The following is a 144,179-nucleotide window of genomic DNA, read 5'->3' on the forward strand; positions in this document are numbered from 1 at the left end:
ACCTCATAAATATCTGAAAAACGGCCTTTAATGTTAGTGATCAACCATTGTAAGAACTCGGCCTTATCCCATTCTTGTATGTATTGTAATTGTGCTGCTAAGTAATATACTCGAATATCTGGAAATGCTAGTCCTCCTTGTTCTCTTGAAGGACATAAGTAGTCTAGCTTAATCTGAACTCTCTTCCTTCCCCAAATCAGGTTATTAAAGATAGTTATGATTTTCTTAAAATATTTATCTTGTATCCACACCGGGGTAACCCCAAAAACACATAAAAGTTTGGGGATTAGAACTGTTTTAATCAAGACAATTTTATCGGCTTTTGATATTGGCAATTCGTTCCATATTCTTATTTTTTTTTCCATTTCGTTTATAAGGGGGAGCAAATTATAATCCAAAAATTCTTTTATATTATCTGAAATTTCTATACCCAAATATCTAAAGCTTTCTCCTGGATATATGATTCAAATTTTTGTTTGTAGTACTAAATCGCTTTTATCTAGTGGCATTAATATGGATTTTTCCCAATTGATCTTTAGACCAGAATAGAATCCAAATCTTTGAATAGTAGATATAACATAATCCAATTTTTCTTCCGGGTTCGTCAAAAAAAATAAAAGGTCGTCAGCATATAAGATAATTTTATCCTCTTCCCCCCTAGCTCCAAAACCCACAATATTTCCATCCTCTCTGATCAAACAGGCGAGAGGTTCCATTGCCAATGCAAAGAGTAGGGGAGAAAGAGGACAACCCTGTCTTGTACCCCTACTTAAATTGAAAAATTCTGAGTTCTCACCATTTATGTTAATGTTTGCTCTAGGACCATTATATAACAAATTTGATTCTTAACAATCCGTTTTTCTTTGTAAAAGTAGTAAAACATAAAAACCAAACAAACATATAAATTTGACCAGCAGAATAACGTTAACATGTTGTTTTTACCACACGGTGAACGCTGTAAAAACAAAACCCAAAAAACAATTGAGGAATCGCTGAAAAAACAACAACAGCAATAATTTAAAAGTTCTGGCTTTTGGAAGGTGGGATCGGCGTTACCTACATCGTTACACTCCTATTAGGCCGGGATTGGCGTTACCTACATCGTTACACTCCTATTAGGCCGGGATCGGCGTTACCTACATCGTTATACTCCTATTAGGCCGGGATCGGCGTTACCTACATCGTCACACTCCTATTAGGCCGGGATCGGCGTTACCTACATCTTGAGCCAGCTAGTAAAAGAAGTAAAAACGCCCCGATGTAACACACATAATACACGCCCAGTTGTACTTTTACTGTAAACACGCCCAGTTGTACTTTTGCAAGCCTCATTTGCATAAATACAAAAATGGTCATAACTTGGCCAAAAATGCTCGTTTTTTAAAAATAAAAACGTTACTGTAATCTACATTGCAGCGCCGATCTGCTGCAATAGCAGATTGGGGTTGCAAAATCTGATGACAGAGCCTCTTCAAGGTACAAATGCAATACCTTAAAGGGGTTGTCCAGAGAAACCAAACTCCCGTTTATTAACTTTATAAATATATATAATCTTATTTACAAACAGACATGAATTTTGACTTTTGTCCAGTTTTGCCAAACGGAACCCTGGTCACGTGATCCCCGAAGCTCAGTCATTTCAACCTATCTGATGACTCGCCGACACGGCAACACGTGACCTCTACTGGCTTCCTTCTGCTGTTGGTGTCGGAGCTTCATCAAACATGTGACCTAAAGGGGCTGGCTTAGGAAAGGAGCAGTCACAGTTTCAGCCCCTTTAGGTCACCACGTTCTAATTTCTGTCTCCGAAAGAGAGAAGTCTAGCTCCATACCTCCCAGGCAATGAAATAATAGTTTTATTAAAGCAGGCACGGCTTTCCATTGAGAATAGTCCTCTTTGGAAAGGACTTACAGAGATCAGCTGTGGGTGGACTTGGTGCGAACCTATTGGTCACTTAGTAAAGAGGGTGGGGATTAGGCTGCAGAAACCAGAGAAAGGCATGACGGGATATGTAGTTCCGAATCACCCAAGTCCCACCTGCAAACAGGAAGTGAAGGAGCATATAAGCTGTGATATTGGGGGTAAGTTACTGCTCTTAAAATGTGTTTATTAGCTAGCAAAGTACATATTAACACTAGGGAAGCATTTCAGATGTTTTTTGGGATTTTTTTTTTGGTTCGTGGCCGTCGGACAACCCCTTTAAGGGCCACAGTGTAGCCCTGCCAAACAAGACAAACGTCGTCGATATAACGATACCATGTCATAGGTGAAACAGTTCATAGGTGCATACATTCCTCGAAATAGTCGATGGACATGACTGAGAAAGTACGTGTGATATTACACCCCATTACAGTTCCTGTTGGTTGTTGATAGAATTGTGATTCAAAGAATATCTTATTATTGGACAATACAAAGAGTAATAATTCTGAAATAAATGAGATCTCAGCACTTGTATAATCGGTGTGTTACCCATGTGTGGTATTCACAACATCGACCGCTATATTAGTTGGGATGTTCTTGTAAAGGCTTGTCACCTCCAGGGTGGCCAGGATGCACTTGGACTAATCGCTAGATAAACCATTCCTTTTTTGGATTAAGTCAGTAGTGTCCTTTAAATAAGACTTGTCATCCTGGGCATTGGGTCTAAGAACATCGTCCAGGACCTTAGCAGGTGCCTAAAAACCCCAGAAGTCTATTGGACGAAAGGGTGGTCCCCTAAGACATTTTTGTACTTTAGGGAGTGTGTACAGTATGTGCAGAGTCTGCTGTCATATAATCGACTACTTTCTTCTTAATAAGTTGTCTCTTTACTGCTTCTTCAAATATATTGTCGAATTATTAGTCTTAGTGTGGGGTCAGTGGGTACAGGTTTATATAAAGCAGGGTCACTCAGTTGCTTGAAGATTCCTAGTGCCCCAAATGTGTGTTCGTGTGTGAAGTTCTTGTACGGAAGAGGCATCAGCGGTGGCACTGGCAGGCTAAATAAAGCCCCTTCTAGGATCCAACAGGCGTACTAAGGGGGCTGGCCTGGGGCTGATGGGCAGAGCTATGGGGCTTTGGATGAAAGCTCGGTGAGTGAGGAGAGGAAGTAGCTCAGGGTTTCCATCCCTTATAGGCTATTATGGCATTTGTTAAATATCTAAAAACATGTTTACTGCATATAAATTGCATGTAATAGGAGTCTACTACGCTGTTCCATACCATTTCTTTTATATTTTTTGGCAGTATACTAACGCACCAGCCAGACGAGGCGAAAAGGACACTCTTTTGTCCTTCGTCGGGAAATGGAGCACTATGGACACGTTTAATGGGTACATCGGGAGCTTTCCCAACGTACATGCTAAATGTGGGGCCAAAACATGGTGTGGACAGGGCCTAATATACACATTTTTCGAGCTCATCAGACTTTAGTTACCAATGTCCGTCATCCAATATTAAGCATTTTACACTTATATCTGGCATTTCTAATACTAAGCTTCAGCCAAGTGTCCGTTTTTTAAAAACGTACATTTTTGGCCAAGTTATGAGCTATTTTATATATATATGCAAATGAGCTTTGAAATGGACAATTGGGCGTGTTTTTTTATGTATGTCCAACTGGGCGTGTATTGTGTTTTTAACTGGGCGTGTTTACTTGTTTTACTAGCTGGGCGTTGTGAATAGAAGTGTATGATGCTGATGAATCAGTGACCAATCAGCATCATGCATAGAGATGAGCGAACTTATGAAAAGTTTGATTCGGCTAGTTCGCCGAATTTAACGAAAAAGTTCGATTCGGACCGAACTAGTTCTGACCGAACCTGTAATTTCCGTGCGCCGAGCATGCTACTGTCCAGGGTGCTGAAAGAGTTAATTGGCTGCACTGATCGGCGGTAACTCTTTCAGCAACCTTGACAGTACCATGCTCGGCGCGCGGAAAATAAAATTTTAATGTAATAAAAAAATATATAAATACGTTCATACTTACATTCCTCCTGTCCGGCCTCCAGCGATTACGTTTCATCCATGTCGCCGCTGCAGCCAATCACAGGCTGTAGTGGCGGTCACGCACGTCACGTGACTGCCTCTGCAGCCAATCACAGGCTGCAGCGGCCTCTGCAGCCAATCACAGGCTGCCGCGGCCTCTCAGCGTCATACACTCCTCAACATCTGCACGCTCCTCTCCTGAAATATTCTGTGCTGCTGTGAACTCTGCTCTTACCATTACATAGCTCTCAGTCTGTTACCTCTCCTCCACTCCTGTCCTCAATAACACCTTCACATGATTGGCAAGTCACCACGTAATGGTAAGAGCAGCGTTCACAGCAGCAGAGTATTTCAGGAGATGAGCGTGCGGATCTTGTGCGGGGTGGTGACTTGCCAATCATGTGAAGGTGTTATTGAGGACAGGAGTGGAGGAGAGGTAACAGACTGAGAGCTACGTAATGGTAAGAGCAGAGTTCACAGCAGCACAGAATCTGCACGCTCCTCTCCTGAAATACTCTGTGCTGCTGTGAACTCTGCTCTATCCATTACGTAACTCTCAGTCTGTTACCTCTCCTCCACTCCTGTCCTCAATAACACCTTCACATGATTGGCAAGTCACCACCCCGCACAAGATCCGCACGCTCATCTCCTGAAATACTCTGTGCTGCCTTAAACTCTGTGGACAGGTCAGGATCCTGTTTCTTTTAAATGCTGCTGGGGAATCCGCTCGATCCACTATATAAGGCTGCGCCTCCATCCTCTTCTGCCCCAGTCACTTATTCCCAAGCACTGTAGCGCAGCCTTATATAGTGGATCGAGCGGGTTCCTCAGCAGCATTTAAAAGAAACAGGATCCTGACCTGTCCACAGAGTTTAAGGCAGCACAGAGTATTTCAGGAGATGAGCACGGCCGGCTACGGGCAGCCGGTCGTTTTTCTGAGCCGTGCTCCCATTATAAAGTATAGGAGCACGGCCTGTAAAATAAAAAAATAGAACATGTTCTATCTTTTTAACGGCACGGGCACCTTCCCGTGAGAAAACGGGAAGGTACCCGTGCCTAACAGAAGTCTATGGGCCCGCTATTTCGGGTCGTAATTACGACCCGTAATAACGGGGTTTTTTACGGTCGTGTGCATGAGGCCCCGTAATGACGGGTGGCTACATGTGTGCACCCGTCATTACGGCAGTGTTGCTAGGCGACTTCAGTAAATAGTCACTGTCCAGGGTGCTGAAAGAGTTAACTGATCGGCAGTAACAGGTTCAGCACCCTGGACAGTGACTACCGATCACAATATAGAGTACCTGTAAAAAAAAAAGACGTTCATACTTACCGTGAACTTTCTGCTTCCTCCAGTCCGGTCTCCCAGCCGTTGCCTTGGTGACGCGTCCCTCTCGACATCCGGCCCGTAATTCCTGGATGCCGTTACAGCCCATGTGACCGCTGCAGCCAATCACAGGCTGCCGCGGCCTCTGCAGCCAATCACAGGCTGCCGATTTGTATAATATTTTTGACCGGGTTCGGTCAAAACGTGTTCGGCCGAACCCGGTGAAGTTCGGATTCGCTGCGAACCGAACTTTTCCCGATGTTCGACCGAAACCGGGTTCGGTTGTCCCGGTTCACTCAGCTCTAATCATGCACTCCTCTCCATTCATTTACACAGCACATAGTGTTCTTACTAGAACGATGTGAAGCCACATACACAAGTGTCCTGATAATGAATACACATGACCTCCAGCCTGGACGTCATGTGTATTCATTATCAGGACACTTCTGAATCTTTTCTGTGAGATTTCCAGCAAGGGAAACGAAATCTCGTTTACCTCGTAATCTCGCGAGATTACGCGTGGCTTGCTGTAATCTCACAGAAAAGATTCAGAAGTGTCAGGATTCTGAATACACATGACGTCCAGGCTGGAGCTCATGTGTATTCATTATCAGGACACTTGTGTATGTGGCTGCACATCGTTCTAGTAAGAACACTATGTGCTGTGTAAATGAATATAGAGGAGTGTATGACGCTGACTGGTCACTGATTGGTCAGCGTCATACACGTAAACACGCCCAGTTAAAAACAAAATACACGCCCAGTTGGACATAACGAAAAAAAGACGCCCAATTGTCCATTTCAAAGCTCATTTGCATATATATATAAAATAGCTCATAACTTGGCCAAAAATAAACGTTTAAAAAAAAACCAAAAAAAACGTTACTGTTATCTACATTGCAGCGCCGATCACATGCAATAGGAGATAGGGGTTTGAGAATCTGGTGACAGAGCCTCTTTAAGGCAACATTCACACGAGCCTATCACGCGCGTGAATCTGGTCTGTGTGTGTTGCGTTATGCATCAGTGTGCTTTGCGAGTGGCATGCGTTTTTCACGCACTCGCAAAGCACATCTTTTTTTTTTTCAATTGAATTAATGTGCAAATCACGCACCGCACACGGATGTGCATCCGTGTGCGGTGCGTGGTTTTCACCCACCCATTGACTTCAATGGGCGCGTAGCTGGGTGAAAACGCACCAATGTAGGACATGCAGTGAGTTTGACGCAGCGGACTCTCGCATGTGTGAACGGCATGTGCAGCACACAGACGTAGTTCACGCTCGTGTGAATGGCCCTAATAGTCTTAACATGGAAGCAAGGTTTAAAGTAAGAACTCCGCTGCTACAACACAGTGAAGGCCTTTTCTTCATTTCATCTTCTTGCCTATGATCCCAGGTACCATGGACTCCACCAGGAATGAACAAGACTTGTATTACCCAGTATTTATATTTATTATACAGTATTTTATAGCACCTACATATTCTGCAGTACTGTCCCAATTTTTCACATCAGTTCCTTTATCACATTCTAATTTGCTTATAGTCCCAGTTTATAGTGTGTCAGTTTAACTCCTTGCCGACATTTGACAGACAGTTACACCATAGCTGGCAAGGGCAAGTATAGAGGGGGCTTACAGGCTGAGCCCCCTCCATACTAAGCAGGTGTTAGCTATATGTTAAGTCGACACTTCAAAGTAATGGGCGGAATCGGAGAGGACTCTGATTTTGTGGTCAATAGCGACCGCAACATCTAAACTGTTAGAGGACTGCCCCATCCGACAGCCCATTGCCCCCCCCCCCACGACACGATTGTGGGGTGCCGATGGTTGTCAAGGCAGTCTAATGAAGGCCCAAGTCCTGCCAGAAGCAGGGCTTACCAGGAGTGGTAAAAAAACAACACAGTATAATGCAATACATAGGTATTGCAGTATATTCTGCAAGCGATCCAAAATAAAGTTTTTTTTATATAGAAAAAAGAAAGAATTAAAAGTATACATTTTTTTTTCCCATTTCACCCAAAAAGCAATGTAAAAAATAAATAGACATAAATGGCATCACCGCGTCCGTAAAAGTCTGAACTATTAGAATATAACATTAAAAAAAATCCAGAATCGCAGTTTTTTGGTCACCTCATCTCCCAAAAAAATGGATAAAAAAAGATCAAAAAGTCTTATGTAGCCCAAAATAGTACCAATAAAAACCACAGCCCGTCCCACAAAAAACAAGTACCGATATGGCGACACAAGACTTTTTGGGGGACAAATAGTCTTTTCTTTGTAAAAGTGGTAAAACATAAAACAACTGTAGAAATTTGGTATCGCCGTAATTGTATTGACCTATAGAATAAAGTAAATGTGGTTTCTACCACACGGTGAATGTCATAAAACCTAAATCCAAAAAACAATGGAGGAATTGCTGTTTATTTCCCATTCCACTCCAAAAAGTTTTTTTCCCATTTACCAGTACAGTATATGGTACAATAAATAGTGGTGTGAATAACTACAACTCGTCCCGTAAAAAACAAGCCCATATACGGCAAAATTGACGGAAAAATAAAAAGTTATAGGTTTTGGAATGTGGGGAGGTAAAAAAGAAAAACAAAAAAATGACTGCGGCGGCAAGGGGTTGACTTCAACATTTCTTTAAATGCGGAAAAAAAATGAGTACTCTGAAGCATTCATACAAACTGCATGTCGATGTTTCCATGGTTGGATGTGAATGAGCCACCACACAACCAACACTAACCTGTTTGTCTACATCATCTAGGGTTGGACTGGCGTGTAAAAATGATAAGAGATCATTCCAAGTGTATTTTCTGATAAACCAGACCCGAACTCTGGTTTAAATCCTACCCCAACTCTATGTTGCGTGAATTTTCAGATGCTCGACAAGACCCGATTTCTGGGTAAAACTTTTTCCACATTCCGAACACAAAAAGGGCTTCTCCCCTGTGTGAATTCTTTGATGTCTCACAAGTCCTGATTTCTGGGTTAAACATTTGCCACACATTGAACATTCAAACATCTTCCCTCCTGTGTGAATTTCCTGATGTCTTATAAGACCTGATCTCTTAGTAAAACATTTCCCACATTCGGAACAGGAGTATGGCTTCTCCCCGGTGTGAATTCTCTCGTGCTGAACAAGATATGTTTTATGGGCAAAACATTTCCCACATTCTGCACATGTAAATGGTCTCTCTCCTGTGTGACTTTTTTGATGATGAACAAGGACCGATTTCCGGGTAAAGTTTTTCCCACATTCTGAACACGAAAATGGCCTTTCTCCTGTGTGACTTCTAGAATGTTTAATAAACTCTGCTTTCTTTGTAAAATTTAGCCCACAATCCAAACAAGAAAAGTTTTGTTTTTCTTGTGCATGACTTCTCTGATGTTTATCAAGATTCGATTTTTTGGTAAAACATTTCCCACATTCCAAACATAAAAATGGCTTCTCCCCCGTGTGACTTCTCTGATGTATTACTAGTTTTGATTTTTTGGTAAAACATTCTCCACACTCCGCACATGAAAATGGCCTCTCTCCTGTGTGAATTCTCTGATGTTCAACAAGACTTAATTTGTTGGAAAATAATTTTTCACATTCTGAACACGGAAACGGCTTCTCCCCTGTGTGACTTCTCTGATGCTGTACCAGACCCGATTTCTTCGTAAAACATTTGCCACATTCAGTACATGAAAATGGCTTTTCTCCCTTGTGACTTCTCTCGTGTCTATTACGATTTGATTTGTTGGCAAAACATTTCCCGCATTCCGAACAACAAAACGGTTTCTCCCCCGTGTGAGTTCTCTCATGTTCAGCAAGACTTGATTTAGTGGAAAAACATTTTCCACATTCTGAGCATGAAAACTGACCCTCCCCTGTATGACAGATCTGATGCTTTACAAGAAGATATCTTTTGGTGAAACATTTCCCACATTCAGAGCAAGAAAATGGCTTCTCCCCTGAGTGATTCCTCTCATGTCTACTAAGATTTGATTTGTGGGCAAAACATTTCCCACATTCCAAACATGAGTATGGTTTCTCCCCCGTGTGAGTCCTCTGATGGTCAGCAAGATTTGATTTGTTGAAAAAACATTTTCCACATTCTGGACAGGAAACCACCTTCTCTCCTTTGTGAATTCTTTGATGCTGAGCAAGAGTTGATTTCTTGGTAAAACATTTTCCACAATCGAAACAGGAAAATGGCCTCTCTCCTGTGTGAATTCTCTGATGCTGGAGAAGATATGATTTTTGGGTAAAGCATCTACGACAATGAGAACAAGAAAAAGGCTTCAAACTTTTATGGATCTTAAAGAGATTACAAAGACCGCTTTTCTGTGAAAAATAGTTCCTACGTTCCGAGAACGGGACCTGGTTGATGCCTATGGGGGTCCTCTGATGATTAAGATGAGTGTCCTGTGTAAAACAGGTGCCACATTCTGAATGAAATTGCTTCACTCCAGTATGTTTTTTCTGATGTGTGAAGAGGAACGCCCTGTGTTTAAAACATTTTCCACACTTGGCACAAATAAATGATTGCCTTTTAAAGCATTTCCCAAATTTGGAACTTACAACTGGTTTTTCACCAGTTTTGTACCCACTTTCAGAACTTGGAAATGTTTTGGTCCCCCTTTGAGAAGTCATTTCTGTAATAATATCTGATGTATGAGGAAAAAGTTCTTTGTGATTAAAGGGACCGAGTGATAGATCTCCGCTATGCAGTCCAGGATGTATAGTCTGGGTGGTAGGGTTTTCCACTGGAGAATCCTGTGTGATAATATTTCTTTCTAATTCATAATCTAGAAATAAAAAAAAATAATTAAGATCGATGCCCCAGGTAAATACCGACCTAAAAAAAGTGACGTTTATGATTTAATTTTTATGTATTATATATTAAGGCAGTAATACTGATATGTTTTCTTCCCTTAGACACTACAAGAAGAGGAGAGGGGCTCCCTTTGTGACATCATCGCATAAACCCCAGAATTGTGATCGCCCTAATTCACCCTTTTATAGTGAAAGTTAATGGAAACATTCAAGAAAAATAAATAACAAGGCCTTTTCCTATAAATGAGTCATGTGAGCCCTAGACTGTAACAGGACTCTCCATCCAGGTCTTCCATATTTTAAGGAATTTGCCAGGGCATTCGCGAGACGTGTAGCTGAGCTTATACATATTATTAACTTCACGGATCCACGCCTCTCGGGACGGCTTTTTCGGATGCTTCCAATTGAACAGGATAACCTTTTTTGCATAATACAGTAGAAATGTATACAGAGTAAGTGTAGCAATAGCCTCCGGGAGAGTTATCCACAAGCCCAAAGAGACAGACCTTAGGATGCATGGTCCTCGGGACACCAAAACATGTGTAACACCGTACCAGGCGCAAGCCTAGCCATTATATAGCCATTATATAGAGACTAGAGGGGGTACAGTAAATCCTGTGAATGAGTTTAACCTGTACTAACCTATCCCAGACGCTGATAAATAGGGACCGGATCTGTCTAAAATGCCACCATAATGATCCATAGTAAAGTCAGGTATATCCCTCTTCTATTTCTGAAGGGCCCTTTCCTTTAACCCGTTAGTGACCGGCCCATAGTGTTTTTACGGCGGCCACTAATGGGCCTTATTCCGATGCACTAGCCTTTTTACGGCGCTGCATCGGAATAAGTAAATAGAGCAGGGAGCTGTCAAATCTCCCTGCTCTCAGCTGCCAGACGTAGCTGAGGGCTGGGAGCGTCCCTGCTCTGCCGGGTGAGATCGATATCAGTATCGATCTCACCCGTTTAACCCCTCAGATGCGGTGCACAATAGCGAGCACCGCATCGGAGTGATTTTGGAGAGAGGGAGGGAGCTCCCTCTCATCCCACTGACACCCGGCGATAAAATCGCCGAGTGTCTGTGTCTCCGATGGCAGCCGGGGGCCTAATAAAGGCCCCCAGGTCTGCCTGTAGTGAATGCCTGCTAGATCATGCCGGAGGCCTAGCAGATGAGTGTCAGTTTTACACAGACAGGCAGTAATACACTGCAATACCGAAGTATTGCAGTGTATTATAAATTCGATTGGCTGACCGCATAGTGACGTCCCCTAGTGGGACTAGTAAAAAAAAAAAAAAAGTTTTATAAAAAGTGGAAAAAATATAAAAAGAAAAACCCACTTTTTCCCCCTTACAAACTGCTTTATTATTAACTAACAAAATAAAGTAAAAAAGTTACACATATTTGGTATCGCCGCATCCGTAACGACCCCGACTATAAAGCTGTTACATTACTTAACCCGCACGGTGAACGTCGTTAAAAATAAAATTAAAAAAATTGCTGCTTTCTTTGAATCCAGCCTTAAAAAAAATGTGATAAAAAGTGATCAAAAAGTTGCATCTACTCCAAAAAAGTACCGATAAAAACTACAAGTCGTCCCGCAAAAAAAAGCCCTCCTACAACTGCATCAGCGAAACAATAAAAGAGTTACGGCTCTTCAAATATGGAGACAAAATAACAAATAATTTTGAAAAAAAAGGTTTTCACTGTGTAAAAGTCGGAAAACATACAAAATCTATACAAATTTGGTATCTCTGCAATCGCAACAACCCGCTGAATAAAGGTGTTGTGTTATTTATACCACACGGTAAACTGCGTAAATTTAGGACGCAAAAAAGTGTAGCGAAATTGCAGGGTTTTTTTCTATCCCCCCCCCCCAAAAAAAGTTAATAAAAGTTAATCACTAAATTCTATGTAGCCAAAAATGGTGCTGTTAAAAATTACAACTTGACCCGCAAAAAAACAAGACCTTATACAGCGACGACGACGCAAAAATAAAAAAGTTATAGCTCTTTGAATGAGACGATGGAAAAACGTAACAAATGGCTTGGTCTAAAATAGACCGGTCACTAAGGGGTTAAAGAAGCAAAGGTCTGCGTCGGGTATCTATGAAAATCAGATCGTGGTTTAACGAGGCCAGAATTTTTAGCTAGACCTTATAGAAGGGGTAAATTTAAAGGGACAGACAAACAATCAAACTGTGCCCTTAAGGCCAGGTGCAAATAATACCGGAAAAAGGGAGTGATCCGGAAGATGAAAACTCATTTGCAAATGTTGGAACGTACAGAAAGAGTCGCCGTCAACTATGTCCGAGGCCCGGTAGGCTGTGCGAGTTGGGAAGACGTGGGTTAGGCCATTGAAACGTATGTTGAGACCATGAAGAGCGACATAACCCACCTTCAATGTGACCAGCAGAAGAGTAGGTAAACCAAGTCTATAAGGAGAAGGCCTCACAACAGCAGCCCACATAGGCTCTGGTCAGGACTTACGACTCCACGTTCCATGCAATCCGCCGGTGGTTAGAGGGTTACATTTAATCTTTTGACAACCCCTTTATGATGTCCAAAATAAGTTACTACTCACCAGACGTGACATCATTTAGAGCTTCGACATAATTCATGGCCACGGGAAGCGCCTCCTCCTCCTCTTTTATCTCTTCTTTGATACAAACCTGAAATGTTTTATTCGTTTTATAATGTGAAAAAATATATTTGTCAAGACAACAAAGGAGCGTTTTTCAGATAATTCTCAATACAGACATAAAGAAGTCTCTCCGTGGCGCCCGAGCAGGAATCTCCACAAAGAGGAACCGACAGGACAATGAAAAGTAATGCGGGTTGTGATGAGACCATCAGCCCCATCTACCTGATAATCCTGAGGGACATTGAGATCTTCCTCTGGACAGTCCTGGGAATACGGAGGATGGGGACATCTCTCTGGTGAACTTCTCCTACTGGAGCCGTCTGTAGGAAACAAACAACGTTACGGATACATTTGGGCAGATTTATCAATGTCAGATTTCCATTGTTCGTACGGTGCGCCAGTAATAATGTTATAATCAGATGATGGGCGTATATAGGTGACCCTAAATATGGCTCTGTATTCAGTGGTTATTACGCACCTGGGTAGATATCTACAGGAATGTCCTCCTCCTTATACTGCTGATCACCCACCACATACGTCTCTTCATCTTCCTCCATAACTTCAACTTTAATATCAAAGAGATCTTCACCCTGTTCCAACAAGTGGCTCATTCAATGTACAATTCAATAGCAGAAATGTTCTAAGGAACCAGAAAAGAATGGTCACTGAACCACGACGACGAGAGAAACTATAGGCCGTCTGGACAGAATACCATTTCATGGGCAGACACAGGTCCGAAGAGCTCATCTACAGATCCTACTGACTTGGTGAGACCTCTGCATCTACCTGATGATCCTGAGGGATGTTGTGATCTTCTTCTGGACAGTCCCGGGAATACGGAGGACGGGGACATCTCTCTGGTGGATTTCTCTTACAGGATCCATCTGTAGACACAAACATTGACTTTATACGTGATGATCAGATGATGGGGCATCAACGTGACCGCCAGAATTGCTCTCTCCTTTACCATCAATAAAAGTCTCCTCTTACCCGGTGATGTGATGATCTGGTGGTTCTCCATCATGACCTTCTGTCCTTCTAAATACTGCGGCTTCCAGTCATCTGCAAAACAAGAGATATTGGGACTGTGATCGGTAATAGGAATACACAGAGATCATGTTTTTCCTGTGCAGGTCTCCGATATGGACCATGAAAATGAGCGCCGATCGACGGGACGGCTCGTGGAACGGCACTCGTTTGCTCCTTCCACAAGGAGCTGTGATCGAGTATGGGGACGATTGTTACCACCATCACTCGTCCCCATACATTTCCATCATGTGGACTGCACATCTCCCTGTTTACACAGAGGTTCCGCCGACTAGCCACCATTTTACTGGGCGCATAAACGAGTCGATCAGCCGATGAACAGGCGCTTACTCGTTTCTCGGTGGAACGCTGCCTTGTTTACACAGGGCAATGATCGGGAACGAGCGTTCATATGAATGCTTGATCATTGGCTCGTGTAAACGGGTCGTTAGCCCAGTGGTTAAAAAAAGGAATACAAATAAATTGGTCTACAATACAAAAGAGAATGAAAAATTAGGCTAAGTTCAGCTCTACGTCAGGCGCCTCCGTCCCACATTCCATCTTATTTTCCGGGAAAGATAATGCAGCCATTCTTCCCGTCAAAACCCTGTACACCACACCGTGCGACGGATCCAGGACTGTCGCGTGGTTCCCGTTTTTAGCATACGTTAGATGAGCAGTAAGTAGAATACAGATGGAAGGGAGAATGGCTGCAGGATCAGAATACACCGGGCCTCCGGGAGAGCCCTACCCAGGGTGATACTCCAAGAGCGGGTCGCAACAAAAATGAAAAAAGGCCTTTTTGGGGGCGTGTCCTATATAAAAAGGTGTGGCTATATATATTCAGACCCCTATATTAAGATCAGACCCCTATATTAGGATCAGACCCCCATATTAAGAACAGGCCCCTATATTAGGATCAGACCCCCATATTAAGAACAGGCCCCCATATTAAGATCAGACCCCTATATTAAGATCAGACCCCCTATATTAAGATCAGACCCCTATATTAAGATCAGACCGCTATATTAGGATCAGACCCCTATATTAGGATCAGACCCCTATATTAGGATCAGACCCCTATATTAAGATCAGACCCCTATATTAGGATCAGACCCCTATATTAAGATCAGACCCCTATATTAGGATCAGACCCCCTATATTAAGATCAGACCCCTATATTAGGATCAGACCCCCTATATTAAGATCAGACCCCTATATTAAGATCAGACCCCTATATTAAGATCATACCCCCTATATTAAGATCAGACCCCTATATTAGGATCAGACCCCTATATTAAGATCAGACCCATATATTAGGATCAGACCCCCTATATTAAGATCAGACCCCCTATATTAAGATCAGACCCCTATATTAAGATCAGACCCCTATATTAGGATCAGACCCCCTATATTAAGATCAGACCCCTATATTAAGATCAGACCCCTATATTAGGATCAGACCACCTATATTAAGATCAGACCCCTATATTAGGATCAGGCCCCTATATTAAGATCAGACCCCTATATTAAGATCAGACTCCTATATTAAGATCAGACCCCTATATTAAGATCAGACCCCTATATTAAGATCAGACCCCTATATTAAGATCAGACTCCTATATAAAGATCAGACCCCTATATTAAGATCAGACTCCTATATTAAGATCAGACCCCTATATTAGGATCAGACCCCCTATATTAAGATCAGACCCCCTATATTAAGATCAGACCCCTATATTAAGATCAGACCCCTATATTAGGATCAGACCCCTATATTAGGATCAGACCCCCTATATTAAGATCAGACCCCTATATTAAGATCAGACCCCCTATATTAGGATCAGACCCCTATATTAGGATCAGACCCCCTATATTAAGATCAGACCCCCTATGTTAAGATCAGACCCCTATATTAAGATCAGACCCCTATATTAGGATCAGACCCCCTATATTAAGATCAGACCCCTATATTAGGATCAGACCCCTATATTAAGATCAGACTCCTATATTAAGATCAGACTCCTATATTAGGATCAGACCCCTATATTAAGATCAGACTCCTATATTAAGATCAGACCCCCTATATTAGGATCAGACCCCTATATTAAGATCAGACCCCTATATTAGGATCAGACCCCTATATTAAGATCAGACCCCTATATTAAGATCAGACCCCCTATATTAAGATCAGACCCCTATATTAGGATCAGACCCCCTATATTAAGATCAGACCCCCTATATTAGGATCAGACCCCTATATTAGGATCAGACCCCCTATATTAAGATCAGACCCCTATATTAAGATCAGACCCCTATATTAAGATCAGACCCCTATATTAGGATCAGACCCCTATATTAGGATCAGACCACTATATTAAGATCAGACCCCTATATTAGGATCAGACCCCTATATTAGGATCAGACCCCTATATTAAGATCAGACCCCTATATTAAGATCAGACCCCCTATATTAAGATCAGACCCCTATATTAGGATCAGACCCCCTATATTAAGATCAGACCCCCTATATTAGGATCAGACCCCCTATATTAGGATCAGACCCCTATATTAGGATCAGACCCCCTATATTAAGATCAGACCCCTATATTAAGATCAGACCCCCTATATTAAGATCAGACCCCTATATTAGGATCAGACCCCTATATTAAGATCAGACTCCTATATTAGGATCAGACCCCTATATTAAGATCAGACCCCTATATTAAGATCAGACTCCTATATTAAGATCAGACCCCTATATTAGGATCAGACCCCCTATATTAGGATCAGACCCTTATATTAAGATCAGACCCCTATATTAGGATCAGACCCCTATATTAAGATCAGACCCCTATATTAAGATCAGACCCCCTATATTAGGATCAGACCCCCTATATTAAGATCAGACCCCTATATTAGGATCAGACCCCCTATATTAAGATCAGACCCCCTATATTAAGATCAGACCCCCTATATTAAGATCAGACCCCCTATATTAGGATCAGACCCCCTATATTAGGATCAGACCCCCTATATTAAGATCAGACCCCTATATTAGGATCAGGCCCCTATATTAGGATCAGGCCCCTATATTAAGATCAGACCCCTATATTAGGATCAGACCCCCTATATTAAGATCAGACCCCTATATTAGGATCAGACCCCTATATTAAGATCAGACCCCTATATTAAGATCAGACCCCTATATTAGGATCAGACCCCCTATATTAAGATCAGACCCCCTATATTAAGATCAGACCCCCTATATTAGGATCAGACCCCCTATATTAGGATCAGACCCCTATATTAGGATCATGCCCCTATATTAGGATCAGGCCCCTATATTAAGATCAGACCCCTATATTAGGATCAGACCCCCTATATTAAGATCAGACCCCTATATTAGGATCAGACCCCCTATATTAAGATCAGACCCCTATATTAAGATCAGACCCCTATATTAGGATCGGACCCCTATATTAAGATCAGACCCCTATAGTAAGATCAGACCCCTATATTAGGATCAGACCCCCATATTAAGAACAGGCCCCCATATTAAGATCAGACCCCTATATTAAGATCATACCCCCTATATTAAGATCAGACCCCTATATTAGGATCAGACCCCTATATTAGGATCAGACCCCTATATTAAGATCAGACCCCTATATTAGGATCAGACCCCTATATTAGGATCAGACCCCTATATTAGGATCAGACCCCCTATATTAAGATCAGACCCCCTATATTAAGATCAGACCCCTATATTAAGATCAGACCCCTATATTAGGATCAGACCCCCTATATTAAGATCAGACCCCTATATTAAGATTAGACCCCTATATTAGGATCAGACCACCTATATTAAGATCAGACCCCCTATATTAGGATCAGGGCCCTATATTAAGATCAGACCCCTATATTAAGATCAGACTCCTATATTAAGATCAGACCCCTATATTAGGATCAGACCCCCTATATTAAGATCAGACCCCCTATGTTAAGATCAGACCCCCTATGTTAAGATCAGACCCCTATATTAGGATCAGACCCCTATATTAGGATCAGACCCCTATATTAGGATCAGACCCCTATATTAGGATCAGACCCCTATATTAAGATCAGACCCCTATATTAGGATCAGACCCCCTATATTAAGATCAGACCCCTATATTAGGATCAGACCCCCTATATTAAGATCAGACCCCCTATATTAGGATCAGACCCCTATATTAGGATCAGACCCCCTATGTTAAGATCAGACCCCCTATGTTAAGATCAGACCCCTATATTAAGATCAGACCCCTATATTAGGATCAGACCCCCTATATTAAGATCAGACCCCTATATTAGGATCAGACCCCTATATTAAGATCAGACTCCTATATTAGGATCAGACCCCTATATTAAGATCAGACTCCTATATTAAGATCAGACCCCTATATTAGGATCAGACCCCCTATATTAGGATCAGACCCCTATATTAAGATCAGACCCCTATATTAGGATCAGACCCCTATATTAAGATCAGACCCCTATATTAAGATCAGACCCCCTATATTAGAATCAGACCCCCTATATTAAGATCAGACCCCTATATTAGGATCAGACCCCCTATATTAAGATCAGACCCCCTATATTAGGATCAGACCCCCTATATTAGGATCAGACCCCCTATATTAGGATCAGACCCCCTATATTAGGATCAGACCCCCTATATTAAGATCAGACCCCTATATTAGGATCAGACCCCCTATATTAAGATCAGACCCCCTATATTAGGATCAGACCCCCTATATTAGGATCAGACCCCCTATATTAAGATCAGACCCCTATATTAGGATCAGGCCCCTATATTAGGATCAGGCCCCTATATTAGGATCAGACCCCCTATATTAAGATCAGACCCCTATATTAAGATCAGACCCCTATATTAAGATCAGACTCCTATATAAAGATCAGACCCCTATATTAAGATCAGACTCCTATATTAAGATCAGACCCCTATATTAGGATCAGACCCCCTATATTAAGATCAGACCCCCTATATTAAGATCAGACCCCTATATTAAGATCAGACCCCTATATTAGGATCAGACCCCTATATTAGGATCAGACCCCCTATATTAAGATCAGACCCCTATATTAAGATCAGACCCCCTATATTAGGATCAGACCCCTATATTAGGATCAGACCCCCTATATTAAGATCAGACCCCCTATGTTAAGATCAGACCCCTATATTAAGATCAGACCCCTATATTAGGATCAGACCCCCTATATTAAGATCAGACCCCTATATTAGGATCAGACCCCTATATTAAGATCAGACTCCTATATTAGGTTCAGACCCCTATATTAAGATCAGACTCCTATATTAGGATCAGACCCCTATATTAAGATCAGACTCCTATATTAAGATCAGACCCCCTATATTAGGATCAGACCCCTATATTAAGATCAGACCCCTATATTAGGATCAGACCCCTATATTAAGATCAGACCCCTATATTAAGATCAGACCCCTATATTAAGATCAGACCCCCTATATTAAGATCAGACCCCTATATTAGGATCAGACCCCCTATATTAAGATCAGACCCCCTATATTAGGATCAGACCCCTATATTAGGATCAGACCCCCTATATTAAGATCAGACCCCCTATGTTAAGATCAGACCCCTATATTAAGATCAGACCCCCTATGTTAAGATCAGACCCCTATATTAAGATCAGACCCCTATATTAGGATCAGACCCCCTATATTAAGATCAGACCCCTATATTAGGATCAGACCCCTATATTAAGATAAGACTCCTATATTAGGATCAGACCCCTATATTAAGATCAGACTCCTATATTAGGATCAGACCCCTATATTAAGATCAGACTCCTATATTAAGATCAGACCCCCTATATTAGGATCAGACCCCTATATTAAGATCAGACCCCTATATTAGGATCAGACCCCTATATTAAGATCAGACCCCTATATTAAGATCAGACCCCCTATGTTAAGATCAGACCCCTATATTAGGATCAGACCCCTATATTAGGATCAGACCCCCTATATTAAGATCAGACCCCTATATTAGGATCAGACCCCTATATTAAGATAAGACTCCTATATTAGGATCAGACCCCTATATTAAGATCAGACTCCTATATTAGGATCAGACCCCTATATTAAGATCAGACTCCTATATTAAGATCAGACCCCCTATATTAGGATCAGACCCCTATATTAAGATCAGACCCCTATATTAGGATCAGACCCCCTATATTAAGATCAGACCCCTATATTAGGATCAGACCCCTATATTAAGATCAGACTCCTATATTAGGATCAGACCCCTATATTAAGATCAGACTCCTATATTAGGATCAGACCCCTATATTAAGATCAGACTCCTATATTAAGATCAGACCCCCTATATTAGGATCAGACCCCTATATTAAGATCAGACCCCTATATTAGGATCAGACCCCTATATTAAGATCAGACCCCTATATTAAGATCAGACCCCCTATATTAAGATCAGACCCCTATATTAGGATCAGACCCCCTATATTAAGATCAGACCCCCTATATTAGGATCAGACCCCTATATTAGGATCAGACCCCCTATATTAAGATCAGACCCCCTATGTTAAGATCAGACCCCTATATTAAGATCAGACCCCTATATTAGGATCAGACCCCCTATATTAAGATCAGACCCCTATATTAGGATCAGACCCCTATATTAAGATAAGAATCCTATATTAGGATCAGACCCCCTATATTAAGATCAGACCCCTATATTAGGATCAGACCCCCTATATTAAGATCAGACCCCCTATATTAGGATCAGACCCCCTATATTAGGATCAGGCCCCTATATTAGGATCAGGCCCCTATATTAAGATCAGACCCCTATATTAGGATCAGACCCCCTATATTAAGATCAGACCCCTATATTAGGATCAGACCCCCTATATTAAGATCAGACCCCTATATTAAGATCAGACCCCTATATTAAGATCAGACCCCTATATTAGGATCAGACCCCTATATTAAGATCAGACCCCTATAGTAAGATCAGACCCCTATATTAGGATCAGACCCCTATATTAAGAACAGGCCCCCATATTAAGATCAGACCCCTATATTAAGATCATACCCCCTATATTAAGATCAGACCCCTATATTAAGATCAGACCCCTATGTTAGGATCAGACCCCTATATTAGGATCAGACCCCTATATTAGGATCAGACCCCCTATATTAAGATCAGACCCCCTATATTAAGATCAGACCCCTATATTAAGATCAGACCCCTATATTAGGATCAGACCCCCTATATTAAGATCAGACCCCTATATTAAGATCAGACCCCTATATTAGGATCAGACCACCTATATTAAGATCAGACCCCTATATTAGGATCAGGCCCCTATATTAAGATCAGACCCCTATATTAAGATCAGACTCCTATATTAAGATCAGACCCCTATATTAAGATCAGACTCCTATATTAAGATCAGACCCCTATATTAGGATCAGACCCCCTATATTAGGATCAGACCCCTATATTAAGATCAGACCCCTATATTAAGATCAGACCCCTATATTAGGATCAGACCCCTATATTAGGATCAGACTCCTATATAAAGATCAGACCCCTATATTAAGATCAGACTCCTATATTAAGATCAGACCCCTATATTAGGATCAGACCCCCTATATTAAGATCAGACCCCCTATATTAAGATCAGACCCCTATATTAAGATCAGACCCCTATATTAGGATCAGACCCCTATATTAGGATCAGACCCCCTATATTAAGATCAGACCCCTATATTAAGATCAGACCCCCTATATTAGGATCAGACCCCTATATTAGGATCAGACCCCCTATGTTAAGATCAGACCCCCTATGTTAAGATCAGAACCCTATATTAAGATCAGACCCCTATATTAGGATCAGACCCCCTATATTAAGATCAGACCCCTATATTAGGATCAGACCCCTATATTAAGATCAGACTCCTATATTAGGATCAGAACCCTATATTAAGATCAGACTCCTATATTAAGATCAGACCCCCTATATTAGGATCAGACCCCTATATTAGGATCAGACCCCTATATTAGGCTCAGACCCCTATATTAAGATCAGACCCCTATATTAAGATCAGACCCCCTATATTAGGATCAGACCCCCTATATTAGGATCAGACCCCCTATATTAAGATCAGACCCCTATATTAGGATCAGACCCCCTATATTAAGATCAGACCCCCTATATTAGGATCAGACCCCTATATTAGGATCAGACCCCCTATATTAAGATCAGACCCCCTATGTTAAGATCAGACCCCTATATTAAGATCAGACCCCTATATTAGGATCAGACCCCCTATATTAAGATCAGACCCCTATATTAGGATCAGACTCCTATATTAGGATCAGACCCCTATATTAAGATCAGACTCCTATATTAAGATCAGACCCCTATATTAGGATCAGACCCCCTATATTAGGATCAGACCCCTATATTAAGATCAGACCCCTATATTAGGATCAGACCCCTATATTAAGATCAGACCCCTATATTAAGATCAGACCCCCTATATTAGGATCAGACCCCCTATATTAAGATCAGACCCCTATATTAGGATCAGACCCCCTATATTAAGATCAGACCCCCTATATTAAGATCAGACCCCCTATATTAGGATCAGACCCCCTATATTAGGATCAGACCCCCTATATTAAGATCAGACCCCTATATTAAGATCAGACCCCCTATATTAGGATCAGACCCCCTATATTAAGATCAGACCCCTATATTAGGATCAGACCCCCTATATTAAGATCAGACCCCCTATATTAAGATCAGACCCCCTATATTAGGATCAGACCCCCTATATTAGGATCAGACCCCCTATATTAGGATCAGACCCCCTATATTAGGATCAGGCCCCTATATTAGGATCAGACCCCCTATATTAAGATCAGACCCCTATATTAAGATCAGACCCCTATATTAAGATCAGACTCCTATATAAAGATCAGACCCCTATATTAAGATCAGACTCCTATATTAAGATCAGACCCCTATATTAGGATCAGACCCCCTATATTAAGATCAGACCCCCTATATTAAGATCAGACCCCTATATTAAGATCAGACCCCTATATTAGGATCAGACCCCTATATTAGGATCAGACCCCCTATATTAAGATCAGACCCCTATATTAAGATCAGACCCCCTATATTAGGATCAGACCCCTATATTAGGATCAGACCCCCTATATTAAGATCAGACCCCTATATTAAGATCAGACCCCTATATTAGGATCAGACCCCCTATATTAAGATCAGACCCCTATATTAGGATCAGACCCCTATATTAAGATCAGACTCCTATATTAGGATCAGACCCCTATATTAAGATCAGACTCCTATATTAGGATCAGACCCCTATATTAATTTCAGACTCCTATATTAAGATCAGACCCCCTATATTAGGATCAGACCCCTATATTAAGATCAGACCCCTATATTAGGATCAGACCCCTATATTAAGATCAGACCCCTATATTAAGATCAGACCCCCTATATTAAGATCAGACCCCTATATTAGGATCAGACCCCCTATATTAAGATCAGACCCCCTATATTAGGATCAGACCCCTATATTAGGATCAGACCCCCTATATTAAGATCAGACCCCCTATGTTAAGATCAGACCCCTATATTAAGATCAGACCCCTATATTAGGATCAGACCCCCTATATTAAGATCAGACCCCTATATTAGGATCAGACCCCTATATTAAGATCAGACTCCTATATTAGGATCAGACCCCTATATTAAGATCAGACTCCTATATTAGGATCAGACCCCTATATTAAGATCAGACTCCTATATTAAGATCAGACCCCCTATATTAGGATCAGACCCCTATATTAAGATCAGACCCCTATATTAGGATCAGACCCCTATATTAAGATCAGACCCCTATATTAAGATCAGACCCCTATATTAAGATCAGACCCCCTATATTAAGATCAGACCCCTATATTAGGATCAGACCCCTATATTAAGATCAGACCCCCTATATTAGGATCAGACCCCTATATTAGGATCAGACCCCCTATATTAAGATCAGACCCCCTATGTTAAGATCAGACCCCTATATTAAGATCAGACCCCTATATTAAGATCAGACCCCTATATTAGGATCAGACCCCTATATTAGGATCAGATCCCTATATTAAGATCAGACCCCTATATTAGGATCAGACCCCTATATTAGGATCAGACCCCTATATTAAGATCAGACCCCTATATTAAGATCAGACCCCCTATATTAAGATCAGACCCCTATATTAGGATCAGACCCCCTATATTAGGATCAGACCCCTATATTAGGATCAGACCCCCTATATTAAGATCAGACCCCTATATTAAGATCAGACCCCTATATTAGGATCAGAACCCTATATTAGGATCAGACCCCCTATATTAAGATCAGACCCCTATATTAGGATCAGACCCCCTATATTAAGATCAGACCCCCTATATTAAGATCAGACCCCCTATATTAGGATCAGACCCCCTATATTAGGATCAGACCCCCTATATTAAGATCAGGCCCCTATATTAGGATCAGGCCCCTATATTAGGATCAGGCCCCTATATTAGGATCAGACCCCCTATATTAGGATCAGACCCCTATATTAGGATCAGACCCCTATATTAAGATCAGACCCCTATATTAAGATCAGACCCCCTATATTAAGATCAGACCCCCTATATTAAGATCAGACCCCCTATATTAGGATCAGACCCCTATATTAGGATCAGGCCCCTATATTAGGATCAGGCCCCTATATTAAGGTCAGGCCCCTATATTAGGATCAGGCCCCTATATTAAGGTCAGACCCCTATATTAGGATCAGACCCCCTATATTAAGATCAGACCCCTATATTAGGATCAGACCCCTATATTAAGATCAGACCCCTATATTAGGATCAGACCCCTATATTAGGATCAGACCCCTATATTAGGATCAGACCCCTATATTAGGATCAGACCCCTATATTAAGATCAGACCCCCTATATTAGGATCAGACCCCTATATTAAGATCAGACCCCTATATTAACTCTTAACCCATTATGACATACATGTAGGCCTTGATGGTGGATGGCAGTAGGGAGCGGACTCCTGGGCTCAGCCCCCTCCATACGCTGCGGTGTCAGCCGTGTATTACACCAGTCATCTCGCTGTAACACCCAGGGTCGGCGATAACACCTATTCGGGCCGCTCAACCGCTTTGATGCCGTGGCAGCCGCGGCACTTGACACTCTTTTTCAGTACATTATACGGCGCATTAAATGTTGTCGTGCAAAACTTCAACTTGTCCTGCAGAAAACTAGACCTCATACGGCCATAGACGGGAAAAAGAAGTTATGGATTTTGCAAGGCGCGGAAGGAAAAAAAAAATAACGGCTTGGTACTTATTAAACGCCCCGTAATTAAATCAGACCCCGCTATATACTTACCCCCCTCGCGCTGGGCGCCATCTGCTGGCATCCAGTGTCAGGACGTTGTGTGCGCTTCTGCCGCGCCCTCTTTTCGGTCTCCCTCCCCGGCAACCGGGTGAAAATGATGCATCGCCGGGTGAGGAGGCCGAAAATAGGGAGACCCTGGATTGTTTTCTGTTTGTTACCATGGAGATGCATAGGTCTGCATAGGAGCTGTAGATAAAAGACGGTAGGATATATTTTTTTTTAATGAAGACTATTTGCAATGTTGCTTCATTTTTAATTTGACATGTATTGGAAGAATAAAAAGCAAATGTTTCCGAAGCTGGACAAAGGCAAAGCAAATAATAGTCAAGGGGCGCCCCAATTCAAGATGGCTACGGCATGGTCACGTGATATTGCACACCCCTGAGATCTATGTAACACAGGATCCAGGTACAAAAATACTATACTTGGGGAGGGGGGGTCTAAAACTCCAGAAATGACTGAAGTTGTGTGTCTTTAAGAACCACCAGTAAAGTCCCTGTTCACACGATCTATAGAAAATTGTAACCTACTTGTTTATATATCCTGTAGGCAGCGGCAGCGGCAGCGGCAGCAGCACCACCACTGTGGTATATAACCTACTTGTTCTCTGTCCCCACCATTCAATCCGACCACAGGAAAATGGCCGCCGCAATTCTGCACTACAAGAAAATGGCCGCTAGGTAGTTGAGGACTGTTGTTTTTGTGCGCGTGCGCATGTTCGGGCGGAACGTACAGTGGCAGTCAGGGTGGGGGCGGAGCTCAAGTCACGTGTTCAAAATAAGACCAGTATTAAGCGGAAGTGGTAGGAGAGGATCACTTCCGGGTGAGTCGGTGCGGCTCAGTGTGTGTGTGTCACTTGTGTGAATGTGTTCAGAGTCTCCTGACAGATCTGTCATTGTAAATCCTCCATCACTTCTCTGTGTACATTGTACAGCGGTAATGGAAGCGCCTGAGCTGCGTATCATTCACACCTCCTGCTGCTGCAGTGTCTGCTCCTCTGCAGGATGAGTGTTATACAGTGTATTATATGGTGATTATATATACACATATAGGACGTCTCTGCTGTCCTCCATTTATACGGGGGCAGACCCTCCAACATTAATACTGCCCTAGTACCCCTACACGGTGCTAATACTGCCCTAGTGCCCCCTACATAGTGCTAATACTGCCCTAGTGCCCCCTACACAGTGCTAATACTGCCCTAGTACCCCCTACATAGTGCTAATACTGCCCTAGTGCCCCCTACACAGTGCTAATGCAGCCCTAGTACCCCCTACACAGTGCTAATGCAGCCCTAGTACCCCCTACACGGTGCTAATACTGCCCTAGTGCCCCCTACATAGTGCTAATACTGCCCTAGTGCCCCCTACACAGTGCTAATGCAGCCCTAGTACCCCCTACACAGTGCTAATGCAGCCCTAGTGCCCCCTACACAGTGCTAATGCAGCCCTAGTACCCCCTACACGGTGCTAATACTGCCCTAGTGCCCCCTACATAGTGCTAATACTGCCCTAGTGCCCTCTACACAGTGCTAATGCAGCCCTAGTACCCCCTACACAGTGCTAATGCAGCCCTAGTGCCCCCTACACGGTGCTAATACTGCCATAGTGCCCCCTACACAGTTCTAATACTGCCCTAGTACCCCCTACACAGTGCTAATACTGCCCTAGTGCCCCCTACACAGTGCTAATAGTGCCCTAGTACCTCCTACACAGTGCTAATGCAGCCCTAGTACCCCCTACACGGTGCTAATACTGCCATAGTGCCCCCTACACAGTTCTAATACTGCCCTAGTACCCCCTACACAGTGCTAATACTGCCCTAGTGCCCCCTACACAGTGCTAATAGTGCCCTAGTACCTCCTACAGTGCTAATGCAGCCCTAGTACCCCCTACACGGTGCTAATACTGCCATAGTGCCCCCTACACGGTGCTAATACTGCCCTAGTGCCCCCTACACAGTTCTAATGCAGCCCTAGTACCCCTTACACCGTGCTAATGCAGCCCTAGTACCCCCTACACAGTGCTAATACTGCCCTAGTACCCCCTACACGGTGCTAATACTGCCCTAGTACCCCCTACACAGTGCTAATACTGCCCTAGTGCCCCCTACACAGTCCTAATACTGCCCTAGTACCCATACGCAGTGCTAATACTGCCCTAGTGCCCCCTACACAGCTAATACTGCCCTAGTGCCCCTACACAGTGCTAATACTGCCCTAGTGCCCCCTACACCGTGCTATTACTGCCATAGTACCCCTACACAATGCTAATACTGCCCTAGTACCCCCTACACAGTGCTAATGCAGCCCTAGTACCCCCTACACAGTGCTAATACTGGCCTTGTACCCCCTACACAGTGCTAATGCAGCCCTAGTACCCCCTACACAGTGCTAATACTGCCCTAGTACCCCCTACACAGTGCTAATACTGCCCTAGTGCCCCACACACAGTGCTAATACTGCCCCAGTACCCCCTACACAGTGCTAATACTGCCCTAGTACTCCTACACAGTGCTAGTACCGGCCTAGTACCCCCTACACAGTGCTAGTACTGCCCTAGTACCCCTACGCAGTGCTAATACTGCCATAGTGCCCCCACACAGTGCTAATACTACCCTAGTGCCTCCTACACAGTGCTAATACTGCCCTAGTACCCCTACACAGTGATAATATTGCCCTAGTGCCCCCTACACAGTGCTAATGCTGCCCTAGTACCCCTACACAGTGCTAATACTGCCCTAGTGCCCCCTACACAGTGCTAATACTGCCCTAGTGCCCCCTACACAGTGCTAATACTGCCCTAGTACCTCGTACACAGTGCTAATACTGCCCTAGTGCCCCACACAGTGCTAATATTGCCCTAGTACCCCCACACAGTGCTAGTACTGCCGCAGTGCCTCTCCACGGTATAGTGCCCCCACAAATTTTTATAGTGCCCTCTTTGTGTGGCCACAGTAATAGTGTCCCTACACACAGTATAATGCCCCCATAGTACCTCCTCACACAGTGTAATTCCCCCACAGTGCCTCCCCACACAGTATAATCCCCATAGTGCCTCCCCATACAGTATAGTGCCCCTTCACAGTAAAATCCCCCATAGTGCCTCTACACGCAGTATAATCCCCCATAGTGCCTCCCCCACGTAGTGTAATGCCCCCATAGAGCCCCTACACAATATAATACCCCATAATGCCTCCCCACACAGTACAATGCCCCCATAGTGCCTCCACACAGTATACTGCCCACATAGTGCCTCCACACAGTATAATGCCCACATAGTGCCTCCACACCACAGTATAATCCCCTCATAGTGCCCCCACACAGTATAATGCCCACATAGTGCCTCCACACAGTATAATGCCCACATAGTGCCTCCACACAGTATAATGCCCACATAGTGCCTCCACACAGTATAATGCCCACATAGTGCCTCCACACAGTATAATCCCCTCATAGTGCTCCCACACAGTATAATCCCCCCATAGTGCTCCCCACACAGTATAATCCCCTCATAGTGCCTCCACACAGTATAATGCCCTCATAGTGCTCCCACACAGTATAATGCCCTCATAGTGCTCCCACACAGTATAATCCCCCCATAGTGCCTCTACACGCAGTATAATCCCCCATAGTGCCTCCCCCACGTAGTGTAATGCCCCCATAGAGCTCCTACACAATATAATACCCCATAATGCCTCCCCACACAGTACAATGCCCCCATAGTGCCTCCACACAGTATAATGCCCACATAGTGCCTCCACACAGTATACTGCCCACATAGTGCCTCCACACAGTATAATGCCCACATAGTGCCTCCACACAGTAGAATGCCCACATAGTGCCTCCACACAGTAGAATGCCTCCACACAGTATAGTGCCCCATACACGGTATAATGCTCCCATAGTGCCTCCCCACACAATATAATGCCCCATACAGTATAATGCCCACATACTGCCCCCCCCCCCACAGTATAATACCCCTATACTGCCTCCCCACAGTATATTGCCCCCATAGTGCCTCCTAAAATGAATTACTCACCTAGCCCCCATTCCCTTGATGAATGCAGGAGATCCCTCTGCAGGTCTCCTCCGTTCTGTGCTCTGTTTGGCTCAGCACAGGCAGGCGTCACAGGGTAAATGATGGAGCAGGGAGCTGACGCTCCAATATAGTATTCAGCTGTATCTGCGTACTGAGGGCGCAGATACAGTTGAAACGGGACATGCCACCGGCCTCACAGGACATCGCCTAGAATCCGGAATAGTTGGGAGGCATGAGCGAACCCCCAAGAAGGAAAGGGGGTCCAAGAGGATGAGTGAGCAGAGCCTTAGACCCCAGGAGATGTCTTTAGATAGTGAGGAACAGATTAAGCTCAGTACAAAGAGCTAAGGTGGTGCCACCCTGCAAAAAAGTCCAGGACTGCGTGTGTTGTGTGCCCTGTATTCACAGCACGTGACTGTTGAGGCAAAATCTCTCTTGGCGTTGCCCACAACCAGAAAGGATGCAGAAAAATGTGTGTCGGGAATTGCGGGGGACCTTTAAACATATATTAACGTAATTGCATTAATACCTGACCCCTAGAACAACCGGCTCCAGATCCGCAAAGTGTGGGGGTGCAGAACCATTATCTCCCAACTTCTGTTCATGAGCGAAAGGGTTCAAGACCCGCTGTGACATCGGGGCATTTCCCTCATTCACAAATGTAGATTGGATTCATATTTTTTTTTATCTGTGACACACATCTAGTAGAGCAATATATAGAAAACAGCTCACTGAACTCTTTGCTGAGGAATTGTTGGGGCAGAAAAAGATAGCAGCAGCACTAGAGGTCGGGCAGGGTTTACAGGCTAAAAATTGTCTGTGGTTCCGTTACTAGAAGATAAGGCTTGGGAATAATGTTTTGAGGTAGCAGGACTTTTCTCATGTGGGCACGTAATACATTCTGGATGGGAGTTCTGTGAATGCAGGATGTTGCTGTCTTCCCTAGCTCTCATGTATCGGCACAGCTTCATCCCTGTACTGCTTTCTTTTCCCTTGTCCTGACTGACAGATGTTAAAAAGTGTGCGATCCCCCCTTCTCCCTTCAAACTATCCGTCAGTTCTCTCCTTTCTCTTTACACGGATAGCCTGTGTGATTCTACCTCCTCCCCCTGTGCTTCTCTCCCTATCTACACCCTGATATTTCTCTCCCTATCTACACCCTGATAGAGTTCAGCTTGTGTAATCTGCCCTCCCTGAAGACAGATGATTTCCCTCCTCTCCACACTCAGATCTACTGTGTACTAGCTCTCCCTCTCCCCCGCTGCTATCTTTAAGGCTGGGTTCACACGAGCATGTTATGTCCGTAATGGACGGAATGTATTTCGGCCGCAAGTCCCGGACCGAACACACTGCAGGGAGCCGGGCTTCTAGCATTATAGTTATGTAAAACGCTAGGAGTCCCTGCCTCGCTGCAGGACAACTGTCTCGTACTGTAATCATGTTTACAGTACGGGACAGTAGTTCCACGGAGAGGCATGAACTCCTAGCATCGTACATCACTATGATGCTAGGAGCCCGGCTCACTGCAGTGTGTTCGGTCCGGGACTTGCGGCCGAAATACGTTCTGTCCATTACGGACGTAAAATGCTCGTGTGAACCCAGCCTAACGCTAAAAGAAGGGAGGAAAGGGGGAGAGCAGATGACTTCAGCCCCCCGACAGGAACATTGTGCTCAGAATTTGCAGGACAAACAGCAAGGTGAGTCACACGGACTCTACAGCAGCAAAATGGTAGCAAACGAACAATACAATAAAAAAATTAGCACAAAGGTGTCCATAGTCCTTAGTTTTCTGCATGCTGTGTCTTTTACTCTTTATTATTAGCTGCTAAATGACTAGTTATTCAATCAACTTATACAAATTAGGTAAATTTATAGTCTACGTGGACAATTATGTACAGAAAATCTGGTATTCATCTGGAGTTACAGCCTGTATTACACTCCAGAGCTGCATTCACAAGTGACACATTTTTATGTGTTGTGAGATCTACTAGAGATATGTAACACCCCAAATATAAATACATTTCTTGTATTGTGAATATGTTTCATTTATGTTTTCAGTCAGGATCTGTTGAAGTCCCCTTATAGTTTACGCTCCAAAACAATGGTCCTCTCTATGACTGACTCACCGGGGATTTACAAGTGCAGAAAAGAGAAGACAGAGAGGATAATAAACCTCACCCTGGAGATCATCTATCTGCTGACCGGAGAGGTGAGGATTCTGGGAATGATGTCACATGACATCACTCTTCTCTATTAATAACACAGAGACATGACTGGAGAGGAGAGGATTCTGGGAATGATGTCACATGACATCACTCTTCTCTATTAATAACACAGGGACATGACCGGAGAGGTGAGGATTCTGGGAAATATGTCACATGACATCACTCTTCTCTATTAATAACACAGGGACATGACTGGAGAGATGAGGATTCTGGGAATTATGTCACATGACATCACTCTTCTCTATTAATGACACGGACATGACCGGAGAGGTGAGGATTCTGGGAAATATGTCACATGACATCACTCTTCTCTATTAATAACACAGGGACATGACTGGAGAGGTGAGGATTCTGGGAAATATGTCACATGACGTCACTCTTCTCTATTAATAACACGGACATGACTGGAGAGGTGAGGATTCTGGGAATGATGTCACATGACATCACTCTTCTCTATTAATAACACAGAGACATGACTGGAGAGGTGAGGATTCTGGGAAATATGTCACATGACATCACTCTTCTCTATTAATAACACAGGGACATGACTGGAGAGGTGAGGATTCTGGGAATGATGTCACATGACACCACTCTCTATTAATAACATGACATGACTGGAGAGGCAAGGATTCTGGGAAATATGTCACATCACATCACTCTTCAGTCATTAATAACAAAGGGACATGACCGGAGAGGTGAGGATTCTGGGAAATATGTCACATGACATCACTCTTCTCTATTAACAACACAGGGACATGACTGGAGAGGAGAGGATTCTGGGGAATATGTCACATGACATCACTCTTCTCTATTAATAACACAGGGACATGACTGGAGAGGTGAGGATTCTGGGAATGATGTCACATGACATCACTTTTCTCTATTAATGACACAGGGACATGACTGGAGAGGTGAGGATTCTGGGAAATATGTCACATCACATCACTCTTCAGTCATTAATAACAAAGGGACATGACCGGAGAGGTGAGGATTCTGGGAAATATGTCACATGACATCACTCTTCTCTATTAACAACACAGGGACATGACTGGAGAGGAGAGGATTCTGGGGAATATGTCACATGACATCACTCTTCTCTATTAATAACACAGGGACATGACTGGAGAGGTGAGGATTCTGGGAATGATGTCACATGACATCACTTTTCTCTATTAATGACACAGGGACATGACTGGAGAGGTGAGGATTCTGGGAAATATGTCACATGACATCACTCTTCTCTATTAATAACACAGGGACATGACTGGAGAGGGGAGGATTCTGGGAAATATGTCACATGACATCACTCTTCTCTATTAATAACAAAGGGACATGACCGGAGAGGATTCTGGGAAATATGTCACATGACATCACTCTTCTCTATTAATAACACAGGAACATGACTGGAGAGGTGAGGATTCTGGGAATGATGTCACATGACATCACTCTTCTCTATTAATAACACAGGGACATGACCGGAGAGGTGAGGATTCTGGGAAATATGTCACATGACATCACTCGTCTCTATTAATAACACAGGAACATGACCGGAGAGGTGAGGATTCTGGGAAATATGTCACATGACATCACTCTTCTCTATTAATAACACAGGGACATGACTGGAGAGGGGAGGATTCTGTGAAATATGTCACATGACATCACTCTTCTCTATTAATGACACAGGGACATGACTGGAGAGGTGAGGATTCTGGGAAATATGTCACATGACATCACTCTTCTCTATTACTAACACAGGGACATGACTGGAGAGGGGAGGATTCTGGGAAATATGTCACATGACATCACTCTTCTCTATTAATAACACAGGGACATGACTGGAGAGGGGAGGATTCTGGGAATGATGTCACATGACATTACTCTTCTCTATTAATAACACAGGGACATGACCGGAGAGGTGAGGATTCTGGGAATGATGTCACATGACATCTTTCTTCTCTATTAATAACACAGGGACATGACTGGAGAGGTGAGGATTCTGGGAATGATGTCACATGACATCACTCTTCTCTATTAATAACACAGAAAATATCTAGAAAATCCGCCCTGGCGACCAGGGGGCTTCTACTCGAATGCATGGAGCTGCATGCGGTCACTGACAGCATCATCTCCAACCCTCCTGGCAGAACCAGTCATGACAGTGCTGTGGTTCTTTCGTTGGTATGCTAACAAGAGACCATAGGCTATTCATATGTATCTTCCTGTCAGCAGGGAGTGCATTGCGAGAGTGGGAGAAGGGGACACTTACATGGGGAAGGGCTGTGGGGAAGGACTTGCTGTAACTATTGGGGGGGGGGGGGCTTGCTGTTACTGTCAGCTTAGGAAGTGGGGGTGATCTGTTGTGATTACTGCTGAAGGATGGACTGCTGTGACTACTGGTGGTGTGGGCTTGTCGTTGCTGGGTCCTAACTATGGAGCAGGATCGTACAAGTTGCTAATATGTCCAGTTCTTGTATACAGCGATATTTACTTTGTACGTACATATTTAGGATTACACAATAGTGAAGAAGACGTTTGGGGAGAGTGCGACCCCCAGCAGACGTCCCCATGTGTCTGGAGGATGGAGCAGGACCCAGAGAACCATCACGGAGCCTCCACCTCACTCACTGATACATGAGAGAAACAACGAGAAGATCCTGGACCTCACCCACAAGATCTTTGAGCTGCTGACTGGAGAGGTGACACTGCCGGGAATGCTGGGACATTATATAATAACACGGTATAATGTGTCTGGGTGATGACTGTATCATTGTGTGTCAGGTTCCTATAAGATGTCAGGATGTCGCCGTCTATTTCTCCATGGAGGAGTGGGAGTATATAGAAGAACACAAGGATCTGTACAAGTTCGTCATGATGGAGGATCACCGGAACCGCACATCACCAGGTAAGAAGGATCTGTACAAGGAGGTCATGATGGAGGACCACCGGAAACGCACACCACCGGGTAAGAGGGATCTGTACAAGGACGTCATGATGGAGGACCACCGGAACCGCACACCACCGGGTAAGAGGGATCTGTACAAAGACGTCATGATGGAGGATCACCGGAACCGCACATCACCGGGTAAGAGGGATCTGTACAAAGACGTCATGACGGAGGACCACCAACCCCTCACATCACCAGGTAAGAGGGATCTGTACAAGGATGTCATTATGGAGGAGCACCGTAACCGCACACCATCGGGTAACAGGGATCTGTACAAGGACATCATGATGGAGGACCACCGGCCCCTCATATCACCGGGTAAGAGGGATCTGTACAAGGACGTCATGATGGAGGAATACCGAAACCGCACACCACCGGGTAAGATTGTGGAGGAGAGCCCATCATATGATCATCATTTATAGACAATGTATTCAGTCACTGTGTGTTTCCTACAGATAGATCCAGTAAGAGAAATTCACCAGAGAGATGTCCCCTGTATTCCCAGGACTGTCCAGAAGAAGATCACAACATCCCTCAGGATCATCAGGTAGATGGAGCTGTATATACCTTGAAAACAAATATCAGTAAATGAAACCACAATTAGTTACATTCTCCTTTTTTTGTAAGTTTGTTCAGGTTGAGGATCTGATTTGTATTAAAATGGATGATTTAGCAGAAGAAGAAACATGTTTGAGGGGCGATCACCAATGTAAGGAGGAGGAGATTCCTGTAGCAGATGTCACCCCAGGTGAGTAATAACCATTAAATACAGAGAATAGATATCGTCCTTGTTCCATGCCTGTTACAATGTCTTATGACTCCTCCGATGTGCAGTATTTGTAAAATCTGCTGCTGGAAGTGAATTATGTCACGGTAGTACACGTGATCGAGGATGATAAAACACGTGGCAGACCACATCAAACACAAAAGGTGAGTAGAGTAGAATTCTATGACGTTTGATTTGAAGGGGAAGAACATAATGTTAAAAGCTGTAACTTCCGTCACAGCCAATTTAAATTTTTTCACTTTTCCTCCCTGTCTTTTACTTTCAGCGTGAATTTAAAAGGCAAAAAACAATGGCGGCATTGAAGTTTTTTCTCCCCCGCCCCCCAAAAAAAGTAATTAAAATTGAATTTAAAAAATGATATGTACCGCAAAATGGTGCTATTCAAAATAACAGTTCTTCTTGAAAAAATGAAATAAAAAAAAGTCCTCATACAGTTATAGTTCTTAAATTGCAACGGGAAAAAAAAAACAGCTTGGTCATTAATGCCTAAAAGGCTGGTCTCTAAGGGGTTAATGGGTGGTTATGGGTCGTTTCCAAACATTTGCTGGTGGTTCTAGATAACCCCCTTAAAGAGGACCTGACACTAGGTCATTATCTGACCTAAATCCCACTGTCCCCCTGATACCAGTGCCTTTTTTTTTTGTTCCTGGGCCTCCCGTTTCTAAGATATGCCCCCCCCCCCTGTTGTGTTGGCATGCTATATACTATTTCACTGTAATGAGCCAACAGGGCAGGAACAACACTGATTTTCCTGAGGTGGAGCCTTTGATGCGTCCTACAACTGGCTAGGTCCAGCGTGATCTCGCCACAACAACCTTATCTCGCGAGATCACACTTTGTGAAAACCTCAAAGCGGGCCTGAAGAGGCCACGTGCTGATTTGACAGGCTGTGAAGCCGGCTCCACTTCGTGAGAATCATTGTCGTCACACCCTATTGGCTAACTAAAGGGAATTAGTATGTAGGGCGCCAACACAACGGGGGGAGGAGGGGGGGGGGGTCATATCTCAAAAATGGGTAGCTCAAAAAAACCCACAGAATCTGCATTTGCATTATATGAGCTAATTTATACACTGGGGTACAGAAAAAAATGGCCTTCACTCTGCTTCATTGACGAAATTATAAAAAAGTTATGGCTCTTGGAAGGAGAGATGTGAAAAAAGAAAAATTGGGGTTTAAGCAAGCGGTTAAAACGACTGTCCAGCAGTGACATAAGCTTGCTGCCTTTTAGTTTGGCTCCATTAGGGCAGAGCTGTTTCTGTGACTTTGGCTTAGGTCCACATTAATAACAGTTCTTTAAAACATGTTCGGATTTTTTTGTTGTTTTGTGTGTTCTGTGATTTTAAGATCTACATTTAAAAGAACAAAAATGTATATATATATATATTTATTTATTTTTTACTTCCAGCGGGTGACTGCAGCAAAGTTTTGAAGGGAAATCTCTCCAGTTTTCCAGATTGTGAAGTAGAAGTAAAAAATATCACGCGCGATTCCAGAGGGGAAAAGACCATTATACAAATGATTTATCCAGGACACAACAGCGGAGATCTGTCAACTCATCCTTCTCACCAAGAGCCACCTTCTCCTCATAGATCACATATACTTATAGAACACACAGGTTATCCAGGGAGTGACTTATTTCCTAGATTTGAGTCAGAGGAAACTTTTACACTGGAGACGCATATTCATAATAATCAGAGGACGCACACGGATATTGCACGACTTCCGTCTTCTAAATGTAGAAAATGTCGTGTCCAGAATGGGGGTCTTTGTAGTCATCTGAAGAGTCATCAAGGATTTTCGTGTTCACTGTGTGGGAAAAGTTTTGCCCGTAAAGCCCATCTTATTCAGCATCAAAGAATACATAAAGCAGAGAGGCCATTTTCTTGTCCAGAATGTGGGAAATGTTTTGGCCGAAAATCAGATCTTATGCAACATCAGAGAATCCACACCGGAGAAAAACCCTTTTCATGTCCGGAATGTGGGAAATGTTTTACCCAGAAATCAGCTCTTATTCAACATCAGAGATTTCACACGGGGGAGAGGCCGTTTTCATGTTCAGAGTGTGGAAAATGTTTTATCACTAAATCCGATCTTGGTAAACATTGGAAAATCCACACGGGAGAAACCATTCTCATGTTCGGAGTGTGGGAAACGTTTCATTTGTAAGTCGGCTCTGGTTGAACATCAGAGAATCCACACGGGAGAGAAGCCATTTTCATGTTTAGAATGTTGGAAACGTTTTACCCAGAAATCAAGTCTTGTCGAGCACCAGAGAATTCACACGGGGGAGAAACCATTATTCTGTCTGGAATGTGGAAAATGTTTTGCCAAAAGATCAGGTCTTTTTACACATCAACGAAGCCACACAGGGTTTAAACCATTTTCCTGTTCAGAATGTGGAAAATGTTTTACCCAGAAAGCAGGTTTAGTTCAACATCACAAAATTCACACAGGAGAGAAGCCATATTACCCAGAAAAGAAGATTTTAACCTTTTAATGCAGTTTAAAGCCAATAAAAGCTATATCGTGAGGATTCGATTCACAGATCCGATCTTGTTCGTGTACACCACTTTTTTGAAGGACACTCCATGTGACATTGTTCCAGCAGTTATCTCACTATGTTCTAACCTTCAATAATATTAGTTTCGAGCTTACCTCAATACACTGGAGTCGCTCATTTTTTTCGTTCATTTTCATTAAAAAAATAAAAAGTAAAATTTAGAAATAAAAAAAAAAAAGAAACTCTTCTAACTTTTTGAAAGTAAGCAGATCTGCTTCCAATAACAGAAAATCTAAGGCTTTTCTCGCACTCTTGGTTTTCTCCAGTTTTCGGCATTTTTTTTTTTTTTACTTTCAAACCAGGATTTGATTAGTGTTTTATAATGTGAAAAGGAATCAAGTTAGGCTGAAAATCTTTCATTGGTAAATCCAAATTTATTTTTCGAGGATGATAAAAATGTTTTTGTTTTTTTTTGTTAACCGTCTACTAATAACTTTCCGGATGTTCATTGCACTACATGCAGTAGACAGGAAAACATCATCAATGAAGAGAGTCAATATGTAAGAATAAAAAACAAAATACCTGTCACCCACGTATGCCAAGGAGTACCCGGTTAGGTAGATTAGAGGCTTGACTCGTATGGGGAATGGAGGAAGAGTCTGGAAGAAAGCTTTAAGAAACAGGTTGAAGGGGCAGCAGGTTCAGTTACCATCTCCCCTCATACACACTTGTTGAATATTATACATTTTTCATATATATTATCAGATTTGAACCGGAGAACTCTTGATTTATTACAAAAGCGAATGTTTATTGTAGCATCATCCGGACGGCAGAAAGTCCATCAAAATCGCCTAAGCCGACCAAAACATATCAGAGCAGCATCTTTGTGAGATACGTCTTACCAAAAGAGTGGCCAAGGTCAGTATGAGTGGGTGTGGTAGTGTCTGTTCCCAGAGGTCTCCATGTGTAATCATACATAAGATATAACAAAATCTATTTGGCTTCCACGTCTATCTAGTTCTAAAAAGAAATACTATGGTACATTTAATACTATGGTACATAGCAACTCTTCTGTGGATTTTATGCATTTGAGAGCAGTAAAACAACACATAAATCAAAACACCCTGGCATGTACATGTCCTAGACGATTTCTACTTAAAGAGGAGCTGTCACTAGGTCATATAAGTTGAACTGGTCACTGACCTTAATAGCGCTGTCTCCCTGATTCCAGCGCCGTTTGTCTTTTTTTCCTGGACCCTCCCGTTCAAAAGTTATGGCCCACTGTTGTGTTGGCTCCATGTATTCTAATTTTCTGTAGTTAGCCAACAGGGCGTGAACTATCCTCAAGCTGCCTCGCACTGATTGGTAAGCATCAGTGGCAGGGAAGCTAACTCCATTGGCTTACTACCGCAAATTAGCATATAGAGAGCCAACACGACAGTGGGCCATATCTCTGGAACGGGGGGGGGGGGGGGGGGGTCCGTGAAAATGAGAAAAACAACACTGGAGTCATGGAGACAGCGCTCTTCTGCTCAGTTAACCTATTGACAGGTCTTCTTTAAACCTAGAAAAATGTCTTTAAGTAACGTTGGATGAGTATAATAAAATATCAAATATAGGCATAAAAACACATTTTTATTATACATGTAGAGTTTAAGGCATAAAAGTATAGACACAAAGTGTCAGTGTTTCATTTTTAAACCTACTTTTGAAAAATGAAAGCTGTAATCTGATTGGCTGCTATTTCAATACAAAGTTTTTTGCTCTATTCGTTTTTTTTAAGCATGGTCAGGAATTGCAGCACTATCACCACTTTTGGAATTTTTATTCCCTTTGTCAAGATAGGTGTCACGATCACAGGGTATGTGGACCCACTAGCCTGCTCCGCCGTAACGGAGAGGCAGCAGGCCTAGTCACAGTCTATGCAAGAGTCTATAGCATTTTGTAACACAAGGGTACCTGAAATAATCCAGACAGTGGCCGAAGGCTTCAGCACGGATGGAGGTGGGTGCAGCAGGTTGTGCCAGACGTGGCGGATAACACTGGAAGTGGCAGACGACACTGAACGTGGCAGAAGACAGCAGGTGCAGTAGGACACGACTCCAACACTAATAGGCTCAGGAACAAGAACACAGCATGGGATACAGGTAGCAGGGCACGGGTAACCACAGGAACAGGATAACACTAAGGGACCATTTGCAAGACTGACATGGGAATACTAACATCGCACAGGCAAGGAGTAAAGGGGCAGTGCTCTTATAGTCTAGGAAATCATGGGCAGTTGATTTCCTCCTGTGCTCGCGCTGGCCCTTTAAGGCCGGGCACGAGAGTGCGTGTGCGAACACTACGGGACACAGCGGACCGGAGCGAAAGTGAGTGCTGGCGTCTCCTGGGAAGCAGATGCAAGCCAGCACTCACAGATCCGCGGCTGACGGGGGTGAGTAAACCCAACGGTCCGCGGCCATGGACACTAAAATAGGAATTTAATGTTCGTTACATTGTTGGAAACAGACCGTGGGTATATGCTGTTGAAACTAGAAGGCTTGACACTAATAATGAAAAAAAAGTATAGCCCCTCCTACAGGATATATCCCACCTAGAGGCATTGAGCTATTTCAGTCTTAGCTTAGTGTCCGTAGGAGGCAGACACTCTTTCTAGTGCAGCAGGGTATTTACCTTTTTTTTTTTTCTTCACTTTAGCTGAGAAACAGGTTGACAATGTCTCCCTGTTGACAACTCCAAGGCAGATGTATGGTGTTGATTTTACTGCGCCATTGTCCTCCTGCCTATGAAGATGAGTGGGACAAGAGCGCCAGCTCTTCTGTTGCCTCCCAGCCTAAGGTGCACTCCTCCCTACTGCTCCCATCAGCATCTTACCTCACTGAGGGGGTGCCTCTGCTGGTCCCTAAATTGGATGGAGGACTGTTAGGATATGTGCACATGATAACGTCAATTACGGCTGAAATTACGGCGCTGTTTTCAGGAGAAAACAGCTCCTGCATGTCAGACGTAATTTCTCGTACTCGCGTCTTGCGAAGCGTCAATTATGGACGTAATTTGGAGCTGTTCTTCATTGAAGTCAATGAAAAACGGCTCAAATTACGTCCCAAGAATTGTCCTGTTATTTTGACCGCGACGCGTAAAATTACATGTCGGCACAGTACGTTGGCAAAACCCATTGAAATGAATGGGCAGATGTTTGCCGACGTATTTGAGCTGTGTTTTCAGGCGTAATTCGAGGCGTAAAACCTGAAAATAGGTCGTGTGAACCCAGCCTAAGTATAAGTTCCTGGCCCTGCATAGTATAACAGCCAGCCCCCGTCCATTTTCCAAACAACCCCATGCGTATCCATTCATTTCACTATTTGGTTCACTGCCTTTCCTTGATGAGGCACTCTCCGCTTACTGGCGCCATCTCAGCTCCTGGCCAAGAAGCTGTCGTCCCCACCCACCCCCCCCCCCCCCCCCGGCAATGCCCACGTCTCGTACTGAGGGGGTCTAAACGGAGTTCGGCCTATTCCCTTTCTAGGACCGTTAGTGACCTCGCTAACATTGGTTCACCTTTCTGTTCAGCCACCTCTGGACGCTCCGTCCACGTCTTCCTCACATGGCAGACCCCAGAAACAGACAAGACAACCTAACCAAAAACCTCGCACCATAGAAATGGCATGTAGTGGGGTCCCCTATAGCAATAGAACCTAACAACGAACCAGATGGGACATATCCCTTAAGAAAATATTGTACTCAATATAAAAAGCACAAAAAATATCTTTATTAAATATAATGACAAAATAACACAGTAATAGAAAAAGAGAGATAATACAGCATATACGGAGACATATACAGCAGGGTCAGATAGAAAAGACCATGACCAACAGAATCAACCATATACTAATGATCACTCACACGCTCAAATAATATCCAATAATAACACAAGCCCAGGGGTGTGTAATATAAATCCCACATGTAGCAAATAGAAATGAGAAGGTGGCCTGTACAATATCAAAGCCTATACAAAAAGGGAAGGGCAGGATAACATGTGGCAGTATGCATATAATGATAATACGTCAGAGCCAGCACAGAAAGGGTGCAGCTAAATCGATATGTATACAATAATACGTATAAAGACAGCGCAGTATAACTAAATAGATATATGTATACTGCTAGGTAGGAGTCAGCACAAGAAAAGAGTGTAGCTATTGACGTATATCAAGAGATAGTGTAGCTCAGATAGCTATAGAAAAATGCAGCTGCCATAGTTAGACAGTATAGCCCAAAAGTCAGTATAGGTTTAGCAAAAACACATAAACATACCCTGAGACATGTTGAAAGAGCGTGGAGGATCAGAAGATCTGGGTGAACAAGCGCCTCGACGCGCGTTTCACCCGATAGACCGGCTTCGTCAGGAGGCTAATTTAAAATGGTACTCCAGGGTTATAAATAGAGAACATAAAGTTAGGCTCACCTGTGATGAGCGCAAATCGGCGCTCAGAACACACGCCCAGTGACGCCCACATCACGGGACGCGCCGCGCGTCAGATGGAGAGGACGCCGCATGATGAAAGATCACCATAGCGACGTAAGACGCTAAGCGGCACTCCCGGATGTAGGCCACACTGCGCATGCGCAACCGAGCGTCTGTGCGGACACCACAGGGGAGACAACAAAAAACAGGACTAACACAATGGCAGTTTAGGAGTGGGGAGTAACTACGAGAATGCAATACATTCAACGGAATCTAGCAATAGAGGGTACATGTAGATAGAGCAGGATGTTTATAAAAAAAAAAAACTTCCCCCCGTCTTATTTTAATTTTATTATTTTTAGTTATGCTACCCCCGGTATTTTGTATTTTTTTTTTTTTATAAACATCCTGCTCTATCTACATGTACCCTCTATTGCTAGATTCCGTTGAATGTATTGCATTCTCGTAGTTACTCCCCACTCCTAAACTGCCATTGTGTTAGTCCTGTTTTTTGTTGTCTCCCCTGTGGTGTCCGCACAGACGCTCGGTTGCGCATGCGCAGTGTGGCCTACATCCGGGAGTGCCGCTTAGCGTCTTACGTCGCTATGGTGATCTTTCATCATGCGGCGTCTTCTCCATCTGACGCGCGGCGCGTCCCGTGATGTGGGCGTGTGTTCTGAGCGCCGATTTGCGCTCATCACAGGTGAGCCTAACTCTATGTTCTCTATTTATAACCCTGGAGTACCATTTTAAATTAGCCTCCTGACGAAGCCGGTCTATCGGGCGAAACGCGCGTCGAGGCGCTTGTTCACCCAGATCTTCTGATCCTCCACGCTCTTTCAACATGTCTCAGGGTATGTTTATGTGTTTTTGCTAAACCTATACTGACTTTTGGGCTATACTGTCTAACTATGGCAGCTGCATTTTTCTATAGCTATCTGAGCTACACTATCTCTTGATATACGTCAATAGCTACACTCTTTTCTTGTGCTGACTCCTACCTAGCAGTATACATATATCTATTTAGTTATACTGCGCTGTCTTTATACGTATTATTGTATACATATCGATTTAGCTGCACCCTTTCTGTGCTGGCTCTGACGTATTATCATTATATGCATACTGCCACATGTTATCCTGCCCTTCCCTTTTTGTATAGGCTTTGATATTGTACAGGCCACCTTCTCATTTCTATTTGCTACATGTGGGATTTATATTACACACCCCTGGGCTTGTGTTATTATTGGATATTATTTGAGCGTGTGAGTGATCATTAGTATATGGTTGATTCTGTTGGTCATGGTCTTTTCTATCTGACCCTGCTGTATATGTCTCCGTATATGCTGTATTATCTCTCTTTTTCTATTACTGTGTTATTTTGTCATTATATTTAATAAAGATATTTTTTGTGCTTTTTATATTGAGTACAATATTTTCTTAAGGGATATGTCCCATCTGGTTCGTTGTTAGGTTCTAGACCCCAGAAACAGGACAGATCTACTCGTCTGACCGGTTTCTCCTGCATCTTCATCAGGTGTGGCCTGCTGCTTGATCAAGATGTCGTTCAGGTACGGGATTTGAATGGCTATTCGGGAGGCTTACCAGGTCCATTTCAGATTACGGCCCACCCTACCAGAATAGTTAGGGCTCCCTGGGTTGTGTGTAATTAGGCTTCTGCATGCCTTTGTGTGGAAGGCGACCAAGTAGGTGAACATCTCCTTTTATCTGTTCCTGCCCTTGAGGACTGCTTTAGGACGTCTCATTACATTGTGGGACACCGACCATGAATGAGAAAACAGGATTTTTTTGTGTACTTTCCATAAAATCCTTTTCTAGTACAGTTAATTGGGTGACTCAGCTCCCACCAATTTGATTGTTCAAGGCTCTCATGGCTGTCTGTTGGAGAGAGTCTTCTCTATCGATCTGACTTACCTTGTTTCTGCTTCTACTGCTTACGGACAGACTAAATTAGCTCAGTGTCTGTAGGTGGGATATATCATGTAGGCGGGGGTACACTTTTTAAATTCTTTCTGTCAAGCCTCCTAGTGGCAATTACATATACCCAAGATCTGTGTCCCCCAATGAACTGGATCAGGAAAGGATTTTACAGTGAATACTCAAAAAATCCTGATTTTCACCCTATGTCCCAATACATACTACTCCTTCTCAATGAATTAGATCATCAAAAAGTTAATTTATTTCAGTAATTCAAAAAGTAATACGTTTATATTCTATAGATTCATTACACACAGAGGGATCTATTTCCAGCATTTTTTTTCTTTTAATGTTGATATAGTTGTTATAATGTTGATTATGGGAACAGTTAATGAAAACCCAAAATTTAGTGTCTCAGAAAATGAGAATATTATATGAGCTTAATTTCAAAAATGACTTTTAATATGGAAATGTCGTCCTACTGAGAAGTCTGTCCAGTATCTGCTCTCAATACTTGGTCGTGGCTCCGACTCTGCATGAATTACTGCATCAATGCGGCGTGGCATGGAGATCAGCCTGTGGCACTGCTGAGTTGTTATAAATGCGGCGTGGCATGAGGGTGATCAGCCTGTGGCACTGCTGAGGTGTTATCAATGTGGCATGGTATAGAGGCGATCAGCCTGTGGCACTGCTGAGGTGTTATCAATGCGGTGTGGCATGGAGGTGATCAGCCTGTGGTACTGCTGAGGTGTTATCAATGTGGCGTGGCATGGAGGCGATCAGCCTGTGGTACTGCTGAGGTGTTATCAATGTGGCGTGGCATGGAGGCGATCAGCCTGTGGTACTGCTGAGGTGGTATGGAAGCCCAGGCTGCTTTGATATCGGCCTTCAGCTCGTCTGCATTGCTGGGTCTGGTGTCACATCTTCTTCTTGACAATACCCCATAGATTCTCCATGAGGTTTAAGTCAGGTGAGTTTGCTGGCCAATCAGCAGTGATACTGAGGTTATTACACCAGGTGTTGGTACTTTTGGCAGTGTGGGCAGGTGCCAAGTCCTGCAGGAAAATGAAATCAGCATCTCCATAAAGCTCGTCAGCAGAGGGAAGCATGAAGTGCTGGGAAATGTCCTGCTAGACGCTGCGCTGACTCTGGACTTGGTATAATCAAGTAAAAGAAAAAAATGCTGGAAATAGCTCCCTCTGTGTGTAATGAATCTATAGAATATACGAGAGACACTTTTTGAATTGAATTACTGAAATAAATTAACTTCTTGATGATATTCCAATTAATTGAGGACTAGTAAGTATATATCATCCTACACTGTCCCTGATACATGGGACATCCCATGTAAAGTTTTTTTTATTCCCTACCACGTGTGGACACATTTTGATGTACTCACAGTATATAAAAATGGTGCCATTGAAAAATAACTCATTCCACAAAAAACAATCCCTCACAGTTACAGCTCTTGCAATGTAAGGCTGAAGAAACAAAAACACTGTTGAGAAATTTCGATAAACAGAATTTTGCTAATTTTTGTTTTTTTTTACCTCATTAATATTAACATTAATTTTCAATGTATGGGGGGGGGGGTTCTCTGTAGGGAAATAAATGAACACTTTATGGAACAAGCCGTCGTTGAATGTACGCTGCATTAATGGGGCATTGTCTTCCGTAGTAGAAGACACCAAATTAATTTTCAGAGCAGTCAGCAATGCATGTGCCTGGTCTTAGTGGGTTGTTGTCAACTGAAGGGAATAACCAAAAATATTTTTGGAACAGGCAGCTGGTGGGAAAGGGGAATAATTTATGTTAAATCGGTAACGGCAACTCTGCCTTCCCCCGACCCACTACAAATAAATGGAATAAGTTATTCCTTATAATAAACATTACAGATTAAAATACAATTCTAAATGATTTCTACGGGGTAGGAATTGGTCAAATATATTGAGACCAAGGTCCGTAAATGGTTTGAGTAACATTAGATAATTACGTACCACTTTAGTGTTGACGAGGCCCGGGCGCCTTGCTGAAGAACTCAGAGGAGATGCAGGCAGGCCAGCATAGGCACGTCGTGCTTACAATCTAAATACCTTGCCTAAGCTTACAATCAGTGGATGAAGGGGGATTATTCCAGAATGGAGGTAACTCCACGTTATGATTTGGGTGTATGTTCTTGTACCACAGGGCTTTACATTGGGTGTATGTTCTTGTACCATATGGCTTTACCTATGTTGGCCCCACTTAACCTCAGCAATCTGGAAAAGTAATTTTTCTTATTGTTTTTGACCTCTGCGGGTTGTGTACCCTGGCAGGACAATGTAGTTTCATGCGCTTAAACATTGTGTACAAGCCCTTAAAATAAAACCAACACAATATAAAATTTGACAAATAAAATGTTTATTCACAATTTTTTTTAGCACCTTAACACAAAGTTTCGATCTACAGAACACAGAGTAAGGCCCCATGCACACGACCGTAATTACAGACCCATTCGTTTTTATGGCCGACGGACACCTTCCCGTATATTTACGGGAAGGTGTCCGTGGCGTAGAAACTTTCCGAAAAAAATTGATGTCCTATTTTTTCATTTTACGTACCGTGCTCCTATACTTTATAATGGGAGAACAGCCCGTAAAAACGTTCGGCTGTGCCTGTAATTACGGGTTGTAATTACGGGCAGGGTCGTGTGCACGGAGCCCAAGAATTCGGAAGTTTTTTTCGTGTTAAAAGTTGAGTTACTTACATTTTAAAAACCACAAAAATTACTGCACAAACGAGTAGACAAAAATATTTTGTCTTCTTTATTAATGGGGTTTGTCCATCTTATAATGTTATAGGATAGCTGCTAGGATATGCCATAACATTAGGATTTATGGGGGACCCAACCTTTGGGATCCATGCCAATTGCGAGAACGAAGGGAGCTCCAGCTCTTTTAACACACCTACGTTCCCGGCCAACTGCTGTTCAGATACTATAACACAGTTCTTTTCAAGTAAACGCGGCTGTGGCTGCCGTTCCCTGCCCGGCGGGTGGTAGTATAGTTGCGGTTTATATTTTTGACAAAATTTTCATGTGATGACCAGATGTCGCATTCCTGCTTTTCCAGCATTTTTGTGAACATAACCACTGCTGTTAGTCACAAAATGTATTTTTTTTTCTTTATGGTTTCAAAAAGTTGCATGAAGGGGGTAAACTACGTGGCGTGGGGGGGGGGGGTGCACTCATTCTTCAAGGTGTCTAAGCCACTTTTTTTTATTTGCTGCTTAAAAACAGATTTTTGTGATTATATGAAGTTGCGTGTTGGGTGGAAATCCGTTTCGCAAAAATTATAATTGATTTGCGCCAAAAGGAACAGATGTTTGCGCCCCACTAAACACTTTCCAAAAGTGTCTAGAAAAGGGGACACGGGTAAAAACGTGCCGAAATGCGCCAGAATTGCGGTGCAAAAAACTAAGCCAGCCCAAAAATTGTATAAGGAAAAGTGTCTAACGAGATCTGCTCGATTTATCATCTTGAACTTTGATTTTTAGGAGTTGTGCGTCGAAGGCCACATTCAATCATGTGGATTCAGTCATCATGTTCACTATTACTGCAAGCCACTGATTACTCCTTTGATTTAGAATGGGGGTAATTCACCAGCTTCTAAAAACACCACAATGGATTTGCCTACGACACATCGGTGCAGTGTGAACGTGGCCTAAGACTCTCTTTCAGTCAGACTTTTAGCCACAAAAATGAATTTCTATTTCTAAGGTTACACCTTGATGACAATTGCATAAAAGCCGCATGAGTGTAAAGTGCTAGGTGGCATTTCCACCATGTGCCGAGTGTCTTTTTCAAAAACGAGATGGGTATTCGGCTGTGAACTTTGCACACCTTGCATTTTTGGTGGGTCTGCTTGCGTTAGAATTTTTAATCAGACTGTTGAAATTCCATGCAATTTTTTACAAAAAAAAAAAAACAGTTACAAAGTTGCATGAAGGTGGTCATGACTAAGGGCTGGTTCACAGATAAGCGATGGCAAAGTTGTGCACCTGACTGGTGTCCATAGCCAGATCGAGAACCGTCGCATGCCGTCTGGCGGCAAAGCTGATGGCACCGGGCAGAAACTGCCCACTAACCATTCAGTTTGAGAGGTAGTGAACTTAAAGGGAACCGGTCACATCAAACATGCATTCCGATCTGCAGGCAGCATGTGAAAGAGAAGATTGATACATATGGATGTGTGCGAAGACACACAAAATTACTCCTGTCATTAGATTTAAATCACTGCCAACTCTGGCCTTGAGTCCAGTGGGCGGTCCTACTCAGTGATTGACAGCTATTTCTGTGGCTAAGACCGCCCACTCGTCTCTTTAACCCACAGTGAGCAGGGATTTAAAACAATTCTGGGTTTATTCTAAATCTTTTTGCACAAAACTATGTATCCGTCTGCGGAGCTTCTTCTGTTATAGAACATTCAGCCCACAGAAGGACATGTTTAACGTGACCGGTTCCCTTTAAGGGGCAAGAAAACCAGCAACATGGTCTCCTCTATAAATACAGATATGGAGCAAGTTTTAGCTGTGTTGTTAGAGTCATTGACCAAGGGCTTTATTCTGATTGCCAGTCAGGAAGAATTTTTTTTCCACCTAAAACTAGGCTGCTCGGCAGCAACACTCAGGAGGGTGATGTTTTTGCCTTCCTCTGGATCAACAATGCAGGATAATCTGTGGAACTTGAATTTTTCTAGTTTACAATCTTATCGTTTTCAGCGTCTCAGATCTGGACTTACCACCCTTAATCATTAAAATCAGAAAACGGCTTCTAATTTTCTATTTTGTGTGATTTTTCTGATGATCGATCAGATCTGATTTCTCAGGAACCAATTTATCAAACTCTGAATGTGAAACCGGTGTCTCCCCTGCGTGAGTTTTAAGGTGTCCGATGAGACCTGCTTTCTGGGTAAAACCTTTCCCACATTCTGAACATGAAAATGGCTTCTCTAGTTTGTGAATTCTCTGATGTCGAACAAGATATGATTTCTGGGTAAAACTATTTCCGCATTCTGAACACGAAAACGGCTTCTCCTCTGTGTGAGTTCTCTCATGCTGAACTAGGCTCGATTTTTTTGTAAAACATTTCCCGCATTCACGACATAAAAAAGGCCTCTCCCCGGTGTGAATTCTTTGATGGTCAACAAGATCTGATTTCTGGGTGAAACATTTCTCGCATTCAGAACATGAAAACAGCTTGTGCCCCGTGTGAATCCTCTGGTGCCGAACAAGAAATGATCTCTGAGTATAACAGTTCCCACATTCGGAACATGAAAATGGTTTCTCCCCTGTGTGAATTTTCTGATGGTGAACTAGTCTTGATTTTTTGTTAAAACATTTTCCGCATTCCGAACATGAAAACGGCCTCTCCCCTGTGTGAATTATCTGATGCTGAACTAGAACCGATTTCTGGGAAAAACACTTCCCACATTCGGAACATGAAAATGGCTTCTCCCCGGTGTGAATTCTCTGGTGTCCATTAAGATTCGTTTTGTTGGCAAAACCTTTCCCGCATTCTAAACACGAAAATGGCTTCTCCCCCGTGTGGAACCTCCGATGTTTCACAACATCTGATTTCTTGGCAAAACTTTTCCCACATTCAGAACATGAATATGGTTTCTCCCCGGTGTGAATTTTCTGATGCTTAACAAGATTTGATTTGTTAGCAAGACATTTACCACATTCTGGACAGGAAAATGGCCTCTCTCCTTTGTGAATTCTCTGATGGTGAAAAAGATTTGATTTCCGGGTAAAACTTTTTCCACATAGTGAACATAAAAACGTCTTCAAAACTTTATGACTCTTCAGATGATTACAACAACAGGCATTGTGCATAGGACATTTCCTATATTCAGAAGATGGAAGGTCCTTGAGGTCCAAAGGCGTTCTCTGATAATTAAGAGTATGCGTAAAACTTTTCCTCAAATCTGATCTAGGAAATAAGTCACTCCCTGGATAACCTGTGTGTTCTGTAAGTATATGTGATCTATGAGGAGAAAGTGGCTCTTGGTGAGAAGGATCAGATGACAGATCTCCGCTGTTGTGTCCTGGATAAATCATTTGTATAATGGTCTTTTCGCCTCTGGAGTCGCGCGTGATATTTTTTATTTCTACTTCACAATCTGGAAAACTGGAGAGATTTCCCTTCAAACCTTTGCTGTAGTCACCCGCTGGAAGTAAAAAAAATATTTTATATGTCAAAAAAATACAAAACATTGTACAAGATAAGTCGTTTGAAGAAGGACATTATCATAGGGTGCCTTGTCCTCATAAATGGTGAGCTGAGGGGGAGGAAATGGGAGGGTGTGAAGCTAGTGGGCGCTGGAGAGTGACCCAAAAACAGGATTGAAAAGGACCTTGACTACACTCATCCCTAGTCCACTCGAGGAGAGCTCACAGCAGGGAAGTGCTGTCCGTGTCATGCAGGAAGCAGGTGACCTGTGGACCAGTTGGAGATAGAAGGGTTGTCTGTCCTTAGAGGACTGGCATCCAGAAAGGACATGATTGAGCTCGGTGAGAATCTGAGGAGGGACCCCAGTAAAGGTATTATTTGTCCTTAGGGCTCATGCACACGATTGTGTCCTACCTATATTTGTTTTTTTTTGGCGGAGAGCATACTGAACCATTCATTTCTATGGGCTATGGACACATCCGTTGTTTTTTTTCCCAGATCCGTATGTCCGTTTCGAAATTATAGAACAGGTCCTATTTCTGTCCGTATTTGAAGTCCAGCTCACCAGTAACTGCAATCATTTGAAAGCTTATTAAGGGTGGCTTCACACACAGCGTTTTTAGAAAAAATACCTCGTTATTCCTGCCGTTTTTACAAAAAGGCTGTAGCCAGATGTCCTCTTAAAATTAATGGGGAAATATAAAACGCCCTGCAAGTATGGCAAATGGGGCGGCTCATAAGCCTTGGGACCTCCCCCACCGTCAAAAGTCAATGGGCGGTCGGGAAGGGGGTCTAGATAAATTTGGATGATCATGCTTTGACCATCTTCTGCCACAGAACCGCACCGATTCCATGTGTGAGCGCAATGGAGAACTTCTCTCCTACTCCCTAACATACCGCTACTACTCTGTAACCAGTCACAGTTGTGCCTTCGGAGGCCTCTGGATAGATAAACCTGCTGCCATTACTGCTTTGTGCGTTCCAGGTGCTTAGATTCCACTTTATAATTCCTTCCAAAATCTGTCTCAGCCATGCTTCCGAAGGAACATTTCATGGTCGTTACTCACCTGGGCCAATCTCTAGAAGAATCTCCTCCTCCTCCTTACACGGCTGATCACTCGTCACATACGTTTCTTCTTCTTCCTCCTCCACAACTTCAACTTTAATATCAATCAGATCTTCACCCTGTTTCACCATTTGGATCATACAAAGTACAATTCACCAGATATTTGGAGAAGTCTGGCAGAGCGTGTTAAAGAGGCTCTGTCACCAGATTTTGCAACCCCTATCTGCTATTGCAGCAGATCGGCGCTGCAATGTAGATTACAGTAACATTTTTATTTTAAAAAAAACGAGCATTTTTGGCCAAGTTATGACCATTTTTGTAGTTATGCAAATGAGGCTTGCAAAAAAGTCCAAGTGGGTGTGTTTAAAAGTAAAAGTCCAAGTGGGCGTGTATTAGGTGCGTACATCGGGGCGTTTTTAATACTTTTACTAGCTGGGCGCTCTGAAGAGAAGTATCATCCACTTCTCTTCAGAACGCCCAGCTTCTGGCAGTGCAGACACAGCCGTGTTCTCGAGAGATCACGCTGTGACGTCACTCACAGGTCCTGCATCGTGTCAGACGAGCGAGGACACCGGCACCAGAGGCTACAGTTGATTCTGCAGCAGCATCAGCGTTTGCAGGTAAGTAGCTTACCTTCTCTGAATGGTCCCCGGTTATAAGTGGTGTACCCCAGGGTTCAGTGCTGGGACCACTATTATTCAACTTATTTATTAATGATATAGAGGAAGGGATTAATAGCACTATTTCTATTTTTGCAGATGACACCAAGCTATGTAATAAAGTTCAGACTATGGAAGATGTTCATGAATTACAGGCAGATTTAAACAAACTAAGTGTTTGGGCGTCCACTTGGCAAATGAAGTTTAATGTAGATAAATGTAAAGTTATGCATCTTGGTACCAACAACCTGCATGCATCATATGTCCTAGGGGGCGCTACACTGGCGGATTCACTTGTTGAGAAGGATCTGGGTGTACTTGTAAATCATAAACTCAATAACAGCATGCAGTGTCAATCAGCTGCTTCAAAGGCCAGCAGGATATTGTCGTGTATTAAAAGAGGCATGGACTCGCGGGACAGGGATGTAATAATGCCACTTTACAAAGCATTAGTGAGGCCTCATCTAGAATATGCAGTTCAGTTCTGGGCTCCAGTTCATAGAAAGGATGCCCTGGAGTTGGAAAAAATACAAAGAAGAGCAACGAAGCTAATAAGGGGCATGGAGAATTTAAGTTATGAGGAAAGATTGAAAGAATTAAACCTATTTAGCCTTGAAAAAAGACGACTAAGGGGGGACATGATTAACTTATATAAATATATTAATGGCACATACAAAAAATATGGTGAAATCCTGTTCCTTGTAAAACCCCCTCAAAAAACAAGGGGGCACTCCCTCCGTCTGGAGAAAAAAAGGTTCAAGCTGCAGAGGCGACAAGGCTTCTTTACAGTGAGAACTGTGAATTTATGGAATAGCCTACCGCAGGAGCTGGTCACAGCAGGGACAGTAGATGGCTTTAAAAAAGGGTTAGATAATTTCCTAGAACAAAAAAATATTAGCTCCTATGTGTAGAAATTTTTCCTTCCCTTTTCCCTTCCCTTGGTTGAACTTGATGGACATGTGTCTTTTTTCAGCCGTACTAACTATGTAACTATGTAACTATGTAACTATGTACGCACCTAATACACGCCCATTTGGACTTTTACTTTTAAATACACCCACTTGGACTTTTGCAAGCCTCATTTGCATAACTACAAAAATGGTCATAACTTGGCCAAAAATGCTAGTTTTTTTAAAATAAAAACGTTACTGTAATCTACATTGCAGCGCCGATCACATGCAATAGCAGATAGGGGTTGCTAAATCTGGTGACAGAGCCTCTTTAAGAACCTCGATATTTTTTGTAACTATTAACCCCAAAGACGAGTAAAAATATTAGTATTTCTTACAGGGTAACTAAACGTTCAAACAACTTATCAATGTGTAAAAATGTTGTTTCATCCCTTCCCTCTTTCCATCCCTTGGTTGAACTTGATGGACATGTGTATTTTTTTTTACCGTACTATGAAACTTCTGACATGTCAGAGGTTTTGATCGCTGGGGGTCTGAGCACTAGACCCCCACCGATCACAAAAACGAAGCGCCGTGAGCGCTGAGCCGCTTGCTTTCTTTTCGGCTTTTCTCGGAAAGCCGAGCAGTTGTTGTACGGACTCAATAGAAAGTCTATGTCACCGCTACATCGGCTTTCCGAGAAAAGCCAAACAGAAACAAAGCGGCTCAGCGTTCACACGAGCAATTCTGCTGCTTTGTTTTAGCGATCAGTGAGGGTCTCAATGCTCAGACCCCCAGCGATGAAAACGTCTGACATGTCAGAAGTTTGCTGAACGTTTAGTTACCCTTTAACATAATTTCTGTTGCCCAAGATACTGGACAGAGGCTGAAGAAGAAGTCGTCCACGCAGGTCCTCTACACAAAATACATGGCGACGGCTTCATCTACCTGATGATTCTCTGGGCCATTGCGATCTTCCTGGTAATACGGAGGACGGGGACATCTCTCTGGTGGATTTCTCATACTAGATCCGCCTGTAGGAAAACACGCAGCGACTGAATATATTGTATATATGTGATGATCACATGACGCAAATGGAAAGCACGGACATATATACTCTCTCTCGAAGACCTCAACGGGCAGGAAACTAACGATACTGACATGATTTCATCCAAATCCCTATAATATTATAAGAACCTACATCAACTAAGCCCCCGGGAAACCGAGACTTTAAAAGAAGCAAGACGTCTTGATAAGAGAAATTTTCTTGCCAAACTAAAACTCCCTGAAACGGTCAGCGACGCAGAAAACCACGCTCATCTCTACCGTCACCGCTAAAGTCCATCCTGTCAAAGTGCCCGTCTGGCAAGAGCCCTGGACCCGACGGGATTTCCATTCAGTACTACAAAACTTTTCTCGCCTCCTTTGAACCCCCTCTCCTGAACACCTTAGTGTTGAAGGACTCCACATCCCCCCGGCCTCTTGTCGCCCACATATCCGTAATACATAAGGAAGGCGGAAAAGGCCTTTGACAGGATGGATTTTCATGCAAGCAACCCTTCACTATTACCGATTTCCCTTACCCCTCTCCAGCGCTATACTTCAAACGTAACCCACAGCTGGGTTAGCTAAATGGCTCACTTACCTCCTAATTCCAAACCCCTGAATGGAACCAGACAGGGGCCCCGCTATTCCCACTCTTGTTCATATATATACTGGAGGCGCTAATCCAGACTATTAGGCAATGCCTTGAAATCTCAGGTATTGACATTGAAGACACTCATCAAAGAAATGCCGGATTTGTGGACGACTTGCTGGTCGTCACGACCAATACAGAAAAAAGATTTCCTGTGATTATGCAAATGTTTGATGAATTTCGGCTTCCTTTCAAATTTTAAGATAAATTTGAACAAGTTGGAAGCTCTGGGAATTAATTTATTCCAATTCAGAACCGAATCAACTGTAAATATTAAATGGCCACCTATAGACATTACCTATCTGGGCACAAAGCTCAGCTGCAATAGGAACAACTTCTATGACCTGAACTTCACTCTGCTTTTAAAAAAAAAATGGAATACCCTAAAACCGCTCTCTTCTCCACAAATCAATATAAGTCTCCACTTACCCGGTGATGTGCGGTTCCGGTGGTCCTCCATCATGACGTCCTTGTACAGATCCCTCTTACCCGGTGGTGTGCGGTTCCGGTGGTCCTCCATCATGACGTCCTTGTGCAGATCCCTCTTACCCGGTGGTGTATGGTTCCGTTGGTCCTCCATCATGACGTCCTTGTACAGATCCCTCTTACCCGGTGGTGTGCGGTTCTGGTGGTCCTCCATCATGACGTCCTTGTACAGATCCCTCTTACCCGGTGGTGTGCAGTTCCAGTGGTCCTCCATCATGACCTCCTTGTACAGATCCCTCTTACCCGGTGAGGTGAGGGGCCGGTGGTATTCCATCATGACCTCCTCGTACAGATCCTTGTGTTCTTCTATATACTCCCACTCCTCCATGGAGAAATAGACGGCGACATCCTGACATCTTATAGGAACCTGACACACAATGATACAGTCATCACCCAGACACATTATACCTTGTGTTATTATATAATGTCCCAGCATTGCCGGCAGTGTCACCTCTCCAGTCAGCAGCTCGATGATCTTGTGGGTGAGGTCCAGGATCGTCTCATTGTTGTTTCTCTCATGGATCAGTGAGTGAGGTGGAGGCTCTGTGATGGGGCTCTGGGTCCTGCTCCATCCTCCCGTGCTGGGGGTCACACGCTCACCAGACGTCTTCTTCCCATTTATGTAATCCTGTTTATGGAGACAGTCAATGATAGAACAGGAGACTGTACATTTTCCAGAATCACAAATCTCTTTAGTAACCTTTCCTGTTTTATCTAAAGATAAGAATTTCCAGAATCCCGCACCTTTCTGGTCATGAACCCATTTAAAGAGTCTCTGTCACCAGTTTATAAGTGCCCTCTCTCCTACATAATGTGATCGGGGCTGTAATGTAGAGAACAGCAGTGGTTTTTATTTTGAAAAACGATCATTTTTTAGCTAGTTTTGAGCTAGTTTAGATTTATGCGAATGAGTTTCTCAATGGACAACTGGGCGTGTTTTTACTTTTTACCAACTGGGTGTTGTACAGAGGAGTGTATGACGCTGACCAATCAGTGACCTATCAGTGACCAATCAGTGTCCTACACTTCTCATTGTTCCAGCCCAGCATGATCCACAGCACAGTGTGATTGTGCAGTGACAGAAGCTGGGCTGGAACAATGTGAAGTGTAGGACACTGATTGGTCACTGATAGGTCACTCATTGGTCAGCCTCATACACTCCTCTGTACAACGCCCAGTTGGTAAAAAGTAAAAACACGCCCAGTTGTCCATTGAGAAACTCATTCGCATAAATCTAAACTAGCTCAAAACTAGCTAAAAAATGATCGTTTTTCAAAATAAAAACCACTGCTGTTCTCTACATTACAGCCCCGATCACATTATGTAGGAGAGAGGGCACTTATAAACTGGTGACAGAGACTCTTTAACTAAAAGAGATGCCATGTAAGATTATTTCCCACCTCTCCAGTCAGCAGGGAGATGATCTCCAAGGCGAGTTTTAAGATACTCTCGGTCATCGCTTTTCGACCTCTGCCCATCCCTGATGAGTTGGTCAGGCAGAGGACCATTGTCTGTGTTACAGTAGACTTTAGCAGGCAAGATCATGTACTGAAAAATAATAAAATGTTACTGTTATGAATCTAATGCTTTTCAGTAACCAGTTGATGTAAAGCAGAGGGTTCTTAACCATTTTGTGACTTTGGCCAGCTGGTTAATAGGTATGTCCGCCTTTGAAAAAAAGCAAAACTTAAATCTTATGTAAAGGTATAGTGTAAAAAACAAAAGCTGAGTAAACATCCTGTATTATGCTCCAGAGCTGCACTCACTATTCTGCTGGTGGAGTCACTGTGTACATACATTACTTATCCTGTACTGATCCTGAGTTACATCCTGTATTATACTGCAGAGCTGCACTCACTCTTCTGCTGGTGGAGTCACTGTGTACATACATTACATTACTTATCCTGTACTGATCCTGAGTTATATCCTGTATTATACTCCAGAGCTGCACTCACTATTCTGCTGGTGGAGTCACTGTGTACATACATTACATTACTTATCCTGTATTGATCCGGAGTTACATCCTGTATTATACTCCAGAGCTGCACTCACTATTCTGCTGGTGGAGTCACTGTGTACATACATTACTTATCCTGTACTGATCCTGAGTTACATCATGTATTATACTCCAGATCTGCACTCACTATTCTGCTGGTGGAGTCACTGTGTACATACATGACATTACTTATCCTGTATTATACTCCAGAGCTGCACTCACTATTCTGCTGGTGGAGTCACTGTGTACATACATTACATTACTTATCCTGTATTGATCCGGAGTTACATCCTGTATTATACTCCAGAGCTGCACTCACTATTCTGCTGGTGGAGTCACTGTGTACATACATTACTTATCCTAAGTTACATCCTGTATTATACTCCAGAGCTGCACACACTATTCTGCTGGTGGAGTCACTGTGCACATACATTACATTACTTATCCTGTACTGATCCTGAGTTATATCCTGTATTATACTCCAGAGCTGCACTCACTGTGTACATACAGTACATTACTTATCCTGTACTGATCATGAGTTACATCCTGCATTATACTCCAGAGCTGCACTCACTATTCTGCTGGTAGAGTCACTGTGCACATACATTACATTACTTATCCTATACTAATCCTGAGTTACATCCTGTATTATACTCCAGAGATGCACTCACTATTCTGCTGGTGGAGTCACTGTGCACATACATTACATTACTTATCCTGTACTGATCCTGAGTTATATCCTGTATTATACTCCAGAGCTGCACTCACTATTCTGCTGGTGGAGTCACTGTGCACATACATTACTTATCCTGTACTGATCCTGAGTTATATCCTGTATTATACTCCAGAGCTGCACTCACTATTCTGCTGGTGGAGTCACTGTGTACATACATTACATTACTTATCCTGTACTGATCCGGAGTTATATCCTGTATTATACTCCAGAGCTGCACTCACTATTCTGCTGGTGGAGTCACTGTGTACATACATTACATTACTTATCCTGTACTGATCCTGAGTTACATCCTGTATTATACTCCAGAGCTGCACTCACTATTCTGCTGGTGGAGTCACTGTGTACATACATTACATTACTTATCCTGTATTGATCCTGAGTCACATCCTGTATTATACTCCAGAGCTGCACTCACTATTCTGCTGGTGGAGTCACTGTGTACATACATTACTTATCCTGTACTGATCCTGAGTCACATCCTGTATTATACTCCAGAGCTGCAGTCGCTATTCTGCTGGTGGATTCACTGTGTACATACATTACTTATCCTGTACTGATCCTGAGTCACATCCTGTATTATACTCCAGAGCTGCACTCACTATTCTGCTGGTGGAGTCACTGTGTACATACATTACTTATCCTGTACTGATCCGGAGTTACATCCTGTATTATACTCCAGAGCTGCACTCACTATTCTGCTGGTGGAGTCACTGTGTACATACATTACTTATCCTGTACTGATCCTGAGTTATATCCTGTATTATACTGCAGAGCTGCACTCACTATTCTGCTGGTGGAGTCACTGTGTACATACATTACATTACTTATCCTGTACTGATCCTGAGTTATATCCTGTATTATACTCCAGCGCTGCACTCACTATTCTGCTGGTGGAGTCACTGTGTACATACATTACTTATCCTGTACTGATCCGGAGTTATATCCTGTATTATACTGCAGAGCTGCACTCACTATTCTGCTGGTGGAGTCACTGTGTACATACATTACATTACTTATCCTGTACTTATCCTGAGTTACATCCTGTATTATACTCCAGAGCTGCACTCACTATTCTGCTGGTGGAGTCACTGTGTACATACATTACATTACTTATCCTGTATTGATCCGGAGTTATATCCTGTATTATACTCCAGAGCTGCACTCACTATTCTGCTGGTGGAGTCACTGTGTACATACATTACATTACTTATCCTGTACTGATCCTGAGTTATATCCTGTATTATACTCCAGCGCTGCACTCACTATTCTGCTGGTGGAGTCACTGTGTACATACATTACTTATCCTGTACTGATCCTGAGTTATATCCTGTATTATACTGCAGAGCTGCACTCACTATTCTGCTGGTGGAGTCACTGTGTACATACATTACTTATCCTGTACTGATCCTGAGTTACATCCTGTATTATACTGCAGAGCTGCACTCACTATTCTGCTGGTGGAGTTACTGTGTACATACATTACATTATTTATCCTGTACTTATCCTGAGTTACATCCTGTATTATACTCCAGAGCTGCACTCACTATTCTGCTGGTGGAGTCACTGTGTACATACATTACATTACTGATCCTGAGTTACATCCTGTATTATACTCCAGAGCTGCACTCACTATTCTGCTGGTGGAGTCACTGTGTACATACATTACTTATCCTGAGTTACATCCTGTATTATACTCCAGAGCTGCACTCACTATTCTGCTGGTGGAGTCACTGTGTACATACATTACATTACTTATCCTATACTAATCCTGAGTTATATCCTGTATTATACTCCAGAGCTGCACTCACTATTCTGCTGGTGGAGTCACTGTGTACATACATTACATTACTTATCCTGTACTGATCCTGAGTTATATCCTGTATTATACTCCAGAGCTGCACTCACTATTCTGCTGGTGGAGTCACTGTGTACATACATTACATTACTTATCCTGTACTGATCCTGAGTTATATCCTGTATTATACTCCAGAGCTGCACTCACTATTCTGCTGGTGGAGTCACTGTGTACATACATTACATTACTTATCCTGTACTGATCCTGAGTTATATCCTGTATTATACTCCAGAGCTGCACTCACTATTCTGCTGGTGGAGTCACTGTGCACATACATTACTTATCCTGTACTGATCCTGAGTTATATCCTGTATTATACTCCAGAGCTGCACTCACTATTCTGCTGGTGGAGTCACTGTGTACATACATTACATTACTTATCCTGTACTGATCCGGAGTTATATCCTGTATTATACTCCAGAGCTGCACTCACTATTCTGCTGGTGGAGTCACTGTGTACATACATTACATTACTTATCCTGTACTGATCCTGAGTTACATCCTGTATTATACTCCAGAGCTGCACTCACTATTCTGCTGGTGGAGTCACTGTGTACATACATTACAGTACTTATCCTGTACTGATCCTGAGTCACATCCTGTATTATACTCCAGAGCTGCAGTCGCTATTCTGCTGGTGGATTCACTGTGTACATACATTACTTATCCTGTACTGATCCTGAGTCACATCCTGTATTATACTCCAGAGCTGCACTCACTATTCTGCTGGTGGAGTCACTGTGTACATACATTACTTATCCTGTACTGATCCTGAGTTATATCCTGTATTATACTGCAGAGCTGCACTCACTATTCTGCTGGTGGAGTCACTGTGTACATACATTACATTACTTATCCTGTACTGATCCTGAGTTATATCCTGTATTATACTCCAGCGCTGCACTCACTATTCTGCTGGTGGAGTCACTGTGTACATACATTACTTATCCTGTACTGATCCTGAGTTATATCCTGTATTATACTGCAGAGCTGCACTCACTATTCTGCTGGTGGAGTCACTGTGTACATACATTACATTACTTATCCTGTACTTATCCTGAGTTACATCCTGTATTATACTCCAGAGCTGCACTCACTATTCTGCTGGTGGAGTCACTGTGTACATACATTACATTACTGATCCTGAGTTACATCCTGTATTATACTCCAGAGCTGCACTCACTATTCTGCTGGTGGAGTCACTGTGTACATACATTACTTATCCTGAGTTACATCCTGTATTATACTCCAGAGCTGCACTCACTATTCTGCTGGTGGAGTCACTGTGTACATACATTACATTACTTATCCTATACTAATCCTGAGTTATATCCTGTATTATACTCCAGAGCTGCACTCACTATTCTGCTGGTGGAGTCACTGTGTACATACATTACATTACTTATCCTGTACTGATCCTGAGTTATATCCTGTATTATACTCCAGAGCTGCACTCACTATTCTGCTGGTGGAGTCACTGTGTACATACATTACTTATCCTGTACTGATCCTGAGTTACATCCTGTATTATACTGCAGAGCTGCACTCACTATTCTGCTGGTGGAGTTACTGTGTACATACATTACATTATTTATCCTGTACTGATCCTGAGTTACATCATGTATTATACTCCAGATCTGCACTCACTATTCTGCTGGTGGAGTCACTGTGTACATACATGACATTACTTATCCTGTATTATACTCCAGAGCTGCACTCACTGTTCTGCTGGTGGAGTCACTGTGTACATACATTACATTACTTATCCTGTACTGATCCTGAGTTACATCCTGTATTATACTCCAGAGCTGCACTCACTATTCTGCTGGTGGAGTCACTGTGTACATACATTACATTACTTATCCTGTACTGATCCTGAGTTACATCTTGTATTATACTCCAGAGCTGCACTCACTATTCTGCTGGTGGAGTCACTGTGTACATACATTACATTACTTATCCTGTACTGATCCTGAGTTACATCTAGGGATGTCACGATACCAGAATTTGGACTTCGATACCGATACTTCGTTTAGTATTGCGATTTCGATACCAATTTCGATACTTTTGCCAACAGTAATAAAAAAAAAAAATTCTTCCGTTTTCTGATGTGAGGCGCGAGGTGTGATGATGAATTTTGAACGCGCCTCACATTAATAGTAATTAATACATCATGTTTCTCAGTCATAATGGGTTAATGTGCGAGGTACATGATGGGGTTAACTACTATTAATGTGAGGAACATGGAGGGTAAATTCATCGCGCCTCGTGCCTCACATTAATAAGTGATAGAAAGCCGTGTTTATTTCATTTTTTTACAGCGTACACATCATAAAAAATGCAAAAAAATTGTTGTGCGCGCCATTACTGAATGTGTGAATATTTTATGTATTGAGACTTATTTTAATGTTTATTGTAAAAAAGGTGAATGTGTCTTTTTTTTACATTTAACAATACTTTGTTTTTACTTTTATTTTTAAACTTTAATGTACTGACATATATCAGATATGTGCCAGTACATTAGCCTGTGGACGGATAGCACAAAGGCAGTTGTTAGGACATACTTGGGTATGTCCTAACAACAAGAAATATGGTAAGACAGCCCTGGTGTCCGTCAATAGACCCTGGGCTGTCTGCCCATATATGGTATGGCCCTCGATCGCGTCACAGGAATTCCCTGTGACGCGATCCAGGGGCATCCCCCCTTCTCATTTTCTCCTGAATGCTGCAGTCAGCTGTGATCGCAGCATTCAGGGGAATAACGGCGGAGATGAGAGGTTTCTCTGATCTCCGCCGTTATAGAGCGGGGCTGTGTAATACAGCCATTGCCCCGCTCCTGACAGGAAGTGCGCGCGCGGTCAGCATGAGGAGAAGCGGCCGGCGCTGCACTAATGAGCGGCGGTTCAGGCACGGAGGACAGAACATGGGGGTGTTTTGCAGAGCGCCCGCCATGTTCTGTCTCCAGTGCCGCCGCTCATAAGTACAGCGCTGGCCACATCGCATCATCCTGACCGTGCGCACATGTTATCAGGACTCAGGAGCGGGGCTGTGGCTGAATTACACAGCCGCAGCCGCGCTCCCATACATTCATGTATTACTATACTGAGCTGTGCGGCTGCGCAGCGAAGTATCGAAATACAGGAAATAGCGGTATCGAACCGTTTAGGGATGCAAAGTATCGAAACAGTATCGAAGTTTCGATGCACCGTGCATCCCTAGTTACATCCTGTATTATACTCCAGAGCTGCACTCACTATTCTGCTGGTGGAGTCACTGTGTACATACATTACTTATCCTGTACTGATCCTGAGTTACATCCTGTATTATACTCCAGAGCTGCACTCACTATTCTGCTGGTGGAGTCACTGTGTACATACATTACATTACTTATCCTGTACTGATCCGGAGTTATATCCTGTATTATATTCCAGAGCTGCACTCACTGTTCTGCTGGTGGAGTCACTGTGTACATACATTACATTACTTATCCTGTACTTATCCTGAGTTACATCCTGTATTATACTCCAGAGCTGCACTCACTATTCTGCTGGTGGAGTCACTGTGTACATACATTACATTACTGATCCTGAGTTACATCCTGTATTATACTCCAGAGCTGCACTCACTATTCTGCTGGTGGAGTCACTGTGTACATACATTACATTACTTATCCTGTACTTATCCTGAGTTACATCCTGTATTATACTCCAGAGCTGCACTCACTATTCTGCTGGTGGAGTCACTGTGTACATACATTACATTACTGATCCTGAGTTACATCCTGTATTATACTCCAGAGCTGCACTCACTATTCTGCTGGTGGAGTCACTGTGTACATACATTACATTACTTATCCCGTACTGATCCGGAGTTACATCCTGTATTATACTCCAGAGCTGCACTCACTATTCTGCTGGTGGAGTCACTGTGTACATACATTACATTACTGATCCTGAGTTACATCCTGTATTATACTCCAGAGCTGCACTCACTATTCTGCTGGTGGAGTCACTGTGTACATACATTACATTACTTATCCCGTACTGATCCGGAGTTACATCCTGTATTATACTCCAGAGCTGCACTCACTATTCTGCGCACTTCAAAGCGCAAATTCCCCAGTACTCCGTGCTTGTTTAATGTCTACACAGAGCTTGCTTTGGTGATTTGCATTCTGGGAAATTGTCCTCTTTACGGCAGACGCTGTACAGTAATATAATACTGTTTCCATAACGACAGTGCGTGCGGCCTATTCTGCTTCGCCTCATTGCAACTGCCTCCAAACAGATAATTACGCAAAACGGTGGTCGGGGATTCCCATTCCCACAATTGGTGGGGGTAATACTTGCGTGAAACCGGCTTTAGTCTAAAGCTACACGTGTACCATCGATCCTGGCATTGAAAGAAACGAAAGTGAAAGTGAGTCAAGTTGCCGTGACAACAAAATTGCAAGGAACCCAAACCCAAGAGTTCTCGCAATTGCGTAGTCGTAAATCTACCATATTGACTTTAGTTTTAGCGATCAAATTAAAGGCGCAACCCGCGGAACTCCATAACATCTAGATCTTCCATAACACTGTCCTGATGTAGAAGAAGTAGTGCCGGCTGTATCAGCCCCTTCCACCTCCTTGGGACACTTTACAATGCAGAAAGAGACAACACGTTATGGAGTAGAGTCCGACTACAATGACACAGGTGACACATACACTGAGCACTCACTGAGCCTCCATCGACTCACCCCGGAAGTAATCCTCTCCTCCTTTGCGTCACTTCCGCTCATTTGCCTGGGACTTCCGCCCTCTATGCCCCACATGACTACCTGCCTGTCTGTGATTGGCTCGCTCTGCTGAGCGCTACGGATGAACTTCCGGCTTTGTTCAAGCGACAGTACCGTCGGGTCTTCATTATAATAACACGCATGCGCTCGGCAGCAGGAAAAGTAGGGGTAAAGCGGCCATTTCCTAGTAGCTCTATATATATATATATATATATGTAGAAGCGGCGGCCATTTTGTTGTGGCTCGAATTTGCGGCTCATTTATATGTGAAGAAAAACGACGGGAAGAGTAAAGAGATGTATATGCAGGTTATAAGTTCACAAATATCAGTTCTTATTATATGTGTGAATGATATGAATGACTTTATATCCGGGTTTTTTCTGTCTATAGTCATGAGATAGTCAGCTGAAGACCCAGCTAAATATGGCGGTCGTAACACGTAAGATATGACCCTTCTCGCTGCAGACAGTTTTTATTTTCATTTTTTCTCCCTTACGTTTATTTTTCCGCGTTTTTTTTTTTTTGCGGGACGAGTTGTCGTTTTTAATGTCACCGTTTATTGTACCGTATGATTTACTGGGAAGCGGTAAAGGTGTTTTGTGCGGTGTTATAAAAATAAAAAAAACAACAATTCTTGTATTGTTTTTGGGTTCCGTCTGTACAGCGTTCACCATGCGGTAAAAACGACGTGAACGAGGCGATGTGACCAAAAAAAAAACGGCGATTTTTGCGTTTCTACCTTTGTTTTTTGTTTTCCCCATGCAGGTTAAAGAGGCTGTCTCCACATTATAAGTGCCCTGTCTCCTATATAATGTGATCGGCGCTGCAATGTAGAGAACAGTAACGTTTTGGTTTTTTTAAAACGATCATTTTTGGCCAAGTTATGAGCTATTTTATATTTATGCAAATGAGCTTTGAAATGGACAACTGGGCGTGTTTTTTTTCGTATGTCCAACTGGGCGTGTATTGTGTTTTTACCAACTGGGCGTGTTTACTTGTTTTACTAGCTGGGCGTTGTGAATTGAAGTGTATGATGCTGATGAATCAGTGACCAATCAGCATCATGCACTTCTCATCGTTCCCACCCAGCTTCGTTCACTAAAGACACACAGTGTGACGTCACCCACAGGTCCTTCAACCTTGTCGTCGGACAAAGAAGATACATCGGCTGAAAGGCGTCCAAAAGGTTAATATGCTCGTCTCTAGGAAGTTTGCTATGTTTACCTGCACATGGTGATCCTGCAGCAAATTCAACTGTACGCCTGGAGCTGTGGCGTCTTCTCTCTTCCGACGCCAAGGTTGAAGGACCTGTTGGTGACGTCACGCTGTGTCTGCAGTGAAAGAAGCTGGCTGGGAGTGATGACGTCACCCACAGGTCCTTCAACTTTGGCGTCGGAAGAGAGAAGACGCCACAGCTCCAGGCGTACAGTTGAATTTGCAGCAGCATCACCATGTGCAGGTAATCATAGCAAACTCCCTAGAGACGAGCATATTAACCTTTTGGACGCCTTTCAGCCGATGTATCTTCTTTGTCCGACGACAAGGTTGAAGGACCTGTGGGTGACGTCACGCGGTGTGTCTTTAGTGAAAGAAGCTGGGTGGGAACGATGAGAAGTGCATGATGCTGATTCGTCAGCATCATACACTTCAATTCACAACGCCCAGTTAGTACAACAAGTAAACACGCTGAGATGTTAAAAACACAATACACGCCCAGTTGGACATACGAAAAAAAACCTCACCCAGTTGTCCATTTCAAAGCTAATTTGCAAATAAATATAAAATAGCTCATAACTTGGCCAAAAATGATCGTTTTTAAAAAAATACGTTACTGTTCTCTACATTGCAGCGCCGATCACATGCAATAGGAGATAGGGGTTTCAGAATCTGGTGACAGAGCCTCTTTAAGACCAAGTGGGCGTTGTACAGGGGAGTGTATGACGCTAACCAATTAGTGACCAATCAGTGACCAATCAGCGTCATACACTCCTCCCCATTCATTTACTCAGCGCATAGGGATCCTGCTAGATCCTTATGTGCTGTCTTATACTAACACATTAACCCCTTCCCGCACCTTGACGTTAAGGCACGTCAATTTGAGCAGTAAGTTCACACACCTTGACGTGCAGTAACGTCTGTGCTTTGACAGTTAACCGCCGCCCGGCGGTTAACTGTGCAGGGTGTCTGCCCTGCATTCCCCGTTGCCGATCAGCGGCCCATCGCCGTGGATTTCGGCAGTTAACCCCTTAATTGCGGCGTTCGAGTTTGAACGCCACAATTAAGGTGTTTAGCTCCGATCGGTAGCCCCCATGTGAAATCACGGGGGCTGGCGATGGTACCCATGGCAACCGGACGCCGGACAATGGCTTTTGGGCTGCCATGTACAGAAGCCTATGAGGACCACCCGGAGGGTGGTCGTCGTAGGCTTCCTGTCAGTGTGACTGTCTCGTCACAATGACAGTTGAAATGCATTACACTACGTGTGTAGTGTAATGTATTCCAGCAGCGATCAGAGCTGCAAGTCTAAGTGTCCCCTAGTGGGACAAGTGAAAAAAGTAAAAAAAAGAATAAAAATGTTTTAAAAAAAGTGTAAAAAAAAAGTTATAAGTGACATAAACAAGAACTGCTTTTTTTCCTATAAGAAGTCTTTTATTAAAGGAAAAAAAATGAACACGTAAAAAAAAAGTACACATATCTGGTATCACCGCGTTCGTAACGGCCCCAACTATGAAACTATATTATTATTTTTCCCGCACGGTGAACACCGCGAAAAAAATAAATGAAAAACAATGCCCGAATCACTATTTTTTGGTCACCACCCCTCCCAAAATATGTAATAAAAAGTCATCAAAAAGTCGCATGTACGCCAAAATAGTAACCATACAAACTACAACCCGTCCCGCAAAAAACAAGCCCTTACACCGCTGTTTTGACTGAAAAATAAAAACGTTATGGCTCTCAGAATATGGCGACACAGAAAATAAATTATTTTCTAAATAAGTTGTTATTGCGCAAACGCTGCAAAACATAAAAAAACCTATATACATATGGTATCACCGTAATCGTACCGACCCGCAGAATAAAATATAATGGTCATTTATAGTGCACGGTGAACGCCGTCAAAAATAAATAAAAATCATTATCAGAATTGATGGTTTTTGGTCACCCGGCTTGCCGAAAAATGGAATAAAAAGTGAGAATGGTACCAATGAAATCTACAGATTGTCCCGCAACAAATAAGCCCTCACGCAGCTCCGGTGGTGAAATAATAAAAAAAAGTTCTGGCTCTCAGAATATGGCGATGCAAAATGTGCAGATTGTCCAAAAGCGGATAAGATTGGGCGCCATTTATAAGTGCCACAAAGGCCACATATCTGCGAATTATTATTTATTTACCGCATTATTATAGCCTCTTATTATACCCCTGATGTACTCTGCCCAGCCTACATGTGCCCTCACATTATAAACTGAAATACCAGCAAAACGCCAGAGCTACTACCGACAAAATCTGTGCTCCAAAAGCCAAATGGCGTCCCTCCTTTCTGAGCCCTACAGCGTGCCCAAACAGCCGTTTACACCCACCGATATGGCATCGCCATACCCGGGAGAACCCGTTTAAAATCTTATGAGGTATTTGTGGCACAAACTGGGCACAACATATTGTGCACTAAAATGGCACATCAGTGGAAAATTGTCATTTTCACTCTGCAACACCCGCTGCGCATTAAACCCTTGGTGCACCATGACTTAATAGCATGTCGTGGTGTGGGGGGTGATATATGGAGCGTCTCACGCGCTGAGCCCGCACCATACACTTCGGGTGTCAGCTGTGTGTTACAGCTGATACCCGGGACTGACGGACAGAAACAGCGATCACGCTGTTACAGGAGCCTGTAAAAATGACAATATACTGCAATACATTAGTACTGCAGTGTATTATACTAGTGATCTAACGATCGCTGGTTCAAGTCTCCCAGCGGGACTAATAAAATATGTAAAAACAAAAGTAAATAGTTATTATTAGTGGAAAAAATTAAATATTTAAAGTCCAAAAAGAAACCCTTTTCACATTTTTTTCTCTAAAGTAATGTAAAAAAATACACCTTCGCTGTACCAAAAAATGTAATAAAAAGTGCTCAAAAAGTCTTATGTACCAAAAAATGGTACCAATAAAAACTACAGCTCGTCCCGCAAAAAATAAGCCCCCACACCGCTCTATTGACGCAAAAATAAAAAAGTAGTGGCTCTCGGAACGCGGGGAGGAAAAACTAAAAAGGAAAAGCAAAACATGGATCAGTTCGGAAAGGGTTAATTACTTTCTAATGAAAAAACATTTATGACCACATGTGGGGTATAGCCGTACTCGGGAGAAATTGCTTTACAAATGTTGGGGTGCATTTTCTCCTTTATCCTTTGTGAAATTGAAAAAATGCAACATTTTAGTGGAAATAATGTTGATATTCATTTTCACGGCCTAATTCTAATAAATTCTGCAAAAGACGAGTGGGGCCTAAATGCTCACTATACCCCTAGATAGATTCCTTAAGTGGTGTAGTTTCCCAAATGGGGTTACTTTTGGGGGGCTTCCACTGTTTCGGTCTCTCAGTGGCTTTGCAAATTCGACATGACACCCAAAAACTATACCAGCTAAATTTGAGCTCCAAATAGCGCTCCTTCCCTTCTAAGCCCCGGTGTGGGTCCAAACAGCAGTTTATTACCACATGTGGGGTATTTACGTAAACAGGAGAAATTGTTTTACAAATGTTGGGGTGCTTTTTCTCCTTTATTCCTTGTGAAAATTAAAAATGTCTACGTTCTTACTGAAAAACAGTAGATTTTTACCTTTACAGACTAAGTCCAATGAATTCAGCAAAACAACTGTGGAGTCAAAATGCTAACTTTACCCCTAGAAAAATTCCTTGAGGGGTGTAGTTTCCAAAATGGGGTCACTATTGGGGGGTTTCCACGATTTTCATCCCTCCAGTGCATTGCAAACGCGACACGGCACTGAAAACTATTCCAGCAAAATCAGAAATCCAAAATCCAAATGGTGCTCCTTCTCTTCTGAGGTCTGCTGTGGGTCCAAACAGCAGTGTATTATCACATATGGGGTATTACTATAATCGGAAGAAATTGCTTTACATATGTTGGGGTGTTTTTTCTACTTTATTCCTTGCAAAAATTACAAATTTCTACGTTTTTTCACACAAAAAGTATATTTTCATCTTCACATTCTAATTCAAATAAATTTAGCAAAAAAACTGTGGGTTCAAAATGCTAACTATACCCATAGATAAATTCCTTGAGGGGTATAGTTTCCAAAATGGGGTCACTTTTTGGGGGTCTTTACTGTTTTGGTACCACAAGACCTCTTCAAACCTGACATGGAGCCTAAAATATATTCTAAAAAAAGGAGGCCCCAAAATCCACCAGGTGCTTCTTTGCTTCTGAGGCCGGTGTTTCAGTCCATTACCGCACTAGGACCACATGTGGGGTATTTCTAAAAACTGCAGAATCTGGGCAATAAATAATAAGTTACATTACTCGGGTAAAAACTTCTGTGGTACAGAAAAAAATGTATTACAAATGAATTTTCAAAAAAAAAAATGAAATTTGTCAATTTCACCTCTACTTTGCTTTAATTCCTGTGAAATGCCTAAAGGGTTAAAACACTTAATGAATGCTGTTTTGAATACCTTGAGGGGTGCAGTTTTCAAAATGGGGTTATTTATGGGGACTTTCTAATATATAAGCCCCTCAAAGCCACTTCAGAACTGAACTGGCCCCTGTAAAAATGGCCTTTTGAAATTTTCCTGAAAATATGAGAAATCGCTGCTAAAGTTGTAAGCCTCGTAACGTCCTAGAAAAATAAAAGGATGTTCAAAAAACGATGCAAACATAAAGTAGACATCTGGAATATGTAAAATAGTAAGTATTTTGTGTGGTATTACTATCTGTTTTACAAGTAGATACATTTAAATTTAGAAAAATGCAAATTTTTGCTAATTTTCTCTAAATCTTGGTGTTTTTTACAAATAAATATTGAATTTATCGACCAATTTTTTCCCTAACATAAAGTGCAATGTGTCACGAGAAAACAATCTCAGAATCGCTTGGATAGGTAAAAGCATTCCAACGTTATTACCACATAAAGTGACACATGTCAGATTTGAAAAATCGGCTTCGTCCTGAAGGCCAAAACAGGCTCAGTCCTGAAGGGGTTAACGTTGATTTAGGGGACACGCGTGAATAGACGGTTTAATTGAACTTTTTATTTATTTTGTATATGGGAAAAAAATTGTAACAGTTTTTCATTTACGTTTTTTATTAGTTCACCCGAGAGATCCTTGGATCGCTTGCAGAATATGCGGCAATAATTCCGTATTTCAGTGTAGCGCGATATTTACCGCCTCCTGGCACGGCGTAGCACAAAGATGGCAGACACGAGGCCTTCATTAGGCCCCCAAGCTGCCATGGCAACCAAGAGCAACTGTGATCATGTGGTGGGGTGCCGATGGGCTGTCGGATTGGGCCGATCCCGTCTTATTAATGGTGTTGATGCCACTGTCAAATGGAGAGCGTAGACCGTGCAGAGCGTAGACCGTGCAGAGCGTAGACCGTGCAGAGCGTAGACCGTGCAAAACATACACTGTGCAGAGCGTAGACCGTGCAGAGCGTAGACCGTGCAGAACGTAGACCGTGCAGAACATACACCATGCAGAGCATACACGGTGCAGAGCGTACACCATGCAGAACATACACCGGGCAGAGCATACACCATGCAGAATATACACCGTGCAGAGCGTACACCATGCAGAATATACACCGTGCAGAGCATACACCGTGCAGAGCATACACCGTGCAGAGCGTACACCATGCAGAGCGTACACCATGCAGAGCGTACACCGTGCAGAGCGTACACCGTGCAGAATATACACCGTGCAGAGCATACACCATGCAGAATATACACCGTGCAGAGCATACACCATGCAGAATATACACCGTGCAGAGCGTACACCGTGCAGAGCGTACACCGTGCAGAATGTACAACGTGCAGAGCGTACACCGCGCAGAGCGTACACCGTGCAGAATATACACCGTGCAGAATATACACCGTGCAGAGCATACACCATGCAGAGCGTACACCGTGCAGAGCGTACACCGTGCAGAGCGTACACCGTGCAGAATGTACAACGTGCAGAGCGTACACCGTGCAGAGCGTACACCGTGCATTATATACACCGTGCAGAGCATACACCGTGCAGAGCATGCACCGTGCAGAACGTACACCGTGCAGAGCGTACACCGTGCAGAGCGTACACCGTGCAGAACGTACACCGTGCCGAGCGTACACAGTGCAGAACGTACAAGCGTGCAGAACGTACACCGTGCAGAACATACACCGTGCAGAGCGTACACCGTGCAGAGAGTAGACCATGCAGAGCGTACACCGTGCAGAACATACACCGTGCAGAACATACACCGTGCAGAGCGTAGACCGTGCAGAGCGTAGACCGTGCAGAATATACACCGTGCCGAGCGTACACCGTGCAGAGCGTACAGCATTCAGAACATACACCGTGCAGAATATATACCGTGCAGAGCGTACACCGTGTAGAGCGTAGACCGTGCAGAGCGTAGACCGTGCAGAGCGTAGACCGTGCAGAGCATAGACCGTGCAGTGCGTAGACCATGCAGAGCATACACCGTGCAGAATATACACCGTGCAGAGCGTAGACCGTGCAGAATATACACCGTGCAGAATATACACCGTGCAGAGCGTAGACCGTGCAGAACGTACACCGTGCAGAGCGTACTCCGTGCAGAACATACACTGTGCAGAGCGTAGACCGTGCAGAGCGTACAGCATTGCAGAATATACACCATGCAGAATATACACCGTGCAGAGCGTACACCATGCAGAGCGTAGACCGTGCAGAACATACACCGTGCAGAGCGTACACCGTGCAGAGCGTACACCATGCAGAGCGTACACCGTGCAGAATGTACAACGTGCAGAGCGTACACCGTGCAGAGCGTACACCGTGCAGAATATACACCGTGCAGAGCATACACCGTGCAGAGCATACACCGTGCAGAACGTACACCGTGCAGAGCGTACACCGTGCAGAGCGTACACCGTGCAGAACGTACACCGTGCCGAGCGTACACAGTGCAGAACGTACAAGCGTGCAGAACGTACACCGTGCAGAACGTACACCGTGCAGAACATACACCGTGCAGAGCTTACACCGTGCAGAGCTTACACCGAGCAGAGCTTACACCGTGCAGAGCGTACAGCGTGCAGAACATATACCGTGCAGAACATACACCGTGCAGAGCGTACACCGTCCAGAATATACACCGTGCAGAGCATACACCGTGCAGAACATACACCGTGCAGAACGTACACCGTGCAGAACATACACTGTGCAGAGCTTACACCGTGCAGAGCCTACAGCGTGCAGAACATATACCGTGCAGAACATACACCGTGCAGAGCGTACACCGTGCAGAACATACATCATGCAGAATATACACTGTGCAGAGCGTACACCGCGCAGAGCGTACACCGTGCAGAACATACACCGTGCAGAGCGTACACCATGCCGAGAGTAGACCATGCAGAGCGTACACCGTGCAGAACATACACCGTGCAGAACATACACCGTGCAGAGCGTAGACCGTGCAGAACATACACCGTGCAAAATATACACCGTGCAGAGCGTACACCGTGCAGAGCGTACACTGTGTAGAGCGTAGACTGTGCAGAGCGTAGACCGTGCAGAGCGTAGACCGTGCAGAGCGTAGACCGTGCAGAGCGTAGACCGTGCAGAGCGTAGACCGTGCAGAGCGTACACCGTGCAGAATGTACAACGTGCAGAGCGTACACCGTGCAGAGCGTACACCGTGCAGAATATACACCGTGCAGAGCATACACCGTGCAGAACGTACACCGTGCAGAGCGTACACCGTGCAGAGCGTACACCGTGCAGAGCGTACACCGTGCAGAACGTACACCGTGCAGAACGTACAAGCGTGCAGAACGTACACCGTGCAGAACGTACACCGTGCAGAACATACACCGTGCAGAGCTTACACCGTGCAGAGCTTACACCGTGCAGAGCCTACAGCGTGCAGAACATATACCGTGCAGAACATACACCGTGCAGAGCGTACACCGTGCAGAGCGTACACCGTGCAGAACATACATCATGCAGAATATACACTGTGCAGAGCGTACACCGCGCAGAGCGTACACCGTGCAGAACATACACCGTGCAGAGCGTACACCATGCCGAGAGTAGACCATGCAGAGCGTACACCGTGCAGAACATACACCGTGCAGAACATACACCGTGCAGAGCGTAGACCGTGCAGAACATACACCGTGCAAAATATACACCGTGCAGAGCGTACACCGTGCAGAGCGTACACTGTGTAGAGCGTAGACTGTGCAGAGCGTAGACCGTGCAGAGCGTAGACCGTGCAGAGCGTAGACCGTGCAGAGCGTAGACCGTGCAGAGCGTAGACCATGCAGAGCATACACCGTGCAGAATATACACCGTGCAGAGCGTAGACCGTGCAGAATATACACCATGCAGAATATACACCGTGCAAAAGCGTAGACCGTGCAGAACGTACACCGTGCAGAGCGTACTCCGTGCAGAACGTACACTGTGCAGAGCGTAGACTGTGCAGAGCGTACAGCATTGCAGAATATACACCATGCAGAATATACACCGTGCAGAGCGTACACCATGCAGAGCGTAGACCGTGCAGAACATACACCGTGCAGAGCGTACACCGTGCAGAGCGTAGACCGTGCAGAACGTACACCGTGCAGAACGTACACCGTGCAGAGCGTACACCGTGCAGAACGTACACCGTGCAGAACGTACACCGTGCAGAACGTACACCGTGCAGAGCGTACACCGTGCAGAGCGTACACCGTGCAGAGCGTAGACCGTGCAGAGCGTAGACCGTGCAGAGCGTAGACCATGCAGAGCATACACCGTGCAGAATATACACCATGCAGAGCGTAGACCGTGCAGAACGTACACCGTGCAGAACGTACACCGTGCAGCGCGTAGACCGTGCAGAGCGTACAGCATGCAGAATATACACCGTGCAGAATATACACTGTGCAGAGCGTACACCATGCAGAATATACACCGTGCAGAATATACACCGTGCAGAGCGTACACAATGCAGAGCGTAGACCGTGCAGAACATACACCGTGCAGAACGTACACCGTGCAGTGCGTAGACCGTGCAGAACATACACCGTGCAGAACGTACACCGTGCAGAGCGTAGACCGTGCAGAGCGTAGACCGTGCAGAGCGTACACCGTGCAGAGCGTACACCATGCAAAACATACACCGTTCAGAACATACACCGTGCAGAAAGATCTCATATTCCCTGTGCTGCTGGATCTCCACATGGCATCAGAGTATCCGCTCTCCAGGATGACTGGATCACTCTCATATGCAGCCATTGTCATTGGTGATGATTTAAGGGGAATGTGTCGCAAATTAATTTTTATTTTTTTAAATTAAGTTATTTATTTATATTATATTTGTTTTCGTTTTTTTGTGCATGTTTTTTTTTGTATTAAAAACTAAATAATTTGACATGTTTTTCTATGTTGGCCAGCAGAGGGAGCACTTCCAGGAATTACAGCAAGGTGAATCGGGCAAAGCAACCTGAGTTACAGCTGCTGTAAATGTGGGAGGGAGACTGCCCCCCCCACCCTATTTTTGGCTACAAGCCATTAAGAGGAGTCTTCAAATTGCTAAGCAGTGTCCAGATCCATTTTTGAAGAGATTGTACAATGTAGCTGGCAGGAGCTCTAGTACACACCAAAAAGGCTGAGAATTATGAAAGTCAAGAGGGAAGACCCCGTGGTGAATGACTTCTCAGTTGACCGGTTCACACGGCGTGTATTTGACCAGTTTTTTGCCGTATTTTAAGTGCCGAAAAAAATGTCAAAAAGCGCTCGAGGGACTTCCGGTTCCGGCGCTGACATGTGAGGAGGGTGCAGAGAGAGCTCCGTGCTGACCTAATGGAATAAACCGACACACGCATCGAACACGGCCAAAGAACATACCTCATCATTCTCAGGGGTGCGGAGACGAACGGTGAGCTCACGGTCAGCGCTTACAGAGACTGACGGAAGTAACTTACCGGACCCGTGCTCCCGAGTGCCTGGTCCCGACAGTGCAGGACACAGCACGAGAAGACGAGGCCACGCTCACAGATATCACAACGCAGTGCAGATATCATCTCCGGTGCACCACTGAAAGGCAAGCACAAACGTCTAGTTTGTCCACAAAAATCGGCACGCTCCGGTGAATCGGAAGGCCACGTGTCTTCCTGATTGGTGGGGACAAGCGCCATCTTGTACCGCGGGCCCACTATCTATTGCAGCAGCAGTTACAATCGCGGTCAATTACAGGGACGGCCCCGTATTAGTTATCACAGGGAGCAACATACCGCCTGTGACTCGCAGAGAGAAACAGGCAACAAGCCGTTCCTCATCGGAGCACGAAGACCAGCTCTCAGATGAAGATGGGATGGAGATGGCGTCAGGAGTGGCAGTGGCGCCGGTAATTGATTACAAAAAACTGGCGATGGAAGTGGCCAAACGCATAACGCCAGATATACAGGACACCCTAACAAACGCTATATCTGCCTTATTACAGCAGATGCAAGGTGAGATTGCTCAACATGGAGCGCGCCTAGACGAAATGGAGCAGCGCATCTTCATGATGGAGGATGATGCTGCAGACACTCATGGGACAATCCAGGAACTTCTAAATGAAAAACAAAAGATGGCTCTCAAAATTGACGACTTGGAAAATAGGTCGCGCAGGAACAATATACGTATAGTGGGCCTCCCAGAAAATATACCGGCCTTAAACTTAAAACGCATTTGTGAGTACGACTTGCCAAAAGTATTAAACATGAACGGCCCTTGTAAGGTAGAAAGAGCACACAGAGTAGGACCAGAACGCCAACATTTACAGTCACAATCAGGAACCGGTAAAAGAGCCAGGCAAGTCATAGTCAGATACCTGGACTATTCTGACAAGGAAGCCCTACTACGGTCATACAAAATGCGTCAGGGGACGACGAAACCAAATGGGATATCAGTCATGTTGTTCGGGGATTACTCGGCTGAAGTATCCAAAAAACGCAAATTATGCAGCAGGATTTGCACTGCCTTTTATAACAAGGGACTAAAATTCCAGCTACAGTACCCGGCGGTACTAAAGGTCACTACACCGAGTGGCACCATGCAGACCTACACCGACCATCAGGAAGCAGAAGCGGTTTTCAAGGATCTGCTAAAGGAAAGTTTTGAATCGGCGGCGACAGGAATCGCTACAGAGAAGGAGATGATCGTACAACCCCATACTCCAGCAGTGAAGGGCCAATCATCAAAAGAGAAGAGAATGCCACAGACTCCACGAGCGGGGAAGTAGCGCCTTTAATTGCCAAAAAGTATTGATCTTTGAGGACTGCTTGCCAAGGCGCTATGTGAGGGCGGCGGGTAAGCATTACGGGTACTGTGGTTTGGTACTCCCACTTGAAGTAAAGATGGTGTTACTATGCAGGGGTTTTTTGATATGGGAAGGCCAGGAACAAGGGGTAGACATGTAATCGGGGAAATGACGAAACATTGTTGTGATGACATATAATTTTGTTATTTGGTCGGAGATGAGCTAAATATCCCATTAGGTAAGCGGGGGAAAGCACCGTGTCAGAAAAAAGTGAAGTAATGAAAATTAAGGGTATTAAGGTATTGGGGGCCTTTGGGGATAAAAAGGAATGTTATGTATTAATTGAATGTTTTGGTTTTACATTGAAAGACAGAAGAGTCATGTTAAATGATACAGTTCAAAAGGGGCTAAATGGCCAATTCGCTACCTTCCTGAAGAGCTTGACGCACACAATTTTAGGATTGCATATGAGGCACACATTCCGTCATCATAGGCTAAACCCAATAATCAATTTATGAGAGTAGTAACATGGAATGTTAAGGCGCTATTGTCCCCTCACAAGAGAGCTATGGTTTTGCGACACCTACATAAGCTGAAAGCTGATATAGCCTTACTTCAAGAGACGCACATGGTAGACAAAGATTTTGTTCGCATGCGGAAAAGCTGGGTGGGGGAAGTCTATGGGTCATCGGCGGTAAGTAAGAAAAATGGAGTAATGATCTTAATACACAAAAACCTAGTAACTACTTTGCACACGCAGCACACAGACACTGAGGGACGCCTTATACAGCTTTCCTTAGATACTCCAATAGGGGAAGTGAGTATATATAATGTATATGCACCCAATTCCAGTAATCGCATATTCTATCAAGAGCTACAGGTTAAAATTTTGGCGGACACAACTATACAGAAAATAGTGGGGGGAGATTTTAACTCAGTGATGGAACCGGCTGAAGATAGGCAACGCAGGCTCCCTGCCCAACCTCTCGCTACAGATGGTATCTTACCAAGCTTTTCACAAGCCACACAGTTGGGGGACAGCTGGAGACACATGAATCCAGATGGTAGGGAGTATACTTATTTCTCGTCGCATCACAAATCATGGTCCAGATTGGATTATGTTTTTTTGAGCTCACATTTACTACAGAGGCCGGAACAGGTGGATATCACCAATATGGTAATTTCTGATCATGCACCAGTGAGCTTGTTATTGATGGATACGTATCCTAAAGGGGGAGATTTCATCTGGAGGTTCCCGACTTTTCTAGCAAAAGATGAGGGTTTTCAAGATCTACTGAAAGGATGGTGGCTAGAATATGACGTTGATAACGCGATTCACAGAACGGATTACGCGCTATACTGGGAAACGGCTAAGGCTGTTCTACGAGGGAAGATCATAGCTTATGTTTCCTTCAAGAAAAAACAGATATTTCAGAAATATGAGGAATATAGCGGAAAACTTAGAGGGGCGTACTCTGCTTTTCAGGCGTATCCGACTCCTGATAAACAGAACAACTGGGTGGAAGCTAAGAGGTTGTTTGAGGAATGGCTGGATAAGAAAGAAAAGTATGGTAGGTTAATATATGAAGCTGAGCTTTTCCGGTTCAGGAACAAGGCAGGGAGGATGTTAGCAGGGCTATCAAGGGGCTTTCGACCATGCACACATATCACAAAATTGAAAGATCATACTGGCCAGCTACACTCAGATCCTAGGAAGATAAATGACATTCTGAAATATTTTTATCAGGAGCTGTATGAGGAAGGTACGGGACCAGACACAACACAAGGTAGTCAGTTTCTCTCCGGGTTGCATATGCACACCCTGGGTGCGGATCAATTAGATAGTCTTAACGCACCAATAGACATGGAAGAGTTGCAGTTGGCCATCGGGGGGTTATCAAATGGCAAGGCTCCGGGACCTGATGGGTATCCGGCGGAGTTCTACAAAATACTGCAGGAACAAATAGCTCCAACTCTGTTGCCTTATTTCAACTCTTTGATCCAGGGAACTAAAATACCAAATACGACAAACATGGCGTACATAAAAGTACTTCCAAAGGCTGGGAAAGATCCAACACATCCAGGTTCCTATAGACCCATCTCACTCATAAATCAGGACCTGAAGCTGGTGTCGAAAATAATGGCAAATAGATTGGCAGTCTTAATGCCCCAGCTGGTGGGACCATCGCAGGTGGGCTTTATCAAGGGTAGAGCTGCGGTCACCAACATTAGGAAGGTTCTGGGGGTAATGGACGAAATAAAAGCTCGGCCATCGTCATCCAATCAATCAGCTCTGGTGATTTTGGACGCTGAAAAAGCTTTCGACAATGTTGAATGGCGATGGCTGAACATGGTTCTAGACAAATTCAATATACAAGGAAACTTTAGGAAGTACATAAGAGCGTTATACACGACCCCCACCGCGGCTGTGTGCACACCGGGATTTAGATCCCAGACATTCACGCTACATAGGGGAACACGACAGGGATGTCCCCTGTCGCCATTACTATTTGACTTAGCGCTGGAACCATTGGTCCGCACTTTGGAATGTGGCGACGTGTATTCCGGAATAAATATAGGCAGCAAGGAGGTGAGAACTGCGGTGTTTGCGGATGACATACTCCTGTTTCTCTCGCATCCCCCACAGCATCTACATAAGGGGTTTGATCTGTTCCGATATTATGGCTCCTTTTCAGGGCTAAAGATTAATCAGACAAAATGTGAATTGTTGAAATTATCCCCTCAGAGTCAGACGGGTGACATAGAAATTTTGCGGACAGGTATTAAGATAGCGACATCACATATAACGTACCTAGGGATCCGGATAGGTCAAACACCGGGAACATTATACAAACTAAATTATGACCCGCTCTTCCAAAAAATAAAAACGGAACTGGCTAGATGGGCGAACTTGCCACTTTCATTGTTTGGCAGATGTCATTTGGTCAAAGTGATATAGTTCGCGAGACTTCTGTATCCGCTCCAGACCCTGCCCATTCTTTTGAAACATAAAGATGTCAAAGATTTTGATGCCAGTATTTTAAAGTTTATTTGGTCAAATAAAAGGCCTAGGATCTCAATGGCTAAACTACAGGGCTATCACTGGCAAGGCGGGGTAAATATTCCACACTTGAGGGGCTACAACATAGCTAGCTTGTTCAGACATGTCGCAGACTGGCTGCACCATTCCAGCCATTACTCAAACTATGATTTAGATGAGGCATTAGCGGGAACTTATGATCTTAGTGCACTGCTACATACCAGACTAGCATCGCTTCCTAAACATGTAAAGGGTTCGGTGCTATTGAGAGACACTATCATGTGTTGGAAGGAGGTAAGAAAATAGATGGGACTCTCATTTCAATTATCCAAATACCTGCCATTATGGTCCCACATAGATTTTCCAGCTGGGAGGTCTAGCTCCCTTTTCACTAGGTGGAAGCAGAGGGGAATATCGACAGTGGGTCACATACTTCATGCCTCGGAACCTAGATTGAAAACGTTGCCTGAGTTGGTAGAGAAGTATGAGATCTCTCCGAACCATTTCCTCCAATATTTACAAGTTAAATCTTTTTGCACAAAATTGGTAAGGAACTTAGAAGCAGAAGTGGTAAACAATGCTTTTGATGAGGTCATTGGGGAGGAATCGCATAGAACATCGCAATCTAAAATATACAAAACAATTCGGGACTTGTATATTCGGGTAGCACCGAGTGCCCATTTTGCATATTGGAGACGCACTCTGAATATGCAAGACATTAAGACCCCTATTTTGGAGGGTTGGAGGATAGTACGAAAACATGTGATAAATGAGGTGTGGAGGGAAACTCAATTTAAATTAATGCATGCGGCAATATATGCTTTCAACATTCCCTTAACGGCTGCTAATCCACATCGATTGCACGCATGTCCAAAGTGCAGCCAACCAAGTACTGATCTATATCACGGCATATGGTCGTGTCCTAAGACACAAAAATTCTGGGAGGAGGTTATGGATTATGTACAGTTACTCTGGGGCAGAACTTTGCCGGCGGATCCTATGCTGCTTCTTTTTCATTCTATAGCAGCAATTAATATGGAGGAGGGGGGATCTCCGGTAGGCATCCCCGCCCTGATGCATATCATATTTATAATCGCAAAAAGATGCTTGTTGAAGCTTTGGCTAGAATCTACAATAGCGACACTACATCATTTAACCCAACAAATGAGGGCATATATGTTCTCAGACAAAACACAAGAGACAAATACACGTATGAAGGGTTGAAAATATAGCAAGGAAGGGGACCAGAATAGAAGTTAGATGATGATGTGATGGTAGTAATTGTGTATAGACATAGCTAAAGGACACTGTGCTCTTGTCAGGGGTAAAAGAGAACTGTAACAAATATATAACCGGTGTGGCTGACAACATTCACAGTATGGCCATGGAAGATGGACAAAATATGGGAAATATTGCAAGGATAATATGTGAAATTATCTCAAATGTAACATTATAAATGCTCCTGCGCGAGTGGAAAAATGTAACTGTCTTTCTGTTAATACAAAGTTTTGTATTGTTTGTAATATGTTTATATGATATTCAATAAAAAATTTAAAAAAAAAAAGCGCTCGATTAAGCTTCCTATTTACATCAACAGAGTTTTCTTTTAAAAAAACAGCGTTGCATAAATAAGCGTTGGATCAATTCTTTGGTGCGTAAAACGCGCCAATTGTTCCCAGAGTCAGTGGGAGTCTTATTCACATGCCAAAAAACGTGCAAAAAACGCACAAAAAATGCATCAAAATCCCTGTATGTTAAAAACCGCTTCAAATGAAACGCTCGTGTATTCTACACGTTCACACGTCATATTTTCTTTGCGTCGTCTGAGCATGCCCTAAAGGGAATTATTTTTTATTGGCTCCTACTTTACATTGCGGCGCAGGGAGAAGACAGAAGTCTGCTGTAGGTGAGAATAAGTATTTCTATTTTTCATATTACTAAGGCCTCATGCACACATCCGTTGCTTGTCGTACGGCCGCAAATCATGGATCCGTAAAACAGGAGCGGTCCCGATGGCTTCCGTGTGCGGTCTCTTGTTTCAACGGACCAAATGAATGGAATGTCCGAAACTGCTCTGCCAAAACGGATAGGAATAGGACCTGTTCTATTTTTGTCAGAACGGTCACGCGGTTCCGTTAAGAAAACGGAAGTATGTGTGGCCCCATAGAAATGATTGGGTCAGTGCGCTATCCATTAAAAAAACAAAACAGCACACTGAAGCATTTCACTGAAGCGTGATTGACGCATAAGTTTATTTTTTTGGAAGGTTCCGCTGGACTTTTTGGACGACGTTGTAGATTCGGGGGACTACTGCGATGATCTACATTTAAAAAAAAAAAATAAAATGGTTAGCGAGGTGTAAAGACGGGGTAGGGAGATAGACAGGTGAGCCCTAATCTACCCGCCACTCATTCCCTGCCTACTTGCAACGACCCGTCCTAGGCGACGGGGTACAACTGGGCGACGATCCCTACGCTCAGTAAGTGCACAACAGACAAGGGTACACAGAAGCTAGGGAAACGGGGCAGCTGCCCACGGAGACACCGTGAGCAACGAGAGTAGTGAACGAGCCGAATCAAACCAGGAGTGTACGAGGTACAAAACGCTGAGCAGGAGAGTGGTCAGTAAGCCAAGGTCAATAACAAGCAGAGGATCAGTAGTTCAAGCAGCAGCAGCAGAGCCAGGAAACAAGCAGAGCAGAATCACAGGCAAAGGAGGAACAGGAAAGGCAGGTATAAATAGACAGAGGGCGGGAGCTAGCTCCGTCTGGCCAGGCTGTGATAGGCTCTCCCACTCCTAAGCCTGCCATCCTGAGTGGTGGAAGATGGAGTCAGTCTCACAGACATAGGAGCAGGTGCAGACTGATTACCCACGGGCGTTGACACAGAAGCTGTGTCTGGCAGATCCTTTACAGTACCCCCCCTTTTATGAGGGGCCACCGGACCCTTTCTAGGTGGACCTGGCTTATTGGGGAAACGAAGGTGGAACCTCCTGAGCAATACCCCAGCGTGAACATCCCGGGCGGGTACCCAAGTCCTCTCCTCAGGCCCGTATCCTCTCCAATGGACCAGGTACTGGAGGGAGCCTTGGACCATCCTACTGTCCACAATCTTGGCCACCTCGAATTCTACCCCCTCAGGGGTGAGAACAGGGACCGGAGGTTTCCTCGAGGGAGCCAAGGAAGGGGAGCAGCGTTTAACGAGGGAGGCATGAAACACGTCGTGTACTCGAAAAGACGGGGGCAACCCCAGTCGGAAGGAGACGGGATTAAGGACTTCAATGACCTTGTACGGCCCTATAAACCGGGGAGCAAACTTCTTGGACAGGACTTTAAGGCGCAAATTTTTAGAAGACAGCCACACCAGATCCCCGACCACAAACAAGTGGTTAGCAGAACGTCTTCTATCTGCCTGAGTCTTTTGTATGCTCTGGGATGCTTCTAGGTTCTTCTGAACCTGGGCCCACACTGTGCACAGTTCCAGATGAACGACCTCTATCTCGGGACTGTTGGAACTACCAGGTGAAACGGAGGAGAACCGTGCATTAAACCCAAAATTACAGAAAAAGGGGGAGACCCCTGACGAGTTACTGACCCGGTTATTAAGGGAAAATTCGGCGAGGGGAATGAAGGAGACCCAATCATATTGACAGTCAGAGATAAAACACCTTAAATATTGTTCTAGAGACTGATTAGTCCTCTCAGTTTGGCCATTAGTTTCAGGATGGAAGGCCGGGGAGAAGGACAGATCAATCTCCAACTTTTTACAGAAGGCTCTCCAAAACAATGAAACAAATTGTACCCCTCTGTCAGAAACAATATTGACAGGAACCCCATGGAGACGCAAGATGTGTTTGACAAACAAGGTAGCTAACGTCTTAGCATTGGGTAGTTTCTTGAGGGGCACAAAGTGGCACATCTTACTGAAGCGGTCTACTACAACCCACACCACCGACTTGCCTTGAGATGGAGGCAAATCGGTGATGAAATCCATGGAGATATGGGTCCAAGGTCTCTGGGGAATGGGCAAACAACATACTAAGCCTGCTGGTCGGGACCTGGGAGTCTTGGACGTAGCACAAACTTCACAAGCGGCGACGTAGGCCTTAACGTCTTTAATCAACCCAGGCCACCAGTAGTTTCTGGCAATGAGGTGCTTGGTACCCAGGGTGCCTGGATGGCCAGATAGTGCAGAGTCATGATTTTCCCTAAGTACCCTTAGCCGGAATTGCAGGGGAACAAACAGCTTGTTCTCAGGAAGGTTCCCGGGAGCTGAACCTTGATCAGCCGCAATTTCGGAGACTAAATCAGAATCAATAGAGGAAATGATTATACCTGCAGGATCTTCCTCCGAAGGAGGGCTGGCCATGAAGCTACGCAACAGTGCATCAGCCTTAATATTTTTAGACCCAGCCCTATAGGTGACCAAAAAGTTGAATCTGGTAAAAAATAACGCCCATCGAGCTTGTCTCGGGTTTAGCCTCCGGGCAGATTCTAGGAAGACCAGATTCTTGGATTCTTGTGGTCGGTAAGGACCGTTACCTGGTGCCTAGCCCCCTCCAGGAAGTGGCGCCACTCTTCAAATGCCCATTTAATGGCTAAGAGTTTGCGGTTGCCAATATCATAGTTACTCTCAGTGGGCGAAAACTTCCTGGAGAAGTAGGCACAGGGACAGAGATGGGTGAGGGACCTGGTACCCTGAGACAAGACAGCACCCACTCCCACCTCGGAGGCGTCAACCTCCACGATGAATGGCTCCATTTGGTTGGGCTTAACCAGCACTGGGGCCGAGATAAAGCACTTCTTAAGGACCTCAAAAGCCTGGACAGCCTCAGGAGGCCAGTGGAGGAGATCAGCACCTTTGCGAGTGAGATCCGTAAGAGGCTTAGCGATGACCGAGAAGTTAGCAATAAATCTCCTGTAATAATTAGCGAACCCCAGGAAGCACTGTAACGCCTTCAGGGAGGCAGGTTGGACCCATTCCGCCACAGCCTGGACCTTGGCGGGGTCCATGCGGAATTCATGAGGAGTGAGGATTTGACCCAAAAATTGTATCTCCTGCACCCCAAACACACATTTTTCGGTCTTAGCAAACAGTTTGTTTTCCCGAAGGGCCTGGAGCACCTTCCTGACATGCTCAATGTGGGAGGACCAGTCCTTGGAAAACACAAGTATGTCATCAAGGTACACTACAATAAATACCCCCAGGTAGTCTCTTAAAATCTCATTTATGAAATTCTGGAAGACCGCGGGAGCATTACACAACCCAAAGGGCATGACGAGTTATTCGAAATGACCTTCGGGCGTGTTAAACGCAGTCTTGCACTCATCCCCCTCTTTGATGCGGATAAGGTTATAAGCCCCCCGCAGATCAAACTTAGAGAACCATTGGGCCCCCTGAACCTGATTGAAGAGATCAGGAATCAAGGGAAGGGGATACTGGTTCCTTACAGTGACCTTATTCAAGTTCCGGTAGTCAATGCACAGCCTAAGACCACCACCCTTCTTCCCTACGAAGAAGAAGCCAGCACCTACCGGAGAAGTAGAGGGGCGAATGTTACCCTTGGCTTGGCATTCCTGGATATACTCTCTCATGGCTTCAAGTTCGGGACAAGAGAGACTAAATATCCTACCCTTAGGGAGCTTAGCTCCTGGTACCAAATCAATTGCGCAATCGTATTCTCTATGAGGAGGTAACACTTCGGAGGCCTCTTTAGAGAAAACATCAGCGAAGTCCTGAACAAACTCAGGTAGAGTGTTCACCTCCTCAGGGAGAGAAATAGAATTAACAGAAAAACATGACGTCATGCATTCATTACCCCATTTGGTAAGATCCCCAGTATTCCAGTAAAACGTGGGATTATGCAACTGTAACCAGGGAAGGCCTAAAACCAAATCGGAGGATAATCAGGACAAATCAATCAATGGCATAGCTAGAGACATAGCAAATTCCACAGACATAATATTAGCAGAAGACCCTGAATCCACGAAGGCATTGCCGGTAGCAGACCTACCACCAAAAGAGACCTGAAAGGGAAGCAAGATTTTATTACGTTTCATATTTACGGGAAATACCTGTGCGCCCAAGTGACCTCCCCGATAATCACTTAGGCACGGAAGTTTTCTGGCTGCTTATTCTTACGCCTAGGACTGTTGTTCACTTGATGCTTGTCATCCCCACAGTAGAAGCAGAGACCATTCTTCCTGCGGAACTCTCTACGTTGTTGGGGGGACACAGAGGCCCCGAGTTGCATAGGTACATCCGAGTCTTCCGTGGAAGAACGAAGCAACGGAACCTCGGGAGGCATCATGGGGGAGTCAGAGGAGAAGGCACAAAAACGTTCAAGTCGTCGGTCCCTGAGACGTTGAACAAGTCGTACCGCTAAAGCCATAACCTGATCTAGGGAGTCAGAAGAGGGATAGCTAACTAGCAGGTTTTTCAGGGCGTTCGACAGACCCAATCTAAACTGGCACCTTAAGGCAGGGTCATTCCACCGTGAAGCTACACACCACTTCCTAAAGTCAGAACAATACTCCTCAACAGGTCTCTTACCCTGACGTAAGGTCACCAGCTGACTCTCAGCAAAGGCAGTCTTGTCAGTCTCGTCATAAATGAGCCCGAGAGCAGAAAAGAAAAGATCAACGGAGGAAAGGGGCGTCAGGAGCCAAGGAGAAGGCCCATTCTTGGGGCCCGTCCTGGAGCCGGGACATAATTATACCCACCCGCTGGCTCTCAGAACCTGAGGAGTGGGGCTTTAAGCGAAAATAGAGCCTACAACTCTCCCGAAAGGAGAAAAAAGTCTTCCGGTCCCCTGAGAACTGGTCAAGCAACTTGAGGTGGGGTTCAAGAGGTGAGGTGGGGGGGCACTACCAGGGTAGCATCATGCTGGTTGTCCCACTGAGCCAGGGCTTGGACCTGTAGGGAGAGGCCCTGCATTTGCTGAGCCAGGGTCTCAAGGGAGTCCATAGTTGTGTCAGGGACCAGAGTAGACTAGGTATATGGGCCTGTGATTATGTAATGACGGGGTAGGGAGACAGACAGGTGAGCCCTAATCTACCCGCCACTCAGTCCCTGCCTACTTGCAATGACCCGTCCTAGGCGACGGGGTACAACTGGGCGACGGTCCCTAAGCTCAGTAAGTGCACGACAGACAAACAGACAAGGGTACACAGAAGCTAGGGAAGCGGGGCAGCTGCCCACGGAGACACCGTGAGCAATGAGAGTAGTGAACGAGCCGAGTCAAACCAGGAGTGCACGAGGTACAAAACGCTGAGCAGGAGAGTAGTCAGTAAGCCAAGGTCAATAACAAGCAGAGGATCAGTAGTTCAAGCAGCAGCAGAGCCAGGAAACAAGCAGAGCAGAATCACAGGCAAAGGAGGAACAGGAAAGGCAGGTATAAATAGACAGTGGGCGGGAGCTAGCTCCGTCTGGCCAGGCTGTGATAGGCTCTCCCACTCCTAAGCCTGCCATCCTGAGTGGTGGAAGATGGAGTCAGTCTCACAGACATAGGAGCAGGTGCAGACTGATTACCCACGGGCGTCGACACAGAAGCTGTGTCTGGCAGATCCTTTACACGAGGATTGTGTGGTGGAGTTTTTATTTCAATAAAAATATTTTCTTATGTCTCTGTTTTTTTAATACTTTATTACCGCCTGGATAATGGAAGTTGTCTGTTTGATGACGTCCATTACTAAGGCAGGGTTTTATGTTAGCCAGTAAAAAGGCTGCAACTAACCCCCCATTATTACCCCAGTACGCACCGCCACCAGGGGTGCCAGATAAGACGGTACAATCCAGTAATGGACAGATACTGGGGCAGCCGCAGGCTGTTATTACGAGGCTGGGAAGGGCCAAAAACCGTGACTCTTCCCACCCTGGTAATGCTAGCCTGCTGTTGATATCTTGTATCTGACTGGTTATGAAAAATGGGGGGTACCCCATGTAATTTTTGTCATTTAAAAAAAAAAAAAAAGACGTCCCCCCCACCCATTTTTTATAATCAGCCAGATACAACATAGCAGCAGCGAACCCAGGGCCCAATCACCACTACAAATGGTCGGGTACCGGGTCGTACCCTGCTCTTCTCGGCACCCCTGGTGGCGGTGGGTACCGGGATAATAATGGGGGGGGGGTTAGTGCCAACCTTTTTACTGGCTACCGCTAAGCCCCGACTTAGTAATGGACGCAGTCAAACAGACAACTGCCATCATCAGGACGCTCATGAAGTATTAAAAAAACCAGACGTAAGCAAATATTTTAATAGAAATAAAAACTCTGCCACACAACCCTATTTAACCATTTTATTTAAAAAACAAACCCGTAGATCATCGCAGTAGTCCAACGAATCTACGGCATAGTTCAAAAGGTTCAGCGAAACCTGCAATACAAAACAAAAAGTTAGAAATATGAGAAATATTCTCACCTACAGCGACTTCTGTCTTCTCCCTGCGCCACAATAAGCCATACTAGAGGTCAATGAACTGTAGTTTCTATTGTGGCGGACGGGACTTAGAGATGCGCCAGAAATATTAATCATTTCTGGTGCATCTTTGGGCTCCCCCAACAAACCTCTCCGACACATGCAGACATTGCTGCTTGTAAGATTGCCCCTAAATCCAGCATTTATCGGATCATCAAGGACTTCAAGGAGAGAGGTTCGATTGCTGTGAAGAAACTTCAGGGCGCACAAAGAAGTCCAGCAAGTGCCAAGACCGTCTCCCAAAGAGGATTCAGGTACGGGATCGGATCAACACCAGTGCAGAGCGTGCTCGGGAATGGCAGCAGGCAGGTGTCAGTGCATCTGACCACATAGTGAGGTGAAGGATTTGGAGGTCGGCCTGGTGTTGAGAAGAGCGGCAAAGAAGCCGCTTCTCTCCAAGAAAAACATCAAGAACAGACTGACATTCTGCAGGAAGTAGAGGGATTGGACTGCAGAGGACTGAAATAAAGTTATTTTTTCTGATGAAGCCTCCTTCAGACTGTTTGGGACATTTGGAAGGATGATTGTTAAGAGAAGAAAAGGCGAGGGCTACCATGAGGAGCAATTTGGTGCTGTGACTGGAGTGGCTTGGGGCTTAAGTGCTGAGTTCAAAAGCACTAGAGTGTTATCCTGTGCACCTGGGTTCTAGTCTTGTTGCTTGCGTGATGAATGTCATTCTTCTTACTTATACAAGCTTGCTGCCTGTGCCAAAATTCCCAAAATTTTGTCAAGTGCTTTGGTAGTCTCTTTTTCTTGTGAACCTGCACTGGTGAAAGGCTGGAGAAACGAGGAGAAACGAGAAACGAGTTCCTAACTCATTTATTTTCAGGGAACTTTACCAGTGCGCTGCCAATAATGTTGAGAGCCAGCTGCAAATTCTTCCAAAGATGAAATGTCCTTTTTCCTTCCGGAAGTGACGATTACATTTGGACTTATGAGGACAATAAGAAAGCCCAGCAATCAACCTGAGCTGGTGGCCTTATGCTTAAGCAGTGTGTAAGCAGTAAGTGTCTTCTGTGCAGACCCTGGTTCAAATCCTGATGTGGCCTTGTCCAAAAGAGTGGTGTGGAGGCAGACCAATTAGGTATTTGCTGCATAGGAAAGGTACTTATGCGTCTGTCTCTTTTTTGAGACCGCTGTATTTATATAGTCGATTATTGCAGATTTCAGCAATATACTCATCACCCAAACAGGTATCATAATCCACTACTCTATAGGTGGTACTTCGGGGAAGTGGCACACAGCCGAAGGTCACCATGAGAACAACAGGGGGATTGGAACCCACTTACAGAAGTGATCCCTGTGCTCAACTCAGATCATGCAAGCTGCCGAGCAGCTAACCCAGGGAACTTTTTCCACCTCTTTAAAAAGAAAAGGGGTAATCGGATTTTCAACAAGAGAAATCACATTGGGGCATGAGAGCGCTGCGACAGGCAGGCTTGGGGCTTAAGTGCTGAGTTCATGAACACCATGGAGTTAGCCTGTGTACCTGGTTTTGAAGTTTGCTGCATGCCGCCTGTGTGGTAGATGGGGCCTATGACAATATCACAATAGGTTATGATGATGTTTTACCAACAATTTTGTCAAGTGGTTGACACTCAACAGGGCAATGCATTTCTCAGTTAAAAATAATTCCTCACATTGTGAACCTACAGTGTTGGAGGGCTGGGGACACAGGGGGGAGATCCTGGGGATAGAGCCCATGTGTTCCCAACACTTCAAATTTATCAGCAGAGAACTTTACCAGTGCGCTACCTCTGCTGCCAAGAACTGGCTACAAATTCTTCCAAAGATGACATTCTGGAAGTGACATTTATATTTGGTCTTATACAATAAGGGGACAATAAGAAAGCTCAGAGACCAAACAGTATAGTAGGTATGATACCTTTATTGGCTAACAATAACAAATCTATATGTGGCTCTCAGAGCACACCGGTTCCTTCGTTAGGCAAGTTTACAAATGAATGACTTAGAAAAATGCACAACATTTAAGATGTTACACAAAGACAATTAGTACATGAGGTGATACATCATTAAAGGAAGGGTGTCGCAATTTTTTTTTATATCAATTTGCCTTTAGTGTTTTATTAAAAAATGGTTTATTTATTTGTGTGTTTGTGTTTTACTTTTTTTTATTTTTGAACTTTTTCTTCACTATGGGGGCTGCCATTTTTTTTTTCATCTCTGTATGTGTCAATTAACGACACATACAGACATGGAATACGGCACATACAGCCCCATATTGAATGCGAACGGGACCCGTTCCATTCACTATGCTGTACGCCGTCTGTGTGGGAACGACGCATGCGCCGCTCCCACACAGTCCAAATGGAAGGTCTTCAGCCGAGCGGCGTACGGCGCCATTTTCTTGTGGACCGAAAGCCGTGGCCGGACAGTAAGATTACTACTTCCGGTCGCGGTTTCCGGACTTGTGTTCTAATGCAAGCACTTGGAGCGGACGGACCGGAGGGAGCGGCGGCGGCAGGAGCAGGTAAGTTATTTCTGTGTATGTACGTGTTTTAGTGTGTAATTACTATTGTATGTAAACCTACTACACTGTGTGTTCGCTCAAAAAATAGCGACACACAGTGTAGGAGGTTTGAACATGCAATCCCCTCCTTTCTCCTGACACTAGCCAGGATAAAGGAGGGGGGATTGTTTGAGGACACTAGAGCGAGTGTGTCTTCTCAAATTTTGCAGCATAAAGCAATGCGGTTGCTTTATCACATGCCAATGCTGCAATTTTGGGAATTGCTCCATCTAGTGACCAGCACTGGGAAATGTTATAAATTGGAATCTAATTTATAATATTTCCTGAAAAAAATTATAAGAATGTTTAATCATTTATACACTATACACATTCCCTTTAAGATAAGCCGGGGCAATAAAACAGGTTATAGGGGTGATGACTTAAGGCATCTGGAGTCAGTCTTGTCAAAAATATTTTAATATCTTTTATATGTGTGAACCTAAAAGTGCTTAATATGTACTGCTATGTATAGGTGTAACTGGAGCTTACAGAACTACTGAAACAACAGCCTACAAGAGGGGGGGGGGGTGGTGGCTATTCTATTCTATGTCTTCCGGTTTATGACTTTGCATTCAGCTGTTACAAAGGCAACATGAAAAAACGTGATGACATTGTATTTCTTTTGGCTAAAGATATATACTAAAGAGGAGATTGGGATTCTGTATGTTACCATATGTAGAATGTTTATGTGCAAGCATGAGGGTAACGCCTACTCTCATTTTCCTATAAAGATGGATCCGCCCCCTATGGGCAGAGACTGCTTTTGAACACTGACGCTGCATATCGTGGTCTCTCCCGGTCTCTCTCACATCCACCAGTGATGGAGCATTCACTAATTTGGAACTCATAGACAAACGCAGATAATGTCCAAAGTTAATGGACAAAGTAAATTCTGCAGCGACAGTGTGACGGGGGATGTGACGTGTGTCCATGTAGTGGCTCATAAATCCAGGTGTTAGATTGAGGCTTTGTGTCAATGACTGGAATTTTATCATCAGCTGCAATTCCCAAATTTTTCTTTCTCTGTTGTTTTTAAAATTACCCTTTAGTATTAGGACCTTTAAATCTGCCAAACCGTGATCAGGTCCAGAGAAGTGTTTTCCCACGGGTGTATCCACCTCCTGTTTTATTGTATGTCTGTGAAGATTCATCCTGGTTTGTAGTTTTTGTTTTTTCTCTCCGATGTAGATTCCTTTATTGATGCACCTTGTACACAGGATCATGTACACTACATTGGAGGATGTACAGGAGAACGTGCCGGTGATTTTATAGTCCTGCTGCGTGTTTGTTATGTGGATGGTGTTTGATGACAAGTTGTTGGTCCAGGTCTTGCATTTTATACTGTTGCAAGGAAAAGTGCCAGTGTCTGATGGAGATGAGAGGGACTTCTGACCAGGAGATTCCTTAGGTTTGGTGGCGGTTTGTATACAAGGAGAGGTAAATCCGGGAATATTTCCTTCAGTTTATGGTCTTTGTTGAATACAGGTTGGAGATCAGCAGCAATTTTTCTCAAGGTGTTCATTTGGGGGTTGTATAGGACCACTAGGGGCGCCCTGCTGTGGTCTTCCTTCTTTTTGTACTCCAGAATTTCGCTCCTTGGAATTCTTGTTGCTCTGTAGATCTGATCATCTATAATCCTTGGATGGTATCCCTGTTGTAGGAATGTATTCCTCACTGATAGCAGGTGCTGTTCTCTGTCTGAACAGATCCGTATTTAGCGTAGAGCCTGGCTGTAGATGATGGATTTCTTTATGTGTCTCAGATGAAAGGTGTTCCATCTCATTAATTTATAACAGATAAAAACACAAACAATCGAGCACAAGGCCAAATGCTCGCCACGCAGGGCCGCTTAAAAGAACAAATGACATCTCAATAGTTTGTGTAGGTAAGAAATCTTATGTACCAATAGCAGTAGTGGAACAAAGCAAAAATAAAAATACAAAAACCAAAATTGGATAGACAGACATATTATATAGTACAGAGTACAAAATACAAAATGTGCTCGAGTCCAGACCGCATAATAAAACATAATGAAGAGAAAGGGAAGCAAAATAAAAAGACGGAGGGTTACCTCCAATCAAGGTGTCGTCTGTTTTGGAAGATTATTAGAAGTAGCAGTGTAATGGCGGGGTAGGGAGACAGACAGGTGAGCCCTAATCTACCCACCACTCAGTCCCTGCCTACTTGCAACGGCCCGTCCTAAGCGACGGTGTACAACTGGGCGACGGTCCCTACGCTCACTAAGTGCACGACAGACAAACAGACAAGGGTACACAGAAGCTAAGGGAAATGGGGCTGTGAGCAACAAGAATAGTGAACGAGCCGAGTCAAACCAGGAGTGGAAGAGGTACAAAACGCAGAGCAGGAGAATAGTGAACGAGCCGAGTCAAACCAGGAATGGACGAGGTACAAAACGCAGAGCAGGAGAGTAGTCAGTAAGCCAGGGTCAAAATGAAGCAGAAGACAAGTAGTAACCAGCAGCAGCAGAGCCAGGAAACAGACTGAAAGAATCACAGGCAAAGGAGGAGCAGGAAGTGAAGGTATAACTAGACAGAGGGCGGGAGTTAGCTCCGTCTGGCCAGGCTGTGATAGGCTCTCCCACTCCTCAGCCTCCCAGGCTGATTGGTTGAAGAAGGGGTCACTCGACCAGACTTAGAAGCAGGTGCAGAGTGAGTAACCACGGGCGTCGACACAAAAGCTGTGTCTGGCAGATCCTTTACAAGCAGGAAGGTAAATATGTAGAGGCAATAACTATAGAATTACAAGGCCAAAGAGATATCATCCTATGTCGCTATATGAGTAGATAAGAAGGGAAGAATACAGGTTATAAAACAGTCTAGATAGCAAGAAAAGGAGTATGAGGTGTCCCATTCTGTACATTTTGATACATAACCCGTTCCCGACATCCACCGTATATATACGGCAGTGTCGGGAAGGGGTTCCCGCAAAACGCAATACCATTACGTCACGGTGATAGTGTGGGCTCAGAAGCAGATATATTACGGCTGGCACCCTGCTGTAACAGCTAAGACTGGAGCTAGTCTCCGATCCGTCCGATTAGCCCCTCAGATGCTCCGCTCAATAGAGATCGCGGCACCTGGGTTTTTTTTAGCCGACCGGCATCCCAGCGACGCGATCGCTGGGGTGCTGATGGTTGGTATGGCAACTGGATGCCTAACAATGGTCTTTTTACCTGCGAATATCCTGCGTATTGATGCGGTTCTGGTACGTATTTTCCACATCAAAATTTGCAACATGTGCATGCAGCCTAAATGCTCACTAATCCCCTTGATAAATGCCTTTAGGGGTGTAGTTTCTAAAATGAGGGGCCCCTTTTTTTATTTATTTTTTTGACACATCAGGGGTTATGCAAATGCAACTTGGCTTCCACAAACCATTCCAAAAAAATCTACACTCCAAAAGTCAAATACCAATCCTGTTCTTCTGAACCGTACTTCAGGAGAAATTGCTTTATAAATGTTCTTTAGTTCTTGTGGAAATGAAAAAAAAACATTTTATTGAAAAAAAAATTACATTTTCATTTTCATGGCCTATTTCCCATAATTTCTGCAAAAAAACTGTGGGGTCAAAATGCTCATTATACCCCTAGATAATTTCCTTGTGGGTGTAGTTTCCCAAATAGAACACTTGTGGGGGGGGTTTCAACTGTTTTGGCCCCTCAGGGGCTTTGCAAATGCGACATGGCCTCCGCAAACCATTCCTGCTAAATTTGAGCTCCAAAAGCCAAATGGCGCTCCTTCCCTTCTGAGCCCTGCCGTGTGTCCAAACAGCAGTTTATGACCACATATGGGGTATTGCTGAACTTGGGAGAAATTGTTTTACAAATGTTGGGGTGCTTTTTCTCCTTTGGTCCTTGTGGAGATGAAAAAAAATCTACATTTTATTGGAAAAAAAAATGTTTTCATTTTCACAGCCCAATTCTAATAAAATCTATGAAACACCTGTGGGGTCAAAATGCTCACTACACCCCTAGATAAATTCCTTGTGGGATGTAATTTCTAAAATGGGGTATTTTTGGGGGATGTTTCCACTGTTTTGGCATCACAAGACCTCTTCAAACCTGACATGGTGCCTAAAATATAATCTAATAAAAAGAAGGCCACAAAATCCCCTAGGTGCTCCTTTGCTTCTGAGGCCGGTGTTTCAGTCCATTCGCACACTAGGGCCACATGTGGGATATTTCTAAAACCTGCAGAATCTGGGTAATACATTTTTTGAGGTATTTCCCTGGTAAAACCTTTTGTGTTACAGGGAAAAAAATTAATTAACAATGAATTTTTGCAAAAAAATTGAATTTGTAAATTTCACCTTTACTTTAATTCCTGTGAAACACCTAAAGGGTAAAGAGACTTTTTAAATGCTGTTTTGAATACTTTGAGAGGTACAGGTTTTTTTGGGGGTAATTTATGGGGTTTGTAAAGTATGGGCCCCTCAAAGCCACTTCAGAACTGAACTAGTCCCTGAAAAAAATAGCCTTTTGAAATTTTTGTGAAAATGTGAGAAATTTCTTCTAAAAATAAAAGGATGTTCAAAAAATCATTCCAATCTAAGGGGGGATTCACACGAGCGTGTATTCGGTCCGTGCGGGCCGCGTGGTTTTCACGCGGCACGCATGGACCAATACAAGTCTATGGGGCAGTACAGACAGTCCGTGCTTTTTGCGCAGCGTTTGTCTGCTGCGCAAAATGCGCGACAGGTTCAATAACTCTGCGTATTTCGCGCATCACGCACCCATTGAAGTCAATGGGTGCGTGAAAATCACGCGCACCACACGGAAGCACTTCCGTGGGACGAGCGTGATTCGCGCAACAGCAGTGAAAAGGATGAATGAAAACCGAAAAGCACCACGTGCTTTTCTGTTTCCGAACATCCAAACGGAGTGTCTTTGCGTACCGAACTTCACCGGGTTCGGCCAAACTCGTTTTGGCCGATCCCGGCAAAAAAATTATCGGTACGCGACGTCAGGAGATAGTCACTGTCCATGGTGCTGAAAGAGTTAAACTGTTTCAGCACCATGGACAGTGACTTGCGATCCCAAAATACATTAACCTGTAAAAAAAACCCGAAGTTCTAACTTACCGATTACTCCTGTCTCCTTCCTGCAGTCCGACCTCCCGGGATGACACTTCAGTTCAAGTGACAGCTCCAGCCAATCACAGGCCAAGCACAGGCTGCAGCCAATCACAGGCTGCAGCGGTCACTTGGACTGCTGCGTCATCCAGGGAGGTGGGGCCCGATGTCAAGAGAGGCGCGTCACCAAGGACGCGTCACCAAGGACGCGTCACCAAGGCAACGGCCGGGAAGTTCTCGGTAAGTAGGAACTTTATCTTTTTTTTGTACAGGTTTTTCGCTGTTGTGTTCGGCATTCACTGTCGAGGGTGCTGAAAGATTTAGCTCTTTCAGCACCTTGGACAGTGACGGGCGTTGACAAGCCTCATCTCTATGATGCCGGCTGCGCGAAAATCACGCAGCCGCGCATCAGACACGCATGACACACGCAGCTGTCAAATGGTTTTTGCGCTCGCAAAACGCTGCGTTGTTTGCGCGCGCAAAAACGCAACGTTCGTGTGAATCTCCCCTAAAGTAGACATATGAGGGATGTTAACCCCTTCCCGCTCCTGGACGTACTATTAGGTCATGGCAGCTGTATCGTTCGCGCTCCATGACCTAATAGTACGTCTCGGGAGTAACGGCCGTTTCGGCCGTCCTCCCGACACACATACAGGAGCTGTGACAACTGCTGTCTCGTACAACAGCTGTCACAGCTCCTACAGCGGGGACCGATCGCTCTGTCCCCGCTGATTAACCCCTTAAAAGCCGCGTTCTATAGAGATCGCGGCTTCTTAGGGGTTAAGCTGCCATCGCCGGACTGCTACACGATAGCGGCCAGCGATGGTGACTATGGCAACCGGACACCAAACAATGGCATCCGGCTATGCCATAGACGGAAGCCTAGTGGGTCCTGACAACGTCAGGACCCACTACGCTTGCTGTCAGTGAGTAGCTGACAGTTCTAATACACTGCACTACCAGTGGCGGATTAAGTAGACCATGGGCCCTGGGCTGTTACCCAAACTTGGGCCCCCCTTCCTCACCGCCGCCCTGCCGTAACTATTTTTAACACTACCTTTTTGGGCAAGCATTAACAGTGTTACGATTTCCCTTGTCACAGGGCTGTGTCCCTACATACTGAGAGTATCACACTGTGCAGGGACACAACCTCCTGACAAGGGGAATTGTCTATCAGTCCTGGACTGCAGAAAGACTTTTTGTGAAACACAAGGATTCCTATAATAAACATGTCAGGAGAGGTGACAGATTCTCTATAAATCTAGTGACTCACAGGTGACGACGTCTCAGATTCTAGTAGTTTTTTTCCTTTTCTTCTCCATCCGGTCCAGCGCTCATGACGACTTCTCCCGGCCATGACCCATTTCTGCAGAATTTGCCACTCAGACGTCTCCTCACTTTTCCAACATTTCCACACCTATAAATGAAAATAAAGTTATCATGGTGCCACATACTGTGCCCCTAAATATAATAGCACCAAACACTGCGTGCCTGAATATAATAATACCACACACTGTAAGGCCTCATTTACACGAACGTAATATACGCGCGTGCGACGCGCGTGCTTTGCACGCATGTCGTACGCACCTATATTAGTCAATGGGGCAGTTTAGACGATGCGTGAATTGCGCTCAGCGCGTGTGCGCAGAAAAAAACTCACGACATGTTCTATAATCGTGCGTTTTTCGCGCACTCACGCACCCATTGAAGTCAATGGGTGCGTGAAAACCACGCATGCCGCACGGAAGCACTTCCGTGCGAACTGCGTGATTCGCGCAAGAGCTGTCAAACTCCTGAATGTAAACAGAAAAGCACCACGTGCTTTTCTGTTTACAAACATCCAAACGGAGTGTCAAATTCGAGATGAGCGCACCGAACTTCACCGGGTTCGGCCAAACTCGTTTTGACCGAAACCGGTAAAAAATGTTCGTGTACGCGACGTCAGGAGACAGTCACTGTCCACGGTGCTGAAAGCGTTAAACTGGTTCAGCACCATGGACAGTGACTTCCGCTCCGAAAATCCATGAACCTGTAAAAAAAAAAAGACGTTCTGACTTAACGATAACTCCGGTCCGACCTCCCGGGATGACAGTTAAGTCCAAGTGACAGCTGCAGCCAATCACAGGCCAAGCACAGGCTGCAGCCAATCACAGGCTGCAGCGGTCTCATGGACTGCGGCGTCATCCTGGGAGGTGGGGCCGGATGACAAGAGAGGGACGCGTCACCAAGGCAACGGCCGGGAGCCCGGACTGGGGGAAGCAGGAAGTTCTTGGTAAGTATGAAAGTCTTTTTTATTCACAGGTTGGTGTATATTGTGTTCGGCATTCACTGTCGAGGGTGCTGAAAGAGTTACTGCCGATCAGTTAGCTCTTTCAGCACCTTGGACAGTGACGGACGTCGACTAGCCTCATCTCTATGATGGCGGCTGCGCGAAAATCACGCAGCCGCGCATCATACACGGATGACACATGGAGCTGCCAAGTGCCTTTTGCGCGCGCAAAACGCAGCGTTTTTTGCGCGCGCAAAACGCACACGCTCGTGTAAATGAGGCCTAAAACACCACATACACACACCCCTGTAGATATTACACACCCCCATAGATATCGCCATACACAGCCCCCTCTATATATCACACATCCCCCCGTCGAGAGCGTTACACACAGCCCCATATAGATAGTGCCATACAGCCCACTGTAGAGAGCGCCACACAGCCCTCCCCCTCTTGTAAATAGCACCAAAAAGCCCCCCCCCTATAAAGAGCGCCACACACATACCACTGTGGATAGCACTACACAGCCCCCCCTTGTATATAGTGTCACACAGCGCTCCCCCTTGTATATATTGCCACACAGCGCTCCCACTTGTATATAGTGCCACACAGCGCTCCCCTTGTATATAGTGCCACACAGCGCTCCCCTTGTATATAGTGCCACACAGCGCTCCCCCTTGTATATAGTGGCACACAGCGCTCCCCCTTGTATATAGTGGCACACAGCGCTCCCCCTTGTATATAGTGCCACAAGGTTATGTACACATTGAAAAACTTTATATCATAATTTTATATATATATATATATATATATATATATATATATATATATTAGTATGTGTGTGATTGATTGATTTTATTAAAAAATATTTTCATTTTGAGATACAGCTGCTTTGTGTCCTGTATCCGTCAGGTCAGCAGGGCTGACAGGATCAGTGACACGCAGGATCCACCTCAAATCTATCACATCTAAGATTATAATTTAGCGCAGGGCCCGTTTCACTGATCCCGTCAGTCCTGCTGACCTGACGGATACAGGATACAAAGCAGCTGTATCTCAAAAAGTGAAAATATTTTTTAATAAAACGTAATTACAAAGTTGTACCAAACACACATTTTTATAAAAAAGAAATAAAAACGACGTGATTTTTGCGACGTTTTTTCCGTAGACAATGCAGGTTTAGTTTTTTATCGCTTTTATGCACACCTTTTTTGCTATTTTAGAATTTTTATTCATAAAGTTTGAAAATAATAGTAAAAAAATAAGCTTTTTTACGTTTCAGCTATTTTTTTGGGTAATAACATAGTTTTACCCTAAAATAGACCTTTTATTTGTAATCGTCATTGTTTACCGTAAATTTTAATATATTACATGTCTATATTAGGGTAATTGGGTCAGCGCTAGCGTTACAACAATGATTGGCGGGGGGGAACGTTTTTTTTGGGGTGGGTATTTTATGTGTATTTATTATTTAATTTTTTTTTGCACTTTACTTTATTATTTTTTTATTACTATGGTCTGTTCCTCAAAGGTCAAAAAAGACCTTTGGGGAACTTTATATATATTTTTTCTTTCTTTTACACCATGTTTTTCCACTGTAACTGGAGCTGCACAGCAGCCCCAGTTACAGGGGAAATCAGCCCTCTCATAGTGACGATTGTCACAAATAGGGCTGTGCTGGGTCTAGTTAGACCCAGCAACAGTCTGTCACTAACGGCACCCGGCGATCATGTGACCAGTCACATGATCACCGGGAGGAAGAGACAGCGCCGCTGCTGCTGTCTCTATTCCTATACACAGCGTTCATTGAACGCTGTGTAAGAAGACATCGGAGAAGACAGAAGCAGTGAAAGCTGCTTCTGTCTTCTCCTCAGGGTCCCCGGCAGTCACTGACAGCCGGAGACCCGACATTCAGCTGCCCGATCGCGCGGGCAGCAAGTTAAAACCCGAGCCGTAGAAAGTCTATGGCTCGGGTTTTAAGGACCCGTCCCTGACCGCTGGCGGTAAAAATACAGCCAGCGGTCGGGAACCAGTTGGGCAGGAGGATAAGCCAACTAACCTCAGTGCCGGTGACCGCCCGCCCGGGTCTTCTCTTGCAGCTTTGGAGCAACAGAACAGCCGTCCGTCGCTGTTCTGTTACTCAATGGCGGCGCCCGCACTTGTCAGGGAGGCGTGTCCTACCCCTTTCCCGGCCAATTCCCTGCTCCTCCCCTCATCTTCGGCAGTTAGCAGCGCTAGCGCGCTGAATAGGTTTGTAAGATAATGTGCGGTTCGGGCTGCCATGGGCCCCCTGGGAGCCTCGGGCCCAGGGCGGCTGCCCGAATCGCCCATATGATAATCCGCCACTGTGCACTACACATGTAGTGCAGTGTATTAGAATTGCGATCAGGGCCTCCTGCCCTCAAGTCCCCTAGTGGGACAAAGTAATAAAGTTAAAAAAAAGTAAAAAAAAGATGTGTAAAATTAAGAAAATAAAAGCTTTAAAAGTAAAAATCCCCCTTTTTACCTTGTCAGTCATTTATTATTAATAAAAATATATAAAACAAACAAATAAACTATACATAATTGGTATCGCCGCGTCCGTAACGGCCTGAACTACAAATTTATTTCGTTATTTATCCCGCACGGTGAACGCCGTGAAAGAAAATAATAAACCGTACCACAACCACAATTGTTTGGTCACTTCACCTCCCAAAAAATTGAATAAAAAGAGATCAAAAAGTCGCATGTACCGGAAAATGGTACTGATCGAAACTACAGTTCGTTACGCAAAAAATAAGTCCTCGCACGGCTTTATTGATGGAAAAATAAAAAAGTTCCGGCTCTTAGAATAAGGTAACACAAAAAGTGAATGATTTTTTACAAAACTTATTTTATTGTGCAAACGCCATAAGACATAAAAAAAAACTATAAACATAGGGTATCGCCGTAATCGTATCGCCCCGCAGAATAAAGTGAATATGTCATTTATAGCGCACGGTGAACGCTGTAAAAAAAATAGAATAAAAAATCAATAGTAGAATTGCTGTTTTTTAGTCACCACGCCACCTATAAATAGAATAAAAACTGATCAAAAAGCCGCATGCACCCCAAGAAAACTACAATGAATTCCTCAAGGGGTCTAGTTTTCAAAATGGGGTCACATTTGGGGGGTTTCCACTGTTTTGGCACCACAAGACCTCTTCAAACCGGACATGGTGCCTAATAAAAAGGAGGCCTCAAAATCCACTAGTCGCTCCTTTGCGTCGGAGGCTGGTGCTTCAGTCCATTACCGCACTAGGGCCACATGTGGGATATTTCTCAAAACTGCATAAACTGGGCAATAAGTATTGAGTCGCGTTTCTCTGATAAATACTTTTGTGTTATAAAAAAAATGGTATAAAGAGGATTTTCTGACAAAAAAAAAAAAGTCAATTTCACCTCTACTTTGCTCTAAATTTCTGTGAAACACCTAAAGGGTTCATAAACTTTCTAAATGCTGTTGTGAATACTTTGAGGGGTCTAGTTTCTAAAATGGGGTGTTTGATAGGGGTTTCTAATATATGGGCCCCTCAAAGCAACTTCAGAACTGAACTGGAACCTAAAAAAATAAATAAATGAGACAATACTTCGCTTCTTACATTATACTGATAATGAGCCGTGCCCACCCCGAGATGACTATTGATGAGTCCCTGGTACATTTTAAAGGGAGGGTTCAATTCCGCGAGTACCTGCCGGGTAAGAGGGCAAGGTATGGCGTGAAGATGTATAAGCTGTGCGAGAGTGCATCAGGGTATACCTACAGGTTTAGGATATATGAAGGAAAGGCCACCCCCAAACCAGACTGCATCCTGGAGTACAATAGGTACATGGGAGGGATGGACTTGTCAGATCAAGTCCTGAAGCCCTACAGCGCCATGCGGTGTGGTATAAGAAGCTGGCCGTGCACATCATACAGATGGCTTTGTACAATGTACAATGTGTACGTGCTACATCGATGTGCAGGCCAGAGGGGAACTTTCCTGGAATTTCAAGAGGTGATTATCAAGAACCTAATCTTTAGGGACCAAGAAGGGGGGGCACCCAGTACTTCTGGAAGCGAGGCCACACGCATCGTACCAGGGCAACACTTTCCAGGAGAAGTTCCCCAAACTGGCAAGAAGGGAAAAAGTCAAAAGAGGTGCAAAGTCTGCTATAAGAGGGGGTAAGGGATGACACAATATATCAATGTGACACGTGTCCCGAAAAACCAGAGCTCTGTATGAAAGTGTTTTAAAATGATCATACATCCCTTGGTTTATAATTTACCCCAATTTTACTTACCCTGATGCACTCCGCACAGCTTATCCCCCGTCTTTCCCCTCTGAGCCCTGCTGTGTGCCCAGGCAGCTGATAACAGCCACATGTAGGGTATTGCCATACCCGGGAGAACCAACATTACAGTTTATGGGGTGTAGGTCTCCGGTCAAAATGCTCACTACACCTCTAGATGAATGCCTTAAGGGTGTAGTTTTTAAAACGGGGTCACTTCTTGCGGGTTTCAACTGTACTGGTACCTCAGGGGCTTCTGCATACATGACTTCGCACTAGAAAATTCCCAGTAGGCCAAATGGTGGTCCTTCCCTTCTGAGCCCTCCCATGGGCCCAAACGGCAGTTTTTCACCACAAATGGGGTATTGCGGCACTCAGAACAAATTGCGCAACAGAATGGGGTATTTTGTTTCTTGTGGAAATAAGAAATTTTCAGCCAAAACTACATATTATTTGAAAAAAATTATTTTGTTTTAATTCCCAGCCCAATTCAAATAAGTTCTGTGAAAACACTATGGGGTTAAAATGGTCACAACACCCATAAATTAATTCCTTGAGGAGTGTAGTTTCCAAAATGGGGTCATTTGTGGTAGGTTTCCATTGCTTTGATACCTCTGGGGCTCTGCAAATGCGACATGGCACCCGAAAACCAAACCAGCAAAATTTGGACTCCAAAGAACACACAGCGCTCCTTCCCTTCTGAGGCCTCCCATGGGCCCAAACGGCAATTTATCGCCACAAATGGGGTATTGCTGCACTCAGGAGAAATTGGGCAACAAAATGGGGTATTTTGTTCCCTGTGAAAATAAGAAATTTTGATAAAAAATGACATCTTATTGGAAAAAATTACATTTTTTTCATTTCACAGCCTAATTCAAATAGGTGCTGTGAAAAAACTGTGTGGTCAAAATTGTAACAACAACCATATTTGAATTCCTTGAGGGGTGTAGTTTCCAAAATGGGGTCACTTCTGGTGGGTTTCCATTGCTTTAATACCTCTGAGGCTCTGCAAATGCGACATGGCACCCGAAAACCAATCCAGCAAAATCTGGACTCCAACAAACACATAGCGCTCCTTTCCTTCTGAGCCCTCCCATGGGCCCTAACGGCAGTTTATCACCACAAATGGGGTATTGCCACACTAAGGACAAATTGGGCAACAAAATGGGGTATTTTGTTCCGTGTGAAAAGAAGAAATTTTGATCACAAATGACATTTTATTGGAAAAAATGTCATTTTTTTCATTTCACAGCCCAATTCAAATACGTGCTGTGAAAAAACTGTGCGGTCAAAATGGTAACAACAACCCTAAATGAATTCCTTGAGGGGTGTAGTTTCCAAAATGGGGTCACTATTGGGGGATTCCTACTGTTTTGGCACCTCAACACCTCTTCAAACCTGGCATGCTGCCTAAAATATATTCTAATAAAAAAGAGGACTCAAAATGCACTAGGTGCTTCTTTGCTTCTAGGGCTTGTGTTTTATTCCACGAGCGCAGTAGAGCCACATGTGGGACATTTCTAAAAACCGAAGAATCTGGACAATACATATTTAGCAGTGTTTCTCTGGTAAAAGCTTCCGTGTTACAGAAAAAAAATTGAATAAAATTGAAATTCAGCAAGAAAAATGAAATGTGCAAATTTCACCTCCACTTTGCTTTAATTCCTGTGACATGCCTGAAGGGTTAAAAAACTTTCTAAATACTGTTATAAATACTTTGAGGGGTCTAGTTTTTAAAATGGGGTGTTTTATCAGGGTTTCTAATACATAGGCCCCTCAAAGCCACTTCAGAACTCAAGAGGTACCTTAAAAAAAAGGCTTTTGAAATTTTCTTAAAAATATGAGAAATTGCTGTTTATGTTCTAAGCCTTGTAACGTCCAAGAAAAATAAAAGAATGTTCAAAAAACGATGCCAATCTAAAGTATACATATGGGAAATGTGAACTAGTAACTATTTTGGGTGGTATAACCGTCTGTTTTACAAGCAGATGCATTTCAATTCTGAAAAATGCTATTTTTTCACAATTTTCTCTAAATTTTGCAATTTTTCACCAATAAACACTGAATATATTGACCAAATTTTACCACGAACATGAAGCCCAATGTGTCACGAGAAAACAATCTCAGAATCGCTTGGGTAGGTTTAAGCATTCCGACGTTATTACCACATAAAGTGAAATATGTCAGATTTGAAAAATGGGCTCTGAGCCTTAAGGCCAAAACAAAGCTGCGTCCTTAAGGGGTTAATGACCTACTATTTTATGTGATATTACTATCTGTCTTACAAGCAGATGCATTTAATTGTATAAAAATCCAAATTTTTGCAACGTTTTGGTGTTTTTCACATTTAAATCTTGAATGTATGGACAAAATTTTTACCACTAACATAAATTCCAATGTGTCATGTGAAAACTGTCTCAGAATCGCTTGAATAGGTAAAAGCATTCCGAAGTTATTACCACATAAAGTAACACACGTGAGATTTGAAAAATGAGGCTCTGTCAGGAAGATCAAAACTGGCCGCTGCGGGAAGGGATAAAAACAAATTATATTGCCATCTGCCACGCTGATAAAGTGGATAGCATAGTGGTGATAGATCAATTATTCTATCACAAAAATTATCTTTGGCTTTTAGAAAATACCAAAATATATAAAAAAATAACTACAGGACCCTATTAGAGTTTTGTTTTTTTAGAAGAACTAGTTAAAAGGGGAAAGCAACAGGGTAGAATATAAAAATAAAAAAAAGAAGCCCATACTAGGGTATGTCCTAACAACTGTCTGTGTACAATCAGTACACGGGCTAATTTACTGGCATATAGATATATGCCAGTACATTAAAGGAACAGTGTCATCACAAATTATTTTTTTATATGTTAAAGATGTTAGTGCTTTATTAAAAACGTTTATATTTATTTGTGTGTTTGTGTTTTACTTTTTCTTATTTTTACACTTTTTCTTCCCTATGGGGGCTGCCATTTTTTGTTCCATTTCTGTATGTGTCGATTAACGACACATACAGACATGGAATACGGCAGCCACAGTCCCATAGGGACTGCGAACGGCTCCCGTCCCATTCACTTGTGTGTACGGCGTCTGTGTGGGAACTGCGCATGCGCCGCTCCCACACAGTCCAATTTGAAACTGGCGCCGTCCGGCGCCTTTTTCCTGTGGACCGGAAGTCGCGGCTGGACAGTAATATTACTACTTCCGTTCGCGCCTTCCGGACTTGTGCACTTGGACCAGCGGCAGCAGACGGAGCGGACGGGCCGGAGGGAGCCGCGGCGGCAGGAGCAGGTAAGAGATTTCAATGTATGTTCCGTGTTTGTGTGTGTTTACTACTGTATGTAAACCTACTACACTGTGTGTTAGCTCAAAAAATGGCGACACACAGTGTAGGAGGTTACACCGTTCAAACCCCTCGTTTATCCCGGCACTAGCCAGGATAAAGGAGGGGGGGGATGCTGAGAGCTCACTAGAGCGAGGGCTTTTCACCCAATGTTGCAATGCTGCAATTTTGGGAATAGCTCCATCTAGTGACCAGAAATGGGAAATATTATAAATTAGAATTAATTTATAATATTTCCTGACTCGTGAAAAAAATAAAAAAAATTTGAACAATGTTTAATCACCCACACACTAAATGTTTAATTAAAAAAAAAAAAACATGTTTTACTGGCAACACATTCCCTTTAAAGTTAAAAAATAAAAATGAAAAATCCCTGTATGGGTTTACAAAAAAAAAGTAATGTTAAATGTAAAAAAAAAAAATAAAAAAAAAAAAAAAAAAATCAGCACAAAATACACAGAACTTAATTAAAACTGCAGCAGAACTGCTTTCTTCTGCATTTTTGCCAAAATATAAATGTATATAAATTAAACGATAATGTAAATGTACAAAAACAGGTCCCGGAAAAAGTCTTATACAGATACATTGAAAAATAAATAAATATACGTAAGTAGATGGAAGGAGTCCACCATCTATACAAATGGCCGACTCCGTGCGAACCTGGTTGTCTGGAAGAGTTTTATTGACGTTATTGTTTTTATTCGGGGAGGAGACGATGAGTTCCTGAAATCATTTTTTAATGCCATTAATTAATATTAATTTTATTTGCAATTCACACTGAATTTTAGCAGGGAATTTGAATTTTTTTTTAGATTTAACTCATTTTGTAGAAAATGGCAAACTGCTTACTAGGACTTATAACAAACTGAAAGAAAGTAATAGTTTTATTTTATCCGCTAGTTGTCACTTACCTATCTGGTTAAATAATATTCCCAAATGGCAATTTATGTGCTTGAGGAGGAATGGACTACAATTGGAGGATTATAATAGAGAAACTACTGTAATATCCTTGCACATAAATTTGAGGAAAAAGGTTGTTAAGCTGGAAATGACTTCGGAAGAAATAAGAGACTTGCCCAGGGAAAAAATGTTAGAAAATATTAACATCAGAAGTACAGTACTGTACAAAAGTTTTAGGCAGGCAGAGAATACGCCGTGGTCGTTCAGGCACAAATTTAGGAACTACGGCACTCCTTCAGCACGTGAAACAGAAACACGTGCTCACGCTGAAAAATAACATTGGCCAGCAAGGTGAGCAAGACTGTTCCCCTCATTCTAGTAGCCAGGCCACATCCCCAAGTAGTGCATTGTCGCCGTCCATGTCATCATTTACTGCTTCTCCTCCGATTTTACATGGTCAGTTATCTATTACAGAATATATAAAAAAATTGGATAGCACTCCTGGTAGAGATGTTGAGGTGCTGTGAGGGTTCGGGTTTGGAAAACCCACAATAGTCATTCAGCAAATAACCCAAGCACTCAAACGTATGAATGAATAAGATTCGTTTAATTCTTGTATTATTTAATTTTCAGTTTATTCTTCACTGAAATAAATCTTCACAAAATTTCAGTAATTGCTAACAAGCGATTATAAATTTGACGTTTCGGCCGACTCTGGCCTTTTTCAAAATTGCTTAAACTAATGTGCAAAATAGAAAAGATACACACTATAAGTATGTTGCAAACAAGTATATATAAAAGAAAACAGATTTAATACAGAAAAACAAAAACTTGAAAAAATGCATAAAGAACATAAAGCATATGTAAAGACATATGGATGAACCTATGATAACGTGGAAAAATGAAAAAATTAAAAAAATTGAAGAATGACATGCAAGATATCTCAAGTAATCGAGACTAAGGATACATGAATTAGATAACAGATTTAACAGAGATATTGGCCAGTCAGAGGCGTATTAAATTATAAAAAAGATATAAAAGTATAGAAAGCAAGTATGTTACAGTGTGCTGCATCTCCTGAACTTATAACAGGAAGTTCACCGCGGGCGTGCGTTTCAACTACTCACATTACATAATTAGGTCACGCCCCGGCCGCATGGGCAGTGCCGTAGTTCCTAAATTTGTGCCTGAACGAACACGGCGTATTCTCTGCCTGCCTAAAACTTTTGTACAGTACTGTACTTCTGATGTTAATATTTCCTAAAATTTTTTCCCTGGGCAAGTCTCTTATTACTTATAACAGGAAGTGGAAGTGCAATCATTGGTGAGATGTACTGCCCATGCGGCCGGGGCGTGACCTAATTATGTAATGTGAGTAGTTGAAACGCACGCCCGCGGTGAAATTCCTGTTATAAGTTCAGGAGATGCAGCACACTGTAGCAGACACACATGCAGAGCGTCTGGTAGACGCCTCGTTACACAGTTCCACAGCTCCATTCAGGTAACGTTTGTTTTACTTACCATTTTCAGCAACATACTTGCTTTCTATACTTTTATATCTTTCTCACATTATACTTGCTTTTTATTTCTGCTGTTCTGTCCACACCACCGGTATCTTATGGTATGGTCCTGAGGGGTATTTTGTCAATACCCCTCCATCTGTTAAAACGTAAAATGTATAAGTTGTTTATTAATCATTAATCTATGCATATCTGTGACTTATCGTCACCTGTTGGTAACATTGTGAAGTTTAACGAATAATTTAATACGCCTCTGACTGGCCAATATCTCTGTTAAATCTATTATCTAATTAATGTATCCTTAGTCTCGATTACTTGAGATATCTTGCATGTCATTCTTCAATTTTTTAAATTTTTTCATTTTTCCACGTTATCATAGGTTCATCCATATGTCTTTACATATGCTTTATGTTCTTTATGCATTTTTTTCAAGTTTTTGTTTTTCTGTATTAAACCCGTTTTCTTTTATATATACTTGTATGCAACATACTTATAGTGTGTATCTTTTCTATTTTGCACATTAGTTTAAGCGATTTTGAAAAAGGCCAGTCGGCCGAAACGTCAAATTTACAATCGCTTGTTAGCAATTACTGAAGATGACAAATCGCTTGTTAGCAATTACTGACATTCTGTGAAGATTTATTTCAGTGAAGAATAAACTGAAAATTAAATAATACAAGAATTACAGCTGTAGGAGCTGTGACAGCTGTTGTACGAGACAGCAGTTGTCACAGCTCCTGTATGTGTGTCGGGAGGACGGCCGAAACGGCCGTTACTCCCGAGACGTACTATTAGGTCATGGAGCGCGAACGATACAGCTGCCATGACCTAATAGTACGTCCAGGAGCGGGAAGGGGTTAACATCCCTCATATGTCTACTTTAGGGGAGATTCACACGAACGTTGCGTTTTTGCGCGCGCAAACAACGCAGCGTTTTGCGAGCGCAAAAACCATTTGACAGCTGCGTGTGTCATGCGTGTCTGATGCGCGGCTGCGTGATTTTCGCGCAGCCGGCATCATAGAGATGAGGCTTGTCAACGCCCGTCACTGTCCAAGGTGCTGAAAGAGCTAAATCTTTCAGCACCCTCGACAGTGAATGCCGAACACAACAGCGAAAAACCTGTACAAAAAAAAGATAAAGTTCCTACTTACCGAGAACTTCCCGGCCGTTGCCTTGGTGACGCGTCCTTGGTGACGCGTCCTTGGTGACGCGCCTCTCTTGACATCGGGCCCCACCTCCCTGGATGACGCAGCAGTCCAAGTGACCGCTGCAGCCTGTGATTGGCTGCAGCCTGTGCTTGGCCTGTGATTGGCTGGAGCTGTCACTTGAACTGAAGTGTCATCCCGGGAGGTCGGACTGCAGGAAGGAGACAGGAGTAATTCTTATAATAGTAAAAAAATAAGCTTTTTTACGTTTCAGCTATTTTTTTGGGTAATAACATAGTTTTACCCTAAAATAGACCTTTTATTTGTAATCGTCATTGTTTACCGTAAATTTTAATATATTACATGTCTATATTAGGGTAATTGGGTCAGCGCTAGCGTTACAACAATGATTGGCGGGGGGGAACGTTTTTTTTGGGGTGGGTATTTTATGTGTATTTATTATTTAATTTTTTTTTGCACTTTACTTTATTATTTTTTTATTACTATGGTCTGTTCCTCAAAGGTCAAAAAAGACCTTTGGGGAACTTTATATATATTTTTTCTTTCTTTTACACCATGTTTTTCCACTGTAACTGGAGCTGCACAGCAGCCCCAGTTACAGGGGAAATCAGCCCTCTCATAGTGACGATTGTCACAAATAGGGCTGTGCTGGGTCTAGTTAGACCCAGCAACAGTCTGTCACTAACGGCACCCGGCGATCATGTGACCAGTCACATGATCACCGGGAGGAAGAGACAGCGCCGCTGCTGCTGTCTCTATTCCTATACACAGCGTTCATTGAACGCTGTGTAAGAAGACATCGGAGAAGACAGAAGCAGTGAAAGCTGCTTCTGTCTTCTCCTCAGGGTCCCCGGCAGTCACTGACAGCCGGAGACCCGACATTCAGCTGCCCGATCGCGCGGGCAGCAAGTTAAAACCCGAGCCGTAGAAAGTCTATGGCTCGGGTTTTAAGGACCCGTCCCTGACCGCTGGCGGTAAAAATACAGCCAGCGGTCGGGAACCAGTTGGGCAGGAGGATAAGCCAACTAACCTCAGTGCCGGTGACCGCCCGCCCGGGTCTTCTCTTGCAGCTTTGGAGCAACAGAACAGCCGTCCGTCGCTGTTCTGTTACTCAATGGCGGCGCCCGCACTTGTCAGGGAGGCGTGTCCTACCCCTTTCCCGGCCAATTCCCTGCTCCTCCCCTCATCTTCGGCAGTTAGCAGCGCTAGCGCGCTGAATAGGTTTGTAAGATAATGTGCGGTTCGGGCTGCCATGGGCCCCCTGGGAGCCTCGGGCCCAGGGCGGCTGCCCGAATCGCCCATATGATAATCCGCCACTGTGCACTACACATGTAGTGCAGTGTATTAGAATTGCGATCAGGGCCTCCTGCCCTCAAGTCCCCTAGTGGGACAAAGTAATAAAGTTAAAAAAAAGTAAAAAAAAGATGTGTAAAATTAAGAAAATAAAAGCTTTAAAAGTAAAAATCCCCCTTTTTACCTTGTCAGTCATTTATTATTAATAAAAATATATAAAACAAACAAATAAACTATACATAATTGGTATCGCCGCGTCCGTAACGGCCTGAACTACAAATTTATTTCGTTATTTATCCCGCACGGTGAACGCCGTGAAAGAAAATAATAAACCGTACCACAACCACAATTGTTTGGTCACTTCACCTCCCAAAAAATTGAATAAAAAGAGATCAAAAAGTCGCATGTACCGGAAAATGGTACTGATCGAAACTACAGTTCGTTACGCAAAAAATAAGTCCTCGCACGGCTTTATTGATGGAAAAATAAAAAAGTTCCGGCTCTTAGAATAAGGTAACACAAAAAGTGAATGATTTTTTACAAAACTTATTTTATTGTGCAAACGCCATAAGACATAAAAAAAAACTATAAACATAGGGTATCGCCGTAATCGTATCGCCCCGCAGAATAAAGTGAATATGTCATTTATAGCGCACGGTGAACGCTGTAAAAAAAATAGAATAAAAAATCAATAGTAGAATTGCTGTTTTTTAGTCACCACGCCACCTATAAATAGAATAAAAACTGATCAAAAAGCCGCATGCACCCCAAGAAAACTACAATGAATTCCTCAAGGGGTCTAGTTTTCAAAATGGGGTCACATTTGGGGGGTTTCCACTGTTTTGGCACCACAAGACCTCTTCAAACCGGACATGGTGCCTAATAAAAAGGAGGCCTCAAAATCCACTAGTCGCTCCTTTGCGTCGGAGGCTGGTGCTTCAGTCCATTACCGCACTAGGGCCACATGTGGGATATTTCTCAAAACTGCATAAACTGGGCAATAAGTATTGAGTCGCGTTTCTCTGATAAATACTTTTGTGTTATAAAAAAAATGGTATAAAGAGGATTTTCTGACAAAAAAAAAAAAGTCAATTTCACCTCTACTTTGCTCTAAATTTCTGTGAAACACCTAAAGGGTTCATAAACTTTCTAAATGCTGTTGTGAATACTTTGAGGGGTCTAGTTTCTAAAATGGGGTGTTTGATAGGGGTTTCTAATATATGGGCCCCTCAAAGCAACTTCAGAACTGAACTGGAACCTAAAAAAATAAATAAATGAGACAATACTTCGCTTCTTACATTATACTGATAATGAGCCGTGCCCACCCCGAGATGACTATTGATGAGTCCCTGGTACATTTTAAAGGGAGGGTTCAATTCCGCGAGTACCTGCCGGGTAAGAGGGCAAGGTATGGCGTGAAGATGTATAAGCTGTGCGAGAGTGCATCAGGGTATACCTACAGGTTTAGGATATATGAAGGAAAGGCCACCCCCAAACCAGACTGCATCCTGGAGTACAATAGGTACATGGGAGGGATGGACTTGTCAGATCAAGTCCTGAAGCCCTACAGCGCCATGCGGTGTGGTATAAGAAGCTGGCCGTGCACATCATACAGATGGCTTTGTACAATGTACAATGTGTACGTGCTACATCGATGTGCAGGCCAGAGGGGAACTTTCCTGGAATTTCAAGAGGTGATTATCAAGAACCTAATCTTTAGGGACCAAGAAGGGGGGGCACCCAGTACTTCTGGAAGCGAGGCCACACGCATCGTACCAGGGCAACACTTTCCAGGAGAAGTTCCCCAAACTGGCAAGAAGGGAAAAAGTCAAAAGAGGTGCAAAGTCTGCTATAAGAGGGGGTAAGGGATGACACAATATATCAATGTGACACGTGTCCCGAAAAACCAGAGCTCTGTATGAAAGTGTTTTAAAATGATCATACATCCCTTGGTTTATAATTTACCCCAATTTTACTTACCCTGATGCACTCCGCACAGCTTATCCCCCGTCTTTCCCCTCTGAGCCCTGCTGTGTGCCCAGGCAGCTGATAACAGCCACATGTAGGGTATTGCCATACCCGGGAGAACCAACATTACAGTTTATGGGGTGTAGGTCTCCGGTCAAAATGCTCACTACACCTCTAGATGAATGCCTTAAGGGTGTAGTTTTTAAAACGGGGTCACTTCTTGCGGGTTTCAACTGTACTGGTACCTCAGGGGCTTCTGCATACATGACTTCGCACTAGAAAATTCCCAGTAGGCCAAATGGTGGTCCTTCCCTTCTGAGCCCTCCCATGGGCCCAAACGGCAGTTTTTCACCACAAATGGGGTATTGCGGCACTCAGAACAAATTGCGCAACAGAATGGGGTATTTTGTTTCTTGTGGAAATAAGAAATTTTCAGCCAAAACTACATATTATTTGAAAAAAATTATTTTGTTTTAATTCCCAGCCCAATTCAAATAAGTTCTGTGAAAACACTATGGGGTTAAAATGGTCACAACACCCATAAATTAATTCCTTGAGGAGTGTAGTTTCCAAAATGGGGTCATTTGTGGTAGGTTTCCATTGCTTTGATACCTCTGGGGCTCTGCAAATGCGACATGGCACCCGAAAACCAAACCAGCAAAATTTGGACTCCAAAGAACACACAGCGCTCCTTCCCTTCTGAGGCCTCCCATGGGCCCAAACGGCAATTTATCGCCACAAATGGGGTATTGCTGCACTCAGGAGAAATTGGGCAACAAAATGGGGTATTTTGTTCCCTGTGAAAATAAGAAATTTTGATAAAAAATGACATCTTATTGGAAAAAATTACATTTTTTTCATTTCACAGCCTAATTCAAATAGGTGCTGTGAAAAAACTGTGTGGTCAAAATTGTAACAACAACCATATTTGAATTCCTTGAGGGGTGTAGTTTCCAAAATGGGGTCACTTCTGGTGGGTTTCCATTGCTTTAATACCTCTGAGGCTCTGCAAATGCGACATGGCACCCGAAAACCAATCCAGCAAAATCTGGACTCCAACAAACACATAGCGCTCCTTTCCTTCTGAGCCCTCCCATGGGCCCTAACGGCAGTTTATCACCACAAATGGGGTATTGCCACACTAAGGACAAATTGGGCAACAAAATGGGGTATTTTGTTCCGTGTGAAAAGAAGAAATTTTGATCACAAATGACATTTTATTGGAAAAAATGTCATTTTTTTCATTTCACAGCCCAATTCAAATACGTGCTGTGAAAAAACTGTGCGGTCAAAATGGTAACAACAACCCTAAATGAATTCCTTGAGGGGTGTAGTTTCCAAAATGGGGTCACTATTGGGGGATTCCTACTGTTTTGGCACCTCAACACCTCTTCAAACCTGGCATGCTGCCTAAAATATATTCTAATAAAAAAGAGGACTCAAAATGCACTAGGTGCTTCTTTGCTTCTAGGGCTTGTGTTTTATTCCACGAGCGCAGTAGAGCCACATGTGGGACATTTCTAAAAACCGAAGAATCTGGACAATACATATTTAGCAGTGTTTCTCTGGTAAAAGCTTCCGTGTTACAGAAAAAAAATTGAATAAAATTGAAATTCAGCAAGAAAAATGAAATGTGCAAATTTCACCTCCACTTTGCTTTAATTCCTGTGACATGCCTGAAGGGTTAAAAAACTTTCTAAATACTGTTATAAATACTTTGAGGGGTCTAGTTTTTAAAATGGGGTGTTTTATCAGGGTTTCTAATACATAGGCCCCTCAAAGCCACTTCAGAACTCAAGAGGTACCTTAAAAAAAAGGCTTTTGAAATTTTCTTAAAAATATGAGAAATTGCTGTTTATGTTCTAAGCCTTGTAACGTCCAAGAAAAATAAAAGAATGTTCAAAAAACGATGCCAATCTAAAGTATACATATGGGAAATGTGAACTAGTAACTATTTTGGGTGGTATAACCGTCTGTTTTACAAGCAGATGCATTTCAATTCTGAAAAATGCTATTTTTTCACAATTTTCTCTAAATTTTGCAATTTTTCACCAATAAACACTGAATATATTGACCAAATTTTACCACGAACATGAAGCCCAATGTGTCACGAGAAAACAATCTCAGAATCGCTTGGGTAGGTTTAAGCATTCCGACGTTATTACCACATAAAGTGAAATATGTCAGATTTGAAAAATGGGCTCTGAGCCTTAAGGCCAAAACAAAGCTGCGTCCTTAAGGGGTTAATGACCTACTATTTTATGTGATATTACTATCTGTCTTACAAGCAGATGCATTTAATTGTATAAAAATCCAAATTTTTGCAACGTTTTGGTGTTTTTCACATTTAAATCTTGAATGTATGGACAAAATTTTTACCACTAACATAAATTCCAATGTGTCATGTGAAAACTGTCTCAGAATCGCTTGAATAGGTAAAAGCATTCCGAAGTTATTACCACATAAAGTAACACACGTGAGATTTGAAAAATGAGGCTCTGTCAGGAAGATCAAAACTGGCCGCTGCGGGAAGGGATAAAAACAAATTATATTGCCATCTGCCACGCTGATAAAGTGGATAGCATAGTGGTGATAGATCAATTATTCTATCACAAAAATTATCTTTGGCTTTTAGAAAATACCAAAATATATAAAAAAATAACTACAGGACCCTATTAGAGTTTTGTTTTTTTAGAAGAACTAGTTAAAAGGGGAAAGCAACAGGGTAGAATATAAAAATAAAAAAAAGAAGCCCATACTAGGGTATGTCCTAACAACTGTCTGTGTACAATCAGTACACGGGCTAATTTACTGGCATATAGATATATGCCAGTACATTAAAGGAACAGTGTCATCACAAATTATTTTTTTATATGTTAAAGATGTTAGTGCTTTATTAAAAACGTTTATATTTATTTGTGTGTTTGTGTTTTACTTTTTCTTATTTTTACACTTTTTCTTCCCTATGGGGGCTGCCATTTTTTGTTCCATTTCTGTATGTGTCGATTAACGACACATACAGACATGGAATACGGCAGCCACAGTCCCATAGGGACTGCGAACGGCTCCCGTCCCATTCACTTGTGTGTACGGCGTCTGTGTGGGAACTGCGCATGCGCCGCTCCCACACAGTCCAATTTGAAACTGGCGCCGTCCGGCGCCTTTTTCCTGTGGACCGGAAGTCGCGGCTGGACAGTAATATTACTACTTCCGTTCGCGCCTTCCGGACTTGTGCACTTGGACCAGCGGCAGCAGACGGAGCGGACGGGCCGGAGGGAGCCGCGGCGGCAGGAGCAGGTAAGAGATTTCAATGTATGTTCCGTGTTTGTGTGTGTTTACTACTGTATGTAAACCTACTACACTGTGTGTTAGCTCAAAAAATGGCGACACACAGTGTAGGAGGTTACACCGTTCAAACCCCTCGTTTATCCCGGCACTAGCCAGGATAAAGGAGGGGGGGGATGCTGAGAGCTCACTAGAGCGAGGGCTTTTCACCCAATGTTGCAATGCTGCAATTTTGGGAATAGCTCCATCTAGTGACCAGAAATGGGAAATATTATAAATTAGAATTAATTTATAATATTTCCTGACTCGTGAAAAAAATAAAAAAAATTTGAACAATGTTTAATCACCCACACACTAAATGTTTAATTAAAAAAAAAAAAAACATGTTTTACTGGCAACACATTCCCTTTAAAGTTAAAAAATAAAAATGAAAAATCCCTGTATGGGTTTACAAAAAAAAAGTAATGTTAAATGTAAAAAAAAAAAATAAAAAAAAAAAAAAAAAAATCAGCACAAAATACACAGAACTTAATTAAAACTGCAGCAGAACTGCTTTCTTCTGCATTTTTGCCAAAATATAAATGTATATAAATTAAACGATAATGTAAATGTACAAAAACAGGTCCCGGAAAAAGTCTTATACAGATACATTGAAAAATAAATAAATATACGTAAGTAGATGGAAGGAGTCCACCATCTATACAAATGGCCGACTCCGTGCGAACCTGGTTGTCTGGAAGAGTTTTATTGACGTTATTGTTTTTATTCGGGGAGGAGACGATGAGTTCCTGAAATCATTTTTTAATGCCATTAATTAAAATTAATTTTATTTGCAATTCACACTGAATTTTAGCAGGGAATTTGAATTTTTTTTTAGATTTAACTCATTTTGTAGAAAATGGCAAACTGCTTACTAGGACTTATAACAAACTGAAAGAAAGTAATAGTTTTATTTTATCCGCTAGTTGTCACTTACCTATCTGGTTAAATAATATTCCCAAATGGCAATTTATGTGCTTGAGGAGGAATGGACTACAATTGGAGGATTATAATAGAGAAACTACTGTAATATCCTTGCACATAAATTTGAGGAAAAAGGTTGTTAAGCTGGAAATGACTTCGGAAGAAATAAGAGACTTGCCCAGGGAAAAAATGTTAGAAAATATTAACATCAGAAGTACAGTACTGTACAAAAGTTTTAGGCAGGCAGAGAATACGCCGTGGTCGTTCAGGCACAAATTTAGGAACTACGGCACTCCTTCAGCACGTGAAACAGAAACACGTGCTCACGCTGAAAAATAACATTGGCCAGCAAGGTGAGCAAGACTGTTCCCCTCATTCTAGTAGCCAGGCCACATCCCCAAGTAGTGCATTGTCGCCGTCCATGTCATCATTTACTGCTTCTCCTCCGATTTTACATGGTCAGTTATCTATTACAGAATATATAAAAAAATTGGATAGCACTCCTGGTAGAGATGTTGAGGTGCTGTGAGGGTTCGGGTTTGGAAAACCCACAATAGTCATTCAGCAAATAACCCAAGCACTCAAACGTATGAATGAATAAGATTCGTTTAATTCTTGTATTATTTAATTTTCAGTTTATTCTTCACTGAAATAAATCTTCACAAAATTTCAGTAATTGCTAACAAGCGATTATAAATTTGACGTTTCGGCCGACTCTGGCCTTTTTCAAAATTGCTTAAACTAATGTGCAAAATAGAAAAGATACACACTATAAGTATGTTGCAAACAAGTATATATAAAAGAAAACAGATTTAATACAGAAAAACAAAAACTTGAAAAAATGCATAAAGAACATAAAGCATATGTAAAGACATATGGATGAACCTATGATAACGTGGAAAAATGAAAAAATTAAAAAAATTGAAGAATGACATGCAAGATATCTCAAGTAATCGAGACTAAGGATACATGAATTAGATAACAGATTTAACAGAGATATTGGCCAGTCAGAGGCGTATTAAATTATAAAAAAGATATAAAAGTATAGAAAGCAAGTATGTTACAGTGTGCTGCATCTCCTGAACTTATAACAGGAAGTTCACCGCGGGCGTGCGTTTCAACTACTCACATTACATAATTAGGTCACGCCCCGGCCGCATGGGCAGTGCCGTAGTTCCTAAATTTGTGCCTGAACGAACACGGCGTATTCTCTGCCTGCCTAAAACTTTTGTACAGTACTGTACTTCTGATGTTAATATTTCCTAAAATTTTTTCCCTGGGCAAGTCTCTTATTACTTATAACAGGAAGTGGAAGTGCAATCATTGGTGAGATGTACTGCCCATGCGGCCGGGGCGTGACCTAATTATGTAATGTGAGTAGTTGAAACGCACGCCCGCGGTGAAATTCCTGTTATAAGTTCAGGAGATGCAGCACACTGTAGCAGACACACATGCAGAGCGTCTGGTAGACGCCTCGTTACACAGTTCCACAGCTCCATTCAGGTAACGTTTGTTTTACTTACCATTTTCAGCAACATACTTGCTTTCTATACTTTTATATCTTTCTCACATTATACTTGCTTTTTATTTCTGCTGTTCTGTCCACACCACCGGTATCTTATGGTATGGTCCTGAGGGGTATTTTGTCAATACCCCTCCATCTGTTAAAACGTAAAATGTATAAGTTGTTTATTAATCATTAATCTATGCATATCTGTGACTTATCGTCACCTGTTGGTAACATTGTGAAGTTTAACGAATAATTTAATACGCCTCTGACTGGCCAATATCTCTGTTAAATCTATTATCTAATTAATGTATCCTTAGTCTCGATTACTTGAGATATCTTGCATGTCATTCTTCAATTTTTTAAATTTTTTCATTTTTCCACGTTATCATAGGTTCATCCATATGTCTTTACATATGCTTTATGTTCTTTATGCATTTTTTTCAAGTTTTTGTTTTTCTGTATTAAACCCGTTTTCTTTTATATATACTTGTATGCAACATACTTATAGTGTGTATCTTTTCTATTTTGCACATTAGTTTAAGCGATTTTGAAAAAGGCCAGTCGGCCGAAACGTCAAATTTACAATCGCTTGTTAGCAATTACTGAAGATGACAAATCGCTTGTTAGCAATTACTGACATTCTGTGAAGATTTATTTCAGTGAAGAATAAACTGAAAATTAAATAATACAAGAATTAAATGAATGTTATTCATTCATACGTTTGAATCTATTACAGAATGTCTGGGCAGGAAACAGCAATATACATCTAGTAATCCACTTGTGTGCCAACTGAACTCCCACCTGGCCAAGCTGCTGTAGCTGCCGTACCACTATGATGGTGAGTTTTCAGCATTGATGTAGGATACCTAGCCGCCTTTCTTTCTCAAAGAAAGCCATCCCTGCCTTGTACTCTCACATGGCAGAGTATGTGGGCCGCTCTTTGGATTTGTCACCGTGCGGCAAGGTGCACGCCACCACGAAATGTAGAGCAGCAATTATGGCCAGGGACACAACATGTCTTTCACGTCCCACTGAGTCAAAGTTTTTCATGGCAGGGTCAACGATAAACCACCGCACTGAGGCCAAGTGCTAGTGACACCTTCATGCTTGTTCAGGTCTATTTCCGACACCAGACGCTTTCCACCCACTCCACGTACAGCCCAATGGAGTTCTTCCAGTCCGCAACAGGGCAGCTTCTTCCTTTCATACGTTTAAGGATAAGTGCTCCCATGCTGTTACACCTGATCAGCCTGGGCGAAAGAAGCCACAGGTCAGTTGCTTTTCTGCATTGAGCAGCAAATTTCCCACTGGCAGTCACCCCGCCAACTACAACTGGGGTACGTAGTCAGCAACAATGGCAGGAACATAACACATGCTCCCTGCATGGCGCACGGCAGAAATTTGCCGGTGCTTAGCAGAGTGTGCATGTGTTATGGGGGAGTTAGTAGAAATAGTTGTCGGAGGAACACTATCTTTAGAGTATGAGCAGCTTAAGTTAGTACTAGTTGGTTACTAATGGGTCTGTTAAAGAGTGAATACTTTTAGTCAATACTCATTTGTTGAAGTATGTTATCAAAAGTCTGTATCCTATTTGTAATCATCACTGGAATAAGAATATTGTGTAGTGCATGTGTAATAATAGGAATAATTCACCCTAAACATTTCTCGATATTTCAGTCTTTATAAACCTTGAGGAGGATTGAGAATAATTGAGAATTCTTTAAATTCATCAAACTTCACCCTAAAATTCTGTGTTTAAGAAGTAAGGAGACTTTATTGTAGCCTTTACCATCATTGTAGCATGAAACATTTTGATTATTAATTCACCAGAGAGTCCCCAAGAGATCCACCATCTTATAATTTTCAGCAATCGATGTAAGTTTGTTATCTAGTGATCATAATATAATTTTACCACAATTGTACGGAAGTGTCTAGACTGGCATATTAACCATTTAATGTAAGGTGACCGAGCACTTTCAGTGTACTGGAATACGGTTCACACACTGTAAGAAGAAAGGTACTTTATATTAACAGGAGACCGTTACATGGGATAGAAGATCAGTGTATAGCCGTATCAGAGATTCAAGGTTATTTACTGTTGTTTTAGGTATAGTGGAAAGCTACTCCCTTTACTGCATTGAAATACAAGGCTGTTCTTGTGCTTCATGAACATAATCCACAGTTGTCCGCAAATAAAACATAATTCCAACAAAAAAGTGGTTGATTACCGTGAGTGAATAACCTGATGACTTAAAAGTCTTGACTTGTTCCTGAAACTTTTTCCACATACTGAACACGTAAATGGCCTTTCCCCTGTGTGAATTAACTGATGCTGATCGAGAACAGATTTTTGCGAAAAACATTTACTACATTCTGAACATGAATATGGCTTCTCGCCTGTGTGAATTCGATGATGTTTAACAAGATTCGATTTTTGCGTAAAACTTTTATCACATTCTGAACATGCAAATGGCTTCTCCCCTGTGTGAATTCTCTGATGAATGTTAAGTTTGACTTTTCTAATAAAACATTTTCCACATTCAGAACAAGAAAACGGCTTCTCCCCTGTGTGAGTTCTTTTATGTTCAACAAGATCGGCTTTCTGGGTAAAACATTTCCCACATTCATAACATGAAAATGGTTTCTCCCCCGTGTGACTCCTCTGATGATCTCGGAGTTTGGCTTTAGTAATAAAATGTTTCCCACATTCAGAACATGAAAATGGTTTCTCCCCTGTGTGGCTTCTCTGATGATCTCGGAGTTTGACTTTCGTAATAAAACATTTTCCACATTGTAAACATGGGTACGGCTTTTCCCCCGAGTGAAATCTCTGATGTTTAACAAGAGATGATTTATGGGTAAAACATTTCCCACATTCAGAGCATGAATATGGCTTCTCCCCAGTGTGTATTCTCTGATGTTCAACAAGAGAAGGCTTCTGCGTAAAACTTTTCCCACATTTAAAACATGAAAATGGCTTCTCCCCCGTGTGAATTATTTTATGTCTAGAAAGAAATGATTTCCGGGTAAAACATTTTCCACATTCTAAGCAAATGAACGGCTTCTCCCCTGTGTGACTTCTCTCGTGTTGATCAAGACCCGATTTACGAGTAAAACTTTTCCCACATTCTGAACAGGAGTATGGCTTCTCCCCTGTGTGAATTCTATGGTGTATAAAAAGATTTGAGTTTTTTGTAAACTGTTTTCCACATTCACCGCATTGAAACATTTTAACCCCTCGCTGACCTGAACTTGGGGTAACAATCTGTGATTGAGCATGAGAAAGTTCCTTGTTATTAGGGGTATTAAATAATAGATCTGTACTGTAAAGTCCTGGATGTACATTAAGTGTAATGAAGTTTTCTCCTGAAGACTGCTGCATTGCATTTTGTACTTTATGATTTGGAAATACAAGGAAGTGTTCCTCCCAGTTCTTACCGGGATCTGTCAGGATGAAAAATAGTTTATTATTTTCATTTTTTTTTTTACAAAATGCACATCCTTTATAACATTTCTATTATACAGCCTTGTTCACTTTTGTTTCTAACATATTAATATAAAAACTAGAACTCTAACCCCTTCATTTCATACACCTGTGCTCCAAAATTGGAACAAATGTCACATTGTTTGTGACCCGTCTGTCAACATATTCAGCCTTTCGATATGAACTATACATCAATTAGCTACAACAACCTGAGCATTACTTTGGTCTAGTTTAAGAAAGAAAAAGTTCAATGCCACAGAGCCTTATGACTGTGGCATCTAAGGGGTTAAACTAGCGAGATTCCGCTCGTTACACTGAAGTGTCGGCTGTTACATACAGCCGACACGCTCTTTCTATGCAGCGGGCTCAGCTCTTCAGCCTGCTGCATCCTCGCCTACACGATTTCGGAAGGGGTTAAACAATAGATGATTTTCAGATGGCACATGCATGCCCTTTAAGAATATTAAGCCTAATGTAATTACCTAATAGAAATTATTAAATGTCTCCAATGTTGAGCTTCAGTTACAGAAAACACATCTTTTATGTGGTTATTACTCACCTTTGCCAATATCTATTGAAATGTCCTCCTCCTTATACTGCTGATCACCTGTCACATTTATCTCCTCTTCTTCACCCTCCACTTTAATATTATTCAGATCTTCACCCTGATTTGACATATATACAATTCAATACAATACAGCAGACCGTGGACAAAATCCAACATAAGACATCGCCAAATATCTACCTGATGATCGCATGGGAAATGGTGATTTCTCTCACTGAATCCATCTGTAGGAAACACATACAGCAACTGAATACATTTTGTACAGATGATGATCAAATTAGGGGTTTATCTCGGTAACCCTCAAAACTCTTCGATACAACAAAAAAACACCTCCATTTCTTACTCTGCCAGTTAGTCCTCATATACGTCTCCTCATCTTCATCTATAACCTCAACTTTAATATTAAGCAGATCTTCATCCTAAACAGAGGACAAAGAGAAATTATTAAAAAATAACTGTGGTCTAATGTCCCACGGTTAACGATATTGCTACATTTAATGAGGTTTCCACTCTACATACCTGATCCTGTAGGACATTGGGATTTTCTTTTGAAAAATCCTGGCAATACAGAGGACTGGGTGGATTTCTCTTTCTGGATCCATCTGTAGGGAACACACACAGTAACTAAATACATTGATATAGATCATATCTAACTCGTTACCTAACCCAGCTAAATTATTAATAATTATTAAAGGGTACCATTGAGTGCAGCATAAAGTAGAGACAGACTCACTGATTTAGCGGTCTGTCGCTTATTTGCTAAAGTGAAGTCGTTTTGGAGAACGTTTTTGCAGCGTGTGGCCAGCGGCGCCTGAGAAGTTTCACGAAATTCATGAGCTGCCGCTCCCTTCGCCCACTTACTGCTTATTGACAGATTTCTCCCTGTGACCTGTAACTGAGTAGGCGGAGGGAGCAGGGCTTAATAGAAAGCACAAAGATGTCATGTACCCGAAGGCAGACATAGGGGGCATTTAATCATTCCCCAGATTGCCATGACAGCCATCGGCACCCTGGCAATGGGGTGATGGAGGGGTCCCCCTCTTTCTAACAGCTTGGATGCCGCTTTCGCTGTTGACTGCGGCATCTAAGTGCTTAAACTACCAGGGTCGTAGTTACTTCAGATCCTGTCCATTACAGTGAAGTGTATGCTACAGCCGACACCTGCTGAACATGGAGCGACTGAACCCGTGCCATTACCAGCGGGTGTCAGCTGAATATTACAGCTGCCAAACTACTGAAAAAGCAGTGACCGGAGTTAGCGTCAATCCTCGTGGATTAACCCCTTAGATGCCACAGTCAAAATTGACCGCGTCATCTAGGTGCTTTTTTAGCTGATCGGCAACCGGAGGCCTAACAATGCCCTCCTGGTCTGCCAAGTACGGAAGCCTATTAGAACTTGCTGGAGGGCAGGACCTAATAGGTTTGCTGACAGTGTTACACTGACAGCTCTAATACATTGCACTACATAGGTAGTACAATGTATTAGAATAGAGATCAGTGGTGCAGGCCTTCAAGTCCTCTAGTGGAAGTAAAGAAAAAAAGTTAATAATAATAATAAAAATCTAAAAATAAATAAATAAATTGCATTTAGTCCCATAAAAACGTTTTCTATTATAGTAAACAACTAATAACATTAAAAAAGTATACATATTTGGCATTGCTGCGTTCGTAACGACCCAAACGATAAAACTATGATGTAATTTTTCCTGCACGATAAACACCATAAATAAAATGATAACAAACAATGCCAGAATCGCTATTTTTTTGGTCACCACCCCTCCTAAGGACAAGGAATAAAAAGTTGTGTGTACCCCAAAATTGTACTAATAAAAAATTCAGCCCTTCCCGCAAAATAAACAAGCCCTTAAACAGCTGTTTTGACAGAAAAAAAAAAGTTATGGCTCTAAAAACATGGTGACTATATACATTTGGTATCACCAGAATCGTAACTACCGGCAGAATAAAATAAATATGTAATTTATGGGGCACGGTGAACACCGAAAAAAATAAAAATAATTCAGGTATTGTGTTTTATTCTTTTTTTTTTTTAGTCACCTTCATTGCCAAAAATGGAATAAAATATGATCAAGAAATTGCTTTGCCCCCAAAATGATACCATTAAAAACGACAAATTTTCCCGCAAAAACTAAGCACTCGGACAGCTTCGTCAATTAAAAAAAAGCAAATATGTTATGGCTCTTAGAATACGATGATACAAAAACTGCAGTGTGTTCCAAAAGCAGAAAAGATCGGGCACCATTTATCAGTGCGACACTGGCCACATATCAGCGGATTATTATTTAATTACCCCATTATTATAGCCTCTTATTATACCCTGATGTACTCCTCACATATTACATATATCCTGATGTACTCCTCACATATTACATATATCCTGATGTACTCCTCACATATTACATATACCCTGATGTACACCTCACATATTACATATATCCTGATGTACTCCACACATATTACATATACCCTGATGTACTCCTCACATATTACATATACCCTGATGTACTCCTCACATATTACATATATCCTGATGTACTCCTCACATATTACATATACCCTGATGTACTCCACACATATTACATATACCCTGATGTACTCCGCACATATTACATATACCCTGATGTACTCCTCACATATTACATATACCCTGATGTACTCCTCACAGATTTCATATACCCTGATGTACTCCTCACATATTACATATACCCTGATGTACCCCTCACATATTACATATACCCTGATGTACTCCTCACATATTACATATATCCTGATGTACTCCTCACATATACCCTGATGTACTCCACACATATTACATATACCCTGATGTACTCCTCACATATTACATATACCCTGATGTACTCCTCACATATTACATATATCCTGATGTACACCTCACATATTACATATACCCTGATGTACTCCTCACATATTACATATACCCTGATGTACTCCGCACATATTACATATACCCTGATGTACTCCTCACATATTACATAAATCCTGATGTACTCCTCACATATTACATATACCCTGATGTACTCCTCACATATTACATATACCCTGATGTACTCCTCACATATTACATAAATCCTGATGTACTCCTCACATATTACATATACCCTGATGTACTCCTCACATATTACATATACCCTAATGTACTCCTCACATATTACATATACCCTGATGTACTCCTCACATATTACATATATCCTGATGTACTCCTCACATATTACATATATCCTGATGTACTCCTCACATATTACATATACCCGGATGTTCTCACATATTACATATACCCTGATGTACTCCTCACATATTACATATACCCGGATGTTCTCACATATTACATATACCCTGATGTACTCCTCACATATTACATATATCCTGATGTACTCCTCACAGATTACATATACCCTGATGTACTCCTCACATATACCCTGATGTACTCCACACATATTACATATACCCTGATGTACTCCTCACATATTACATATATCCTGATGTACTCCTCACAGATTACATATATCCTGATGTACTCCTCATACATTACATATACCCTGATGTACTCCTCACATATTACATATATCCTGATGTACTCCTCTAATATTACATATATCCTGATGTACTCCTCTAATATTACATATATCCTGATGTACTCCTCTAATATTACATATACCCTGATGTACTCCTCACATATTACATATACCCTGATGTACCCCACACAGATTACATATACCCTGATGTACTCCTCACATATTACATATACCCTGATGTACTCCTCACATATTACATATACCCTGATGTACTCCTCACATATTACATATACCCTGATGTACTCCTCACAGATTACATATACCCTGATGTACTCCTCACATATTACATATACCCTGATGTACTCCTCACATATTACATATACCCTGATGTACTCCTCACATATTACATATACCCTGATGTACTCCTCACATATTACATATATCCTGATGTACTCCTCACATATTACATATACCCGGATGTTCTCACATATTACATATACCCTGATGTACTCCTCACATATTACATATATCCTGATGTACTCCTCACAGATTACATATACCCTGATGTACTCCTCACATATTACATATACCCTGATGTACTCCTCACATATGACATATACCCTGATGTACTCCGCCCAGCTTACATATACCCTGATGTACTCCTCACATATTACATATACCCTGATGTACTCCTCACATATTACATATACTCTGATGTACTCCTCACAGATTACATATACCCTGATGTACTCCTCACATATTACATATACCCTGATGTACTCCACACAGCTTATATATATCCAGATGTGCTCCTCACATATTACATATACCCTGATGTACTCCTCACATATTACATATACCCTGATGTACTCCTCACATATTACATATACCCTGATGTACTCCTCACATATTACATATATCCTGATGTACTCCTCACAGCTTACATATACCCTGATGTACTCCTCACATATTACATATATCCTGATGTACTCCTCACATATTACATATACCCTGATGTACTCCTCACATATTACATATACCCTGATGTACTCCTCACATATTACATATACCCTGATGTACTCCTCACATATTACATATACCCTGATGTACTCCTCACATATTACATATATCCTGATGTACTTCTCACATATTACATATACCCTGATGTACTCCTCACATATTACATATACCCTGATGTACTCCACACATATTACATATATCCTGATGTACTCCTCACATATTACATATACCCTGATGTACTCCTCACATATTACATATACCCTAATGTACCCCGCACAGCTTACATATATCCTGATGTAATTGTCACAGATTACATATATCCTGATGTACTCCTCACATATTACATATACCCTGATGTACTCCTCACACATTACATATATCCTGATGTACTTCTCACATATTACATATACCCTGATGTACTCCTCACATATTACATATACCCTGATGTACTCCTCACATATTACATATACCCTGATGTACTCCTCACATATTACATATACCCTGATGTACTCCTCACATATTACATATATCCTGATGTACTTCTCACATATTACATATACCCTGATGTACTCCTCACATATTACATATATCCTGATGTACTTCTCACATATTACATATATCCTGATGTACTTCTCACATATTACATATATCCTGATGTACTTCTCACATATTACATATATCCTGATGTAATTGTCACAGATTACATATATCCTGATGTACTCCTCACATATTACATATACCCTGATGTACTCCTCACACATTACATATATCCTGATGTACTCCTCACATATTACATATATCCTGATGTACTCCTCACATATTACATATATCCTGATGTACTCCTCACATATTACATATATCCTGATGTACTCCTCACATATTACATATACCCTGATGTACTCGGCCCAGCTTACATATACCTTGATGTACTCCGCACAGATTACATATACCCTGATGTACTCCGCACATATTACATATACCCTGATGTACTCCTCACATATTACATATATCCTGATGTACTCCTCACTTATTACATATACCCTGATGTACTCCTCACTTATTACATATACCCTGATGTACTCCTCACATATTACATATACCCTGATGTACTCCTCACACATTACATATATCCTGATGTACTCCTCACTTATTACATATACCCTGATGTACTCCTCACATATAAGATATATCCTGATGTACTCCTCACATATAAGATATATCCTGATGTACTCCTAACATATTACATATACACTGATGTACTCCTCACTTATTACATATATCCTGATGTACTCCTCACATATTACATATACCCTGATGTACTCCGCACAGATTACATATACCCTGATGTACTCCTCACAGCTTACATATACCCTGATGTACTCCGCACAGCTTACATATACCCTGATGTACTGCGCACAGCTTACATATACCCTGATGTACTCCTCACATATTACATATACCCTGATGTACTCCTCACATATTACATATATCCTGATGTACTCCTCACAGCTTACATATACCCTGATGTACTCCTCACAGCTTACATATACCCTGATGTACTCCTCACATATTACATATACTCTGATGTACTCCTCACATATTACATATACCCTGATGTACTCCTCACAGCTTACATATACCCTGATGTACTCCTCACATATTACATATACCCTGATGTACTCCGCACAGATTACATATACCCTGATGTACTCCTCACAGCTTACATATACCCTGATGTACTCCTCACAGCTTACATATACCCTGATGTACTCCTCACAGCTTACATATACCCTGATGTACTCCTCACATATTACATATACCCTGATGTACTCCTCACATATTCCATATACCCTGATGTACTCCTCACATATTACATATATCCTGATGTACTCCTCACAGATTACATATACCCTGATGTACTCCTCACATATTACATATACCCTGATGTACTCCTCACATATTACATATACCCTGATGTACTCCTCACAGATTACATATACCCTGATGTACTCCTCACATATTACATATACCCTGATGTACTCCTCACATATTACATATACCCTGATGTACTCCTCACATATTACATATACCCTGATGTACTCCTCACATATTACATATATCCTGATGTACTTCTCACATATTACATATACCCTGATGTACTCCTCACATATTACATATACCCTGATGTACTCCTCACATATTACATATATCCTGATGTACTCCTCACATATTACATATATCCTGATGTACTCCTCACATATTACATATACCCTGATGTACTCCGCACATATTACATACACCCTGATGTACTCCGCACATATTACATATATCCTGATGTGCTCCTCACATATTACATATCTCCTGATGTACTCCTCACATATTACATATACCCTGATGTACCCCGCACAGCTTACATATATCCTGATGTAATTCTCACAGATTACATATATCCTGATGTACTCCTCACATATTACATATACCCTGATGTACTCCTCACACATTACATATATCCTGATGTACTCCTCACATATTACATATATCCTGATGTACTCCTCACATATTACATATATCCTGATGTACTCCTCACATATTACATATATCCTGATGTACTCCTCACATATTACATATACCCTGATGTACTCCTCACATATTACATATACCCTGATGTACTCGGCCCAGCTTACATATACCTTGATGTACTCCGCACAGATTACATATACCCTGATGTACTCCGCACAGATTACATATACCATGATGTACTCGGCCCAGCTTACATATACCTTGATGTACTCCTCACATATTACATATACCCTGATGTACTCCTCACAGCTTACATATACCCTGATGTACTCCTCACAGTTTACAAATATGCTGATGTACTCCTCACATATTACATATACCCTGCTGTACTCCTCACATATTACATATATCCTGATGTACTCCTCACATATTACATATACCCTGATGTACTCTGCCCAGCTTACATATACCTTAATGTACTCCTCACATATTACATATACCCTGATGTACTCCTCACATATTACATATACCCTGATGTACTTCTCACATATTACATATATCCTGATGTACTCCTCACAGCTTACATATACCCTGACGTACTCCTCACAGCTTACATATACCCTGACGTACTCCGCACAGATTACATATACCCTGATGTACTCCGCACAGATTACATATACCCTGATGTACTCCGCACAGCTTACATATACCCTGATGTACTCCTCACAGCTTACATATATCCTGATCTACTCCTCACATATTACATATATCCTGATGTACTCCTCACATATTACATATATCCTGATGTACTCCTCACATATTACATATACCCTGATGTACTCCTCACATATTACATATATCCTGATGTACTCCTCACATATTACATATATCCTGATGTACTCCTCACATATTACATACACCCTGATGTACTCCTCACATATTACATATACCCTGATGTACTCCTCACATATTACATATACCCTGATGTACTCCGCACATATTACATACAGCCTGATGTAATCCTCACATATTACATATATCCTGATGTGCTCCTCACATATTACATATCTCCTGATGTACTCCTCACATATTACATATACCCTGATGTACCCCGCACAGTTTACATATATCCTGATGTAATTCTCACAGATTACATATATCCTGATGTACTCCTCACATATTACATATACCCTGATGTACTCCTCACACATTACATATATCCTGATGTACTCCTCACATATTACATATATCCTGATGTACTCCTCACATATTACATATATCCTGATGTACTCCTCACATATTACATATATCCTGATGTACTCCTCACATATTACATATATCCTGATGTACTCCTCACATATTACATATACCCTGATGTACTCTGCCCAGCTTACATATACCTTAATGTACTCCTCACATATTACATATACCCTGATGTACTCCTCACATATTACATATACCCTGATGTACTCCTCACATATTACATATACCCTGATGTACTCGGCCCAGCTTACATATATCCTGATGTAATTCTCACAGATTACATATATCCTGATGTACTCCTCACATATTACATATACCCTGATGTACTCCTCACACATTACATATATCCTGATGTACTCCTCACATATTACATATATCCTGATGTACTCCTCACATATTACATATATCCTGATGAACTCCTCACATATTACATATATCCTGATGTACTCCTCACATATTACATATACCCTGATGTACTCCTCACATATTACATATACCCTGATGTACTCGGCCCAGCTTACATATACCTTGATGTACTCCGCACAGATTACATATACCCTGATGTACTCCTCACAGCTTACATATACCCTGATGTACTCCTCACAGTTTACAAATATCCTGATGTACTCCTCACATATTACATATACCCTGATTTACTCTTCACATATTACATATATCCTGATGTACTCCTCACATATTACATATACCCTGATGTACTCCTCACATATTACATATATCCTGATGTACTCCTCACATATTACATATACCCGGATGTACTCTGCCCAGCTTACATATACCTTAATGTACTCCTCACATATTACATATACCCTGATGTACTCCTCACATATTACATATACCCTGATGTACTTCTCACATATTACATATATCCTGATGTACTCCTCACAGCTTACATATACCCTGACGTACTCCTCACATATTACATATACCTTGACGTACTCCGCACAGATTACATATACCCTGATGTACTCCGCACAGATTACATATACCCTGATGTACTCCGCACAGCTTACATATACCCTGATGTACTCCTCACATATTACATATACCCTGATGTACTCCTCACATATTACATATATCCTGATGTACCCCTCACATATTACATATACCCTGATGTACTCCTCACATATTACATATATCCTGATGTACTCCTCACAGATTACATATACCCTGATGTACTCCTCACATATACCCTGATGTACTCCACACATATTACATATACCCTGATGTACTCCTCACATATTACATATACCCTGATGTACTCCTCACATATTACATATATCCTGATGTACACCTCACATATTACATATACCCTGATGTACTCCTCACATATTACATATACCCTGATGTACTCCTCACATATTACATATACCCTGATGTACTCCTCACAGCTTACATATACCCTGATGTACTCCTCACATATTACATATACCCTGATGTACTCCTCACATATTACATATATCCTGATGTACACCTCACATATTACATATACCCTGATGTACTCCTCACATATTACATATACCCTGATGTACTCCTCACATATTACATATATCCTGATGTACTCCTCACATATTACATACACCCTGATGTACCCGCACATATTACATATACCCTGATGTACTCCTCACATATTACATATACCCTGATGTACTCCTCACATATTACATATACCCTGATGTACTCCTCACATATTACATATATCCTGATGTACTCCTCACATATTACATATACCCGGATGTTCTCACATATTACATATACCCTGATGTACTCCTCACATATTACATATACCCTGATGTACTCCTCACATATTACATATACCCTGATGTACTCCTCACATATGACATATACCCTGATGTACTCCGCCCAGCTTACATATACCCTGATGTACTCCTCACATATTACATATACCCTGATGTACTCCTCACATATTACATATACCCTGATGTACTCCTCACAGATTACATATACCCTGATGTACTCCTCACATATTACATATACCCTGATGTACTCCACACAGCTTATATATATCCGGATGTGCTCCTCACATATTACATATACCCTGATGTACTCCTCACATATTACATATACCCTGATGTACTCCTCACATATTACATATACCCTGATGTACTCCTCACATATTACATATACCCTGATGTACTCCTCAAAGCTTACATATACCCTGATGTACTCCTCACATATTACATATATCCTGATGTACTCCTCACATATTACATATACCCTGATGTACTCCTCACATATTACATATACCCTGATGTACTCCTCACATATTACATATACCCTGATGTACTCCTCACATATTACATATACCCTGATGTACTCCTCACATATTACATATACCCTGATGTACTCCTCACATATTACATATACCCTGATGTACTTCTCACATATTACATATACCCTGATGTACTCCTCACATATTACATATACCCTGATGTACTCCTCACATATTACATATACCCTGATGTACTCCTCACATATTACATATACCCTGATGTACTCCTCACATATTACATATACCCTGATGTACTCCTCACATATTACATATATCCTGATGTACACCTCACATATTACATATACCCTGATGTACTCCTCACATATTACATATACCCTGATGTACTCCTCACATATTACATATATCCTGATGTACTCCTCACATATTACATACACCCTGATGTACCCGCACATATTACATATACCCTGATGTACTCCTCACATATTACATATACCCTGATGTACTCCTCACATATTACATATACCCTGATGTACTCCTCACATATTACATATATCCTGATGTACTCCTCACATATTACATATATCCTGATGTACTCCTCACATATTACATATACCCTGATGTACTCCTCAAAGCTTACATATACCCTGATGTACTCCTCACATATTACATATATCCTGATGTACTCCTCACATATTACATATACCCTGATGTACTCCTCACATATTACATATACCCTGATGTACTCCTCACATATTACATATACCCTGATGTACTCCTCACATATTACATATACCCTGATGTACTCCTCACATATTACATATACCCTGATGTACTCCTCACATATTACATATATCCTGATGTACTCCTCACATATTACATATATCCTGATGTACTCCTCACATATTACATATACCCTGATGTACTCCTCACATATTACATATACCCTGATGTACTCGGCCCAGCTTACATATATCCTGATGTAATTCTCACATATTACATATACCCTGATGTACTCCTCACATATTACATATACCCTGATGTACTCTGCCCAGCTTACATATACCTTAATGTACTCCTCACATATTACATATACCCTGATGTACTCCTCACATATTACATATACCCTGATGTACTTCTCACATATTACATATATCCTGATGTACTCCTCACAGCTTACATATACCCTGACGTACTCCTCACAGCTTACATATACCCTGACGTACTCCTCACATATTACATATACCCTGATGTACTCCGCACAGATTACATATACCCTGATGTACTCCGCACAGCTTACATATACCCTGATGTACTCCTCACAGCTTACATATATCCTGATCTACTCCTCACATATTACATATACCCTGATGTACTCCGCCCAGCTTACATATACCTTGATGTACTCCGCACAGATTACATATACCCTGATGTACTCCTCACATGTTACATATATCCTGATGTACTCCTCACATATTACATATACCCTGATGTACTCCTCACATATTACATATACCCTGATGTACTCCTCACATATTACATATACCCTGATGTACTCCTCACATATTACATATACCCTGATGTACTCCTCACATATTACATATACCTTGATGTACTCCGCACATATTACATATACCCTGATGTACTCCTCACATATTACATATATCCTGATGTACTCCTCACATATTACATATATCCTGATGTACTCCTAACATATTACATATACACTGATGTACTCCTCACTTATTACATATATCCTGATGTACTCCTCACATATTACATATACCCTGATGTACTCCGCACAGATTACATATACCGATGTACTCCTCACAGCTTACATATACCCTGATGTACTCCGCACAGCTTACATATACCCTGATGTACTGCGCACAGCTTACATATACCCTGATGTACTCCTCACATATTACATATACCCTGATGTACTCCTCACATATTACATATATCCTGATGTACTCCTCACAGCTTACATATACCCTGATGTACTCCTCACAGCTTACATATACCCTGATGTACTCCTCACATATTACATATACTCTGATGTACTCCTCACATATTACATATACCCTGATGTACTCCTCACAGCTTACATATACCCTGATGTACTCCTCACATATTACATATACCCTGATGTACTCCGCACAGATTACATATACCCTGATGTACTCCTCACATATTACATATACCCTGATGTACTCCTCACATATTCCATATACCCTGATGTACTCCTCACATATTACATATATCCTGATGTACTCCTCACAGATTACATATACCCTGATGTACTCCTCACATATTCCATATACCCTGATGTACTCCTCACATATTACATATATCCTGATGTACTCCTCACAGATTACATATACCCTGATGTACTCCTCACATATTACATATACCCTGATGTACTCCTCACATTTTACATATACCCTGATGTACTCCTCACATATTACATATACCCGGATGTACTCCTCACAGATTACATATACCCTGATGTACTCCTCACATATTACATATACCCTGATGTACTCCTCACATATTACATATACCCTGATGTACTCCTCACATATTACATATATCCTGATGTACTTCTCACATATTACATATACCCTGATGTACTCCTCACATATTACATATACCCTGATGTACTCCTCACATATTACATATACCCTGATGTACTCCTCACATATTACATATACCCTGATGTACTCCTCACATATTACATATACCCTGATGTACTCCTCACATATTACATATACCCTGATGTACTCCTCACAGATTACATATACCCTGATGTACTCCTCACATATTACATATATCCTGATGTACTCCTCACATATTACATATACCCTGATGTACTCCTCACATATTACATATATCCTGATGTACTCCTCACATATTACATATATCCTGATGTACTTCTCACATATTACATATACCCTGATGTACTCCTCACATATTACATATACCCTGATGTACTCCTCACATATTACATATACCCTGATGTACTCCACACATATTACATATACCCTGATGTACTCCTCACATATTACATATATCCTGATGTACTCCTCACAGATTACATATACCCTGATGTACTCCTCACAGATTAAAGATGCCCCCACATTATAAATTGAAACAACAGTAAATCCCCAAACAGAACAACTACCAAGCAAAATCCACGTTCCAAAAGCCAAATGGCGCTACCTCCCTTCAGAGCCCTACAGCGCGCCCAAACATCAGTTTACTTCCACATATATGTCATTCCCATATCCGGGAGAACCCGCTTAACAGTTTATGTGGTATTTGTCTTCAGCGGCACAAACTGGGCACAACATATTGTGCACTAAAATGGCATATCAGTGGAAAATTACAATTTTCACTTTGCACTACCTGCTGCGCATTAATTTCTAATGAAAAAACACCTGTTGTATGAAAATGCTCACTACACCCCTTAAAAAATGCCTTGAGGGGTGTTGTTTTCAAAGTAGGGGGGGTCACTTCTTGGGGGTTTTTTTTATACTATTTGAGAGCCTCTGCAATTTTGGGCCATTACTGTGAAAATCCCCAAAATAGGCCTCAAATGCGCATTGTGCTCCTTCATTCCTGAGCCCTTCCATTTATCCAGGCAAATGATAAATGTTTTGAGAGGTGTAGTTTTCAAAAGGGGGTCGCTTCTCGGGGGTTTCCACTGTACTCTGGTACCTCAAGGAACTCTGCAAATGCGACATGGTGCCCAAACATCAATCCAACAAAATCTGCGATCCCCATTTTTGAGAAAAAACCCTTGAGAGTATTAAATCTCACTCCTCTCTTTCTGATGTGTGTCAGCACTGTCATATTGTCTAACAGAATTATCATGTTTGAAGCCCTCAATGGTTTTCATAGTTACATAGTTAGTACAATTGAAAAAAGACAAATGTCCATCAAGTTCAACCAACTTCCAGCCTTCTAGAATTGCAGCAAGTTCCTTGTAGTTGGATGAGGTCATCTTTAGGGTATGTTCACACGGCTTATTTACGGACGTAAATCGGGCGTTTTACGCCTCGATTTACGTCCGAAAATGCGGATCGATAGCGTTGGCAAACATCTGCCCATTCATTAGAATGGGTCTTACGATCTTCTGTGCAGACGGTCATTATTTTTACGCCCCACTGTCAAAAGGCGGGGCGTAAAAAAGACGCCCGCGTCAAAGAAGTGCCTGTCACTTCTTCAGACGTAAATGGAGCCGTTTTCCATGGACTCCATGGAAAACCAGCTCCATTTAACATCTGTAATGGACGCAGCAAGAAGCGCCTCAACATGCCATTACGGCTGAAATTACGTTGCTGTTTTCTCCTGAAAACAGCACCGTAATTTCAGCCGTTACGGACGCTGCTGTGTGAACATACCCTTAAAGACGACCTGTCACCTGCCCAAAAAACTGCAGTTGACATCTCAGTTAGATTGCAGGCGCCTCACAGATTCTGGGGCTTTTTATTTTTTTCTTCTAGCCCCCACCGTTCCTGAGATATCGGGCCGTTAGTTCTAGTGTCCGATATACAAGTGAGGCCTTTGACAGTCAAGTGGGTGGTTACCCTTTATCAAGTGACAGGTATTACCCGCCCACTTGACAACTAAAGGCCTCATTTGCATATCGGACACCAGAACTAATGGCCCCAATATCTCAGGTACGGTGGGGGCTAGAAGAAAAAAATAAGAAGCAGTAGAATCTATGAGGTGCCTGCAATCTAACCGAGTTGCCAATAGCAGTTTGGTCAGGTGACAGGTTCTCCTTAAAGAATGATCCCTTACCCCTGAAAAAAACAGGCTCCATAAATGAGTTCCCCCACTATTAGGACTGACATCCGTTGTGAAAACGTTTATGTTCTGGGTAGTCCAAGGGTGCTCTTTGGCTCTTTGTTTAAGCCCTTAAGGACTACAATATTTCAGCCCCAATCACCAGGCCACATTTCAAAACAAAAGAGTCTGGAACTGAAGGTTAATGACTCAGAAAAGTATTTCCTTTCTTGCACGTTTATCCATACGGATTTACAAAAAACCACATGCCATGAAAGTGTAAGGGTTGTTTAAGAGCTATTAATGTTAATAGAACATCTATTTTGGGTGTGTGTGTGTGTGTGTGTGGGGGGGGGGGGTCTCTATTCCAAAATGCTGTTTTGCCAAAGTGACATTTACATTTGACACTAAAAATGTAGAAAGAGTTTTACTTGTTTGTCTCCCCCCCCCCCCCACCACCGAGCATTTTTGGAAATAGGACACCTTCTCCTTCTTTTAATTTCCTATTGTGTAGGAAGAACGACTCAGAACTCAGCAGTATCAGATCACAATTTGGATGTATGGACACAATTTACGTGTCTTTGAAGTGAAGATTTCATGGCTATCGGCTTCATTTTCTGTAACCAGTAGCAATGTTGTGGATCGATTGTCCACCTACCTTTAGGGCGTAGCTAAAGGCTCATGGGCCCGGGTGCAAGAATTCAGCTTGGGCCCCCCTACCACTCCCCAACACCCCCATCATCATTATCATCAGACCCCTGTGCATGCCTATGCCCAGACGCTTTGCCCAACAGCCCCCATAGTATAATGCCCCCACACAGTATAATGCTCCCATAGCTGCCCCCACACAGTATAATGCTCCCATAGCTGCCCCCACACAGTATAATGCCCCGCCATAACAGCCCCATACGGTATAATGCTCCCCATATCAGCCCCCATACAGTATAATTCCCCCATATCATCCCCCATTCAGTATAATGCCCCCATCTTATCAGCCCCCATGCAGTATAATGCCCCCCATGCAGTATAATGCCCCCCATGCAGTATAATGCCCCCCATACAGTATAATTCCCCCATACAGTATAATTCCCCCATACAGTATAATTCCCCCATATCATCCCCCATTCAGTATAATGCCCCCATCTTATCAGCCCCCATGCTATATCTGCCCCCCATGCAGTATAATTCCCCCATATCAGCCCCCATGCAATATAATGCCCCCCCATCTTATCAGCCCTCATGCCTTATCAGCCCCCCATGCAGTATAATGCCCCCGCAATATCAGACCCCATACAATATAATGCCCCCATATGTGCATAATAAAAAAAATAAATAAAATAATTAAATACCTATCCCCGTTCCCACGTCGGGTGGAGGATCCTTCACCTCCTCCGGTGTGTGCTATGAGTGACTCAGCGCAGACAGGCGCGATGATGTCGCTACATCCCGCCTGCCTGCGTCGAGCCGCTCAGGGCACAGTGAATGCTGGATAAAGGAGATGTCAGCTCCTTGCTCCAGGATTGAATGGAACCGGGACCTCGGTGAGTGACTCGCGACCCCCCGGAGGTCTTCACACAAACCCCCAGGGGGACGCGACCCACAGTGTAGGGATGTCACGATACCAAAATTTGGACTTTGATACCGATACTTCGTTTACAGTAATAAAAAAAAAAAGTTATTTCGTTTTCTGATGTGAGGCACGAGGTGTGATGATGAATTTTCAATGTCTCACATTAATAGTAATTAATCCCGTCATGTTTCTCAGTCATAATGGGTTAATGTGTAAGGTACATGATGGGGTTAATTACTATTAATGTGAGGCACATGGAGGTTAAATTCATCATCACACCTCGTGCTTCACAATAAGTGATAGAAAGCAGTTTATTTTATTTTTTTACATCGTACACATCACAAATAATGCAAAAAAAAACGTTGTGCAGGTTATTACGGCCGCGCCAATACCCAATATGTGTATATATTATGTATTGAGACTTATTTTAATGTTTATTGTAAAAAAGGTGAATGTGTGTTTTTTTTATTTAACATTACTTTGTTTTTACTTTATTTTTAAACTTTAATGTACTGACATATATCAGATATGTGCCAGTACATTAGCCTGTGGACAGATAGCACACAGGCAGTTGTTAGGACATACCTAAGTATGCCTTAACAGGAAATATGGTAAGACAGCCCTGGGGTCCTTCAATAGACCCCAGGGCTGTCTGCCCATATATGCATAGTATGGCCCTCGATCGCGTCACAGGAATTCCCTGTGACACGATCCAGGGGCACACCCCCCCCCCCCCTTCTCATTTTCCCCTGAATGCTGCAGTCAGCTTTGATTGCAGCATTCAGGAGAATAGCGGCGGAGATGAGCGGTTTCTCTGATCTCCGCCGTTATATAGCGGGGCTGCGACTGTGTAATACAGCCATTGCCCCGCTCCTGACAGTAAGTGCGCGCGCCCATGAGGAGATGCTGCCGGCGCTGCACTAATGAGCGGCGGTTCAGGCACTTAAGACAGAACATGGGGGTGCCATGTTCTGTCTTCAGTGCCGCAGATCATTAGTGCAGCGCCGGCCGCATCACATCATGCTGACGGCGCGCACATGTCAGGACTCAGGAGCGGGGCAATGGCTGTATTACACAGCCGCAGCCCCGCTCTCATAGTCATGTGTACTATACTGTATTGTGAAGTTTGCGGTGGAGAGAGGAGGGGGGGGGGCTGTGATTTAACGCCCCCCCCTCCTCTCCACCGCAAACAGCACAATACATTACAAGGCATCACAACACAACACAAACTGCAGCTCACCTGGAGTCCTCGGCACCGACTCTTCCACTCCACTGTCCGGAAGACGTGTCACGTGACAACACGGTCACATGGTACACTAAGTGTACCATGTGACCGTAACTGGGAAGTGCCGTCTTTACGGCACAGAAGATTTTTTTTGGAAGCATACAGTATGGCAACGGGGGCCCGTGGGCCCCCCAGGCTTACGGGCCCGGTCGGAAGTGCGACCGCTGCGACCCCTATAGCTACGCCACTGGATAGACATGCTGAGCACTCATAATACATGACATACGTGTGGAGGCACTAGACATGGCGTTATGAAGGCTTCAATATCGGCACTCGTATATTGGTACTTACACAAGGTCTGATTGAAACCTGTCTGTGTAATTGTTTATTTTTCCCTGAGCTGGTCACAAACTTGCAAGGATTTAATCGAGCATGGTGAAGGCAGAATGGACTAACAAGTCTCCTCTTACCCGGAGGTGTGCGGTTCCGGTGGTCCTCCATCATGATGTCCTTGTACAGAACCTTGTGGTCTTCTATATATTCCCACTCCTCCATGGAGAAATAGACGGCGACATCCTGACATCTTATAGGGACCTGACACACAATGATACAGTCATCATCCCGACACATTATACCTTGTGTTATTATATAATGTCCCAGCATTCCCGGCAGCGCTCACCTCCCCCGTCAGCAGCTCGATGATCTTGTGGGTGAGGTCCAGGATCTTCTCGTTATTCCTCTCTTGTACCAGTGAGGGAGGTGGAGGCTCCGTGATGGGGCTCTGGGTTCTGCTCCATCCTCCAGACACATGGGGACGGCTGCTGGGGGTCACACACTCTCCAGATTTCTTTGTCACTATTGCGTAATCCTGTTTATTTAGAGACACAATGATCTTTAAAAATAAAGGTTAAAATAATAATATTACAAACTGGCACACCCACACCTCCTAATTAAACGATGAATTAGGCAAAGAAATATCACGGATTATACCTACTTAAAATGTAGAAACTCTCGTCATCGCTCTGCAGTCCACATTCTCCCTCACAGCCTAAAATCCTCAACTATTTATATTTAATATTTCACGCCCTTCTTTCTTGTTTTATGGAACAAACTCCTTGTCTCAGAAATAGCCTGGAAAAAGGCCACAATTTAATGCTATAAAAAAAACAATTAAAACAAAAAAAAAACCCCATGCACTCGTGAATTTATTACTCTCCAATTGCAGTCTTAATACCTCAGGTAATCTTAGCAATTTGTATGTATGCAAGTTCAGTGCAAAGAACTAGCACACTATTTTTTTTCCCATGAGTTGCACAAAGTTCCAAGGAACATCCTTTATTTGTGGAGGAAAGGTGAAAAGTCAGTATAGGGAAGGGTTCTTTACAGTTAAAGCCCTACTTTTAAACGGTAAACACACTGACAGCGTTTAAAAAACCCAAAAAGGGATTGACGTAATCTCATGACTAATGGCATGGAGAGTTATAACCCTACCTGTCCACCCCATTAACAGTCTTTTGGCAATGTCCTATACTCAGGGCCATCGGCAGGATCTGAACGTCATTGTGCAGGCAAGAGCGCTGTGTTCCGGAATGCGAGAGGGCAGCTTCTACATCCGGGCAATTGCTAGGGTACCGGCGTTGGGGGAATGTGAAGAGGATGTGATACGAGTCTTCTCTGCATGTCTCTGTATACAGATAACTGATAATAGTCACCGAATGGGCACATTTACCTCCTAATTAAAAAATAAATGCTTTTAAATATATAGTAAATTGTAAAAAAGAAATGAAACTAAAAGAAATAAAAATAAAAAAAAAGGGAAAAGCGTAATAAAAAAAAAAAAAAAAGGGACACACCTCTCCGAAGTGCCATACGCACGTCGTGGCCCTTTGGTAACGGGAGCTCAGAGAGATGCTCCACATCTAGCTACAATTACTTCGGACTGTCGTTATGAATTTTTTTGGTCTACTATATTTATTTATTGATTAAAAGTTACATTTGAATGGGTTTTCACCGTCTTTGATGCAATTTTTGATACCTGGCGAAACATTTGGGATTACGAGAAAAGGACATTCCCGTGACTTGTTGTCGTCACACCTCTCCGACAGGACACAAAGGCATTTTGTATGGACATCAGGTACTCATTCAGTAATATGTTCATTTCACGCAGAATGTTTGTTACCCCAAACACAAAATAATTACCACCAATTTCTGTCTGTTCTACCCCGGCCCTGGGAGAATTAGAGGATTTACTGAGTAAAATATTATTACCCTAAAGCAGAACGCAAAAAAAAAATTTTTTATTATTTGCTCTGGCATCAAGGCTCAAAACACCCGGTCCTGAAAGGTTTGATACATAATGATTAATGACGTTCAATTGACACGGGGGAAAATATTGGACTGCTTTTTGGGGCAAAAAAACAATATTGTCTACAGTTGGCCAGGAGGTTTTTTTTTTTGCCTTCCTCTGGCTCGAATAGCTAGGTCTTTTTTTTTTTTACATTCTATGTAACTGTGAATCCCGAGGACTAGAGGCGAAGTTGTCATTTTTTAATGCACAAAAGGCCTTTGTCTGATTTTCCTTTATAGTCTCCACTAACTCGGGCATCTTCCTTGAATACCTGTCTTGGCTACGCGCCCTGTCTAGTTCCTCCCAAGTGTTCACATGCTACAAGGGATTTTCCTGATGACCCAAATAGTTATGCCCATTATCCCTGCTCTGCTTGATTTTAGCCCTAGGAGGCCAAAGAAGTCCACGACGACCCTGACATGTGTTGTATCAAACTAGTAACGGTCCACCAGAAAATGTGTATGATGTGCACAATACTTCCAACATTCTCAACTCACTAAGACCTTGTGTGAGAACCAACTATTTCTTTCAGGGTTAGAGTCTCCTGCTGCCTTTTATTTGGATGAGCAAAGGTCTTACTAAACCCTACCACTTGTTTCTCTCCAGAGATGATATTTTGTCCCACCTGAGCCTCCCCACGATTCACCAAAACTCATCTCCTTATTTTTAGCGACTTCCAGGAGGTAAAAATGAGACTTTCTTGATAAAAGTTTGACAAGAATCTTACATCCCTACTTGTTGCTGATGGATCGAAGTTTCTGAAACTACGGTCGGCTTGGTCATCATCCAC

General features: G+C 42.8%; 3 protein-coding genes across 4 annotated transcripts in view; 1 reads left to right on the plus strand and 2 right to left on the minus strand.

Moving 5' to 3' along the window:
- Positions 1-6,477: 6,477 nt before the first annotated feature.
- LOC142721923 (uncharacterized) lies at positions 6,478-64,596 on the minus strand. The gene is made up of 8 exons (XM_075848868.1): positions 64,551-64,596; positions 56,658-56,805; positions 55,709-55,885; positions 55,201-55,624; positions 54,024-54,109; positions 51,528-51,645; positions 49,207-50,458; positions 6,478-9,553 (listed from the first exon to the last, which is right to left on the minus strand). Exons 2-8 carry the CDS (start codon positions 56,763-56,765, stop codon positions 8,152-8,154), a joined length of 3,567 nt encoding a protein of 1,188 aa, XP_075704983.1. The 5' UTR covers positions 56,766-56,805; positions 64,551-64,596; the 3' UTR covers positions 6,478-8,151.
- LOC142721921 (uncharacterized) lies at positions 26,102-39,197 on the plus strand. Its single transcript, XM_075848865.1, is given in 8 exon segments — positions 26,102-26,175; positions 31,451-31,601; positions 34,125-34,313; positions 34,396-34,939; positions 35,017-35,108; positions 35,189-35,309; positions 36,755-37,469; positions 37,471-39,197. Coding segments are annotated over 7 exon segments (2,145 nt in total). The 5' UTR covers positions 26,102-26,175; positions 31,451-31,493; the 3' UTR covers positions 37,847-39,197.
- Positions 64,597-120,496: 55,900 nt separating the features above from the next.
- Positions 120,497-144,179, minus strand: part of LOC142721922 (uncharacterized) — a 28,902-nt gene continuing 5,219 nt past the window's right edge. For both annotated transcript variants that reach the window (XM_075848866.1, XM_075848867.1), the window contains exons 3-9: positions 141,722-141,910; positions 141,513-141,636; positions 123,350-123,432; positions 123,174-123,249; positions 123,011-123,054; positions 122,825-122,930; positions 120,497-122,225 (exon numbers count right to left, since the gene is read on the minus strand). In XM_075848866.1, the coding sequence (XP_075704981.1) occupies positions 121,006-122,225; positions 122,825-122,930; positions 123,011-123,054; positions 123,174-123,249; positions 123,350-123,432; positions 141,513-141,636; positions 141,722-141,910 (1,842 nt within the window). In that variant the 3' untranslated portion in view covers positions 120,497-121,005. The remainder of the gene's footprint in view (positions 122,226-122,824; positions 122,931-123,010; positions 123,055-123,173; positions 123,250-123,349; positions 123,433-141,512; positions 141,637-141,721; positions 141,911-144,179) is intronic.

This window comes from Rhinoderma darwinii, unplaced genomic scaffold (assembly GCF_050947455.1).
Source record: "Rhinoderma darwinii isolate aRhiDar2 unplaced genomic scaffold, aRhiDar2.hap1 Scaffold_529, whole genome shotgun sequence".
Lineage (NCBI taxonomy): Eukaryota > Metazoa > Chordata > Amphibia > Anura > Rhinodermatidae > Rhinoderma > Rhinoderma darwinii.

Coding starts and splice junctions, on each gene's coding strand:
- LOC142721923 (XM_075848868.1), bottom strand. CDS start 56,765: ATGGTCCTCTGCCTGACCAACTCATCAGGGATGGGCAGAGGTCGAAAA. Junction 51,646..54,023: donor ATGGCCCAGAGAATCATCAG/GTAGATGAAGCC, acceptor ATGGTGAAACAG/GGTGAAGATCTGATTGATAT. Junction 9,554..49,206: donor TCATGTTCAGAATGTGGGAA/AGGTTTTACCCA, acceptor TCATTGTCGTAG/ATGCTTTACCCAAAAATCAT.